At 32.9% G+C, this 144,179-nt stretch overlaps 10 protein-coding genes and 2 long non-coding RNA genes across 49 annotated transcripts; 5 read left to right on the top strand and 7 right to left on the bottom strand.

Annotated features, from left to right (window-relative positions):
• Window positions 1-5,739: 5,739 nt before the first annotated feature.
• On the top strand, window positions 5,740-9,374 carry LOC108334957 (probable peroxygenase 5). Its single transcript, XM_052869730.1, has 6 exons — window positions 5,740-6,139; window positions 6,329-6,448; window positions 6,765-6,850; window positions 8,035-8,129; window positions 8,233-8,358; window positions 8,983-9,374. The coding sequence occupies exons 1-6, from the start codon at window positions 6,100-6,102 to the stop codon at window positions 9,128-9,130; spliced, it is 615 nt and encodes a 204-aa protein (XP_052725690.1). The 5' UTR covers window positions 5,740-6,099; the 3' UTR covers window positions 9,131-9,374.
• A 6,540-nt stretch (window positions 9,375-15,914) lies between these two features.
• Window positions 15,915-16,569, bottom strand: LOC108335545 (uncharacterized). The gene is made up of 2 exons (XR_001832752.2): window positions 16,491-16,569; window positions 15,915-16,326 (listed from the first exon to the last, which is right to left on the bottom strand). It is a non-coding gene; the product is annotated as an uncharacterized LOC108335545 (long non-coding RNA).
• Window positions 16,570-24,202: 7,633 nt separating this feature from the next.
• Window positions 24,203-27,437, top strand: LOC108335188 (protein TIFY 6B). Of its 2 annotated transcripts, none has more exons than XM_017571144.2 (7): window positions 24,203-24,392; window positions 25,154-25,239; window positions 25,620-25,921; window positions 26,241-26,325; window positions 26,428-26,692; window positions 26,882-26,939; window positions 27,031-27,437. In XM_017571144.2, the coding sequence occupies exons 1-7, from the start codon at window positions 24,302-24,304 to the stop codon at window positions 27,140-27,142; spliced, it is 999 nt and encodes a 332-aa protein (XP_017426633.1). In that variant the 5' UTR covers window positions 24,203-24,301; the 3' UTR covers window positions 27,143-27,437. The 2 variants fall into 2 exon arrangements, with proteins under 2 accessions (XP_017426633.1, XP_052725787.1); XM_052869827.1 differs by having other exon boundaries at window positions 24,206-24,243.
• Window positions 27,438-46,345: 18,908 nt separating this feature from the next.
• On the bottom strand, window positions 46,346-84,144 carry LOC108335639 (mediator of RNA polymerase II transcription subunit 23). Of its 2 annotated transcripts, none has more exons than XM_052869165.1 (21): window positions 83,891-84,144; window positions 83,760-83,803; window positions 82,980-83,079; window positions 81,759-82,748; window positions 79,446-79,680; window positions 76,239-76,456; window positions 67,414-67,621; window positions 66,121-66,401; window positions 63,313-63,396; window positions 62,698-62,792; window positions 61,159-61,321; window positions 60,801-61,046; window positions 57,036-57,206; window positions 56,728-56,841; window positions 56,516-56,641; window positions 52,018-52,166; window positions 49,901-50,141; window positions 49,024-49,798; window positions 47,831-48,012; window positions 46,835-46,938; window positions 46,346-46,752 (listed from the first exon to the last, which is right to left on the bottom strand). In XM_052869165.1, exons 1-21 carry the CDS (start codon window positions 84,029-84,031, stop codon window positions 46,551-46,553), a joined length of 4,869 nt encoding a protein of 1,622 aa, XP_052725125.1. In that variant the 5' UTR covers window positions 84,032-84,144; the 3' UTR covers window positions 46,346-46,550. The 2 variants fall into 2 exon arrangements, with proteins under 2 accessions (XP_052725125.1, XP_017427181.1); XM_017571692.2 differs by having other exon boundaries at window positions 83,915-84,144.
• On the top strand, window positions 67,831-71,644 carry LOC128194212 (uncharacterized). Its single transcript, XM_052869166.1, has 2 exons — window positions 67,831-69,990; window positions 70,302-71,644. Exons 1-2 carry the CDS (start codon window positions 69,531-69,533, stop codon window positions 70,337-70,339), a joined length of 498 nt encoding a protein of 165 aa, XP_052725126.1. The 5' UTR covers window positions 67,831-69,530; the 3' UTR covers window positions 70,340-71,644.
• A 4,352-nt stretch (window positions 84,145-88,496) lies between the features above and the next one.
• LOC108335713 (uncharacterized) lies at window positions 88,497-89,744 on the bottom strand. The gene is made up of 2 exons (XR_001832779.2): window positions 89,220-89,744; window positions 88,497-89,074 (listed from the first exon to the last, which is right to left on the bottom strand). It is a non-coding gene; the product is annotated as an uncharacterized LOC108335713 (long non-coding RNA).
• On the top strand, window positions 88,552-114,211 carry LOC108335710 (uncharacterized). Of its 35 annotated transcripts, none has more exons than XM_052869143.1 (7): window positions 93,261-94,074; window positions 95,395-95,455; window positions 95,533-96,738; window positions 98,026-98,070; window positions 111,893-111,960; window positions 112,088-112,157; window positions 114,052-114,211. In XM_052869143.1, exons 1-7 carry the CDS (start codon window positions 94,020-94,022, stop codon window positions 114,059-114,061), a joined length of 1,515 nt encoding a protein of 504 aa, XP_052725103.1. In that variant the 5' UTR covers window positions 93,261-94,019; the 3' UTR covers window positions 114,062-114,211. The 35 variants fall into 35 exon arrangements, 26 of the variants coding, with proteins under 26 accessions (XP_052725107.1, XP_052725120.1, XP_052725106.1 ...); XR_008245531.1 differs by lacking the exons at window positions 111,893-111,960; window positions 112,088-112,157; window positions 114,052-114,211 and adding exons at window positions 97,183-97,365; window positions 97,438-97,509; window positions 97,793-97,891 and having other exon boundaries at window positions 93,262-94,074; window positions 98,026-98,042; XR_008245530.1 differs by lacking the exons at window positions 111,893-111,960; window positions 112,088-112,157; window positions 114,052-114,211 and adding exons at window positions 97,183-97,365; window positions 97,438-97,891 and having other exon boundaries at window positions 93,262-94,074; window positions 98,026-98,051.
• LOC108335712 (metal tolerance protein 10) lies at window positions 100,592-103,407 on the bottom strand. The gene is made up of 6 exons (XM_017571826.2): window positions 103,224-103,407; window positions 103,004-103,116; window positions 102,465-102,710; window positions 101,653-101,733; window positions 101,232-101,462; window positions 100,592-101,104 (listed from the first exon to the last, which is right to left on the bottom strand). Exons 1-6 carry the CDS (start codon window positions 103,405-103,407, stop codon window positions 100,754-100,756), a joined length of 1,206 nt encoding a protein of 401 aa, XP_017427315.1. The 3' UTR covers window positions 100,592-100,753.
• Window positions 114,212-122,530: 8,319 nt separating the features above from the next.
• On the top strand, window positions 122,531-123,383 carry LOC108335404 (pectinesterase inhibitor 7). The gene has a single exon (XM_017571416.2). It carries the CDS (start codon window positions 122,637-122,639, stop codon window positions 123,261-123,263), a length of 627 nt encoding a protein of 208 aa, XP_017426905.1. The 5' UTR covers window positions 122,531-122,636; the 3' UTR covers window positions 123,264-123,383.
• Window positions 123,384-124,950: 1,567 nt separating this feature from the next.
• Window positions 124,951-132,928, bottom strand: LOC108335191 (cysteine-rich receptor-like protein kinase 43). Of its 2 annotated transcripts, XM_052869704.1 has the most exons (7): window positions 132,700-132,928; window positions 132,451-132,590; window positions 131,316-131,526; window positions 130,447-130,681; window positions 130,096-130,246; window positions 128,392-128,803; window positions 124,951-125,411 (listed from the first exon to the last, which is right to left on the bottom strand). In XM_052869704.1, exons 1-7 carry the CDS (start codon window positions 132,761-132,763, stop codon window positions 125,305-125,307), a joined length of 1,320 nt encoding a protein of 439 aa, XP_052725664.1. In that variant the 5' UTR covers window positions 132,764-132,928; the 3' UTR covers window positions 124,951-125,304. The 2 variants fall into 2 exon arrangements, with proteins under 2 accessions (XP_052725664.1, XP_017426636.1); XM_017571147.2 differs by lacking the exon at window positions 124,951-125,411 and having other exon boundaries at window positions 128,277-128,803; window positions 132,700-132,927.
• LOC108335226 (uncharacterized) lies at window positions 125,620-126,993 on the bottom strand. Its single transcript, XM_017571194.2, has one exon. It carries the CDS (start codon window positions 126,813-126,815, stop codon window positions 125,763-125,765), a length of 1,053 nt encoding a protein of 350 aa, XP_017426683.1. The 5' UTR covers window positions 126,816-126,993; the 3' UTR covers window positions 125,620-125,762.
• A 5,078-nt stretch (window positions 132,929-138,006) lies between the features above and the next one.
• Window positions 138,007-141,525, bottom strand: LOC108334956 (myosin-binding protein 2). The gene is made up of 4 exons (XM_017570876.2): window positions 140,337-141,525; window positions 140,097-140,243; window positions 139,044-139,838; window positions 138,007-138,867 (listed from the first exon to the last, which is right to left on the bottom strand). The coding sequence occupies exons 1-4, from the start codon at window positions 141,418-141,420 to the stop codon at window positions 138,677-138,679; spliced, it is 2,217 nt and encodes a 738-aa protein (XP_017426365.1). The 5' UTR covers window positions 141,421-141,525; the 3' UTR covers window positions 138,007-138,676.
• Window positions 141,526-144,179: the final 2,654 nt, after the last annotated feature.

Raw genomic sequence — 144,179 nt, 5'->3', positions numbered from 1 at the left:
GAGATCTTGTTTGAGTAAGCTCGACGATGCCCGAAGAGTTAAGAAAAAAGAGAATATGACATCAAGCTCGAATGGATCCTATCAAGTGACTTGCTACAAAATGGAGTGCATAAGCTTGAAGAGATTTATGGTAAACTAATACAAAAAATGTGGAATATCACACATTTAAAGTTGTACTGTAGTTTATTTATAGTTGATTGATGTGAGCAAGTTTATACTTTTTTTTCTTCGTCCAATTCAAACATTAAATTTAATAGAAATTCTTCATTTTACCTTTTTTTTATATTATATATATTTTCTTTGCTCATTAAAAAAATTCTAGTATAATTAAGTGTTCGACAATGTAACTATTTGATAAAAATGACCCTGATCAATTGTCTCGAAGGTTATTCGACTAAATCCAATAAAAAAAACATCAAATATAAATAGAGACACGTAATAGCTGTTGTAGAAAGCTGATAGAATCACGAACAAAATTTCCTGAGGCGTGTAGTTTCACTGTCCTTAAGGACATATCCGCGGTGTATTGAGCAAATCCCCCAGGATACAACATGAACTTCCCAGAATATTTATGAGGATATCAAAACTAGCAAGAATCTCTAAGAAGAGTATAAAAATAATCCAGAATATTTTTAGAAGAGGAAAAGAAGATGAAACTAAGAAGAGAGGAGAATGAGAATGACTGAATTTGGTGTGTCTTGGAATAGAGAAAGAGCTCTCTATTTATAGAGCTAGAGAAGAATCAATTAAATAAAAGAAATTAAAAATCATAGAAGTTTTAACGTTTATTTGAACGTTGCTCTTAAAATATTAACATTGGCAATTAAGAAATGTTAACGTTGCCAAATATAACGTTGCAATACAACATTTTCATATTTTGCAATATAATAATAATATATTATAACAATCCCCCACATATTGCAAAATAGAGTTGAAAAAACAGTCTTTGACTCAAATAGTTCAAACATTAAAAATAAAAAATAAAAAACTTTTATTCTGGGTCTCATAGGATGTAATGCATCAGAGCTGGTATAACAAGCTATATGAACCAGTCTTGGATTGAGATACTTAACACACATTCTAGTTGGTATAGCAAACTATATGAACCAAAGACACTTGACGTGTGTTAAAGGTTTATCAATCACAATACACCCACACAATCCTTGCTGTTATCGTTGTGTTGCATTTACTAAGCCATGCGCGTGCCCAATATTCACGTGTTCTCTAGAGATCATGCCAAGATCCATGCAAGCGGCCCCACTTGACACTCATATAGGTGATTTCATCAAGTGTATGCTGCAAATCATACACTACCCATAAGGGATATGAAAATCATTAAAAACTTTGTTTAAACTAAAATTCTTTCACCACATAGAATTGTAATAACAAAGTTTAGCCTCTCAATAATGCAGTCTCTAGCACTTTCACACACCATAGGAAGAGACATAATTGATTAAAATCAATTTAGTGCTATCCGAACTAACAAGTGACTTGTTTTTACCCATATGAACCTTATTCATGGGATCTTCAATCATAAAGGTTGGATTATCATCACTTGTTTGTTTGCAAGTGGCTTAAGTCCCATTCCCCTCGATGTTTCTAATATCATTTGTCTTCCTAGGGGTTTTGTTAGAGGATCTGCTAGATTCCGTTCTGACTTCACATAATCAATGGAAATAGTTCCACTCTTTAACAACTGCTTCACCAAATTGTGTCTCAATTGTATATGTCTATTCTTTCCATTGTAATTCTTGTTTTTAGTTATAGCTATTGTCGATTGGTAATCACAATGTATTGATATCGATGGGGTTGGTTTCATTCCAAGTGGAATGTTCGCTAAGAAGTTTTTCAACCACTCAGCCTCATTACCAACCATCTCAAAAGCAACAAACTCAGATTTTATTGTTGATCTTGTAATAATTGTTGGTCTGGCTGATCTCTTTGTAATCGCACCACCCCCAAGTGTGAATACATAACCACTAGTGAATTTTGTCTCATCTGAATCAGAGATCCAGTTAGCATCATTGTACCCTTCTAGTACAGTGGGAAATCCATTGTATTCAATGACATAATCCATTGAACCTCTTAAGTATCTCATAAGCCTAGCAAGTGCATCCCAATGTTCTTGATTTGGACATTGAGTGTACATACTTAGTCTACCTACTGCATAAGCAATATCAGGTCTAGAAAAGTTCATCAAGTGCAGTAAGCTTCCAATTATCTGGGCATACTAAGGCTGAGATAATGATTCTCTTTTATTTTTCATTAATTTAGAATTAGCATCATAAGGGGTACTCACTGGTTTCAAGTCATAAAACCCAAACTTCTTGAGAAGTTTCTCAATATATTGTTCTTGAGATAGTAATATACTATCTCCCTTCCTTATGATTCTAATACCTAAAATCACATTGGCTTCACTCATGTCTTTCATTTCAAATTTTGATCATAGAAACAGTTTAGTTCTAGCGACAATCTCATTACATGTACCAAAAATTAACATGTCATCCACAAACAAGCATATAATGACACAATCACCATTTTCAAATTTAGAGTACACACATTTATCAGCATTATTAGGTGAAAACCCATCACAAAACAACACATTATCAAGTTTTTCATGCCATTTCTTTGGTGCTTGTTTTAGCCCATACAAGGATTTTAAGAGTTTGCATACTTTATCCTTTTGACCAGGTGCAACACACCCTTCAGGTTGAGTCATATAAATTTCTTCCTCTAAATCACCATTCAAAAAGACTGTTTTAACATCCATCTGATGTATCACTAGTTTATGGATAACTGCTAGAGCTAACAACACTCAAATAGAGAAAATCCTGGTCACAGGAGCAAAAGTGTCAAAGTAATCTATGTTAGGTTTTTGAGTAAAACCTTTTGCTACTAATATTGCCTTATATTTCTCTATGGATCCATCAAGGTGATATTTTTTCTTAAAGATCCACTGACAATCAATGAGTTTTGCTCCTTTAGGCAAATCTACTAAAGTCCAAGTATTGTTTTTCTGAATTGATTCAATTTTAGTTCTAATGGCCTTATCCCACTGTTTTGCATCAGGAGCACTAGTAGCTTCTACAAAGCTTGCTGGATCATTATCAACAAGATAAATATAAAAGTCGTCTCCACAAGAAGTTTTCTTTCTCTGTCTTTTACTTCTTCTCAAATCCTTATTCATGGTATCATTATTATTATTATCATCAACAGACTAAGACATCTCACTAACCTTTAAGGGAAACACATGCTCAAAAAACTCAGCATTTTTTGTCTCCATTATAGAATTTCTCTCAAGTATGTTACTTTTAACAACTAGAAACCTATAGGCAGCACTATGTTCAGCATAACCTAAGAACATACAATCAGAGGTTTTAGAGCCTATTTTCCTTTTCTTAGGATCGGGTAACATCACCTTAGCTGAGCACCCCCATACTCTTAGATATTTAAGGTTAGGTTGGTATCCTTTCCACAACTCATAAGGAGTTTTACCGGTTTTCTTATGGGGTATTCTACTTTGTAAAACACATGCAGTAAGTAAGGCTTCTCCCCAAAGATTATTAGGTGCACCAGAATTAACAAGCATAACATTCATCATTTCCTTAAGGGTTCTATTTTTTCTCTCAGCTACTCCATTAGACTTAGGTGAATATGGTGGGGTCACTTCATGAATAATTCCTTCTTTAACACAAAATTCATTAAACAGTACATACTCACCACCTCTATTTGATCTAATCCTCTTAATCTTCTTATTCAATTGATTTTCTACTTCTGCTTTATAGGTTAAAAACACATCAAAGGCTTCATCTTTATGTTTGATTAAGTAAACTTTGGCGTATCTAGAATAATCATCTATAAATGTCACAAAATAATTTTTACCTCCTCTAGACATGGTTTGTTTCAAATCAGCTAGATCAGTATGAATTAACCCTAACAGTTCAGTTTGACGTTCTACAGAAAAACATGTTTTCTTTGTTATTTTAGATTCTACACATATATCACACTTACTACTCTGTTTATCATGCATATTAATCAATCCTAGTCGTTGTAATTTCAAAACGTACGAGGAATTCACATGTCCTAATCTAGCATGTCATATATCATACGAGTCAACAATATAAGAAGAAGAACTTGATTCATTAATATTTTTAGAAAAATTTAGATTGAAGAGTCCTTGATCACAATATCCCTTCCCCACAAAAACATTATTTTCTGTCAAATGACACTTTAACCCCCACCTTTTCCAATAGTGATACAGAGATTAAATTAACTCTAATTGATGGCACATGTAACACATCACTCAAGGCCAGAGTCTTTCCATATGTGAGTTTGAGAAGAACTTTACCTTTTCCCAGAACAGGAGTGGTCCTGGAATCACCGAGGTAGACGTGTTCTTCTCCATCCCCTACACTAGTGTAAGAGGTAAAGGCACTTCTATTTGCACAAAATATGTCTGGTAGCACCAGAGTCTACCACCCACTTGCTCACATTGGTCATCAGGTTTACTTGAGAAACGACCGCAACAATAATGTGATCCTTCGAGTATATTTGCCCTAGGAGGATTGTCATTTCATACTCTACGTCAGGTGGGTTTAGATTCATTGGGACGAGATTTAAGAAAAATATTTTTCTTTTTGTGATCATGTTTGTGTACGTACCTTTTGGGAGCAACAACAACTCCACACATGTCTAAAAGGGTGGATACGCATTCTTGCCAGCGCCAAAAGTTCTGTCCAGAGAAAACCTCGATTTTTGACACGTCCGAAAGTAATTTTGCGAAGACCGTCTAGGTTTCAAAAACAATGGTTTGGCTCCTCGAAGGCATGTTGTTGATGTCAGCCATAAATCCTTAAGATTGTTGTAGAAAGCTGTCAGAATCACGGACAAAATTTCATGAGGTGTGTAGTTTCACTGTCTTTAAGGAATTATCCACAGTGTATTGCGCTAGTCCCACAGGATACAACATGAACTTTCCAGAATATTTCTAAGGATATCAAAACTAGTAAGGATCTCTAAGAAGAATATAAAAATAACCCGGAATATTTATAGAAGAGAAAAAGAATATGAAATTAAGAAAAGAGAAAAAAGAGAATGATTGAATTTAGTGCTTCTTGAAATGGAGAAAGAAATAACTCTCTATTTATAGAGCTAAAGAAGAATCAATTAAATAAAATAAATTAAAAATTATAAAAAATTTAACGTTGCAAAGATTAAATTATTTGAACGTTGCTCTTAAAATATTAACGTTGAGAATTAAAAAGTGTTAACGTTGCCGAATCTAACATTGCAATACAACATTTTCATATTTTACAGTATAATAATAATATATTACAACGATAGGGAAAAACGTTCTTATCGGACTACAAAATAAAAGAAAAATATTTTTATTTCTTTTAAACAATTTTTTTTTAAAAATTAAATATTTAAAAAATCACATATATTTTTATATATTTAATTAAAAATATCATTTTAGAATAGACCTTATAAAATACTAATACCTTCCTACAAATAATCGAATTCCAAACTCAAAATTCAGTTTCTTTTGCTAAGTTTTCAATTTTTCTCTAAATGTTTAAAATAAACTAACAACTTCAAACTCTATTTTTAAAACATTTTTTTTTAATTCGTCATTTCGGTTGCGAAATTATAAAAAAAATTAAACAAAACTTATTTTACGGACAACTATCTACCCTTTTCCTTATAAAATATCCATTTCATCTTCACTTTAATAAAAGTCTTCAACTTCTGCGTAACCGACTGAGTGAACAGATGAGAATAATCATCTTTCGAATCTTGATATCTCTGCGACACAATGCAAACTAAACGCCATTTCCACATTAACATGTCATAGCAGATTATCACAGCTGTTGCGTTACGAAGAAGAAGAAGCAAAAGATTTCGGAATCAGATCATCAAAGACGTTTAAGATCTCACACGTGTCCAATTCGCAGAGCCTTGATTGCTTCATCATATGCAACCTCTCACCTATATATACATACATCTCATCTCATCTCTTAATTAACCATTATCATACCCATCTTCTTTACTTTTTCATTCCCATAAAAAACTTGTATTTTTCTTCTCAACTTGAGTCACATGGCTTCTTCACCACCCTCACTCAACCAGAAACAAGAGGGTATGCATGTAACAACTCCATGTTTCATTTTTCTTAGTTTGGATCCATCACGGTTTCAGAAAATTTCTGTAAAAAGTTTTGTTTTTTCCGTGAAAATAGTTTCAGAAACTTTCTAATTCTACATTGGGGTTGGTCTATGTCATTAATCTCCACTGAAATGCTTGCTTCAACCGTTGAACATGTTTGCAGAAGAAGCAGGTGTGCTTGGAGAGAAATCCATTTCACTTGAGGAGAACGTTCTGCAGAAGCATGCTGCATTCTTCGACATAAACAAAGATGGTGTCATTTATCCATGGGAAACTTTTCAAGGTTTTCACTTCTTTCCTTTTCCCTTCAATTCTCAATTTTTTTCCTTCTTACAACTGATCATTTTGGAGAAAACAAGGTTAGGGTTTTTAGGGAACAATCTTGTCCAAAACTGGTTTTTTTAGTATCAGTTCTGCAGGAAAAGATCATGATGTAAAAGAAAACAGAAAAACCAGAACTAAACAGTAATGCTGAAATGAAAAATGAGATTAACCCAGATGTAGAAAGGGAAGAAAAATTAGAAACAGTTTTTATCATAGAATTTGTCAAAAGAAAATTGAGTTCATAGATTTTATGGTTGTGTTTTGAGTAAGTGCAGGAATGCGTGAAATTGGGAGTGGGGTTTTATTGTCCTTTGGAGGTGCTATTTTCATCAATGTGTTTCTCAGTCAGCCTACTCGTCCGGTAACTCTCTCTTTCCCTTTTTGAAAACTCTTATGTTTTCTTGAAGTATTTGTCTATTTTAATCTCAGTAAAATCCTTAAATTTACGATTTTTATCATTATCTTTTTTTAAAAAATTAGATTTTACTTTCAAAGTATGATAATGAACTCACAGCAAGATGATATTTCACCAAACACAAGAACAAAAAAAGTTGTATTATTCTACTCTTTTCTTGTATTAAAACTTATTAAAGTCACTATCTTTTTAATGTGAAAGATATTAATGGGTTTTACCTTTTTTTTTCTAGTGACTTTTTTTATCATTTAAAATGAAATTTATTAAAAGGGATTATTTTTAATAAATTTAATCCCTTGAGAGTTAGTAGAAAAGGGTGTATATTAACTATTTTAGCCTAAACAAAGTGACGGAGGGATGAAATTACCAACGTTGCCCTTAAAATATCTTGTCCCTTTATAGAGAAGGTATCTGATCCCTGGGCCATACTTTAAGAAAATTCAAATCTCCAAAATAATTTTGTGGGAAATAAATAATAATTTATTCTTAGGTCATTATTGAGAACTCCTTTCAAAAACCCCTTAAGACAACTCTTTCTTTAGCCATCCGTTTTAATAATTACAATTTCTTTTTTGAAAAATGAATCATTTCAAAAACCCCTTTAAGACAACTCTTTCTTTAGCCATCCGTTTTAATAATTACAATTTTCTTTTTGAAAAATGAATCATTAATGATTACATTAAATTAGAGTAATCACCTGTTGTCTTTTTGTAGTCACACACTTTAATGACCATTTACTTTAATGACCATTTATAGTGTGTATATTTAACAATTTTGTCTTTATTTTACAATAAAGTTATGATAATAAATTAACCATTTTATTGTTATATTTATTTATCACATAAAAATATAGATATAGTATGTGCTTGTATTTCCTTATAATGATAATGTTAATTTTCAATTAAATATAACTAAAAGGCAATACTAATATTTTACTATAAGCAGTTTGAGTAAATAAACATTATTAACTTATCCATTTAATAATAATTTCGTCATCTATATATTTAGGAAAAAAAACACTTAATTGATTCAATAACTTTTTTGATATTTTTAATTCTACTATAATTAAGTAAAATAAATTGGTTAAAAAATGTCTGGTTTCTATCACTTATTAACTTTTCATGATGTAGGGAAAGTTTCCATCTTTACTTTTCCCAATTGAAGTTAAAAATATCCAACGAGGCAAGCATGGTAGTGACAGTGGAGTCTATGATACTCAAGGAAGGTACATTTGTTCAAAATTATATCTTTTGGTAACAATTTTAGTCAATCATAAAACATTGTTAATGATAAATCTCTATTTTTTATGCACTTTATGGTGTTTTTAGGTTTGTTCCTTCAAAATTTGAAGCAATTTTCAGCAAGCATGCACATACAAATCCAAATTATTTGAAATATGATGAATTGAAGGAAATGATTAAGGCAAATAGAGAGCCTAAGGATTTAAAAGGAAGGTAAGTTTCTCATATATGACTTATTATAGTATAAGACAATTATATTTATCATCTCATCACAAATAAATAATATTATTGAATGTAAAAGTTATAAATTGATCATGCATACTTAAAATTATTTTCACATTCAATTCATGGTCTTTTATCTATATCCATATATTAGAAATATAAGGTTAGAAAAATATGCTTATGTTGTTTGATTTCTCTTTTTAAAAGTAATATTTTCGATCAATAATGTGATCATGCATGGTTTTTAGCCATTTTTTGTGTGTTAAAAATATCATTGAACATTTTATAATATAAGTCCTCTATTTAAATAAAATTTTGTTAAAAAAAATTATCATATCATAGCATATTACTCTTGATTTTTTTTATAAATACTTTTAATCAACCTAACTGAATTTAGTAATTTCTAATAATAATTATATACTTTCTCGTATTTATGAGTTTTAGCAATCTTTATTTCTGGGTACGAGGAAAACTCTCTTGTATAAAATTTATTGTAAAAGTTAAGAATTTATATATAGTTTGTGACAAAATGTCTAGCTATTGTATGAAATTAGTGATAGTTTTTCATTGTTTGGCCATAAATTGGAGTAATTGTTGACATATTGCAATGCACAGAATTGGTAGTTTTGTGGAATGGAGCATACTTTACAAACTTGCTAAAGATCAGAGTGGTTTGTTGCAAAAAGATACAATCAGAGGTGTTTATGATGGAAGCCTGTTTGAACAGCTGAAAAAACAACACTCTTCAGGCAAAAAGAAATAATAAAAAAAAAAATCTCAGACAGTTTATTTTTTATGATGGAAGCTTGTTTGAACATTCAAAGTGTATGTTTATTTTTATGTTCATCATTGTTGTATTTGCCAAGTCAAACCTCTTTGTGTCATCATTTGGAATTTACCTAAAAAGTTTGTACAAACTGAAACAAGGAGACATTGTATTATATTACTGTTCTTACATATTTCCATATTTAGATTAAACATTTGTATGATGACGAAGTTGGTACAAATTTGTATGTTTACTTTGTTTATTTTTTATTTTTATATGTTTTAAAATTTTTGGCATACTTTTAATTTTGATTCTAAGATAACCGAGACCACAAAAGTTATATGACTTCGCTTTTTCTATAATCAAAACCAAATCTTTTTTTCTATAATCAAAATCAAATTGTTTTTTTAGATAAAATAATTAGAAAACTAGTAAAAATTTTGAAATTTTTGAATATCTTGAAACCTTGATTACTAAGAATTGAAATAGAAATATATATATATATATATATATATATATATATATATATAGTTTTGGTTTTTATAAATTTACGAAATTTTTAAAATTGTTATTATATTTTAAATTTTTTAAAACTTGAAAATTAAAAAGTCAAAACAGGTAGCCAACTTGCAATTGGTTATTTTGGACTTATTACTGCTTCCATGTCCTTTTTCTTTTTTCTTTTTCTTTATTAATGCTCTCTTAATACCTTTAAACTTTATTCTTAACGTTGAAATATGGAAAAGCTTGCTTTATGGCACCCAACATTTGAATTGGTAATGGGTAATGGTATATATGGTTGAACCTTACACGGTTTGCTGGAAACATTATAGGAAAAGGTTGGAAATATAAAAAAATTGTTAAAAGTTTCAGATTAAATATAAAACTAATTTAGAATTGATTTAAAATATATAAATGAGTGTAAATTTTATATTTTGGAATTAGATTTAAAGTTTCCTTTGTTAAAGGTTAATAAAGATTAAGCTTCTAATTGTTTTTTAGGTGTAAAGAATGTTGTCTATAGGTTGAAGTTTTAGCAGTAGCATTGGTTTTGTTGTTTTTAATGAACCTCTTTCTTCCTGAAAACATTTCAATGAACGCCTCCATGATTATGACTTGTATAACAGACCACGAGGAAGGTTTAAGAAATGAAATTCACAATAAAGTCACCTAAAAAAGAGAATGAAAGGTAGAATGTTAAATCAGGAAAAGGAAGGAAATCATGGAAAATTGCTACACGAGGGGCTAAATTCAGGCCTTGTGTTTTGTAGGAATTTCACTTTTTATCTCTATTTTCTTTTTTCAATTTAACATGTTTCATTTGCATTTGAGAAAATCAATTTTATTTCATTCAACATCTTGAAGGATTCCATCTTGAACAACAACCATACTCTAACATTCAAGAAAACACTCCGCAAATCACCAATGCAGTGTGACATAAACAACTGGCTTTGATGTTTATAGATTAAAAAAGGTTTAATGTCACCAGAAGTCCCTCTTTTTGTCCAAAATCTTAAATAGATCCCTTTTCTTTTTGACGTATCAATGTGGTCCTTTTTATTGTTAATTTGATTCAATTAGAGGTCTGCCGTCAAATTCAGCAAACGGCCGTTTAATAGTTGGTAACGAGGCATGCTGACTTAAATGTGTAATGACATGTGGCATTAAAATTGATTTTTGTTTCAAAAAAAAAATTAAGGAGAGAGGTGATATCAGATGGAGTGAAGGGCAAAGGTGGAAAATTAAAAAATTTTTAGGGCTTCTATGTGTAGGCAAGCTTGAAACTCACAGAAGCAGCAGCTGACTTCCATCTCTTGGAGACAGAAGTATGGCGGAAGAAGGAGGAAGTTGGTAGCCATGAAAGCACCCTCTCTAAGAGATCTTCATTAAGGTCATCCAAAGGAAAGCCATTCAAGTGTAAAAAGTCTTCATTTTCTGGAGACTTTCTGTTCCAACTGTGTTTCTTTGGCCAAAAATTTGGAGTAAACAACTGCAGAAACAACATCAGTGTTAAGACGTTATCAAAAAATCAATCTTTTCACTTTAATAGCTTTTATCAATCACAAACACCAATTAATGTGAATTAAGACTTTCAACTTAAATGGGTAACGACAAAAGTTGTTTATCTGCACCCAAAAAGATCAAAACTTTCCCTATCTTTCTCCAACCCCTGAATTTGCAAGGCTCGTTCTTGAATTTTGATAAGTTGAAACTCGTCCCGCACCCGCTCCACTCATAAAAAGAAAAAACCTCACAAGCTATACTTTAGAAACAAACATGAAACCAGAGACTTCAAAATCAAAAGAAATTTTCCTCTTTTCCCTTTCCGACTAACCCTATTAGCAGAAATCCACGTACAAGAAAAGAAAATGGTAGAAAGAGTCACTCTAGACATTAGAAGAAGGGGTGAGTAAGCAGCAAAGAGCAGAAGAATAATAATGACAGAAGATCAAAAAATCAAGGGTTTTCTCCTTCTACCACCGCATATGCAATGGGCAATCGAACATACAACGCGATTTTTCCCCTTCACATGAACAGTAATAATAACAACCTTTCCCCCAATATTTTCCCCCAATTAAAGGTGACAGCCCTAAAAATTTTTAATTTTTCCACCATATCCTCATTGTCGGAATCCAACACAACCGACCCGGAGCTCCTCTTCAAGCTCTCGCTACGCGTCGCCATTGACGAGCTCTTCAAGCTCTTCAGCTTCCCTTCCAAGCTCCGTGCCAAACTGCACACATAAGCCCGAATAATTTTTAATTTTTCCACCTTTGCCCTTCTCTCCATCTGATATCACCTCTCTCCTTAATTTTTCTTTAAAACAAAAATCAATTTTAATGCCACATGTCATTACACATTTAAGTCAGCATGCCACGTTACCAACTATTAAACGGTCGTTTGCTGAATTTGCCGGCAAACCTCTAATTGAATCAAATTAACAATAAAAAGGACCACATTGATACGCCAAAAAGAAAAGGGATCTATTTAAGACTTTGGACAAAAAGAGGGACTTCTGGTGACATTAAACCATTAAAAAATAATGAAACCACTTTGAATAAAAGATATATTCAATATGTACCTTAGCAAATTATCTAAGTTTTAAACCCATTAGAAATAACTAATGATAGCTTTCAATTTTAGCTTATAAAATCACTTGAATAAGAGGATTTGAGGAAATGTTCCTCAGATGAGAAATTATTTTTAGAGAGACCCAATAAATAATATTGGAGGGAATAATTAAGTATTCCCGATTCAAAACAATTTTTAGTTGAACCAAATGAGGGAGAATTTGAAAAATAAACAATGGGTACAAATAGAGAACTTTAATCAACGTTATATTTATATGGGTAAGGTTCCACATAAAAATAACTCTCAAAAGATAATGTATATATTGTAATTTAATATAATTTTTTTAAAGGTGACAAACATTACGTACTTTCACTATGTAAACACAAAAAATATTATTCTTTTGTTCACCGATCTCTTTAATTCCACGGTAATTTCTTCTTTTAAATTTACTGTATTCAAATTTTAGTTCTAGTACTTTTTTTAGGCTTAAACCCTCCTTTTTTTCCGGTCTCAATTGGGTTCATAAACTTGTAAAATTGAGCCAATTAAGCTCTGTCTGTTAAGTTTTCACTAACGCCGTTTACAATTGCTGACGTGGTGCTCACTTAATATGTTGATGTGTACTGATTGATTATGTAAAATTTTTATTTAAATTAAAAGATTATGAAATGACAAAATTTAATTGGTTTATGTTAAAATTATAGGGTTTTCTCTTTGTGATTGGGGTTTCGAATCTGTGTGCAGGTTTCGAACGGAGGTGCAAGCTGTCATGGTTGCGTGAGATTGATGATGGAGGTCGCGATTGAGAAGATGTTCGCGGTCTGGTTCTCTCTGTAGATGCATGTGCGAAGAGGGTGTTTAGGCATGGTGGAGATCGCGAGTAGGGTGGTCTGTACAGCGACGACTTCTACTCCAATTGGGTTTTTAGATCTCTGTATTTCTCTTGCAGGTTGAAGGCTTGTGCGCGGAGGAAAAATAATTGTTGGTGGCGTTGGAGCAGCAGAAGGGTTTCAGTGGATTCTTTACCAATATCTAGGAGGACTTCCCCAAACTTTGAGGATGAAAATTCCAACATTCACTCTTCAGATACACCACCTTGAATGACTCTCTCAGATTTCATGGGTTGGACTTCAATCAAGGAGGAGTTGGACGCAAAGAACAGTAACCTCACTGGAGATTTAGAGGATTTCGTGGACAAAAATGATGAAAATAATGCAACTAAATCTCCTTATTGTGCTAAAAAATCTTCTTATTTGGACAAGCTTGAGTATTTCAATAACATTAAAAGCTCCCATAACTCAACATTAATATCAATAACTCAACATTAATGTTGTATCCATGGTCACATTGTTATGTTTGTTAAACATAGTAACATTGGTTGGCTTCAAATTCTTATCTACATGTGGCTTTTGGGTGTACAAGAAAAGTGGCAATTCCTCATGCTTTTCTAGTATGTGTTTGTCTTCTACTTTTGTGGGATCTTTAGTTTCAGAATCTCTGCATTGGATAAACACTTTTGTAATTGTAATTGACAATATAATGTAATTGATTAGAAACACTTTTGTCACTTTCAATAATTGACTGTGAATTGCTTTTCTGACTCAAAAACCACAAATCCCTTTATTTTTCTTCTGTGTTTGGCATCAGGTTCTGACAAGCCATTGTTCCCAAAAAGAGAAGAACAAAGTGAAATGCCCCAGCAGAAGTCTCTCTGCACCACTCGCAAGGTCAAAGGACCATAAAGCAAACAACCTCAATTGATACAAATTGATTTTTCTTACAGTAAAGATCCAATTAAACCTGCTCCATGCGAAAGATGATGAAGGGGCCGGAGGCTTTGATTTGGACGCCGGAGACAGTGATGGAGGTGAGGTTCTAGAGGAAAAATTTCTTGGTTCGATTAGCAATAAATTTTGCCACGTCAAAACTCTTAATTTTAAAAAGAAATCCACATAATAAAATATTTTTACATCAAGTGCACCACGTCAGTAACTGTAAACGGCGTTAGTGAAAACTTAACGGACAGAGCTTAATTGGCTCAATTTTACAAGTTTATGGACCCAATTGAGACCGAAAAAAAAACGATGACTTACTTGAGACTGACCAACAAATATGAGGACCAAATGAGGGTTTAGACCTTTTTTTTATTATTTTTGTTCAACATTTATTTTATCAAGGTTTAATACCAATTTTTGTCTCTAGTTTTGTTAGTTGTGTTCAAAGTGGTTCTCTTATTTTTGAGTTGTTCAGAGTGGTCTTAAGTTTTGTAAAAAATGGTTCAAGTTGGTTTTTTTTGTTGACGGCGTTAAAAACGCTAATGGCATAATGTCCACCTTAGTCTATATTGAATGACATGTCCACTTATTCATTATGTGGCAAACCCAAGTGAATTACGTGGCAACGTTAGGTTTTAGGGGTTCTTCGCGAAGGAGAAGATGAACTCGTGATTTTTGTCTCGTGATTTTAGGGGTTCTTAGCGATTAGGGTTTTGAATGAATTGGAGATTTTTGTTTCTTTGTAGTTTTAGGGATTTGATGTGGAGGATTGGTTTGACAAAGGAGCACAAGAAGGGATTTCTCGACTTGGACGAAGGTGCTCTACAGTGGTGTTTTGGGTGGCACTGTGCTTCTGGTTTGCAAGTCGTGGCCATGGATGTTTCGTGGTGGAGCTCGTGATGAAGGGAATGATGATGGTTTTTGGGTTTTCGATGGCCGTGTGAGAAGATTGATGGCAATAGCACAAGGAAAAGAAGACGCGAAACCATGGTGCATGCTAAACACGAAGGTCATGGCCATGGTGGAAACAACGGCTAATGACGAGACTCGTGGTGGTCTGAAAGTGAACGAAGATTGGTGGCTAATGGGTGAAGAAGTTAAGTCCCTACCACGGAGGTGATGGCACGAGGTTATTGGTGCGAGGTTGGACGCAGGTGGTGCAAGGTTGACGACAACAAAGGTGATGGCCGACGAAGATGGTAGGTGACGGTGGAAGGGGAAAGCAAGAGGAATTAGGGTTTCTGGTGGAAGAAGGTGATGACGTGGAAAATGTGGTGATGTGGCAACTTGTGATGATGTGGCAACTTGTGATCTTTCACTATTGATTAAGGTGGACATTACACTGTCAATGTTTTTAACACCGTCAGCAAAAAGGACTAACTTGAATCATTTTTACAAAACATGAAACCACTCTGAACAACTCAAAAATAGGATGACCACTTTGAGCACAACTAACAAAACTAGGGACCAAAATTGATATTAAGCCTTTTATCAACTTCATCTTCAAGATTCTATTTGCGTTTACATTTAGTTTACTTGAAAAATAAAAAATCTTCCAAAAATATAAGTAGAAAAATACCAAAATTGAGTTACTTCGTTTATTCGGCTAAAAAATAAACTTTAAGTCTAACTTAATCTTATAAAACTAACTTGTAAAATGAGATTTATATTTACTTATATACTATGAAACAGTCTTGTCTCTAGTCAATGTGAGAATATTTCAACACACTTAACTCATTCTTAAGATATTAATGGTTGGTCTGATAGTGATCCAAGAACGAATGAAACAATAGATCTAACAACTTTAATTAGGATAAACTTTAATTCATGACGATATCATGTTAAGAAGTGAATTTTAAATCTTATCAACCTTATAAAACCGACTTGTAAAATGATGTTTACACCCAATTATATAGTACGAAATTACTCATCTCTGATGAATAAGAGACTTCCAACTTGTCTTTAATATTTTTTAACAAATATAACAAAATATTCCATATACTATTTGGATCATTCAACTTGAAACTTTCATATATCTAGCATTGTTATATCTTTTTCATCAAATTCAGCATATCACACATAATGAAAATCAAGAAAATGTAAAGCAATGCGCACAATAAGTATATATATATATATATATCACCACAAACAACTCATCATAGAGATGAGAAGATGGAAAAGGTGATTTTCTTGATCTAACAACTCATGGCGAACCATTCTCAAAAGAATGACATTGTGAGGAAGAAGACCACTGTAGTATAGGAGGGTTGAGATGGAAGTGGTTGGCTCACCAACAAAAGATGTCACAAACCTCACCATTGACCTAAACAATAAAGTTGTAAGAGACTGCAGCAGTCACAGATAGAAAAGTTAAAAAACAATAAAAAAATGTTGCCTAAATACAGAATAAGGCAATGCTTAGAGAAAATTTCTTGACGAACAAACAAACCCTAATTTTTTGCTCTGGAAATTATATGAGGAAAAATGGACACAAGAAAGATGATAATTACCATGATTATTATAAATCTGAATGGATTGAATGAAGCAGCAATGAATTATTGTAGTTGCAGGAGGGGTTTTGAAATGAAGTTAGGTTGATTTATAAAGATGGGCATGTGGAGAGTAGAAAACCCTTTTGTTTTTTCTTACAAATTAGATGCAACGGAAATTCAAACCAAACCGTCAGCCAAAGTTCAAATGTGTGTGTTAAATGATGTATCCAAGTAGTGGTGGAAATTAAGGATAAACTTAAAACATCACTCTCAAATTATGAATCTCATCTCCGATTAATTTAGGTAAGCTATTAAAGATATAATACCATTCCACATTATGTAAACTAAACGTCGACAAATCTTATATTATATTGAATTGATTTATAGTTTGAGCTCAATATTATTATCATAATATGTACCAAAACCATCAGAGTATATTTTAGTAAATTCTTTTTACTATTATATCATTGTTATTAGGGTCTTTCTGGATCCTCACACTCAACTTACTCAACCTAAGAAAGATTGAATTAAACTTAAATTATTTATTTTATTTAGTTATTTCAAGTCTATACAAAATTAAATAAAATAAAAACTATTTAATTCAATATTATGGTAAACTTATATAGGTTTAACTAAGTATTAAGTTTTTCATATATTTGGATATTTTTAGTTGGTTACATTTTACTAAAAAGTTTTATATTTTTCTAATTGAGTTGTTGTAGTTCAACCTTTTTTTTGTTAATTGACATATTATCTTGTCATCATCTTATTTACTTTGCAGTTCCATGTGTTAAAAAAATATCATATTAACGATAAGAAAATATCACAAATTTTGACACATGTGGAAATGACAAATAAGCCATACAACAAGAGATGTTACCCATTAAAAAAACATTAATAGATAGTGTTACCAAGGGGTAGACGCGCTCGGCAAGGCACGATAGCATACTAAGTCCCCAAAGAACTAAGTCCCCAAAGAACCAAACGGCCGGGTCACGTAAAATAATTTAGGAGCCGTTCGGTCGGGACAACAGTTGGACAGAGTTAAAGCGTAATTAAGGCGGTAACGATTTTTGATGACTGGTTAAAACATATATTGATGACCATTAAGAGGTAAATTAATTGATCAGATTCTTATAAACTCTATAAATAAAGATTTAATTTTGAGGTAATGGTTACGCTTTTTGATAATCAATTACTTTACATCTCTAGAAAAAATTTTTGACTTGAGCGTCAAAATGTATATTTTGTAGGTCACCCCCAACCGATCAGTTATCAGAGCAGAGAGAGGAGCGAACAAAGACTGGAGCATCACACAGGCGGTATCCTCATCCCAATCTAGCAAAAATAGGTAAAAACTCAATTTTAGGAAATATACAAATTTTAAATACCCACAAAAAAGATAAGGACTTAATAAAAATGTACAAATTTAGGAAAAATTTGAAAGTCAACTATATATAATATTTATGAAAATATAATTAATTAAAAAAGTGAAAAATAATAGGTAAAAAATCATTCAATAGTATATCCTAAATTAAAATACATACTTAATTAATAAAAATTAAATATAATAATACTAATAATAATATTATTATTAATAATAATAATGTATCATATAATTTAATAGTATAAAATTATTAAATAAAATATTATAAAATTATTAAAAATTAAAAATATATAAGATATTAATTTAGTTATTAAAATAATAACTATAATAATAAAATATTTACAAACTAACTATGGATCATCGGAGTTTTTCAAAGAAAAACTCCTATACAAACATCTACATAAAACTATAAAACTATAAAACTACTATGTCGCATTCTCGCATTCTACTAAAAACATATCATCACTTACCTAGTCTTCTGCTTACACTATGAAGTGATTATCACATAAAACAACAAAGGATAAAAGAATAAAGGGTGAGCTAGTGAACAAAATAACTTTTCTAAATTATTTAAAGTTATGCTATATATAAACTAAACATATATAAAATATAACATGTCACACATATATTTACACAAACACTTGAAACTAGACTTAATTATCTGGATACATATCTTTTAGTCTAGTGTAGTATTATTTATGCTTTACAGTGCAAGATGGCGTTCAACAGTGCTCTGTTACCGCTCAACGCCAAAACATTTGCAAAACTACATGCTTAACTGTGGAAATGGACGCTTAGTGGTCTGAAGCTAATATGCTCCTAGACTTGCACCAAGAAGCTTGTGCTTAACACCAACTAGTACCACTCGGTGCTATATCAAATATCAACACTTGCAATTTTTTGTTTTTAAGTGATCTTGTGTCTCTTCAATTAATCAAATTGGTACTCTTTTCTCAAATAGTTCAAAACAATTCCAAACATAGAAGCTCTTACTATGTTGCCCAATTACTCATTCCACAAACTCTTTGAATTACATGAAACAAAATCCAAAACAACACAAATCATAATTCAAACATTCATAGTACACAATTCAAAATCAATCATGCTTACCACAAAACCAATTCATCAAAATCAATCACAGTCATTTCTAAATTGAAATCAATCACTAACATAGATTTATAAGCTTAACAATGACATATAAAAGTCCAAACAACTCTAAATGACAACATTAATTTTTCTTAACTTTGATAATAGTCCAAATTGCTCAAAATCTTTATAACACCTTCAAACACACAAAAAATCTTACCTACCCTAAAAACAACATAAACATTATCAGAGTATGTCATTAAAACCATTGGTCAAAAACATACAAGTAAGATTTACCCTCATACAAAAGAAGAACTAACTTAAACTTAGAAAAAAAATCAGAAAACTAACTTACTTCAATTGAAAAATTAATCGTAAAAAATGGAAAACTCGTAGTAAAGATTAACCAAACAATCTTTAATATTCAAATCAATAGACGAGGAATTAAATAATTAAATAAAATAGAGAGCGCTCTAAACTAAACTTTCCAATCAGTATAATTTAAATATTATAAAAAGAACATAGTAAAACTTTTATAATACCATAGTAGATTTAAAAAATGTATATTTAATATTCGTGAATAGTGATAAGGTTATTTCATTATAGGAAAAAAAAAGAAAAAAAAGTAAAATATCAATAGGAAATGAAATAGAATCATTATTCAATCATCATATTTTCTTTTTATTCATGGTAAGATGGGGAGTATTTCTCCCTATACCTCACTCATCTTATCCTGCACCTCTCATTTTACTTTCTTACCCTTCATTTACTAAAGTATGATCAAGTTTAATGATAACCTAATGATGTTCCAACGACCAATAACTTCAAATCTTCTATTTTTATAAACCCTACATGCATTCCCTTTCCCATTTCTTCACTGTTGAGTGACATTTTCTTCATTGTTTCCTTATTTCACTGAGTTGAGAGTTTGTCTTCTGAAAGTGGTGATATAGTGGTGGTGATATAGTGGTGGTGATTTTGATCGACTTTGATGATGATCATGCTGTGTGTGATGTGATTCTTGGAGGAGAAAGATGGTAAAAGTGATTCATACATTGGAACGACATCGAAATTAAAATATTGGAATGACATCGAAATTAAAATATTGGAACGACATCGAAATTAAAATATATAATACATAAACACCCTTAATCGACATTGAAACTCCGATTATAGGTGCACTGACGTTAGACGCTATTTATGTATTGTTGTATTTCAAAGTTCGACAACTCGCAACCAAATTTCGAAATTCGGTTGAATGTGAGCATATTTTCAACTTTGTTGGTGATATGCCGCAACTTTCGAACTTTGTTTTCATGTTTGTGTTATTACTTTTATGATATTTAATATAGTTAATGCTTTTTTTGTCTTATATTGTTTGGTTCAACTTTAATATGTATTTCCACAGTTTTAGCTTTTATATATATATATATATATATATATATATATATATATATATATATATATATATATATATATATATATATATATATATATATATATATGGGTTTGCTAACGCGCGTACGCCTGTTTTTCAGTTGGTACATTTTAGCAATGTGTACCGGATTTTAGTAGATAAAAATACCCTTATATATTATGGATTCTAAGTTTTAAGGTTAAGGGTATTTTAATAATTTTCATTCTCAAAACTTAAAAAAAAATAAGAAACCCCCTAAACCCTTACTCACCTCTCTTATTCCTCTCAATCCTTTCTCTTTCATCTCTCTCAATCCAACATTTTCTCTGTCATCCCTACTGTAGCTCGAATTGAAAATATCAGAAACACTTGCCTTTAAACAATTTGCCTTTGTAAAGAGTTGAGTCATTGACATATTCACCTTCAGGCAAAGGTTCATTCAAGATCTCTTCAATTTCACCATCTTCACTAATCTCTCTAATTTCATCATCTGCATATGTTGAATCATCATCTCTAAAAAAACCCTCCAGGCCAATTACCAATTCTTTCGGATGTCATTATGCTTGTGAAAATTAGATAAAATTATATACGACAAAAATTATAAAATGAAAACTCATTATAAAGTCATTTTTTGTAAGAAATTGTTTAACAACGAGTATTTCTGATTTTTTCCAGGTCAATTACCAATTCCTTTATGCTTGTGAAAATTGGATAAAATTAGATAAGACAAAAATTATAAGATCAAAACTCATTATAAAATCATTTTTTTATAAGATTGTTTAACAACAAGTGTTTCTGATTTTTTCAATTGGGGTTATAGTAGGGTGTTTCTGATTGAGAAAGATGAAAGAGAAAGGGTTGAGAGGAATGAGAGAGGTGAGTAAGGGTTTGGGGGGTTTCCTTTTTTTTTAAGTTTTGAGAATGAAAATTATTAAAATACCCTTAACCTTAAAACTTAGAATCCATGTATATAAGGATATTTTTTGTCTACTAAAACCCGGTACTCATTGCTAAAATGTACCAACTGCTCATTGCTAAAATGTACCAACTGAAAAACAGGCGTACGCGCGTTAGCAAACCCCATATATATATATATATATATATATATATATATATATATATATATATATATATATATATATATATATATATATATATATATATATATATATATTATAATTTTGAACTTAGGAAACTAATTTTACATTGTACTCAAATATATATTAATATTTTTGAACTTTGACATGATATTTATTAGAGACTTTATATTGGGAAATAATTTACAGTAAAGTTTACTATGAGAAAGCTAATCATATTTTAGGAAAGATATTTTATTGTTTCTTAATTTTTGTTAAAATACATAACTAACCACTTTGTAAAATTGGATTGTCTCAATAAATTATTAGTTTAATAAATTTTGGGAGAAAATCAAACTACATTGTCACACTAATTACATAAGAGTAATCATTTTACAACAATTATTATTTATACATTTAAATTATCAATTTTTCTAATATGATAAATGTATTATTACTACTATCAATTTTTCAATACTTGTTATTTTATGTAGTATTAGTTAATTAATTTTTTGATATATATTATTCTGTTTTTATATTTGTTTAATATTTTTATGTTTTTTATTTGTTTATTTAAATTGTAATATTTATATGTTAATCATATTTTTTAATTGAAATACGGTAAATGAGAAAGACAGAAGAGAAAGAGATGGATGGTGTAGGATTTTGTTGAATGGGTCAGTCAATTAAAAAAAGTCTTTCTGACAGAAACAAAGTTGGAAAAAAAAAATAAAGAGATGCAAGTTGAGATAAGTGAGGTAGAAGGAGAAACACTTGAAGATGGGTTGATGATGAAAATAGTGGATGGAAAATTATAAAATAATTGATTTCAATTTATAAAAGTAAAATTTAATTTTAATTCAAAAAATTAAAATTAAACACGTCAGAATAATGTGTTATTATTTGGCAATCCAGTGAAGCGCTAGTTATCACATAGTGAAATTTAAATATTGTTTAAAATAAAAAACTAAAACTATTTAAAGAAAATGAAAATCGAGATATTTCAAAATTTTCACGCATGAACTATTTAGAATTTTATGTAATAAAAGAAGGAAACAAAATATTGAACTCATGTATATATAGAGAGAAAAAAAAACATTCATATAAATCAAAACGAAAAAAAAAATAATAATTATTCCTGTTAAAATAACTTACAAGTTGATTGATTATATAAAAACTAATTAAAAAAGAGAATCTGACTAACTTTTGAAATCTCTAACCATGAAGAAACCAAAAAGGTTGAAATTGAAAGGTTAGACTGTGTTTTGATGTGTCTCACTCTAATAAACACATAATCATCGACTCTAATAATACTTTTCAACACTCCTCCATTCTTATTTGCGTGGGATAATTCTAAAAGACAGAAATTAAATTTTTATTTTTTACTAAGGGAAGGAAAATGTTAAATTTAGATTTTTATATGTGCATTCTTAATATGGTTCTTGCACTTCTATTATATTATGATAATAATATCAAAGAAGAATTTTATGAGCAAATATATTTAGACTAATGTTAGGAGCATCAAACACACAAATTAGGAGTTTAATCGTGCATTCTTGCCTTTCAATTTATATAATTAATATGAACCATTCAAATTAAACACCATTGAGAATATGCATCAAAATCAAACTCACTCTATCATTCTTTTAAATACATTCAATTATAAGAACATTAATTGGAAGGATTTTATAACACCTTAATTAAGTTTTAAGGTAATTAATTTGGATAGTTTTAATTCAATCCTTACCAATTTTTTCAGTAGATAAAATATTTATATTTTTTAGTTAAATTTTATTACCATTTAATGTTTTTTTAACTGAATAACATAATCTATTATTTTATGTGTCAATACGAAACTATGAGGTTAATATAGTCATTTTCATTTGAAAACTTTAACGAGATCATGATGCTCTTGCATGACTTTCCCACCATTATTTATTATTTTACATTATATGTAATATTATTTTTATATTAACATTTATAATCATATTTTTAAATATGGATAACCAATTAAGATAACATAACAAAATAATAATCATATATTTCAATTTAAAATGATAATTATATATAACATTCACTCAATTAAAAAATATAAAATTTTTAAATATTCATTAAATAGAAAAATTAATAAAAACATATCTAAATTTATAAAAAATTAAATCTTAATTAAGCTTGTAATAAGATATGATCATAGAATTTAATCATTTAACAGGTTGGAATATTTTAATTATTTTTTTGTGATTTTTACGTGATGAAGAAAAAGACATTTAAAAGAGTACCATATGATTAATAATAGAAAATAAAGAGATATGATATACTAGTAACACATGTAGGCACGTGTACGTGTTACACACGTGCATAATTTTAACATGTGTGGCGGTACAAAAGATCGCTGTCGGACACCGACGACAAGTATGGTAAGGTGTGACAGACGCGCACGTGGTCTTATACCGGACTATCCGGTTCTTCTACGGGTAACTCACCAACCTTTCATAATTCGTCATTGTTTCTTTAATTTTTCCAAAAAAACAAAACAAATCTTGGCGGTCAAAATCTCATTAATTGATTCAAACAAATTAATTACTCCCTTGGATTTTCAAACACCTTCCTCTATCTGTTTTATTTTTTTATTTTTTATTTTCTGCAGTTATAACGACGTGTTTTATATAATAATAATAATAATAATAATAATAATAATAATAATAATAATAATAATAATAATAATATTTAGTTTTATTTATGGCGTGCTTGCTTTGTTGGTTAACGTGAGAAAGCAAGGGGGTTGCTTCAGTTTGTTTTTGAATGGTAAAGAAAGAAACTTTTAGAGTGGGTTTCTGAATTTCTTTAGTTTTTTGCTCTGAAAATGGAGAGGGATTTTATGGGTCTGAACTCGAAGGAACCCTTCGTTGAAGTGAAGGAAGTGATGAATAATGATAGTGGGTGCAAAAACTCAGGCATGTTTATGTGTTTTTGTTTTTTTTTCTGACCTCTGTATGATCACCCACTTCAGTGTTTCTGTTTTTTTGGGAAATTGAACATCCGAACAGTTACTAAATTTTCTTTGTGGATAAGTTTGAACATAATTTGTAGTCTCTATTTGATCCTTCTTTAACCAATAAGAGCTGTTCATGCAACTTTACTTGTTGTGCTGCAGCTGTAGAGCTGCAGGCTATTTAATAGTTAGGGACTCATGTGTAGTGATTCTTGTTTCTATATTTGAACTTTTCTGCGTGACTATGTATGGAATTGGAAAAAAAAAATATCATTCTTCAGTTCTTTACCACTTATGTTGATTTGGGTGTTGATGCTTCTGCACAGTGATACTTAGAATGATGCCAAGTCATAAAATTTGACAATCTACTCCTCAGTTCTCCTTTTCCTCTCTTGCATCCTTTGCAGTCTATTTAGCTTGTATTTGGTTTCATGTTAGATTCTGCAGAATCATATTGAAGTACCAAGTAACATGATTTTAGTTAAATTTTCACGTGTGTTTGGTTTCACATGAAGGAATTAATTCTGGGTCTAAAATGATTTTGGGTTGAAGCAATATAGGTACTGAGTTTTACCTACTAATTTCCTTCTATAATAAAATCATCCAAGATCAATTTTCAAAAGTCAATTTTTCCAACACTCCTACACAATTCCTTTTTTTTTTCTTTTTTACTGCCCCTAATAAGATTGAAATTTATGTTGATGGTTCCTTACTGGTATGTAGGTTTCACAAAAGGAGGTATGGTAAAATGGCCCTTCATGAACAAAGTATCTGTCCATCCTCAGTCGATGTCTTTGAATACTCCTCAGGTTTGGATATACACCTTCTATCAGTTTTTGTGTATTTGTTCAAAATTGCAAATTAGCACAACAGTTGGTTGATTAGGCTTTATATTCTGTAAAGTGAAGGGAGTAAAACTTCTTCACTTTTAGCAGATCAGATGACTCCATTGCGTTCAGGTTGATATTTTTATTGAGTCTGGTTTCGGAAAACTTTTGTGTTTATGTAAGTTGGTATAGATCTGCTTATACTAGTTTTTCTGAATTATGAACTTGTCCTTTAGATCTGAACCTAGCTTTAAGAAGTTTTGCACTACCTCATGTCTTTTGGTTCACATAGATTTGTTTAATCCACTTTCACATTAACTAAGTTTTTCCCTTTCATTAACTGTAATTTTCTTATTACTTAGAAATCTGTCAATCATGATGAACAAGGTGGTGGCATTCATTTTTCCCTGACTCCTTATCCTACACTACATGATGTGAATTATATGAACCGTCCTCATAATGTGAAGATGTTTCCAGTTCCCAACCAAGCAATTCCAGTTTCCATGGGACCTCTATCCCTAAAGAATCCTTTTGCAACTGTTGGTCAGAATATGAATGCTTCTAGTATGAAGCAACCACAACTAGGGGAAATACCTGTTACAGCACTCCATTCATTTCTTCCTCTAGTTGGTGTTGGTGCTGTTGCTGGAATGACCGAATCATGGTAATTACATTTTTGTGCTTGAAAGCAGAGACAATGGTGGTTCAAGAGTTTAAGAGACCTAAAATAAACTTAAATTTTGGCGGTTTTTTTTCTCGGAGACCTCAAACAATTAGTACTAAAAGAAAATTTTGAGGTCTTTTTTTTGAGGCATAAAGAAATTAATACCAAGAAAATTTTGAGACTTTTTTTCTTGGAGACCTAAAGCAAGGGCTTTATCTGTTTGTGCCTTAAACTGGCCTTGTTTAGAGAGATGATTCAAGTGCAGTACTGCAATGAATAAACTTGTTATTCTCTAACTTGTATCATTTTGAAATAACAGTGTGAAACCATCTGTATCTGTTCCTAAACTTACCATCTTCTATGCTGGAACTGTGAATGTCTTTGATGATATCACTCCTGAGAAGGTATTTTCTATCATGTTTTGCTGCATACACAATGAACAAACGAATTCAGTATATGAAGAGAAGCATACATCTCATTGTTGATGCTTGACCATTTTTCTTCAGGCTCAAGCAATCATGTTGATGGCTAGGAATGGCTTATCACTTGCTTCTAAAGTGACAGTACCTAATGTTCAGGCACCCAGACATAGTAAACCCATACCACTTTCAAGTACTTTATCTGTTTCTTCACATACTGGTGCAAAATCAGGGAGTGTTTCAAGTAGCAGTAATGAATTTCTGGCAGCTAAAACATCTGGTGGTACCCTTACTTCTGTTAACAAAGCAGAGACTCCTAAAGTAGTCAACACAAACACCATGCTGCCATCAGGTATGGTAGTTTCTTGCTCCTCAATGTATCTTTAGTTCTTCATATACTTTTTCATTTGGGGTAAGATAAATTTACTTTATAGTTATCCAAAATTATTTCTTTTAATCATTGCAAGTGTTTGTACTCAGTGATTCTACAATCATAAGGTTTTTATGAATGAATGACATTTTCTTTTCACATTTTATGCAGCTGTGCCACAAGCTCGCAAGGCATCACTGACTCGATTTTTACATAAGCGCAAGGAGAGGTTAGTATATACATGATTTTAATCTAGCCATAAGAAAAATGATTATATGGATGAAAAATTATTGGAGTCTGAGGTGTTTCTGTTCATGCAGGGTATTGAGTGCAGCACCATATAACCTGAACAAGAAGTATGAGAATATGTCAGAACAGAATGCAACTGTTTCTAACATCAGTTCAAGTGAGGGTGTAACCAAGCAAGGATAGTAGTAGTAACTCCTTCTTGCAGAAGGAGGCTACTTCAGTAGATAATATTTGATGCAACTTGTAACATAGTAATGTTGTATGCAGATGATTTTATTTTTATCAGAACTTAGGCTGAGATTATTATGTATCAAACTGTTTTCAGTCATTAGGTAGGGTCTTACTTTAATTATTTTTGGTGTAGGGCTCTTTTACCTTATTACTTGAAAGTTTTTGCATTTTACCTTCCAACAGGATAAGTTGTTACAGTGTTGGAATTAAAAGCAAGTTTAAATAATATTTATATTTATTTTCTGTACATTCCTTAAATCACTCAGTTTTAGTTTTACTAATTATGTTTATACCTTCTTCACTTATATTTTTATCTTTAATTTTTCAAACAAGAACAAACTGTTGAGTTATAGGAGTAAACTGGTGCATATAAGTGCATAAGGAAGGGTTGCAAGGAAATTAATTTTGAACTGGAACATGCTGAATTAGTAATATTTGCTGAAAAATCATAATATATGACTACTAGACAATATATAATTAAAAATTAAGATACAATGGATATTAGAAACATACCAGAGAAAAATATTTAAAAAATAAATGAGTTAATGTTGAACTACTAAAATGGTACACTTGATAAAATTGTTGTTATTTTGGATCATAATGAATTGATATAAAACTGTTTTAGTTTAACTGATAATTTCATATCTGAATTCTGTTATGTACCTGTTAAATATATAAATGAAGAAAATTTTGTCATTTATAATGGCTCTATCTATATCATCAGTATCTTACTCTAATCTATTAATTGTTGAAAAAAAATAAAAAAATTATGAATATATGGTTAACATTAAAGATATAGATTCCCATGGACAAACATCAGTGGTGCAAAAATAAAAATAGACTTTCAGTCAAATCATATTGATTCTTTCAATTAGGCTGCAGTAGATATTTATATATCCATTGACAATTTCACAACCTAAAAAGTTTAATACTTTCATTAACCGAAGGATGAAGGATGAGTGAAGCAGAAAAAAAAATTCTTTTAACTAAACGAAAAAAGAGTAAAAATGAAAAAATGATATTTATTATTAATACTTTTATTTTATTATTTTAATATTATTTTTCATTATTTATTATTGTAATAATAATATTAGTTATATGTGGAAAATATAATTGTTTATATGAAAATATATATATATATATATATATATATATATATATATATATATAATTTGTATACATTTTTCTTTCATATATGTATAATTTGTATACATTTTCTTTTATACTGTGAGTAATTTTTTTTTGTCATGGTAATTTTTATTCATTTTTGTTCATCAGGATCTTCTCACTTATGAAGCTAACAAAGAATTCATTCTTATAACTATATGATATTTTATTTATAAATATTATTAAACTAGGTAATTTTGGTTTTTAATGATAGTTTTAAGACAAATGAATATTATTTTAAAATTCTATAGTTTATTAAAGATATTTCATTATCATAGTTAAAGGAGTGTTTATTATATTAAATAACCTAATCAGTTTTTTAGAATTAGGTCAAATCTAACTCAAGACCACCAACTTCTCAAATCTTCTATGAATTAGGTGGTGAATTATAATATTAGGTCCAATATCTAACTCAATTCAATCAATATTATTGTAAAAAAAATTATTTGACAATTTATTTATTTGTTATTCTAATTTCTTTTTAGTTTTTACACTGAATTGTAATTATAATATTTCTTTTTTTAGTTTTATTAACACTAATTACATAGTTTTTTAAAATATTCAACAAAAAATTAACAAAAACAATTAAGAATCATAAATTTTATTAAAAAATTATAAAGAAATTGAATGATCATTTAACTTAATCTCATTTGTATTTATTTAGAGGTGTTTAGTCTAAAACCATGTTTAAAGTAAAATATTGAAACTAAAATGAACAAAAACACAAATATATAATACATGAGAAAATGAGAGACATTATATGAAAAGAATCAGAAGTTTTGCAAGTAACATGCACAACATTCATGTGGGTACAAAACGTGGGTGATGGTGATGAACAAGTGGTGGTTCTTCAAGAGATTTGAGTGGTTCTTATTGTGTTATCACTTTCTTTCTTTGGTCACCATCTCTCTCACTTTCATTTTCTTTATAATTTTTTAATAAAATCCCTTTCATGCGAAGTAGATAATTTTGTGTGGTACCACAAAATAATAAAAAAAAAAACTAGTTTTATTATTCAAGTTGCAGAAGTATGAATAATATGATGGCAAGAAGAAAAATCTACAAAAGCATGTACAGTGTGTGGTGCAACCATCAATCACATTTCAACTATGGAAGAATAATAAACTATACATTGCGTGCATTTGTGTCAAAACCTTCAAACAACCACACATTTTTTGATGTGATATTTGGCTCGTAAAGCTTCAACCTTTAAGGTTATTTTCAACCATGTAATAATATTCATTTATTTAATTTCTCTTTTCAACGTAAATGTATTATTTTGTTTCATCATTTGTTGGTCCATCTGACAGTGATTTAGATTCTTTAAACATAGTTTTGGAAGAAATATAAGGTTTTTGTTGAGTTTTTCCATGATAATATGTATTAATGTTAAGAGAGATTAAAGATATTAACATTAAAGATATGTTGTTTGAGGGTTTTACTATGCAAATATCTATTGTAAAGAGTAGAACGATGATCATATGTAGTATGTTGGGTTTGTGTGGGTTGTAATCTATATAATGATAGGTTTTTGATTATTCAGATGACGTAATGTATGTATTTGGGTCTGTTTACAACAGTATGTGAGGTGTAAATGCATGTATGATATGTTAAATGTTTGTATTTTGAACAGTTGATAATTGTCTAGAATAGAATTGAGTTCGACAATAATCGATTATCTTAAGTGATTGGAACAATCGATTATTTGGGATGATAATCAATTATTCTTGAATATGTTGTATTGCTGAAAATTGAGTATTGTAGTTGTTTCGAATAACTTTCTTCCTTTCAAGTAGAGTTTAGGTTTTTCATAAACTTCCTTTTTCTATTCTATTATCTTCTTTTTTATTTTCCAACTTATGTTTTCAATAATGTCTATTATAATCTCTAATTCCACTAAGATTATATCTCATATCTTCTCTTAATTAATTTTATGTTTAAAATATTAACAACTAAATCTTTTAAAAGATTCACGTTATCTTTTAATTAAATCTTCATATTATTGAATTGCATGCTTCTCCTTTCTACACCTTATTAATAAAAGGTAAAAGACCATTTTGCCTCTAGGCAAAAATATAATTAAAATCTAAGTTTCTCTTAACCAAGCTAGAGGAGCTCTCACCATGAAATGATGAGTCTAGCACACACATCAAAAGAAAAAAACTTGCTTGAAAACACATAATAAAAGACATTCAATGATAAGAACAAATACTAGCTAAGAACAAGTCTTTTACAGGATAAACGATATCACATGTCAAACACACTTTCATTCAATAATAAAACTCTCGTGAAACATCTAGTATTCTCATTAGAAAACTCAAACAGTCAAATTTTAATCAAACCATAGAAAATATAAAAACTTTGAACAAACATTAAATATCATTAAATGTTCAACGTTTAAAAGTAAAAAGATAAATAAGAAAAAGGATATATCTTTTATGCAAATATTTATTATATACTATATAGGTTATCTACTACAAGCATTCGTCTGCAAGTCATAAATGAACGTTAGAAAGAAGAAGAAGATATAAGTGCAATGATTTGTTCATCAAAAATCGTGCCACATGAATAGTCTAATCTGGTTTTGATAAAGTTATGAAAAGCAAGTTTGCTATGACAACAAGACATGAAAAGAAAAGGCTGGAAACAATTCTTCATAATTTAAGTACTTAGCTCAAAAGTAATTGCAATAGAGAGAAGCTCTCATAGTTAAAGGGAAGGAAAGCCTTCTAATCTACCAACTTTCCCTTCTAAATTCGAAGTAAATGTCAGCTGGAGTGGTCACATTTTTCATGCCAATTCACAAGAAAAACAAGTACAAATGTGGTGTAGCTAACTCTACTCGCGTTGAGTGAGTTGGAGTTGGAGTTGGCATTGGATGGGAGTCTGTCAACAAGGCTGGCATTGGACAACTCCTTGGTGGCTGTTGGGTGGTGGACTAATAGTCAATCTTCCATAGAAGCAAAGTCCTTTGTTATCCTTCTTCCTCTTGTATCCTTCTTGCCATGACTCATGTTAGATGTCATATGTTTATTCTAGATGGTCCTCCATAACTAAACAATGGCAAAATACATTCCCCACACTTCAATGACACATTATCTTGAATGATAGAATGCTCTACAAAATGAAAACCAGAATAAATCTAAGTAAAAAAAACAAAAATAGAAACAAATAAAAAAATAAAGTTCAAAATTCAGAAACTTAGAAAACAATTTCAAAGACTAAAAAAACTTCATCACAAACATCTCCATTAACTCTTGGTCCTTGACCATATAGTATGTTCTTAAGTACTTTGCTCTCATAATTCATATCTAGAGTGATCTACAATAGGGTGTGGACAAAAAGGAAATGTCATCTGAAACACATGATCAATAAAACAATATCTTCAAAAAATCTTATCGCAACAAAATAAAACCTTCAAAGATATGGATGACCCAAGACATAAAATTTTACTTGAATAAGCATAAAGAGGTACAACAAAAACAATTGTAAATGTTTGCAAACTGAATTTGAAAACTCAAAACCTAAACTAAAAAGTCCAATGTCCAAAAACTGCAAAACAACAAATGTAAACTAAAGAAAACTAAAGATTAAATCATTTCACTCGTCCTATTTTTTTAAAGAAATATCAATGCAGTCCTTTTTTATTATGCGTCTCAATTTGGTTCTTACTTTAAAAAATGAGATGAAATCAAGTTTTTTTCGTTAGTACTATGCTAATACTATTAAAGAGGTGTCATGTATCAAATCGTGTGTTCTTTTAAATATTTTTATTTTTATTTAAATTTTTCTAAAAATAAAATTTGTCACGCGTTGAAATGACGTCGTGTCACATGATAGTGAAAGTGGTAATGTCACATGTCACTCTCTTGCTAGGTGTTACCACCTTAATCTAAATTTAGTCTTTATATTTTATTTAGTCTTTATATTTTATTTTGTCTCAATTTCAGTTCTAATTTTTCTTTTAAAATGAAGTAATTTCATCCCTCTCCAAATGAAATTTAATTTTTTCATAAATGTTTTACAAATAATTTTATTAAAATTGATATTTTTATTAAATATTTTTAACAAGATTAAGTTTATTTATATTTATATTTTACATTAAACTTTATATGAAATTGATTTTAAATTTGTTTGTTTTAAATTGTTATAAAATGGCTTAAAATAATTTTAAAATTTTACATTTGAATTTGTAAATTTTTTTAAAAATATATATTTATTTAAAAGAATTGAAAAGGTTGACAAATTTATTTATTTTTAATTACAATTGATAAATAATTTTAGCATATTTGTTAGTCAAAATTATTTTTTCTATTAATATTACTCTCTGTTAACCACTTTAAAACAATTTTAAATAATATTCAATGTAAAATACAAATATAAATAAACTTAATCTTATTTAAAATATTTAATAAAAATTTTATTTTAATAAAAATTTTATTTTAATAAAAATTTTATTTTAATAAAATCATTTGTACAATATTTATATAAAATTTAAATTTATTTCAATTTGGAAAAGGACAAAACTTTTTAATTTTAAAAAAAATATGACTGAATTCAAACAAAATAAAAATAGAATTATCAAATTAAGACTAAGATAATGACACCTAGTATGACACTCACACATGACATTATCATTGTCACATCATAATGCAAAGGGCAAAACCACGAGTAGTGGAATAACATTAACGAACGATTCAGAATAAAAGTCCAAAGGGCAAAACCGGTATTTCAAAGTTTATAGAGGGGCGTATGAAAACTACTAGATATGGTAAAAGTTGAATATAATGAAAAACTATATGGGATTAATCTCACTTGTTGAATATACGAGGTTACTTCTTACACCACCCCACTATGCTTCATGCACCATCACATTTTTTTTAAATTTTAAAACTATCCTTTATATTTTAAAAAATCATAACTCTCACCTCTTTTCTTCAACAGATGTCGAAATTCGTTGAAAAAAATTTTCTTCAACGGATGTCGAAATCCATTAAGGAATTTTTCGAAAACAGATTTCAAAATCTGTTTAAGGAATTTTCGAAAATTTTAACGGGTTTCGAAATCCGTTCAAGAAAGATATTTTTGGTATGTGGTGGTGTAGGAAGCAATGCAGGGTGATGTAGGGAGTAACCCTTTGAATATACATACATGGTCCTCTATTTATGATAAAAGAAATATGGACTAAGCCCAAAATACACATAAGAAATAATAACAAACTAACTAAAAGTAAAAGATAAATATAAAATAAAGATGGATGTTGCTCCCTCCACCGCCATCCTATACTTCTTCCACCTCCCCACATTATTTTAAATACAATTATATCCTTAAGTTAAAAAGATTTTTACTTTTACCCTATTTTAAATAATTTGAAACCCTAATTTTACTTTTCCAGCACCCACCCACGGAACTCTCTTCCCCTTTCCCCATTTCCGTTTCACTTCCCCACCTCCCACGCTTACATTCCTTTTTCTTCCCAGTTTTTTTTTTGGTTTGAAAACTTCCATTGCCGCCGTAGTGTGAAGGAGTGTTGTCGCCGTGGTGTGAAGGAGCGTCCAGAGCGTCGACCAACGTGAGGAAGTATACATCAACGGATGTCCCCTAATAAAACAAACCCTAAAATAAAAAAACGTAACCTTTAAACAGAGGTGACATCCTTCAACGAATGTCAACATCCGTTTAAGCAAAAACGGATGTCGACATCCGTTTTACCTTAAACGGATGTTGACATCCGTTGAAGGATGTGACCTCCGTTTAAAGGTTACATTTTTTATTTTAGGGTTTGTTTTGAAGGTTTATTCGAATACGCACCTGGAGGAAGCACGACATGCACTGCACCACGAGAGCGAATGCACCACGAGAGGGAGACTGCTTGATAATTCTTTCCACCACCACCAACCTTTACAACTTCTAGTATCTCACAACGACGAAAGAAAGAAAGAAAGAAGTATAATGTTAAAATGAAAGAAAAGTATTTTACTCATGTACGAGACTAGATTAGATTATTAGTGAAATAGGTTGTGAATGGGTAAAATTAAAAAATAATAACCCTAAAAATAAAATTTTACTGAGGGGCAAAATAATAAAGGGGAGGTGGAGGGAGAAAGGTGCGGTGGTGGAGGGAGCAACACCCAATAAAGATAATATATCTAACGGTAAACAAAGCCCAATTAGTTTCATCTTTGTTTTCTATATGTAGGAGAACGGTAAGTGTTGCTCCCTCCACCACCACTAAATGCTCCCTACACCTCCCCATACCTCTTTTGCCCGTTTAGTAATATTTATTTACTGTAGTAAATTTTCATCGACATCCACCTACTTTCATTAATGAAATATTAATGGTCCCCTTTATAAGAATGCACCCCCACACCCCAACTTGCACACAAAAATCAACTTTCCCTCTCTTCTTCCTCTCTAACTATTTCATTGTCCTCTGTGTGAGTGTGGTGGTGTTGCGAGTGTGTGTGTCTTGGTGTTGAGTTGTGCTTGGTAGGAGGTTGCAAGTGGTGCAACGAATCAGTGGTGACAGAGCTTGGTGTTTGTGGTGGTGCTTATCGGAGGCAGCAGAGGAGGCTTCGTCTCAGGTGCACGAAAAGAATATGGTAATCCTTCAACGGATATGATAATCCGTGAACATATATCAACATCCGTTGAAGGGAAAACATTTTTAATTAAATTAATAATTTTTTCATTAAATCAATAATAAATTTTCATTAAATTAATAAAAATTAATTCATTAAATAAAATAAATTAAATTTACATATAATTACATAACAAATTAAAAAAAACACTAAATTTAAATACTCTATAAATTAATTTAAAATACAATAAATTAATAAACTAAAAATTACACACAAAAAAACTCAACAGATATGGCATATTCGTAAATGAACGTGGACATATCCGTTTAAATAATCAATTACAATAGATTTAAATAATCAATTAAATAATAATTTAATAACTATAACTAAATTAAAAAATACGTAATTAAAGTAAAATAAATAAATTTAATTAAATTAATAATAATTATTTTATTAAATAAAATAAATTTATTTTATATAATTACGTAACAAATTAAATTAATTTATTGTATTTTAAATTAAAAATTAAAAACTAAACAAAAATAACAAAAAAAACCACCCTCCAAGGATGTCGCATATCTATCAACGGATGTCCCATATCCGTTTAAATAATGAAATAAATAGGTTTAAATAATGATTTATATAATAATTCAATAACTAAATAAAAAAATACGTAATTAAACTAACAAATTAAAAAAACTATATTTAAATAATATCTATATATAGATTTAAATTTAAGTAAAATAATAAACTAAAAACTAAAAGAAATAAAAAAGAAAACTACTCAGGCCTAAACGGATGTGGTATATCCGTTTGGCTTTGAAACAGATGTGGATATCCGTCACACCACCGCATCACGAACAACCACACCACCGCATCACGAACAACCACACCACCGCACCACGAACCAAAATGGAGAAGAAGTGGAAACGAATATGGAGAAAATGGGTTGGGAAGTGGAAGAGAAAGAGAGAAAGTGAGAGTTGAGGATGAGAAGAAACGGGTCTGGAAACTCAAAGAGAAAAAGTGAGAGTTGGGGGATGGGCTGCGCGAGAGAGTGAAAATGAGGTAGGGATTTAGGGTTTCAGAAAAAAATAAATAAATAAGGTTAAAGTAAAAAAGGGTACTTTTGTAATTAAATTTTTTTTAGAGAGGTATAGGAAGCATTTGATGGTGGAGGAGGACAACTTGTATTCCTTTGCTATAGGCCTATTGCTTCCTGCAGCCCCATAATATTAGTAAAAGACTTAAACACCCTTCACCATTGCATCATAACACATCATCACTACCACCTTTCCACCACATCATCGTTGCACCACTGTTGCAAAGAAGAAGAGAGGTAGAATATGGAAAAAGAAAAATGAAAATGTAAAGGTTTTTTTTGAAACATATTTCATATGCTCCGAAAAGTTTTTCTCGAAATACATTCATATATACATATTTCAGAAAACTTATTCTAGAAGACATTTTATAAATTCTAGAAAATTCTTTTTGAAAATTCCATTCCGCAAAATTTATTCCAGGACATATTCTATACTCTGAAAATTGTTTCGAAAATCATATTTTGGAAATTTTGATTTGAAAATGTTAGTTCTGAAAATTCATGGAAATTTTGGAAAGCGTGTTTCGAATAGCTTCAAAAGGTTTAATAGCCAATTTTATTTCAAGTTTCATTGACAAATCTTAATTTAGTCTCTCGTTTTAAAAGTGTTTGAAATTGATCCTCATTTATTAAATTTTGTATCAACGTCGTCCCTTCCGTTAAATAGAGACAAACGGTGTTAATGGATTGATGATCTGACAGCATATAGTGCTTACATGTCATTATTGGGTTGCGGCGAGGAAGAGTTTATTAACTCTATCTTCATTTACCTATAGAGACCGCAAGACAACAGGCTCGACGAGACGAAAAAGCATTTTCTTAACCTCATCGGTGGTCCACTGGTTAAGAAAAGCTCTCAAGACCCTACTAATATACGAAGCAAAAGGTCCAGAAGCAGCATGTATGACAGCATCAATCAAATCCTGCAAGAACCCATTCTTTATCTCACTTTTTGAATCCCCTTGGGCAATTCTCCACACCCGAAACGGAATGTCCCCATAAGCCTTTAGCATCGACTTTCTCCCGAAGGGAATTTAGGATAGAATCATCACCAACAGTTCCTTCCCAACCTGATGGCTCAGCCCAAAGACAAATGCAAGAAATTTCCTCTCATCCTCCGCTTTCAAATACAAGGGCGAAATCATACACCGAATCAGCAAAAGCTTCAAGTCATCGATGCTCTCGTCGAAATCGAACAGAGTGAACGCCTTGCGGAGCAGGCAGACCTTGTGCCCATCCACCTTCTTGTTGAGCGTGAGCGACCTAGATAGTAGGAAATGGAGACTTTGCGAAATCAATGACTCCCTTCCCACCAAATTTTCCTTCCACCATTCCTTGCACAAACCCTCAATCGCCGACTACAGAGACAACTCCGACTCACAAACCCTCAATGGGGATTTCAAATTGGGATTGAATTTAGGGTTTCTTAAATTGGGAATTGGGATTAAGATTCTATTTCTTCTACATTGATTCAAGGCTTGAATTGGAGCTTCTGATCCTTTTTTCTGTTTTGCGATTTGAGAAGGTGAGGTCTTCGATTTTGAATTTGGGTCTGGGGTTTCCTCTCTTCGCGTGTTGATTTGAGCTTGAGTTTTGTAAGCTCGCATCTTTGAGTGCTTGGTTTCGGTTAGCGTATGCGGTGGTAGTTTCCTAACTCAATTTTTCCCAAAGAAGAAGAAACCCTCACAGCTAGCAATTTTTCCCCAATTTCCAACACCCAATTTGTTAATAAAACCCTACTTTCTTTAATTAAGGAACACGTCAACATGCACACAAATAAATTATGACATGTTACAACAAGGGATTGAATTGAGATTTGTCAACGAAACTAAAGACAAAAATAGCTATTAAACCGCTTTAGAACATGTAACCTGAGAGTCAATTTTCTAAAGGGTAAAATGGTCATTTCAAATGTTTGAGAGATGCATGAAGAAATTAAAGGGATGCAGGAAGTAAAAGCCTTGCTAGTTTCTTCACAACCTTCTACAACTAGGGATGACATAAAAACCCGTACCCGCAGGTATCCGCGAGTAAGAGGAACTCGCAAATAGCGGGTATTTTAATATCCGCTTGTTAACAGGTCGGGTTCAGGTATCACATTATCCGTACATGCGGGTATCCGTTGTCCATTTGAAAAATGAAATTACAATTTTATCCTTCTTTCATTAAATTATTTTCCAAGTGTTTGTTGTGCCGTCAAACCCTAAATCTCACTGTTTTTTCTCCTACACTATTCTTTCATTTCCATTGCCCTCACTGAAGAAGAAAAACAAATGAAGTTCAATGGGTTTCCTCCAACCGGCGCAACAGTCGCAAGGCCCATTTCACGGCATCGGTCCTCCGCGTGCTGATGAGTGTGCTGCTCTCCACGGATCTCCGGTCCAAATACAACGTGCGTTCTATTCCACGTGAAATCGAAGCAGGGATGACGGCGAACAAAGCGAGAACAACCCTTAGGGTTTGCCGTTTCTGAAAAATAAGAGAAAGAAAGGATTCTGTTATGTTGGCGTTTCAGATATCACGATGGTCGTGACGGCTGGCCAGAAACTTGTTGATCCTAGCGATAACCATGGAGGGTGAAAGATATCTCAACAAAAAAGAGAGAAGATTAATGCTCAGACAGAGAGAATAATAGAATTCTAGAGGAAAACAGAATTTTGTTGTATATTCGCTGCCTTTTCAATCCTTAGTGTACCTCTATATAACAGCATACATACTACACGAAAAAGTAAAAATGGCAAAAGGAATAAAGTTAGTTATGATCCTAAATCCTTCTAGAACCATAATACTGCCAAATCATCAATTAGTCACGTAGTCGTTGAGGTGTGTGGGTTTCCTTCTGATTCTTTTGGGTAATTCTCCTCTGTCCACGTTTTCTTGATCCTGTGTTGGGCCTTGAGGTTCTTCATCAGTAATGGGCCTAACATCTCCTCCCTCTTGAAGAGGCACCTTGTCCTCAAGGTGAAATTGAGCCTGGATTTGGGACCAAAGTTCCCAGCTAGCCTCTTCAAGAGGTAATCCCTGCCAGTGTATGAGTACCAATTGTTGGGGGTTGTCTTGATCCTCAGACATCTTCCAATCCAGAATAGTTGCAGGGATAAGGATGGGTTGGCTGTCCACAATATCTGGAGGAAGGTTCAGGGGCGGTGGTGAGGGAGTTGGCCCATGATGTGGTCGGAGGAGGCTAACATGGAAAACATTGTGAATTTTTGCTGAAGCAGGGAGGTCCAGTTTATAGGCCACTTCACCTATTTTCTCCAAAATTTTGAATGGTCCAAAAAACCTTTTCTGCAATTTACCAAGGTATGGACCTGTAACTGAGTGTTGTCGACGTGGACGAAGGCGCACATAAACCCACTCCCCAATTGAAAATTGGAGATCCCGACGATGCAAGTCTGCCCACCGTTTCATAGCCTCTTGAGCCCTCTTCAGATTGGAATGCAGTTTTTTGATAATGGCATCCCTAGATGAAATCTCAAACTGAACTGCCGCGTTGGAAGTGTCAATGTTCAATAGATGAGGAATGCTCGGGGGAGGATGACCGAACATGACTTCAAAGGGGGTAAAGCCGGTTGAAGCGTTTTTGGTGGTGTTAAAACACCATTCTGCCCAAGGAAGGAACTTGCCCCAAGAGGAAGGACGATGGTGCACAAAGCAACGTAAATATTGTTGCAATACTTTGTTGGCAACCTCGGTTTGACCGTCAGTTTGAGGGTGGTAAGCGGTGGACATTCTCAGTTTGGTCCCACTAAGGCGAAATAACTCCCTCCAGAATTGGCTCAAAAAAATGGTGTCGCGATCAGAGATCATGCTACGAGGAAGACCGTGTAACTTGCCAACCATGTGTGCAAACAATTCAGCAACTTTGGCAGCGGAGAATGAACGTGGTAATGTGCCGAAATGTGCTCCTTTAGAGAAGCGATCAACAACCACTAGGATGGTACTCTGTCCTTGATAGGGTGGCAGACCGATAATAAAATCCAAGGATAAATCCTCCCAGCAACGAGAAGGTGGAGGAATTGGTTGTAGCAACCCTGGTGGACGTTGAGTGGGTATCTTAGTCTGCTGGCATGTGATACATTGGTTCACAAAAGTCTGCACATCCTTCCTCATGTGTTCCCAGTGAAAATTTGCTTGAAGTTTGGATAGTGTGCGAGTGATCCCTGGATGGCCTGCTAAAGGAGTAGAATGAAATTCATGTAACAACAAGGGAATCATACTACAAGATTGAGGCAACCATAGTTTCCCTTTGAAGAGTATAAAATCTTCGTGCAAGGAATACCCAGGGAAAGATAGTGGTGATGTCAGAAGCTTCCCTTTGAAATCTAAGAAATCTTTATCTGCACTAAGAGAAGACTTGAGATCTTGTAAAAAATCCAATTGTGTGATGGAAATAATAAACAGGGAAAGGGCATGAGTAGAGGGAGTTGGAGGTACTCTAGAGAGTGCATCAGCAACGATATTGGTTTTGCCCGGTTTATAGTGAATTTCAAAATCATATCCAAGCAACTTTGCCAAATATGATTGTTGATCTGGAGTAAGGACCGCTTGGGAGAGCAAGTCCCTGATGGATTGTTGATCAGTATAAATGATGAAATGATGACCCAACAAGTATTGACGCCATTTTTGTACCGCAGAGGTGATGACACACAATTCCCTGATGTAAGTAGAAGAATTCCTCAATTTAGGACAGAATTGTTTGCTAAAAAAAGCAATAGGGTGGCCTTGTTGTGAGAGGACTGCACTCATTCCAGTTCCAGAGGCATTTGTTTGTATAGCAAATGCTAAGTCAAAACGAGGCAAAGCCAACACCGGAGCATTAGTGAGAGCTTGCTTGAGGTTGTTAAAGGCCTCGGTAGCAGCATCTGACCATATGAAATTATCCTTTTTCAACAAATCCGTGAGAGCAGAGGCAATAGAGGCATATCCTTTAACAAAGCGTTGATAAAACCCCGTAAGGCCAAGAAATCCACGGATAGACTTCAAATTCAATGGGATGGGCCAATCGATAACTGCCTTTATTTTAGTAGGGTCTGGACAAACCCCTGTAGAGGAAACCACATGGCCCAAGTATTGGATGGACTGTTGACCGATTGAACATTTAGAACCCTTGAGGCGGAAACAATGATCCAATAAAAGCTTGAAGGCTGTCTCGAGATGAGCAACATGATCATCCAGTGTGGAGCTGTAGACGAGTATATCGTCGAAGAAGACGATGATGAAGCGTCGAAGATGTGGTCGAAAAAGGTCGTTCATGGTAGCTTGAAAGGTTGAAGGAGCATTACACAAACCGAAGGGCATGACCTTGAATTCGAAATGGCCATTGTGAGTTCTAAATGCCATTTTTGCTGCATCAGATGGAAGCATCAAAATTTGATGAAACCCAGATAAGAGATCCAACTTGGAAAACCAAGACGCATGTCCCAGTTCGTCCAGTAATTCGTCGACTGTGGGAATGGGAAATTTGTCCTTGACGGTGACAGCGTTGAGAGCCCGATAATCAACACAGAAACGCCAGGTGCCATCCTTTTTTTTAACGAGAAGGACCGACGAAGAAAACGGACTAGTACTGGGTGTAATGAACCCTGATGCCAACATTTTCTGAACCTGAGATTCGATTTCTTCCTTTTGGAAGTGTGGGTAACGGTATGGGCGAACAGAAATAGGTGGCGTATTGGGAAGGAGGTTGATGGTGTGGTCGATTTGGCGAGAAGGGGGAAGTGATGTGAGCGTAGAGAAAAGGGTTGAGTATTGTTGGATTAGTTGTTGAAGTTGAGAAATGGTGGATGTTGGCAGACCTGTGGTTGATGAAGCAGTGGTGGAAGAAGAGGATGAGGTGATAGGTTTAGGTGAGGGTTCTAAAGTAAGTTGGAATAAGGCTTCGACGCGGTTTGTTTGTTGGAGACGTCTGAGTTGATGGGCGGTGATGGGTGAGGGATTTGGGATTTGTTCGCCTTTTAACTCTACCATTTTATTTTCCCACATAAATTTCATGAAGGGTCCATTGTAGTCCATGATGAAGGGGCTGATCTGTGAGAGCCACTGGACACCCAGAATAAGATCTGTCCCAGAAAGATCAAGAGGGTATAGGTCCATGGGAAAAAGAAGGGATGCAATAGTGACGTGGGCCTGTGGGCAAAAAGATGTGCAAGGTAAAAAGTCTCCATTACCAACCATCACACGTAAAGGGTTTGGTGTGGGCTCTAGGGAAAGATTCAGAAAACGGGCCACTCTGGATTGGATAAAATTATGGGTTGCCCCACTGTCCACCATGATTTGAACCTCAAATCCGCCTATGGATCCACTGATTCGGAACGTCTTGGGGCTCCACTGACCCGAGAAGGAGTGTAAACTGATGAGACCCGCTTCTAAAGGAGTGTCATTAGGAGGATCAGCCATATCGATGAGTGGATTGGTGGACTCCTCGTCATCAGCCACTATGAGGATAAGAAACTGGGATTTGCAGCGATGGCCTCGCGTGTACTTCTCGTCGCAATTGTAGCAAAGATTTTTTTCTCTGCGGGCTTGCATTTCGGCCTCCGTAAGTCTCCGGATAGGTAATTTGGATGTGGGTGTTGGAAGAAGAGGGGGAAGTGGTTTAGGGTTAGTGGCAGTGGTAGGTGTGATGTGATTTAGGGGTGGTCGTGAGAATCTGGAAAAGGGTGGTGATGATAATTTGTTTTTGTCATCGTGGAGTTTCGCAAACGCCACTGCTTGGGGCATATCGGAAGGTTGGAGGGCAGTAACTTCACGTCGGAGGTGAGGTTTGAGGCCGGAAATAAAACAGCTAAGGTAGAAGTTAGAGGGATACCCAGAGATCCGATTAGATAGGGATTCAAACTCAGAGATGTATTCTTGAAGGGATTGCATCTGTGAAAGCTTGCAAAGAGCAGCGATGGGGTCCTCAAACTTAGAAGGTGCAAAACGTAACTCCAAGGCTCTGAGGAAAGCTTCCCACGAGGTTAGGAGACTGTTGTTGTGCATCCATTGATACCAAGCTAAGGCGGGGCCCTCAAGGTAGAATGATGCTATTTGGGTTCTTTGATCTGGTGGTGTCTGGTGGTAATCAAAAAATTGGGTGATCTTGAAGATCCACCCCAATGCATCCTCCCCGTTGAATGAGGGAAGGTCGAACTTGAGAGGCCGTGGAGGTAGTGAGGGAGAGTGCGAAGGGGATGAGGAAATTTTTGATTCGAGAAGGGAAGTGCGGGTGTCGATATCATGAAGGGTATTAGAGAAGTTGGCCTGAGAAAGGAGAATCTGTTCCAATTTTTTGTCAAGTTGAGAAATGGCATCAGAGTGGGAAGCCATGGAAGAGAGTTCTCTCAATGAAAGCACCAAAATGAAAGATATCTCAACAGAAAAGAGAGAAGATTAATGCTCAGACAGAGAGAATAATAGAATTCTAGAGGAAAACAGAATTTTGTTGTATATTCGCTGCCTTTTCAATCCTTAGTGTACCTCTATATAACAGCATACATACTACACGAAAAAGTAAAAATGGCAAAAGGAATAAAGTTAGTTATGATCCTAAATCCTTCTAGAACCATAATACTGCCGTAGTCGTTGAGGTGTGTGGGTTTCCTTCTGATTCTTTTGGGTAATTCTCCTCTGTCCACGTTTTCTTGATCCTGTGTTGGGCCTTGAGGTTCTTCATCAGTAATGGGCCTAACAGAGGGTGGATGGCCAGAAACCTGTTGATCCTAGCGGTAACCATGGAGGATCCACCCGTGGAAGAAGAAAGCAACTGCCTTTTCTCTATGCTGAAGGAAACGAACCATGTCTTCTTTTGCAACCACCTTACGACTTCCTTATGCATCCCTGAAATACTCTGCATTTTTTATTTTATGCTTGTTGAGCCTTTTTATTTTATGTCTTTTTTTTTTTCAACAGACACCTTACGACTCACTGGTTTAATGCTTGTTGAGCATTTTTAGTTTTTCTTTTACGCATTTATTTATTTTATTTTATTTTTTACTGCATAAGGAAGAAAACCAAAAAAAAATTGGGCCTGCCCATTTTCAAAGAAAACTTAACAATAAAAAAGGTAATTTGGGCTTTTGGACCGTTTTTATGAAATAAAGGATTTGAAAATTGTCTCAATTTTATTTATGAAAATTATATGTTTTTTTAAATTAATTTGAACATTTTTAAAAATTCATATATATTTTTTTTAATATTTGCTTGTTGAAATGGGTATCCAATAGGTATATGCGGGTTAAAAAAAATTCGCAGACTTTTTTTATGCGGATATCCGACAGCTAACGAGGCAGATACGAGTAAGGTTTTTTACATGCAGGGGTTGCGGATATACACTATCTATGCTCGACCCGACCAATTGTCATTCCTATCTACAACTTATGTCCCAACCCCCTAATATTAAATGACAAAATTCTCCTTCTTTTCCCTTCCTATTATTAGTATTAACTTTTAGGCACTCCCTCTTTTTTCATCTGAACCAATTTTTCAATTATCATATTTTCCTTACCACCATTAACTCCAAATTTAGGTTTAATAGTCTATTTCGTCCCCAGTTTTGTTGCACAATGTCACTTAAGTCCTTTGTTTTAAAAGTGTTTGAAATGAGTTCTCATTTATTAAATTTTGTGTAAAAAACATCCTTTCCGTCAAATATAACCAAACGGAGTTAAAGGATTGATTATGTGGTAAAATGCAGTGATAACGTGTTATTTTTATATTATATGCATAGTGACGTGTTAGAAGTTAAACTGGATATTAAAGATTAGGTATTTGAAATTGGAGAAAAATCGATTTAAGGCATTCCTTTTTTGCTAATCACATACGTCTCCCCCCACCTCCACAATTCCACACACAAAAATCCCTTATCCTCACTTCCTAAACCATCCACGCTCCCCAATAGCATATAAATACTTCATCACCTCCATTCACCCAAACCCTAAACTCACACAACACCTCCATAACCATCAATCAAAGACAATTTTTTCTAGGTTTGGATTTGGAAGGGAAAGCTGCAAACTGCCTAGTTCCACACACAAAATTTTCTTCATCTCTCTTCTTGAACCATCCACAATCATCAATAGCACACACATTTCATGGAGAATCACTGGAAGGAGGAAACAGAAGCATAGGAAGGGAGGAAGAGGAAACCGTGCACACCTTAGCATGGATTCCTCTCCATCGTCTTCTCTCTCCTTGCTTGCTTCGACGCCACGGCATCATCCACTCTCCAATTGAGAAAGGCATTGATTCTCATTCCCATCCCCACTCTACCTCACATAAACTCAACCCTAACTTTTATATCTTCTCCCTTCACACCCAAGGAAATGTTGTGGCTCCTCCCACCTCGACGTCGTCCTCCGCCTCCCGCTCCAGACGTTGCCACTATCCTTTTACCGCGCCGCCCCATTTTGCATTGCTGACAAATGCGCCTCCAATCGAACCTCCATTTCTGAGAATACCTTGATTCTCAAGAGCTGCATGGGGAGGGGGGGGTTTATATATCTAAATTCAGATCTAGTTGTTGTAGACCACATTGCATAACACAGGTGTGATGGTGATAGATCTGGTGCGGTAACAAAAACTCGGTTACAGTAGAAGGATAAAGAGGTGAATGGAGATCCAGAAGAGCGACCAGATCTACGAACTGGGTTCTTTGCCACCATTTCTACTGATGTTCGCAGGACACGTGTGGCCCATTGAGCATAAGTGGAATCAACACTTGTCTAGGTTTAAAGTTGGAAGAGAAGGTTTCGAATTTTTCTAGGTTTGGATTTAGAAGGGGAAGCTGAAAGAAAAGGTTCCCAAATTGGGAAGTGAATCAAAGACAAGATTCTGCTACCCCATCTTCCTGGGACAGATTCAGTGAATGTCATGTAAGCGGGGGCGAACAGAGGCAGAGGCAAAACGGTAGTGGATGGTGGCTGTAGTGTGATGAAAGCGGAGCGAACAATGTCGTATTTGGAAGGGTGAGTAACAGACAATATAATTTTTGACAATTTAAAAATGATAATATCCAACTCAACCTTTGACAACTTAACATGTCACCGCATACAATATAAAAATAATATAAAAATTACACATTATCACTGCATTATGCCAGATAATCAATCTCTTAACTCCGTTTATTTCTATTTAACGGAAGAGACGATTTTGACGCAAAATTTAATAAGTGAGAATCAATTTTAATCACTTTTAAAACAAGAGACTGAATTGACATTATTCAACAAATCTGAGGACAAAAGAGTATTAAACCCCAAATTTATTTGCCATCTCCCAAATAGTCTTTGCATGTGACACTTCTCTATTGAGCCAAACGATTATATTACAGTTGCTAATATGAACGTGGGATAGATTATATTACTGTTTAACAACTCTACTATTTTTTCTGATAAAGTTTTGGGAGAAATGAAATTAATAGTATATACATCGTTTTATATACAACTCTTAATTCATACAATTTCTAAATCATGCTGTGTATTTGTCATCAGCTAGAGCCAGAATCTTCAAAGTATATATAATACAGTAGCATCTAGGTCGGATTCTGAACTAACTTAGGATGAGATGCCGCATATACAGAGGAATTCACATTAGGGTTTAGGTGTGAAAGCAGATGTTGAATGTCTGGACGTAAACTCTCTGATGCCCTTCCAATGAGGGCCAAAACATCTGGTCGTGGTTTGCTGCTAGCCTGCACAGGCCCTCCCTGTCCCTCATAGTGGACGACATGATGCCTGAAAATCAAGTGGTAAAGTGGAAGATCAGGATTTCAGAACTAGTAATAAGGTCATTTTATAAAAATTCAGTAACACTTACAGGAAGTCAATGATATCTGCTATGTCTGACGCATCAACAGCAATCGTTGTCTGTGAATTTTTTCCAAATACATCCACTAATATACTTAGTAATGATGAGAGAGTCTGTCATTTTCAAGTGAGAGGAAAACCATCAATACCCCAATTTTAGTGACCACCAGTATCAAAGATCCGATATACCATAAAAAATATGGGCAAAAAACCATGAGATATGAGTATATGATAAAATCCTAAAAGTATATCTATAACGAAGCTGTTATGGTTTAAATAATTTTGGTCAAGAAAGTATGCTCTCAGAAAAATAAATCAGCAAGGGCTAAACTGTGACATTGGTTGAGCTTCAGCACCTCTAGTCATTGATATGTGAGTAGACAAATTCTGACTATATCCTACTGCAACAATTTCAATGCCTCAAATAGAAAAAGTTTGTTACTTATATAATTTGGTTGCTCACTATTCATAAATTGTTCAGGAACTAGAAACTTACCGAAAATTTGGGACAATATTTCCCCACCTTGAAACACAAATTGGAAAGATCTTAATTCTGGAAGACTACAATGTCAAGAAACTATAAGACAGAAGTCAACTCACAGGGATGACAGTTATTTATCATGAGATCGAGACCTTGTAACTATCAGTGAAAACTCTTTGAATCTAATTTTATAATTTTCGGACAGAAGTTTCTGATCTCACAAAGTGATAATAATATCAGCGGATACCAGAAGAGATATGGAGCATAGGCTAGCAATTATCCATGGCAGATGTTTGTTTATAGTATCTGTGACTCGAAATAAAGAACCCTCCCTGAGCCGGAAAATAAAAAACCCTGCCTGACCATGGAGAATTAGGATTCTACAATACTAGGGTGAGAGTTCTTTTGTTAAAGGATTTCATTAATACAGAGCAATATCTTGAATAAAATTTCATTTCTCTTCATAAGTAATCTAGTTCTATCAGAATATTTTCTCAAGATAGTGGAATTGTTGATTTCCTGTACCTTGTTGAAAAGTGCATGAGCATTGGCAAGTTTTGGAAGGAGTGGCCCCATTATACGGAATGCTATTCTCAACAGGGCGACTGAAGTTACAGGCCGAAGCTGCTTGATAATGACATTGGTCCCTTCAAGCCATTCTTGAGGGAGGTTACTGAAGAAAGAATGAAGCAAGGCCACCACATTCCCTGTGATTACACAAAAGGTCAGAGTCCTTATAAGGCACAAACAATAACAAGAAATAGATTGAAATTCACCTAATTAAATGAAAGCAGTAAACTATATACCACTGAGCTTTATTCAAAGAAAAAATGTCAGCAAGACACCCTCTTAAACACATATTTTACTAAATTTGATGGGAAATCCTGAAATTGAGTGGGCTCGGTTCCCCATCAGGTCTCATGATCTCACAATTCCCTACGGATCTTGGTAAGGGTGTGTTAGAAAGTATATTGTTAGCTAGCACTCGTCATAAAGGTAATTTACACTTTAAATTCTACAGAAATCCTAGATGATAGGGTGGGGTACCAAAACCTAGTAATTGTTCAAATAGTTATTTATTATTTGTTGTACAGCTCTTAAAAAGCTACCATTCTTAAGTACCCTTGCTAAAGGGCTAAGAGTCACAAGGCTATGTCCTCACTTTTCATACACACACACACACACTTTTGTGTATATTGATATATACATATAATACATCACCCGCGAAAATACTAAATGATTTTTGGTCATCCTTTAATTCCAAATATAATCATCTACAAACAAAAGATTAAAGAAATCTGTTCGGAAACAATATAGAAAATTTTTAAACCTATTTCAGTCCATATTCTAGAACAAAAGATTAAAGTAATCTCACGCCAATGAAATAAATTTCTGAGAAATATCTTCTAGAACTTCTACCCAGTTGCTTGGTCACACTTCATACATAAATTATTTTACCCTGATTTGAGTAAAACAATATCTTCATACATAACATTTTGAGTCGCATAAACTTCAACATGCAAAACTATAGCTTACCCTTGCTGCATAAAGCAAATCCATTTTGTTGGATACAAATCATCAATATTTCAGATAAGAAAAATTCTCACACAAGTCACACTTTTTAATATTAAAGACAGATTGATGATATAGAACTAAAAATATAATGCAAAATTTAAGCAAGCAGCTTAGTAGAATAAAACCCTTCCGCCAAACCATACCAATTGCTGTAGAGGTATTGTCCTGTGCAGCCCATGTTGGATCTAACAATGCATAGCCAACTGCAGAATCTATTTCCCCAAGCGACCTTGTCCCATCCTTAAGCCACCAGTTCTCTTTTATAATACGTGTCGTTTCCAAGTAAAGTTGTGAATGAAAATCAGAGGGAAGCTGAGCCAGTAGAAGGCCACAAGCTTGAATTAACAAACAAGATAGTTGTTGACATGTATAACCACTTCGAGAAGCAAAGTTAGAGGTATTTATTCCAGAAACTGAAGGAGTTGATCGGCTTGCACCTAAGGAATCTGTGCTTCCACCTGAAGGTGATGTTGGCAACACTGAACCCTGCCCTACACTATTTGAACCACCATGAAGAGCATTGCTGGACTGGATCAAGGTTGGTTGTATATTAACAACAATTTGAACAAGTGATTGTACTATCTGAGAGGCAGATACCGGAAGGGAAAGTATTTCAATAACAGCAGTCTCAAGAACCAACTGAGTGTATGTCCCCGGATCTTGAATTTGGTAAAATGCCTTTTGGCCCTCTGAAGCATTTGCTGGCCCAGACTGGGATACTGCAGCAGGCTTGTTTTGTGTAGGACGCAGTGTATTGTTTGATGCATCTCCCATTGATCCAGATTTTGAATTGTTATGTAATGGAGGAATAACATTATTCACTATTCCCAGTAACAGAGTTGTAAAATAATCTAGAGGAGGGCACATGACTGGATTTGTCGAACTTATTTGTTGAGGGAATGACTCTGAAAAGGGAATCTGAAAGAAATACAGACTCAATGATTGTTGCAGAAAAAGACTATTTTCAAGTAAAACAATTTCAAGACAAGAAGGCTAGCAAGAGAAAATAATGTTTGTTACCTTACTGACATCAAGTACATTGAGGATTCGAACAATAAGCTTTCCAGGAAGATGACCGTAGAAGTATGCAAGTATATCCCGAACAAATGTAAATCTTAGAGGGTAATAAGCAAGCAAATGGGTATACATGGCCAATACTCTTTCTGCTGTATCCATTGCATCATTTTCGATAAGTCTATAAATAATTAAGGGGATGACCGGAAGTAAACGTGCTGCAATATCATCAAAAAAAACAGGATACCTGGAAAGTTCGTTGCCGACAGCATCAGTTCATATATAAAAGTACCTCTATAGTTATTAGGAAAACTATCTCTAGAATCGACACATTCATTTAAGATGTTTTTCATTTCCCATTTTAAGAGTATGACTGTTACAAATAGAGGAGTTCAGAATTTAATAATCATGATAGTAATTAATAAAATATTTCTTCTCTCTCTCTTCCTTTCCCACGTTTTCTTATCAACAAGAATTTTGGGAATGTTTTTGTAAGTTACTATTCAAATTTTGGCACAGCTTGTTTTCACAACACTCTTGGTATTTTTAAGCTATGTGGCTAGTTGAACCCCATTAAATCCTGTGATTTTTAATTCTTCTTATTTCACTTTGCACACCTGTTGTGTGTCTTGTACATTCAATACAGTTATGCAAAAGAATAAACACAATGTCAGCTAGAGTAATGGTTTGGGTGTAGTGGAATTTGAGTATAGAATGTTAGTGAATACTCCTCATTAGCTTTATTGATTAGTGTGAAATTTATGCTTCAGTGGTCGGTCTGTGACTATTTTACTGTCAGTTGAACTGTTTAATTGTTCCATTAAAGAATTTGAACATTGGGTTCTACCATTGTTTATGGGGATGGAAAATAGGTTTGAGTGACGTTTGAATGGTGGAATTAATAACACTACATAGTTAAGCATCAATTTTTATCCATTGTTCATGTTGTTTTGTAGGAACGAATTCAGTGGTTGTAGTGAGATGGGATCTGTAATCAAGCCAGCTTAACCACAACCCCATCTTAGAAGCTCAAGTGGAATTATTAAACTCATCCATCTTCTCAATAATAACTATGGTTATAACAGTGGGAGAATTCGTTATGGAAGTTAATGTGACATTGGAAGACATTTTCTTCTTGAAATTTGGAAAAAAGAATAATAATAAAATAACCTAAGCAGAGCAGGAAAAAAGTTGTGTGAGGATGTGTGAATGGACGGTTTCCATCAACGTTTGAATAGATCAGCACCTGTGCACACCAAAGAAAATGGTGGTCACAGTAAATTTCATTAGAACATTTGCCGGAGGCAGTGACGGATTAATAAACACAAACCTGGAACAAAGGTTTGCCAAATAAAAATCTTCCAGACACAATGAGTCTATTGGACCAACACGGTTTTGTAAAGGGTTCTAGATACCACATTAAACTGAAGGAAAAAGAGAGATATTTAGTTGAAACCGTGTTTTTAAGATAACATTGAAGCTTTATTTATATTGAGAAAAAAGGAACAAATACAATAAATAGAGAAAACTTGATATCTTCTAATAATAAAGAGATGATATGGGCATAAATAAAAACATTCCTAATAATACATATATAATAGATATTCTTGATTATATAGGATACTTTCCTTATTTATATAATAATTATATCACCTTTTATTTTTATTTCTCTAGTAACTTCAAGAATTAGAGGTTGTCTTGTAGTATGACTTTGAACTTTTGTGCTCTTATTTTCAAATAAGTTTTTTACTTTATTTATATAAATTCTGGAGTACAAGATACAAGCTCAAAGAACTGAATAAAAGAAAAAAACTCTACTAGAGATTTATATTCATCCATCCATTATTACCATCATCAATCTCTTATATCTATTTTTTTCAATCTTATTTAATGTTTCAGTTGAGAAACATTTATAGGTCTCCAATGATTTATTTACGTAATTTGCTTGTAATTCTTAGAAATATATGAACATTATAAGCTCCTTTTTGGTACCGTATATAACTCAAATTTATTGGTTTGAAAGATCCATTTTCAATAATGTTCCTCTCAACCACGATGAATAAAATAAGGCATGCTGTCTAAGCAAAAATGACATGGTTTCTCATTGATGGAAAAGAATTTACCGATCCTTCCATGCAAGGTGATTTCCAAGAGCCTTTTGTAGCTCAACTCGCTTGAATATTCCTGAGTAAAGCCAATGTTCGGGGAACCCACGAGTCATACAAAAGAGCTTTACTCTTTGCTGAAGCTCTTGCCTATCAAGTAGACTAATCTGCAATTATTGCCATAACACAATTAATCTTAATATAAGAAAAACACTGAAGCTCAATTTCCCCTACTTTATAATTCTAATAGATCATTTGCGATCATATACTCCAATTATTGATGATTTTTTTAATGATCGGGTTTCTTTCTATAATGTGCTGTTGAGATACTGTTTATCGCAACATTAGTTTTCATCCCTTTGAAGGAAAATCGGTACGCAACTCAATGATTTGTCAATAGAATATGATATTGCTGAAAAGTTAAAGCACACCAGAAGAAAACTAAATTGCATATTGTATAGTTTGACCTATGCATGAAACCCAAAATGTGAAATCTGACAGTGGAATCTCATTAATCCAGTAGAAGGAAAAGAATTTTGAGAACTGATTTTGAAATAATTCTTTTAGATTACCTAAATTTAGAGGTGACAAAAAATCAGTGAGTAGTTTTCTCAGCTGATTCATTTCATATAAATACAAATACAAGTGTACAAAACAAGGAATAGCTATATATAACCTATTACACTCAATCCTTAGGGATAGATATACATCCACCCAAAAAGAAGCTGTCTGAAAGTTGAACTATAGAATAATAATCACAATTTCAACAAGATTTACGTTTAGTATAATATTTGTCTTTTTGTTTGTATAATATTTGTCTCATTTAAGGCTTCCTTCAAAGAGATTATTAGACCTATTAATGTGGCTCAATCCACACGACTTGTCCCTAACCAACATGGGTTGGGACCAAAAAAGCCCATAGGACCAAAAACCCCATATAAGAGAAAGTCCACATGGTCAAAATGCCAACAAAAGCCCCATGGACTAGGGCCAACCCATGGGCCATTATATAAAGTTAAAAGCTTATCTAAATTGAAAATGAAAAAAAAAATTACTTAAAAAAAATCTTTATTCACATGAAAAACATTTAATCAATCCAAATCCAAATTTAGTATGAGAAAAATCAAGTTAGGCTGAGTCCAATTTTAGGGAAGACAAATCAGGATGAGATCACTCATGTCGGGCCGAGTTAGGTCAAGCCTATGCCAAGTTGGGTTAGGTAGAGACCGAGTTTGTTCGAGTCAAGTCAAGATGGATGGGGTTGGGTTGGGCCCAAGTCAAGTAGGTTAGTTGGGTTTTGCAAGGTCTGGTGAGGTCTAGGTCAAGCCTAGGTTGATAGGGTATACATAATGCCAAGTCGAATCAAGCCCATGTCTGGCCAGTTTAAGTCAAGCCCACATTAGGCCAAGTCAAGTTGGACAACTATCAAGCCGAGTCAAGTCAAGCACCATCGAGCACAATCGAGTTAGGCACACCTCAAGCCAAGATCAATTGAGTGCACCTCGGGTTGATTCGAGTCAAGCGCACCTCAAACAGAGTCAAGTACGACCCAGATTGGGCCAAGTAAAGTGGGCTAATATCAAGCCAAGTCAAGTTGTACCCATGTTGGGCTTACTCAAGTTAGGTCCATGCAAGACCAAGTCAAGTCAAGCCGAGTTGGGCCAAGTCTAGTCGGGCCCACCTCAAGCATAGTCAAACAAGCCCACCACAAGTGTAGTCAAGTCACACCCATATCAGTCAAGTAGAGTCGAGTTAGGTCCATGTCAGGCAAAGTAGAGTCAAGCCCATGTTGAGTCGAATGAGTCATAACCACATTAGGCCAAGTCATGTCTTATCCACATCGAGTAGAGTATAACCAGTCCCACGTGAAACCAAGTAGAATCGTGGTCACAATGGGTTGAGTGGAGTTAGACAATGTCAAGCTAAGTCGAATCAGACTCATGTCAGGCCAAGTTTAGATCAAACCGTATTTATTAAGGCTTAGACCAGGTTGGCCAAAGACAGACCTGTGTCCGACAATGTCAGGTCAAGCTAAACCCAAGTTGGGGGGGTTGGACCTATCTTTTCAATTAAGTAGTAAATAGTAAAAATCAATCAAGGCAAATTTAAATTTAATTTAACAAATTTAGGATCAATTTGCAATTTAGAATACTTTAGAAATTCATGCAAATCTTATTGTGGCCAAACTTACATTGGCCTTGACCCTAAGGATTATGGAGGGTCGGTCATCAATAGGAAATCAACCTCAGGATATTGGATATTCTTGGGTGGAAATTTGGTGACTTGGAGAAGTAAGAAGCAAAATGTTGTTGAATGGTCTAGTGCAAGGCTGAACTCCAAGCTATGGCACAAGGGATGTGTGAATTATTGAGGATGAGAATTATTCTCAATGATCTCAAGGTGGCATGTGAAGAACCTATGATCCTTTATTGTGATAATAAGTCCGCTATTAGCATTGCTCACAATCCAGTTCAGCATGATAGGACCAAACACGTAGAGATATACCAACACTTCATTAATGAGAAATTGGATAGTGGTTTGTCATTGATAGGAAATCCACCTTAGGATATTGCATGTTCTTGGGTGGAAATTTGGTGACTTGGAGAAGAAGCAAAATGTTGTTGCAAAGTCTAGTGCAAGGATGAATTCCCAGCTATAGCACAATGGGTGTGTGAATTATTGTGGATGAGAACTATTCTAAATGATCTCAAGGTGGAATGTGAAGAACCTATGATCCTATATTGTAATAATAAGTCAATTATTTGCATTGCTCACAATCTAGTTCGGCATTATAGGACAAAACACATAAAGATAGATAGACACTTTATTAATGAGAAATTGGATAGTGGCCTTATCACTACTTCCCACCTCTCATTTGGACTTTAGTTAGTAGATTTGTTTACAAAAGGTCTTCCTATTGAGCTATTTAGTGATCTCACATGCAAGCTGGGAATGATTGATATCCATTCACCAATTTGAGGGAGAGTGTTGTTAGTTGGATATTAAATACACTATTGAAAATTGTAGGTACGATATTAAATTAGTGGAAGTTGTTAGAAGATTCTATAGATCTCTTGTAATTATTACTTTAGAGTTTGAGTTCTCTATATATAGAAGTGGATGTACCATTTTGAATCAATCGAATAAAAACCTTCTTTCTTTCATATTAATTCTTTTTAATATATATATATAAACAAGATTGGGAAACTAATTTTGGAAATATAATAACAACACTTAATGTGATGAGATCCCTATGATTCACGGATAAAATCAAGTCCCTACCATTCTTCATATAATTATATCCCTATGATCCAAAGATATTTTCATTATATACTTTAATTATAATTTGTTAAATGTGGAATAATGAAATATGATTGCTGACAATAACTAATCATGTAGAAAATGATTGTCATTTTTTTCATGATAAGACACTACGGAAAGAAATGAGAACTAAATTTATTAGCTCAAATGAGCACCTTGTAGATGTCTTCACCAAGACTTGAGGGGGAATCAAATTCAGAAATGAGAACTAAGTTTATTAGCTCAAACGATCACCTTGTAGATGTCTTGACAAGACCTCGAGAGAGGTTAATTATCTAAGAAAGTGAACTTTAAACATATTCCAACCCTCTAAATGACTCGTAAGGTGAAATTTGGACCCTCTAATGTATTATAGTTTGGTTTTTTCTCTAGTCAATATAAGATCTACAACACACTCCTGCATGCCGAAGACTCAACATCTCAAGCTTAGAATTAGACATTTGCAGGTAGATACAATAGGTCCAACAAACCTCGTTAAAATATAATTTGATAACATATGAGAAAGTGAACTTTAAACTGAACTCAATCATACAAAACCAATGTGAAAGATAAAGTTTACACCCACTTATACACTATAATTTGATTTTATCTTTATTCGATATGGGAATTCTAACAAATTCATATGTTCTAAACTTAGTACATACGACCAATATGTTATATCTTACACAAGAGTGCAAGATTTATGTATGATATAATAATGTTTTATTGAAAGTACAAAAGTTGCTTTTCATCTTTTATATCGATTGTAGCCTTCTGCCATAGGTGCACGCCCTGTTGTTTTGGACTTCAATAGGTGTACATTAGTTTCAGCCTTTTTTTACATATACACACAAAAATAAAGCTGAGTGTTTGGTTAATACACTCAAGATTGTTACCCATATATATTCAAGCATCTCAACTGAATCATAATTTAATTATAAACACTTAAACATTGCTACTATGTCAGATTTGTGTGAATAAAAATTCGAAAACAATGAAACAAATTGAAGGAATTACATCTTGAGGAGAATTGAATAGACTATTTGGTAACAGAATAAAAATACACAATATAACTATCACCAAATTTAATCTGTTCTTGTATTTTCTTTTTCATTCTATCATTAATTAATTTTGGAAAGAAGGGCCAACGGGGATTCAATATGTTCATGAGAAATATAAAAATATACAATCAAAGAGTTTGAACGTATATACATACCACAATACGCAAAGCATGTGGATCATCATCACGGTCAATAAGTGCCAGAAGCAAGATATCCAAAGGAAGTAATTCATTAGTCCAAACAAAAAAGGCAAGGCTTGCACAAGCTTTTAACATCAGGTCCTGTAAAGAGCAAGCATATGAAAAAGGAGATGTACAGCCACCAACCAACAGAAGTAATCGAATAAAGCCACATTATAGCAATTAACCTGTAAGGAGTGTCCTTGTTGAAGCTCTATCTGCATATGATGAAGCAGAACGTCCACCATTGTGTAAATATTAGATGTCACCTCTTCAGGAGAGAACTCCCGCAGGACACGTCCCTAGATAAATATAGAAAACATTAAATCAACTAGCAAGAACTTTAGAAATATAATCGAAAGAGCTATGCAAGAAAGAATATAAAGTTAAATTGGAATACGCAGAAAAATTTCTATATATGAATATGTTTCATAGTAAATTTAAAAAGGTAATGGTAAAATGGGAAGCATCAAGAAGGCAGTTAAAAGATTGATACCAGGTTTCCACTGTTAATATTTTCTGCATGGCCATGCATTAATATCAATGCACCAGTACATAGATATTGTCGATGCTGAGGGAAACTATGACTGATATAGGTCAAAACATAACTAGGATCAGTTGATGGTGAAAGAAGCTGGTTGCACTGGTTTATTACAGTGGTTTCAGCCTGCACAAGTATTAAAAGTTAATTTTACACATCAAAGAATACAATCAGCACATAAATCCAATGAATTTCTAACAAAATATATTACAAGATGTTTTACACCAACCAAGAGTTAACTTTACATCACTGCTACAGTTTCACTTCAAAAGTATCTGTGTACAGAAACAAGTGGAACAAAATTGCAGGCTCTGGCATTCTTAATTTGGTAATTTTTTAACAATTATGTTGGCAAAAAATGGTGTATGACAGGGATAAACAATGCTACAAGGTAAGGTTATGAAGAGTTTTTTTTTTACCCTCTTACAAAATCCACGTAGGCTTCAATTGTGACACAGCACATGGCCATCTTAGCTCATTCAGAAATTCAGTTTAATTAAAAGGAGAGTCAAAGAAAGGAGAGGACTTCCTTATAATTACAGGATTAAACCAATGGTTGACCAGTAGCACTTATCCTCTTACCTTAGTTTTAGATGTATAAACTATAGACTACTTACTTTATAACCAGATTGTTCATGGAACAAGGGCACTAGTCTACAACTCAATCGTTTAATCATGGTCAATATATAGGAGATGGAAAACTGTCTTAGTTATGGACTCTGGTTTGCCTCCATTACGGCCTGTCAGAAAATTTGTTTCTGATATTATTCATACGGAAGAAATAGACGAAAAATAGAATACAAAGACTTAATCTAATTTATGATGGATATAACCTATCCCTAAAATTCAGGATCAATGATCTTGTACAATAAATATAAAATATAATGTCAGCCTATTAATATCATCCAAATTATCCTCTTAGTTATGGAATGTAATTAAATCTCCTAATTATGTAGTTAAAACTGTACAAGAAAACATTAAGTGGAGCAAAAATGAAGGGATTCTAACACAGCTTCTAGCACCTTCATTGTGTTCAGGATTAGCTTTACATCACTTAGAGATTTGTCCTAGATGGTGCTTCTTGTAGATCTTACACCTAAAGGTGTCAAACAGGATGGTGCATCTCTAGTTGATGGACCAAGTAGAAAAAGTGTGACTAGTGAGGCCAACCCATATCCGAAATTGACTACAATTTATAGGCCTAGCCTGACCCTATGGCAAACCAATCACTAATGATATGGTCAAATTTAAGTACATAAATGGGAGACAATTCTCACCTTACAAACTAACTTTGTAGAGTTGGGTTTAACTCGCACACAACTCTACAATAGTATTAGAGTCTATCTTAAGAATTATTGTTGAGTTAATTCAGTCATCCGCTCTTCGGCCATTGAGACCACCCTACAAATATCAATCCTCAATGTGAACTGCAGTGTTGAATATGTGACATTGACTAATGATATGACCAAACTAAAGTAGATAATAGGGAGAAAATACTATCTTACAATTCAATATTGAAAGATTGAGTTAAGTCATAACCAAAATTATATAACTTCTCCATCCAAAATAACATTGTGTAACAATAACTCTTAGAATGTGAATTTTAAGTTTAACTTAACCTTACAAAACAAACTTGTAAGAAAAGGTTTGTACAATTTATATATTATAATTTAGTCATATCTCTTATAGCTAAAGAAAAAATGTAGCACTATTGAAGCCAAAAAACATCTGTATAATTAATGGAAAACGCTGCAATATTTAAAACTTGAAAAAGTAACTACCCACTAACAATTTGATCCTAATTTTAATCCACCACTGCAAAGCATAATAAACAAAATAACTAATTCCTAAAAACCAGGAACAGACTTTGACTCAATCAAATTAACAGTAAGACACTCCTAAAGCATTTTCTTAACACTCCTCCTTGCTTTAGGAGTTGCAAACTCCAAGTCTTGACCTTAAAAATTCAAACTTGCAAGTAGGCAATGGTTTAGTAAGAAGATATGCAACTTGATCTTCATCTTCTGTTTTGAAGTAGATAAGAATCACATCTCCATATTTTTGTACTTCCCTTAGGAAGAATAGCTTGATGTTAAAGTTTTTAGTCTTTCCATGAAACACGGGATTATGAGCGATAACAATTGCAGCTTGGTTGTCAACAAGAATCTTTGTGCTTTCCTTCTTTCCAGGCCAAGATCGAGTAAAAAATTTCTCAGCCATAAGGCTTGATTCACAATAGCGGTTACAACAACAAACTCTACTTCGGTCGTGGATTGGGCAGACTCAACTATCTCATCGTCACCAAACCCGACATCACTTCTACCGTTAGTGTGGTAAGCCAATTTCTAAATGCTCCTTGTGATGGCCATTGGGATGCTGTGACACATATTCTTTGATACACAAAAAATGCTCTAGGACGAGGATTATTGTATCAAGACAAAGGCAGTACTAAGATCACTTATTTCTCTAATGCGGATTGGGCAGGATCACCATTAGAAAGAAGATCCACTTCTAGGTACTATGTTCTTATCGGAGGAAACCTTTATCTCATGGAGAAGCAAGAAGAAAAATATAGTTGCCAAATCTAGTGCAAAAGCAGAATATCATGCTATGACAGCAGCCACTTGTGAGAGTATGTGGCTTAGGCAACTACTACTACAACTAAAAATAGGGAACATCCATGAAACAAAGTTTATTTGTGACAATCAAGTTGCACTTCACAATGCATCAAATCTAGTCTTCCATGAAAGAACCAAACATATTGAAAATTGATTGTCATTTTGTCGACTCTAGCAATCAGTTGACTGACATATTCACCAAGTCCCTTAGAGACTCTCAGAGTGAGTACATTTGTAACAAGCTTGGTGCATATGACAGATATGCTCCAGCTTGGAGGGGAGTGTTAGAATGTAATCAACTATTATAAATTTGTAGGAAATTAACCATTACATGATCTAGGAAATTAGGATGATTGATTCCTAATTATTAGGTGTTTTTATTATAATTGATTCTATAAAATAGTAATATATGTTGGGTGGTATGCACTAGCACAATACATTCAGAACATATACAATTCTATAAAATTAATGCTAATAAGTAAACAGCTCGTATAGAAGTTTCCAGTACAACTACTTACTACCTGTATTCAGTACCTACTCTAACAATACTAAATGGAACACAAAGTAGTAGTCTCTCGACTGTTAGTCTATGTGCTAACAACGGTCTCTCACCCATTTATATTAAAAAAGCATTGTGCTAAAGTAGCAATCTCTCGGTTCCTACCATGTCATAAGCTTTTATGCTAAGTCATCAGTTTGTCCAAACTTAACTCACCCATAATTGGACAATTCTTAGGTTCTTCACCTTGAAGGCTTGAGCCTAGGTGGCTGTGGTCTGTCCCCTTAGGGCAAGAAATCTAATATATTTTTGTTCCAAAAATTGGGCTCGAGGTCCACTTAGGGGAATAAACCCCTAATATTATTCCTTCTTATTGTGGAGACCCATTATCTACCCCATATAATAATTGTTTCTAGGCCTATAAAGGTAACTCCTCACTAACACTAAGGGGGGACATTGAGTGTTTCTAGCTTAAGCATTTTTCAGTTTTTTCTAGAACAAAAGGAAACAATTCTGCAAGATGAAACCAAAATTTGGGTCCATCATGTCTTTCTCATCTACAAAACATGCAATAGATATGGCAACATAATTTGAATAACAAACCTGCTGCCATGTTTGTATAGCAAGGCTTCTTTTATCAGTTCGACCACTCAATGCTTCACGAAGAACAGAAGGGAAGTGATGTAGTGTTTTCTCTGACCACGTATGATTGCTAGTTGCCATGATTTGTTCCAACATATTTTGTAGGTAAAGGAGGTGTTCAGCATCAGCAATTCCACGAGTTTTAATTAGGATAGCAAGAGTTATGACAGTCACTCGATTCAAAGTTTCAGTGAAGTCTGTCGGGCCCTGCAAATAGTCCAGGAAATAAAACAAGTCTTGTTTAGCTTCGAGTGACTACTAGTACTTGACAAAAGAATAAAGAATACAGTTTTCAGCTTTGAGACAAAAAAGCAAGTACCTTTCCTTCCCTTTTAACCAAGAAAAAGTCACGCAACGAGAAAATAAGATTCAGGCACAGGTTTTCAGCTAATCTGAATACTCGATGATCTCCTCGTTTTCCTTTTATAGCCGAAATTATCTTTGTAACATCATACATTAGGGCTTTGCTTTTTCCCTGGTATCTACAAATGGAAATTTTATATTTATTTTAGGATATAGCTACAGTGAAAACTTAGGTGGCAATAGTTACTGCAGATGGCTATTGTTTATTATGTTATGTTGTATTATGTTGAAATTCTGATTTGAGTCAGATGAAAATCTGATCAGATATTTGCAATTATGATCCATTTTATTTTATGGCATATCATATATCATGTTTATAGGAACAAAATCCCTATATAAATGCTTGTATTTATTGAAATGACCCTACGTAAATCAAAGGCCGTGATGTAGTTCAAACACATGGTTCTTAGCACCTGTTTCCCCTCATTGAACAGTAGTTAGTTATACTATTACCAGCTATGGTTCTGCTATCTGCTCTGGTCTGCGATGCTGCTCACTAACCTCTATATAAATGCAACTCTACCCCAGACTACACTTAGAATACAGCTTACACCTTTTTCTCAATTTTGTCTTCTCTCCAAGATTGTGTCTTCTCTCCAAGATTGTCAAACTCGAGAGTTTACGTAAGCTCGTGAGAGATTCGTAGACTCGAATCATAAACTCATAAGAGTTTACTTCATATAAAAATATTTTAAAATATAAATAAATAACATAATAATTTAATATTTATAATGTTATAAATATTTCTTTTTACAGTATTATAATTATTAGTTTATCATATTATATATTTTTAAATATTTTTCTCTAATACTATTATTCTTTCATCATAATTTTTATTGATTATAGTTTATACTTCACATAAATAAAAGTTGTTGAACTTAAATGTTGGCCAAAAAGTTCAGCATAGTAAAGGGGCCCAATGGTCCAAAACAATAAGAGGTAATTAAAACTGAAAAAGTTAAAACCCTAACAATTCTACCTACGAGTTAAATCATTTTAGGGGTGTGAGAACGTAAACTCGTTTGACTCGTGATTTTGATAACCATGCTTCCCTCGAATTCTCCCAACCATGATTTTCTCACACTATGAAACATAATTTTAATGTCTGGTTCAATTAAAAATAAAAGATATCTGCACATCTATGTTGATTTCTGGAAACTAGAGATAAATTTTGGGGCAAAAGCCTAGATGGGACCATAAAGCATTATTTAATTCTAGCATGAGTTTAAAACATGAACATGTTAGAAACGAAAAAAAAATGTCTATACAGTTAAAATAAAAATTTTACAGAAGAAAATAAATTCTGTGACTTAAATGAGAAAATAGTCTACACATTTGTCAGTCTAAAACAATTTTGCACTTACCGAATTACAACAACCAGAACCTTCTATCGTGTGCTAACTTTCATAACAATTACCTTAAAAATTATACCAACAGCGACTTCTGGTTGGTTTTACACTGACAGAACATGGTATTAAACTCTAGATATAATCACCTGTAAAGTGGAAGTAGTCGGTAGTTCAATATCTCAAGCACTAAAAGTGTTACCCCAGGTTTGCTCAACAAAGAAGGATTTCTTTGAACCAGATGCTGTAATAAATCACATTTTTTAGAGATAATCATTGTATCAGTTAGCGAGAACAAAAAAGGTTAAATAAATAAAGAATACAAATGAGCAGCAAAAATGACTAAAATATGAAGCCTGGAAAAGGATAAGAATTAGGGAACGCTAGATTCTATATGAACAAGTAAACGTGACAAACACAAATCTATATTGCACTATTTTAGACATTTAGTTCTCATTCTTGTTTTTCACCAAAGTAATTTAACATTACAGATTCACAGTAACAAGCTAGATCACCTACTTTATTTGTCCATATGACTTCTTTTCAAGATAAAGATAAAAAAAAAGCAGCCCGATGACTTCCAGAAAATAAAGTTCTGCCACAGGCATAACTCATTTAACATTCAATTTCCCATTTCAACAAATGATAAAGTAGAATTACTTCCGTCTAACATTTAATAAATTCAAAAAATAACACATTTTTATGTACAAAAAACCAAATAATAAAGAAAAAAAATGTTATCATCAAAGGGGGAAGAATATTACATTGAAATGCGAACGGAAGAGTGAATGAGGTGCTAAGAGCAGCAATCTGGTATAAGTTTCAACCATTGCAATGCTGGGTATAACCTGCAGTATCAAGTAAAAATATCAGACTATAGTTATCCTAATAGGATATAATGTGTATGATAGGAGGAAACAAATTAAAAATTAGTTGTTAGTTGGGTTGTTAGGTTGAGTGAGACTTCCTTTATATAGTGGGGGTTCTTTGTAGGCAGGGGATGTCTTTGGATGTTTTAGAGAATTGTTGACAGGATCATTGGCATCCTGTGTGAAGGGAACATTGTCCCTTGGAGGCATTCTTGCTGCTCTTGGTGCCTAGAATCAATAATACAGGATCTTTTCAGTGAGTTTGGGTGTTTTGCAGTGGTATTCTTGGATTCTTCTAAAAGAGGAACTAAAAGAGGATCATCAAGAACTTAAGGAGATGTTCAGAGATTGTATGAAAAACTCCAAGATTTTAGACAAGAATTCGGAGGGCAGTCAAGGGTCGGTGGATGGGGAAAGAAGGGGAAGGAAGGACGAGGTTGAGGACGTGATGGAAGAAAGAGTAAATACTTTGGAGAAAGGGGCCAACAAATAAGGAAGAGCCATGACAGAAAAAAAAGACATTGTGCAAGAAATAAGAGAAATCGTCCAAGAAAAGAAAGACATACTACAAGAACCCATAAATCATGGAAGGGGCTCAAAAGGAAGTGAGAAATCTGTCATGAAAGGCAATAAATTCTCTGCAGAAGGAGAGTACTTGGCTAATGATGAAGAGAAGAGGGAAGATAGATCTACACAGAGTAGTAAACCAGATAAGGAGGGAGCAGAATTGTTGAGGCCTGGGGTTAAAATAGTGGGGTCAGGGAGCAACCCAGTTGAGGCCCTGGTGTCCAGGGGTGCATCCACTATAGCAGTTACAAATCCATATCCTGAATTTCCTGATATTATAACACCTGTAGATCTTGCTTCTATCAATGGCTACAAAGGAATTTCTGGTTTTCTTGCAGAGTTGTTTTTAACTAGCCATCTTGAATTACTCACAATGGAGGAAAGTAAAGATGGTAGGAAAGAAACTTCAGTAATGGAAGCAGTGCAAACAGTTTTAAAGCATATTGCGACACTTGTGCTTTATGGGGACGGCCAAGTAATTATGGAAGATCTAGAAGTAGAAATGAGAAAACAAGAGTTCTCGCAAAGATATGCTATAGAAATTGAGTCGTGCAAGAAGTCACTGGTTTTCCAAGTCTTTTGGTTTTAAGCAGTTCTTATCATTAATGGAACAGAAGGAGTCATATCAACCACCTCCCAAGCATCCAGACCTGAATTGGCGGACAGTAGCCAGTGGGTTCCCTTCTTATGATTACATGTTGATGAAGATGAGCCATCGGATCAAGCTTCACCGTTCCAACCTTGAAGACAAGATTGTTCTGTAGCGGTGTGTAATGATAGGATATAATGTGTATGATAGGAGGAAACAAATTAAAAATTAGTTGTTAGTTGGGTTGTTAGGTTGAGTGAGACTTCCTTTATATAATGAGGGGGTCAGGGGGTCTTTGTAGGCAGGGGATGCTTTTGGATGTTTTAGAGAATTGTTGACAGGATCATTGGCATCCTGTGTGAAGGGAACATTGTCCCTTGGAGGCATTCTTGCTATTCTTGGTGCCTAGAATCAATAATACAGGATCTTTTCAGTGAGTTGGCTGTTCTGTAATGGTGTTCTTGGATTCCTCTATCTAGCAACCTATCATATCCTCTGACCTATAAGAGATGCACTAGCATTATTCATCACCATCTTGGAAGAAGAAATCCTTACTGAAAAAAATAATAACTAGGCGTTTCTCAATGGTCATACAGATTGTACTATTAAAAACCACTTTCTCCTTTTCTTTTTTGCTTAGCAGAAGTTCGCAGTAGGAGCATTGATAAATTACACAGGGATGGTTTGCTCCTAGTGGATATAATTTTCCTAAACACTCTCTTTATGCAGATGACATCATGATTTATTGTATAGAGGTAATATCAGCAATTTGAAGAATCTTATGGCTGTATTGCAAAGATATCGAGAGGCAAGTGGCCAAAAGAATAAATCAAAATCAAAATTCTATTCTGGTCCTACCCCTGCTGCTGCACGAGGTAGAATTATTGATCTGTTAGGTTTCTCTTCAAGTACATTCTATTGTTATATCTTGGTGTGCCTATTTTCAAAGGAAAACCAAAAAAAAAAATCATTTCATGCCTATTGCTGATAGAATGGAAAGATTATTTGCTTTCTTTCATGGATGGAGTTATGTTTGTGAAATAAGAGGTACAAGTGATAATATTGCATTTGTTATTAATAATATTTGAGTATGCTACAAGTGATTGATGTTATCTAGAGTGTTAACTTAGTTGGGATTCCGAATAGCATGGTTGTTAGGATATAAGGTATTTGGATATAATGGGAAAGGGGATTAGGATAGAAGGCAGAGGAATTGTATAAATAGATTGATTGGATAGTTAGAAGGCAGTTTTTAAGTACATTGTTTGTTGACAGGCTTTAGACCTGTGAAGAGGGTTATGCCTCTGCATCTTGTAAACACACACTTCTTTCTGTTAATAATACACAATTCATCATATATCTCTCTGTTTTCTTGGTGTGAGAGACTGTGAGGGAGTTCTTGGTTGGGTTTCTTGTTCGGAAACCTATCAATGGTGGTGCTGATGCATACTTATATAATAAGAAAAGGTATGGAGCAAAACAATCATATTGGTAAAGGAATCTTACTTAACATGACAGAGAGAGAGAGAGAGAGAGAGTTTAATAACCTGCCCAGAAAATAGAGAATCTTCCATTTGATAAGACAACTTCACGCACAAGTTTATTGAAAATCCAGCTAACAATGACATGGGCAGTGGGCTCACTTCTCGTGTAGCCATTAATCTCTCAGCAGGCTGCATATTTGTTCCTGGCAGTAAGTCAGCAACTCCGGCAGAATTTAACCAATTCATTACTGTTTCACAAGCAGGTTGTGCCATTGTGTAGGTCACAACCCAAAACATCCCTATCGAGCGTTCATCCATATTCATATAATCCATCATTCTGTCCCCTAAAATTCAAGTGTATGTTATAATAATGCAACCAAAAAAACACTGCAATGATCATTTAACTAAAACAGAACAATATCTCAGAAAACTGTCAAATATTATAAAATGTATAGAACTATTGGAAATAGGAGCATTTAATTATTATGGACTACACTGCAATTAGTTATAACCGGGTAAGGACCTAATAAATAGAACCTCACTTGTAGTTGATGGTTTTACTCTTTTTGCGGGTAGTTTTGTTTACACTGGTGTTTTTTATTGTTGTAACTGTTGTAAAATAATAAAACTGCTTCCAGCTACTGTCTTTGTAACAGTGTAGGTGTTTGTGCGTTAGGACTTTTGTTTGTTGATTCCTTACATCTTTAAAATAGAACCGATTTATAATCCTTATCAGTGTTATTATTTTAAATAGATCACTCTGGAATAGCATATTCTTGGATCAATTTCTGGCATTGTGTTTGCCAGAGTTGGGCGCACCATTCCGCCCTTTCAACGACCAACAACTACGGTGGTAGCAGCAGTGGCCAGACAGAGGTGGCGGTGGCTACAGAAAAAGAGCTCCCAAGATGAGGAGTTCTGATACCAACTTCAAAAGAGAATGAATTTTATTATTATCATTCATGTTACATTCTCCTTACACCTATTTGTAACAATCTAATCTTCCAAAAAAAAAATAAGGAAACATTATACTGAAAAAATAAACTAAGATTCTAAAAATATTTTCCCTAATTAGGAAGATTCTATATGTATTTTCTCTAATTAGGAAGATTTTCCTCTAAATACAACAATTTGTAATACATATTAATATACATATTTGTAGTCTTTCCATGTCCATAAGAGGGCACATAAAATTTTATAAAAAAGATGAAAACTTCACGTTTTTTTTCAAAACCATACACTTGAGCAAGTTAAATTATGATATTTCAAAATAATCTTCCAAATAAACAGTAAAAAATTAGTGATTTGACAATGTAATAAGATAAACTAGGGTGAAATAATCGTGTTCTGGTGTACCTTTGCTCGCTTGTCTCCACCATTCATCTATTTGCTTTCCTTTTTGAAGCTGTTCATTGTTCAGATATTCCCTGGTTGATGAGTTAAGCGACCAAATACGTAAATTTTGACAGCTGCTCACAAAATCAAGCAAGATACTTTGAGAATTATTAGGATCCGAACTTTTGTCTTCTCTATGGAATGATAAAATCTTTCTGGTTGTCTCCACCTACCATGCAGTGCCATATTACACATCAGTTACAGTATTCCTAGCACAACATAATATAAAACTTCCATGCACACCAACACAAGTATTATTGTTGCTAAACTCTATAAAGATAAAGAGAAGCACTGAGCTTAAACAGTTTGTTTCTGTGATTGCACGAATGGTTCATTTATATTCAAGAAAGAAATTAATTCAATTGTAGGAGATTTGAATTCTCTTATAACAAAGATATGATCTTGACATCTTTTATTACAAATATATGATCCCTGTTAGAATGAAATCAGTTGTTACAAATTTATATAGATCTTGACATCTTCCACAACTGTCTTTGCCACCCGCCATGGTCATCGTCAACTATAAAAGTTTTGTCTTTCAACACTTGTGTCTGAGTACCTTAGTACTACTCTCCTAATTTCAGTTCTCTGTCGTGCCTCTTTCGCTACTGTCCATTATTTGTTGCCTCTATTCACCGTCAACCACAGTGTGACCCTTTCCTTTGTTATCAAGCATCCTTTTCCTCCGGTGACCACCGCGATCAAGATCGACTTCCTCTGGCAACCATTGCACTTTATTCACCGCTCCAACCCAGCTGACCGTGCTCCAACCCGACCGATCGTGCTCCAACCTGGCCAACCGTGCTCCAATCGACCGACCGTGCTCCAACCTGGCAGACTGTGCTTTAACTCAGCAGACTGTGCTTTAACTTGGCAGACTATGCTTCAACCTGTCTACCTCATACCCCGGCAGTGCTTTTTATCCCATTTTTTGTACTTTTTTCCATGGCTTCAGCTACTGTTCCTATTGATTTTGTCAACTCTAATAATCAATTAGCTTACATGCTCACCAAGTCCCTTATAGGCCCTCGGATTGAGTACTGTTAGATGTTAAGATGTGTGTTTCTGTTATTTGGGCTTAGTCTATTCTGTATTAAGGGCATTGGCCCATATCTTACAATATAAATAAACTACCCTATGTGTATGCTAAACACACAAGGGATATTTTCTCCCAATCTTCTCTATTTCTCATATGGTATCTAGAGCACAGGAATAGTTCCAGTCAACTCCACGATCTCCGGCACCCATCACTGCCGCTGTTATCGACGCCGCCATCGCCGCCGCCGCCGGAGTTCCAGAATCGACCAGCGGCCACACCATCGGAATCGTATCGGCCGGGCGACCACCGTGGTACGAAGATCGCGGCGAACGAACCACCCACGCGCCTCCACGCGCCGCCGCAAGAGTCGTCGCTGCCGCCGCGCGTGCCGGCGCGTCGCCGAAGCTTTCTGCCGCCGATCAGCACCGCCGTGATCGCCTCCTCGCCCTCTTTCTGGATCTGTGGTCGTTGCGTCAATCGGAGCACTTTGAATTTTTAGGGTTTCTCCCTCTCTATGGCGTCTTCCTCGTCTACAAACACCTCTATTGGTGGCTCATCTTCTGATCCCTCAATATATACCAATTATGTGAATGTACACTTGTCCATTGACAAGTTAGATGGCACAAATTATGCAACATGGGCATCCGACATCAAACTTTGGTTGAAGAGTCAGGGGTACTTAGATCATCTTACTCAAAATGTGACTACTGCTCCCATAGATGACACTTCCCGCTGGATGAAAATTGATGCTCAGTTATGCATTGTTATAAAGTCCATCATTCACTCCTCACTGAAACAAATGTTTCGATCCTATGAAACATGTTCAGAAGTATGGGCACAAGCGAAGTTGTTATATACAAATGACACTCAGCGTCTTTATGGTGTTTGTCAGGACCTATTAATTGTTATTGGTCCGCGCAATCCTGGTCCCATGGCAGAATATTTGGGTAAAATTCATGCCCTTCTTCATGACTTTAATGATATATTACCTCCTGCTTCCGCTCCTGCTGAAGAATTGGAATAACGATCAAAGTTCTTCATGTTGTTGGCATTATACGGACTCTCTGATGATGTTTCTCATGTCCGTGATCAGATTTTGGGTTCTCCTGTCATACCCAACTTTACTTCTACTTGTTTTGCTCTTTTGCGTATACCGAGCAAACCCGTCACTGAGACATCTCCTCATACTGATGATTCCTCTGTTATGGCTGCTCAACGTGATGATCGAAGTCGGTCTCGCAAGCCAAGTAAAGGACGTCCAAAATGTGACCATTGTGGCAAGTTAGGCCACAAGATTGATAGATGTTATGCTCTCCATGGACGTCCTCCTCGACCTGTAGCAATGGCAAATTCTGATCCACCTCCCCGATCACCGTCTGCAGACCATCCTACTTCATCTAATACCGTAGACAAACCTGCAATCTTTAACGAATTTCTCAGATGGTATGAGGATCATCAGCACTCTGGTTCCACTACATCTGCATCTGTTGCACGTACAGGTACACCTTTTGTTGGTCTAACTCACTCCCTCGGACCTTGGGTCCTTGACTCAGGCGCCACCGATCATATCACTGGTAACAAGTCCTTGTTTTCTTCCTTGTCATGTCCGGATAATTTACCCTCGGTAACAATGGCTGATGGGTCTAGAGTCTCATCTCATGGTATTGGTACTGATAATATTTTTCCATCCATATCCATAAATCATGTACTTTATGTCCATGGGTCTCCCTTCAACTTATTGTCCATTAGTCGTTTAACTCGTACTCTTAATTGTGTTATTTCATTTACTAAAGATTTTGTTTGGTTGCAGGACCGGAGTTCGAAACACATGATTGGCACAGGATGTGAGTCTCATGGCCTTTATCATCTCCGCCCTTCTCCACATGTTGGCGTAGTCATGGAGTCACCATCCCTTCTTCATGCTCAGTTCGGTCATCCTAGTCTTGCCAAACTACAACAACTTGTCCCGAGGTTGTCCACATTATCAAGTTTGTCGTGTGCGTCTTGTTAGTTAGGAAAGCATACTCGTAGTTCCTTTCCTCGTAGTGTCTCACAACGGGCGTCGTCCCCCTTTTCATTGGTTCATTCTGACATTTAGGGACCTAGTCGTGTTAAGTCTATTTTAGGTTTTCAGTATTTTGTTACCTTTATTGATGACTATTCCAGATGTACTTGGTTGTTTTTAATGAAGAATCGTTCGGAGTTGTTTTCTATTTTCCAATCTTTTTTCAATGAAATAAAAACACAATTTGGGGTTTCTATTCGAAATTTACGTAGTGATAATGGCCGTGAATACCTTTCTCAACCGTTTAAACAGTTTATGGCTTCTCATGGCATTCTTCACCAAACCTCATGTGCTTATACCCCTCAACAAAATGGGGTGGCTGAGCGCAAGAATAGACACCTTATTAAAACAACTCGTACACTTCTGATTCATGGTCAAGTACCCTCACGTTTTTGGGGTGATGCAGTTCTCACAGCATGTTATCTTATCAACCGCATGCCATCTTCCGTCCTAGATAACAAAATCCCTCATTCTATCTTATTTCCTCAAGACCCTCTGCATCCATTACCTCTTCGAGTTTTTGGGTCTACATGTTTTGTTCATGATTTTAGTCCTGGTCTTGATAAGTTATCTCCTAGGTCTCACAAATGTGTCTTCTTAGGATTTCCACTGTCACAAAAGGGCTATAAGTTTTTTTCCCTTCCCTCAATCGTCATTTTATCTCTGCTGATGTCACTTTTGATGAGTCTTCTTTTTACTTTTCACATCTATCTTCTAGTTCTGTACCTCTCCCTGTTACTGTTGATATCCCTCTTATCTGTGATCCTCCTGGTGATGCTCCACCCCTTTTGTCTTCTCCTTCTTTAGACTCTCATTCACCACAGGATCATCCTTCACCTCCACCCCTTCAGGTTTATAGTCGCCGTAATTGTCTCCCTCATGACTCACTTCCGGTGCCGCCTCATGTGTCTCCTCCGGCTCCAGTAACTGAGTCTGACTTGCCTATTGCCCTCCGTAAAGGTATACGCTCTACCCGTAACCCTTCCCCCCATTATACTGTTCTTAATTACCACAGATTATCTCCATCTTTTTATACTTGTCTCTCATCCATTTCTTCTGTGTCAATTCCCAAATCTGTGGGTGATGCCTTAACTCATCCTGGTTGGCGTCAAGCTATGATGGATGAATTAAGTGCTTTAAGGAAAGTGGAACTTGGGAGCTTGTCCAATTACCATCTGGAAAGTCTGTTGTTGGTTGCAGGTGGGTGTATGCTATCAAGGTTGGTCTTGATGGCACAATTGATCGTCTGAAAGCTCGACTGGTTGCCAAAGGCTACACACAGATTTTTGGTTTAGATTATGGTGATACTTTTTCTCCAGTGGCAAAAATGACCTCTGTTCGCCTATTCATTGCCATGGCCGCTCTTCGACAATGGCCTCTTTACCAACTTGATGTCAAAAATGCTTTCCTCAATGGTGATTTGCATGAAGAAATTTATATGGAGCAACCGCCTGGCTTTGTTGCTCAGGGGGAGTCATCTGGATTGGTATGTCGTCTTCGCAAATCCTTATATGGCTTAAAACAGTCTCCTCGGGCCTGGTTTGGTAAATTCAGTTGTGTTGTTCAACAATTTGGTATGTCTCGCAGTGAAGTGGATCATTCAGTGTTCTATCGCTACTCGAGTGCTGGATGTATCTACTTAATAGTGTATGTCGATGATATTGTTCTCACAGGAAGCGACTATCTTGGCATCTCTCAGATGAAACAACACCTTTGTCATCATTTTCAAACCAAAGATCTTGGCAAACTCCGGTACTTTTTGGGTATTGAAGTAGCACAATCCAATGATGGTATTGTCATATCTCAGAGGAAGTATGCGTTAGACATCTTGGAGGAAACAGGGTTAATGAACTGTAAATCTGTTGAGACACCTATGGACCCTAACATCAAACTCCTACCAAATCAGGGGGAGCCTTTCTCAGATCCTGAACGGTACAGAAGACTAGTTGGTAAATTAAACTATCTTACTGTTACGCGTCCTGACATTTCCTTCGCAGTTAGTGTGGTGAGTCAATTTCTAAACTCCCCATGTGAAGACCATTGGGATGCAGTTGTTCGCATACTGAAGTATATTAAAAGATCACTTGGAAAAGGTTTGCTATATGGCCCTAACAACGATACAAAAATCGTTTGTTATTCAGATGCTGATTGGGCTGGTTCCCCTTCTGATAGGAGGTCTACTTCTGGATATTGTGTCTCTATTGGTAGCAACCTGATATCTTGGAAAAGTAAGAAGCAAAGTGTTGTGGCAAGGTCCAGTGCAGAAGCAGAATATAGAGCTATGGCATCAGCTACTTGCGAGCTTGTGTGGCTTAAACAATTGCTTAGTGAATTGAAATTTGGAGATGTCACTCACATGATACTTATATGTGATAATCAAGTTGCTCTCCATATTAGCTCTAACCCTGTCTTCCATGAGAGAACCAAACACATTGAAGTTGATTGTCATTTCATTCGAGAAAAAAATCATATCCGGAGATATCAAGACTGAGTTTGTTAACTCAAGCAACTAGTTGGCAGACATATTCACTAAGTCCTTACGAGGACCTAGAATTGATTATCTTTGTAACAAGCTTGGAACATATGATTTATATGCTCCAGCTTGAGGGGGAGTGTTAGATGTTAAGATGTGTGTTTCTGTTATTTGGGCTTAGTCTATTCTGTATTAAGGGCATTGGCCCATATCTTACAATATAAATAAACTACCCTATGTGTATGCTAAACACACAAGGGATATTTTCTCCCAATCTTCTCTATTTCTCATAAGTACATTTATAACAAGCTTGGTACATAAGACAGATATGCTTACAGATTTCTAGGAAATTAAGCATTACATAACATGTGAAACTATGATGATTCATTCCTAATTATTAGGTGTATTTATTATAATTGATTCTATATTACACTATAAATACATATTGTGTGGTCTGCATTTGACACGCAATTCATTCAGAACATATACAATTCTATAATCCTAATATATAAAATTATAAACATATGATTCTTATTTATATAATTATAACACTCCCCCTTACATCGGAGCATATAAGTCATATATGCTCCACTTGCTACAAAATGTGATTAATTTGTGGTCCTTTTGGAGACTTGGTGAATAGTATGTCAGTTGTTTACTAGTGTTGACAAATCTAGTAGTACTGATATCTCTGGACTCTAGACTACAATTTTTCTAGTGTGGAGATTTTGGTACCTCAGGTGAGTCTGGATGCCTATTAAGGGTTGTGCTTTGTACGGTTGGGACATCAAGACTTTGCAATCCCTTACTACTACTGACAAAATACTCTCTATCATCATTGTCAATAGTTTACATGCACAACTCTATGGCATTGACACTACCCAACGACTTCGAACCCTTATTCTTGATTTTGTTCATTAATTATCCATTTAATTTACTGTCCATTACCCAATTGACCAAATCCCATGACATTAAACTCAAATTCACTAAAAATACTAACACCTTGCAGGTTCGGATATTGACACTGACAAGCCACATGGCCTCTATTATCTCTCTCCATCAACACTTGTATGTGTCTACCATTTCTCCAATGATGATTCATGAGCAATTAGGATATCCTAGATTGACAAAATTGTAGAAGATGGTGCCAAGTGTAAGCTTAAATTGTGAGTCGCGTCAGTTAGATAAACACATTCATCAATCTTTTCTCGTAGCATTAATAAACAAGTTTTGTCTCCTTTTTTCTTAGTTCCCTTTAATACTTGAGATCCTCCTCACACTGTTACCTCTTTGGTTTTAAATGTGGTTTCCTTTATTGATGATTATTTTTAAGGTACTAGGATTTGGTTCATGAAAAATCAATCGGAGTTGTTTTCTATCTTCCACCCATTTTACAATGAAATTAGAAAACAATTTGGTATATCCATACGTGATTTCCTTCTAACCAGGACATATGCAGTCACTTCCCCTCCTTTCTCAATCTTCTTTCATCACCACCAAAATGACTCTGCCAATCCTAGGGATGTTTCTCCAACACCTCTTCAAATATACCAATCTCTAGCCCTTCTTCGACACTATCACCCATGTCGAATTCAACCTCAAATTTTGAAGTCAACTGGTTCGAAAAAGTATGCATTCTACCCATAACACCCCCCCACCCAACCAACACTACATTAACCTCAGGTATCATCATCTTTCCTCCATGCACTATACTCATGTCTCCCTTTTAACTTTTGTGGCTACTCATAACTCCCTAAATGAAGTTTTATCTCAAGCAGAATGGAAACAAGCTATGATTGACGAGATTTGGGTCTTTCATAGTAGTGGTACTTGGGAGTTGGTTTCTCTTCCAACTGGAAAAACAATTGTTGGGTTTCAATGGCTATACACTCTTAAAACTGGTGCTGATGGGAACATTCATCGTTATAAAGCTTGTTTGGTTGCTAAAGGATGTACACCTACAAAGATTACACTAACACATTCTCTTTTGTTGCTAAAGAATGCATTTCTCCACTAACCTTCCGCATATTAGTTGTTCTAGGGGAGTTGTCTAATGAGGTGTGTTATCTTTGCAAGTGCCTTAACGGCCTTAAGGAATCATCTCATGCATGGTTTGGACATTTTCAAATTGTGATTCAGCAGTTTGGAATGATATGGAGGGTATTGTCCATCTAAAACAATATCATGCTGAATAGTTCCAAACAAAAAAACCTTAGTCAATTGTGGTATTTCCTTAGTATGAAAGTTTCTTAGTCCAAGGTTGGTTTGCTCATATCACAAAGAAATATGCTTCAGATATTTTAGAAGAAAAAAGGATGTTAAATGCTAAGCCAAAGACATACCAATGGATCCAAGTATCAAACTTGTACCAAACCAAGAAGAGTCATATCCAGATCCTGAGAGATGCAGATGGTTAATTGGCAACCTAAAGTATCTCACTATGATTCACTGTGACCTTGCCCTTTCAATGAGCATAGTATGTCAACTTTTGAATTCTCCTTACATTGGGATGTTGTTGTACAGATCCTAAGATATATTAAGAATGCCCCAACAAAGGCCTTATTTAGGAAGATAATAGAAATAATTAAATTGTTGGGTGTTCTGATGTTGACTAGGGAGGCTCACCAGTGATATACACTATAATATCATGTTAAATGGTAAAGATAAAAAGAAGAATGGAGTTTGAGCCTTGTTTCTACAATAGCATAGATGGTTTACTTATACAGAGAAAAGGAAATCAATACAATAATTAGAGGAGATTTGATATCATCTAATAAAGATATGATCCCCATATTTGTAACCATAAAGATGACACTTATTTCTGTATTATAACAACTGCCAAAACCAGTTCTTCCATTAAATTGTACGAAATTAGTAAATCTGGGTATGAAAAAAAATATATATTTATTTCTTGATAAGAATTTGGAGGCCAGAAAAAATGTGTATTTTACAGAACATTAAAAAATGTTATATGTTTGGATCACAAAAACAGTAGAGCTACAATTTACTGTTTGTCCATAATGGAAGCAATATAAAATAACAAGGTTTTGCGTTCTTGATAAGAATTTAGAGGCTAGAAAAAATGTGCATTTTACAGAACATTAGAAAATGTTTTATGTTTGGATCACAAAAAAAGTAGATCTACAATTTACTGTTTGTCCATACTGGAAGCAAGATAAAATAACAAGGTTTTGCATTTAATTAACTACCTTTCTAGGATCAGTGTTCAAAGCATTCATAACTTGCTCAATTCGAATTATCTGTGCAAGCAACCAGGTCACATGATTGGTCTTAAGTATATGATGATCACCCTCTGTAAGTCGTGAAACCAGCTTGTCCACAAAATCAACAAAATCAATGCACCCACTTTTAATAAGAAAATAGAATATATCAGAGAAGACCAACCAATCCTGCCAGCAATTTATCTCTGCAAGATATTTACAGAATCAGCTTTGGAATATGATAACAAAATAGAATATATCAGAGAAGACCAACCAATCCTGCCAGCAATTTATCTCTGCAAGATATTTACAAAATCAGCTTTGGAATATGATAACAAAAGTCTCCCTAAAATCAATCATTTTCATTTTGGGATAAATGAATATTAGATTCTTAAAATTTAGAAGAACAGAGAATATACATCAGAGAGTGGAGAAGTTCAGTACATAAAAATACTCCTGTTAGAATAAGAAAATGCTAGCTGTATGTTAATTATTGCTAGTTGTGTGAGTTGTATGCTTTAGTGGCTTTCCCGTTCATAGGCAGTTGTCATTTTATGTATCATAGCTCCCTAAAACTCTACATATACACGCGTAGAGGAAGGGTGTGAATTATCCCCTGAAAAACATATTTTTCCCTTTGTTTAACATTAAGTTGGTATCAAAGCAAGTCGATCCTAGTCTACCTGTCTTAGCCATCTCAGACATGTTTTTTGCTGTTTTTTCTCTCGCCATACACCGGCGAGCAGCCACTGTAACAATTCTGTCCAATGACCAATGAATCTAAATTGCCTCTCCGAGCAACAGCCACCCCTGCCTCTCCCAGACCCTGTCTCCGCCGTCACCCACCTTGTTTCTCTTCACCACAATCTCGCGTGTGAAGTTCACGTGCCACCTTCCACCATCCAGAACAACGCCGCGCCACCTCAATTAGGTTCGCAGATCCCCCCTCTCTCTATTTTGCTCCTTGTTTGTTCTTTTCCAAGCACGGTAAAGGGGTTATCTACAGATTGGAGAAGGACATGAATTTAGAAGGTTATTATTTGGATCTAGTCCACTGTGTCATGTTTTGTATCTCCAAGTCCTAAACTTTTAAATGATCGGTTAGGCCATCCTAATTTATCAAAATTAAAAAAATTGGTCCCTAAACTTAGTAGTCTTCAAACTTTAAAATGTGAGTCCGGTCAACTAGGAAAACATGTTAAATCTTCTTTTCCTAAAAGAACTGAGTCAAGGTATAATTCTAGTTTTTCTATTGTCCATTTTGGTATTTGGAGGGCCTAGTCGTGTCTCATTTTTTCAGTTGTAGATACTTTGTCATGTATATTGAGGAATATTCGAGATGTACTTGAGTTTATCTTATGTAAGACCGTTCATAATTGTAGCCTATCTTCACATCCTTTTTTAATGAAATCAAGAATCAAGTCGGTCAAATAATTAAAATTTTTAAGTGACAATGTCAAAGAGTACTTCTCATCTAACTTCTTTACGGTCTTAAGTTGACATGTTATATTACATCAGTCTACTTGTCCACACACACCATAACAAAATGGTATAGTAGAAAGGAAAAATAGACACTTGGCTGAAATTGCTTGTACCCTATTACGTGGTGTCAATATTCCTATCTATCATTGGAAGATGTCATCCTAAATGCATGTTTTCTTATCAATCAAATGCCATACTCTTCACTTAATAATAATGTTGCTTGTTGCATTCTCTTTCCAAATGATCCTCCTTTTCAAGTTTCTCGTGTTTGGTTGTATGTTTTGTTCATGAAATGTCTCTAGGGTTAGATAAACTTTCTGCTTGTGCTATTGTGTTCATGGGTTATTCTTGACTTCAAAAAGGGTATCAATGTTACCCTTACCAAATGTTACCTTTTTTGAACAAACTCCTTACTTACTCTCCACATAACTTCCAATCCAGTATTCCACAAGAGAACTAAACACATAGAAATTAACTATCGTTTTATCCCAGAAAAATTGTTGTCTAAAGAAGTTTGTACTAAGTTTGTCAGATCAAACGATCAACTTGCACATATGTTAACCAAGTCCCTAAGGAGACCTAGGATTTAATTTATTTATTCCAAGTTTGGTACGTACAATTTGTATACTCCAGCTTGAGAGGGTGCTAGAATAAGAAAATACTAGTTGTAGGTTAATGCTAGTTGTATGTTAATTATTGCTAGTTGTGTGAGTTAGATGCTTTAGTGGCTTTTCAATTCATAGAGAGTTGTCATTCTATATATTATATATACACGGGTAGAGGAAGGGTGTGAATTATCCCATCAAAAACATATTTTTCTGTTTAATATTAAGTACTCCTAATAAGAAAAAAGCTAAAAGAAAATAGGAAAACAAAGTAGGACATAGCTGTCCAATCTCTTGCAGCAAACATCAGCATAGTATCAGAGAGAGGCCATAAAATAATCTAAAGAACAAAATCTGGCAGAGAAAGACAGTATGAAAATAAGGAATTCCTGTCCCAACCAAATGCTCCAACAAATCTGTACACTCATTTCCATATAATCATTTTTTTATGGAAGAACATATTTCATTAAAGGGAACGGCTGAAAATGGGAAGACAGGGAATCCTCCACAAACTCAAAAAAATTAAACAAAACCAAAAAAAGGAGTCAAGAGGAAACCTAAGAGGATGCAGTGGATTAATATTTCAAAACATTTTGAAAGACTTTTCTTTTTAGAAAAAAACAAGTTCTATAAGCCAATCAAGACTTTCAAATATATGAATAAGTCTGACAGTATACAACTAAGATAATTAGGATATTTTAAGGAGGGTACTGCAATTCAGTGGTATTGCATTCAGATTGTTTACAACTAATAAAAGTTTGTTGGTATTGATTTATCAACTTGATGAGGAATGTTTCGGGAATCATAGACAATTAGGAGGTTAAAAATATCTCTGTATTTATTCTTTAGATATTTGCTTCCCTGGTGTTGTTGTTTCCTTATTCCCTATATTGTTATTGCCCCTTTTAAGCATAGTCGTTTACCCATAAGATGGAGATTAGTGAATGTAAAAAATACAATAATTAATGTACATCCCTTTTCTAAACTTATTTTAAGGCTAACTCATAGCAAAACAGCAGAATTCAAATCTACTTATCTATCCAACAAAGCCTAATAAGCCCTCTATGTAATGCATACAGTTATAAAGAGTGAGATAAAAAATTATTGCCTGAATTTGTCATTTTCAATAATTCAACTATTCTATCAATAGTTGCTTCACAGATCATCTCCGAAGAAAAAACAGCACCAGCAGTTGGCATTTGAGATGAAAGTCTATAGCAAGGTGCCAACACCAGCACGCGTCTCCACCAATCAGGTGATGGTGTAGTACGTAAAGCATGCCTTATACAACGTACAGCTCTCTCCCAGTCCAAACTTCCCTTCTGAATAGAGGATGCGATATCCTATACACAGCATTAAGTGACAAAATTACCAATTCAGGACAAATTCTCAGAGTGTAAAATAGCTTAGTTACATGCTAGTATGTTGCAAACCATATTAAGCATACCTGTCAACTACATTCAAGTAATTAAAAGAAATAAATGCGCAATTATGAAAATACATTCCAATAAAACAGAATATTAGACAGGAAACTAGAAAAATTTAAATGAGAAAAGTCAATTAATCATACAAACAAGAATAATGAAATACTAAAAAGAAGGCCGGTAAACAAATGTCATCAATCATAAATGAAAAATGGATTGTAGAAATTAAACATTAGCAAATGTCCACACACAATAGATGAATCAAAACCAATATAGTTATTCCATATTGTTGAAATGAAAGAGAGACATAAGTTGAATCTCGTGTATTGAGCACATAGGGTTGTATTATGCATTTATAAATAGGAAAATAAAAAGATATAGGCAAAAGCCCGTTATATCTCACACATATCACAGAGGTGAAGTCATACATAAAAACAAAAAATAATAATCAAATAAGCATTTATATATTTAATTACCGTGATTGCTAGAGGATAGAACTCACAATAGATAAAGCCATAAAGCAAAGCATCACTATTACACATCAATTAAGTCTACGCCTCCAATTGAAAGTTCACAATTTAAGAACTAGTGTGAAACCATCTAACTCTTTCATGCACAAGGATATTCAAAACACAATAGCCATCAAATAATCAGTTTTGAGATTTACACCTCTGTCCTCTTCTAAATAACAAAATTACAAAACTCTCATAATTTAGGGTAGAATCTTATATTATTATTGTGCTGAGAATACAATCCATATATACAAGGCTAGGAAGCTATTTTAGGAAGCATAATAATAACTCCTAGACAATCAGATCCCTATGATTGAGGAATATCCCCATTATTCACAATAATTATAATCTGCTAAATAAGGAAAAAATATAACTAATAAAAAACAATGATTTCTGACAGAAATAAAATAGATTCTAACAAGAACCATACTTCATACTGAAGTTATAAACAACACTACAGTTTATGCATGGAAGTATAGAAAACTCATTGGTTCAAAGAGCCTATGCTAATTGATGGATGTCACAAACCACCACTTATCGAAAGCCTTTCCAAATAAAATATAAGATCTCAGTGAATAATTTGAGCTTAAGAATAGACAATCCTCATGATTTTTTACTTAAATCTGCTATCACTAATCAAATAGTAGTCACAAAATCATTAAGCAAAATCCAAAAGTAGATTTAAACTGGGGGCATATCCTGAATCAACAACTTCACTCTAAATGGGAATTGTTGAACAATACAGAAGAGAAAGACACTGAGCTGAAAAATGAGACATCACGGATACTTTATTTATAGTAAGAAAATGGAATCAAAACAATAAATAAAGGAGATTTGATATACTTAATAATGAAGATATGACACGGGAATAAATAAAATCATTACTAATACGACATATATGATATAGATATTCTTTATTATACAAGATATGCTCCTTTTTTCAATGACTGTAAAAGGAACGTCATGAAAAATATAAATAAATACACTACAGCTCAATAAAAGCAGCATAGCAAAATAAAGACAATGAAATGGGAAACTTTCATTCTATCACCAAATGGACTGCATACACTTGTAATAATTAAAATTAAATTCATTAAAATTATTATAAGCATTCCAGGCCCTTATTTTTTGTATTCAACTCTTGGCTGACTAAGTGGTTACTTTCTGACTACTGATGCCACAAAATATTGCAGTTAAAATTCAGTACAAGTAATGGAGTAGAAAACAATAATTATATTCATCTTTTCAACTAGAGATAGGAAGTGTTTTTATAAGTATCTATGTTGTCTGAATTACAAGATATCAAGAGTGAAGCAAGTTATCAAAGACATATGTCACATACTAAATAGCATATGCTTCTATCCTTAACTAGTCCTCTGACAATTTTCCAGAACATGATACCAATGATTATAATAGTACTTGGTATTTAAAAACATGCTCATACATCACTAATGAACATCTTGAAATGGAAATGAGATCCATCACCTCTCCATGCAATGGTTCTCCAAGTACACTTGAATATGTAATTGGTGATAGTCGCATGTGGGTTACAGCTTCACCTGAAACAGTAGGTGTCGTCTGAGTCAGGATCCGATGAGTCCCAAAGGTAGGGCAATGAAGATGCTGATCTAACATTTGCATGTGCATAGCCATCATATCTCGTCTCCTATGGATCTCCAAGATAAGAGTGAATAGTGCTTCGTCATCAGGAATATTTTCTATGAATTGCAAATCACTACGTAACAATTCATAGAAGGGTACCCGACATTTTCCCTCATCAACTAAAAGCCAAATCACATCCAGACAACTGTGTAGCCATGCAATCACAGATTTGTCAGGTCTCCACGATTTTATAACATCAGATTCATTGATTCCCTGTTGCCTCTGGTCCCAATTCAACAACCAATTTAGCATATGGTTGAAAATTTCCGCATAAGTCACTGGTTTTAAACTGAACTCAAGACCAATTAAAATGATCTTGCAACATAGCTGACGAAGGCTACTATTACTGATATCATTATTTCTAACAGATGAACCACCTCTTAGTTTAGATTGTTGTCCAGCAGAGGAAATATCAGATGATTTGACAGGAGACATAGCTGCACATGATAATGGTTCTATCGTTGACTGAGCAGGGGAGCCAATAGCATGAACAGATGTCAAAGGAGATGCAGGATTTGAAGACTGAAAATTAGAAGAATTAGCAATCGTGCTTGGAGGTGGCAACATTCCCGTCTGTGATAAGCTCGATGAGGAAACAGTTGGCACTGCTTGACTCAGTTGACCAACAGGTAATTCTGCAGAAGAAACCGAGGAAAGAAGGGACTGCAGAAGGGAGTCCCAGTTAATGCATCCAATACCGCATAAGCCACGTAAAACAAAAAGAAGAAAGTCTGCCCTTGGTCCATGGCCACTACACTGCACTACAAGCGATATAAGAATTGCTTCTGTAACAGAGCGTAATTGATCTTGGTCCTGAAAAGAAACCATGTAATCAACAAATAAACAACATCAACCAAAGTTTTACCACATGGTGAAGTCGACTGCACAAATCAATCAACGCCACAAATTTTGTAGTAAATCACGCTTATAAACAAACTATTAGTCACTCAATCCTTCTAAAATAAAATAAAATGTCATGTTTTTTAAATTAAAACAAACCAAAGTCAACACAACAAAAATTGCACCATATAATTTCAAACTCACAGGAAACTGGCTCTGGAGTTGCTCAAAATCTAGAATGAATTGCTCATTTGGTGGAGGAAGCTCCCGATTAAGTGCGTGTACACGTTTCTGAGTCTTGTTCCTGAAAGTAATCATTCCAACTTTGAAAAATTTAAGAAGGCGCAAAACAAAAACATACCACACAACCCTACTCATCATTATGCCTATTTTTGGAAGACAAAATAAGAAAAAACAATTAAATAAGTTTTTCAATAAGAAAAATTTAGTTAAAATTTGTCTTCTAAAAACAATAATGTGATAAAGTTTCTATAAATTAACCTGTTAATAATTTAACTTTAACTTATGGACAAGTTTAATTCAACTTTTCTTCGTTGAAGAAATTTATCTAATCATACCCTAAATATTGTAAAGTATATGTTTCTTTGAACAAGTTTATCCATTCAGACCCTAAATATTGTAAAACTCATGCGAAAAAATTCTCACATTTCTTATTCACCAACTTTGGGAAATAAATAAAAACACTGAATTGGAAAGTAATCATTCAGAACTAAGTACAATAAGTAATTCAGAAAACAAAGCGCTGTAAAAACTATAATAATTATGACAACTATTATTATGCAGATGTAGAATAAAAGCATTCGAACATTTCAATATCGAAAAAACCTATAACCACGTTTGCATAAAGCATTAAGTGAAAGCAGTTCTTTACGTCAAAAATCACCGGTGCAAATCGTGATAAATTCTCAAAGTTCCAGCAGCAAATTTAGAAAAACGTAACAATTACAGAGTGAGAGAACTTACGGTGGTTCGCGAAGTGATTCTTCGGGTTTGTGGCGGCTATTTCGCTGTGAAAATGAAAAAAAAAATGAGAATGAAAAGGAAAAAACATAGAGAAAAAGAAGAAAAAGAAGTAGAAGAAGAAGACGACAGACGAAAAAGAGAGGAAGAGAAAATACGCCGAGTCCTAAGTAGAGGTTGAAGAGATCGAGAATGGTGCCACGAGCAGGGTGGAACTGGAGAGAACGCGAAGGTGTTGTCGATGTAGCTGGTCGCTGATTCTGTGATTGATCCATTCTTCGACTTTCATTCAATTGGAGTGTGCAATCGAGGTTCTTTATATATATTTATGGTTGAATGTAAAGTAACTAAGATGTTCTAAAGTTGAACTTGTACTCGGAATTGCGCCACTGATGAAAGCCATTTGGGTCATTCAATGTGATTAAGATGGATCCTAAAACGGGTCGGGTTCGGCTTTTTCATTTCCTTTTTATCTTTTAGTCTTGAGTAGGAAAAATAAGTACAAAGGAAGAGAGTGTGAAAAAAAGAAGTAGGTACATTTTTAGAGTATGCTGGAAAAATGTCAAATATTTGTAGTTATGTATGTATGGGATGATGATTGAAATTTATAAAAAAAAAATTAAAAATATATAATTATTAATCTAAAAATTTGAGGCATTAGATATGTATATGGATTCAATTTCTATGCAATAAGAGAGTTTTGATTTTGATTCAAGTTGTTTTTTTATATATAAAATTTCAAAATATTTGTTTGAGTCCCTATATAACTTATGAATTTTTGTTTTAATTTCTGTAAATAATTTTCTTTGTTTTTCACCATTTTGAAATTCGAAAATACTAATTTTGTTCTTAATATCCCGTTTAGGGCATTATATACTAGTATACTGATTATTACAATTTGAAGTAATTATTTGTTTTCAATACATAGGCAATAAATGGATTCCACATAATGTTAGAAGACAAAAGTATAATTTTTAATTTTAATAGTCTGAAAATAAAGTAAAACTTCTTTCATTTATAATTTTCTAAATACAATTAATAAGTTGGATTATAGAAATGGGTGAAAATACATTTAGAAATATGCTTAAAAACAATAAAATATAATATCTAACATCAACTTTGAAAAAATCAATAAAGTAAATCATATAAATATAAAGAAATAAAGAAATAGTATTTGAAAATGACAGTCCTCTACATCAATTGAACTAGTTTATGGTTCGATGAATAGGACAAGGTTTAGTTCTTGAGAATTTTGCTTAGAAGGACATGCCTTAAGTTTCTCAAAATCATCACTTATTCAAAACCATCACTGACACTGGAAACTTCTTAATACGTCTTATTAATCTTTGATAAGAATTAGAATTGTAATCCAATAACCAAGAAAATCTTCACTCAAAGAATACAAATGTATATAATATGACTCAAAAGTGTTTACATCAACTTTTAGTACCTCTATATATAGGCACATAAGTTTGAGAAAACCTATAAACCCTAAAATAAAGCCCAAACACATATAAAATGAAAATTACAGATATAAACTTTCGCCTAGCGAGGTCCGCTCGCCCAACAAATTTAACATTATATAAAATTAAAATAAAATTACAATTTATTTAATTTCCTAAATTCTTTATTTAATTTCCTAAATCATTATTTAGTTGTGCTCATGATCTTCGTGTTATTTAGATTTTCTTCTTTATAGAACATTATAAGAATCAAGGAGACGTGTTTTTATTTTTGACCTTGTCATAAATCATTTAAATTGAAAATATTCTTCCTAATGTGTTGGAGAGATAGTTTTCTATCATATCCTTATTTTTGAAGATAATTTGTCTTCAATTTTGTACCACTTGAAGATTCCTTTTCAACATGTATTGTCATAAAATTTTGTCTAAAATTCATTAGTGAAATAGACCAACAAATTCCCAAAGCAAGTTATAACAGCATTGTTTCACACATAAAATTAGGTTTTCAATCATCCTACATAAAAGTAAACACTTTGTCCAACTAATGAATCAATAACCAAAAACCAAATGAAACCTTAAAACCAAAAACAAAAATAGGGGTTTCCAAAACTAAAATAAATACAAACACAAAAAAAAAATGAATCAAACGACAATAATCAGATATACGAATGTGTAAACATTGTGCAATTTTCTTACCACCAGTGTCTTCGAAGACGGCAACACCACACTACCAAAAACCAAAAACAACTAAGTCAATGATAGAAGAAACAAAGGAAAAGGATGGCAGAGCAATAAAAACTTATCACACTACAATGCAAACAACACGCCAAAACAACGAAAGGGAAGGGAAAATAAGGCACACCAACGAAAACCTAACAAACAACAATTCGAACAAGATATTATATATCTTTTCTCTATGCTTACTCAAAATATACCTAGTTATATCTTATTAAAACTAAAAGTTACTTCCTTTTTTGAGTTTTTTAAAGGTTTGTATGTAAACCAAACAGGTTGAAAAGAGTTTTTATGTTCAAATTCATTAAAAAGTTATAAAATTGTTAAAAATAAGAGTTTAAATATATTAAAAAAACAAAAGAAAGTTATGTTGTTATTTACAAAAGTTTAAGAAATCCAAAATGTTCTGATAGTAATCAAGAAACTTTGTCTTAAACATACGTAAACACCATCTTTGTTTTGTTGAACTTTTTTCGATCAAAGGTCAAACCTTAGACATCAACAAAAGTGTTTAAAGCAGAAAAGAAACATATGCTTCTTAGAAGAAAAAAGTAATTAATATTTATGTTTGATGTTGTAAACAATGAACCTTCAAATCTTCCATTCTCAAATCGTCTTCGACTTTGCTTTCATCTCTATCTTTAACATAGTCAATACCGTTTGAATTAAGAAAAATTAGGTAGACAAAAGTTGTTCACGATATTGTGGATAAGTGATTTTAGATTTGGAACATGCATAACTTTTTTCACACTATTTGGAGGACAGAAATAAAGAAAAAGCAAGTTTTCAAAGAGTAGAATATATGAATAATCACTAAGTAAAAAAAAAAAACAATACCCTCCACTTCACTAGTTTCTCCTATCTCAATTTAACAATAATCAAACTTACAACTGCTATACAGTTGAATTAAATGCGAAAGAAAGAAGAACTTTTTAAACTGAAGATTTTAGAATCATATCAAGCCTTCTAAATTTATAAAATAAAATAGGGTAAGTAAGTTCCCAACTTCCTTGATAAATAGAAAAATAAATTTGTATTATAACGATATTTTTAGTAAATAATTAAATAGTTGTAAAACCGTTTTAAATATATTTTTGGCAGTTCAAATTTAATTTGGAGAGACATTGCTGCCTTATACACACAAAATTGAAATGAAAGTAAGAAAACTTTACTTTGGTTTTTATATTTAATTATAAGATTCATTTCAATTTCAATATTTTTCTATTCAATTGAATTTAATTGTGTTTAAAAAATATAGTTAATTTAGTCTATTATTTTACATTAACGTTTACATTGTTTAAAAATGTTAAAGGTTTAATACATTATTTAGTCCCTACTTTTGGGGGTTTGGTTCAAAATGGTCCTACCTTTTGAAAAAGTTCAATATGACCCCATATTTTGTTTAAAAATGTTCAATTCGGTCCTATTCATGGACGTCGTTAAAAATATAACGGTGTTGATGGCATGGCCAAATTTGAGTGAGGTGTTATGTTGGATGATTACGTGACACTGTGAAGTGAGTTGGTGCAAGCAACCCCACCGGATTTGGATGATTACATGGCCAAATCAGAACAACGAAGGCCACTATACCCAAAACCAAATTTGTTCATCAGGATCTCCATCACTTTGTTGCAAGCAATCCCACATGTGCAAATCCACCAAATCTTGAGAAGAAAGATGTGTTTGAGTCGTTGTCGCTCACGAGCTTCACTATCGTAAATCACCCTGAAGTTGTCCAGAGTGATTGTTGTTGAAAGAACGACCCTCCATTACGAAGGTGCCACCGTCGCAAGTGCTTTTCGAAGTCAGCCACCATGACTCCATCGTAGATCACTAACAAGGGAACGTCACTGCCTGAAACAGAGCTCCACTATTAATGTATAAGGGAGCTGCTCCGCTATTAATGTATAAGTGAGCTTCTGTTAGGGAAAAGAAGAAATAGAGTGCTTCGCCAGACTTGTAAGAAAACCAGAATCAAAACCACCATCACTTCGAACGCAACCAAAAATCATTATGTTTCTAATGATCACCACTGCTTGCGAGAGCTCCACGATAGAAAACATGGCCGTGCACCAGAAAAGGAATCAGGGTTTGTCAATACCCAATTTCGTCAAGATAGATAAAAAAACGTCTAGAATTAAGAAGAAATAAAAAGGGGATTTTTGTTGTTATTTTTTTTTCTTTTTTTCAGTTATTTTTATTTGTAACTTTTATTATTATTATTATTATCATTATTTATTTATTATTATTAGTTTTCTACTTTTGTGTTTTTATTTTTCCTTCTCCTTTATTTATTACTATGTTTTAATTTTATCATTTTGTTTTTATCTTTTGTTTTTATTTTATCGTATTCATCTTTTTTTTTGTTTTCTCTTTTGTTTTGTTTTTATCTATGTATATATTTATTTACTTATTTATTTTTAATTATCAAAATTTTTCCTTTTTATTTTGTTTTTAGATTCAGGAAATCAATAGTTTTTAAGTGATATATATGCATTGTAAAAAAAAAATAATAATAATAAAAATAATAATAAAAAAAAAGAGACGAAGCAGATCCCCGTGTCAAGGTTTATGTCCAAGAAAACAACAAAGTAATGCAAAACAATACCAGGACAATCCCAGATTAGGGAATTTGTCTCAGGGATGTGTCTGGGCTCCTTGGGAAGCAGTGCAGCATTACAAACTAGAGAGAAAAAAAGGAGGATTTGGGATTGCTTCTGAAACCGGGGGGATTTTCAATCATCATCCAGAGCATCCAGCATTTTTCACCCGCAAAGAAAGACAGAGGTCGGCTAGGAAAAAGGAGAGAGATCACTGGAGACGTAGCTGACAAAGGCAAGCAGAGCTCCAAGAGGTAAGGACACCTTGCTCACTCGTGTAGACATAGTCATGTAAGCTTGCTGCACTATTTCATTTTATGCTAGAAGTCGCTTTGCTTGAGTACGTATTGTGGTAGGAGTCTTCCCCTTTCTCCATTCTACATTCTTACCGAAAACCTTCATCACCTTTTCCTAAGCACCCCTGCACGTTGGAGCTCTGAAAAATCCCTTTGGTGTCATTCCGTTTCGTAACCACCGAGCATCACGAGCTCTCCCATTTTTTCCATAGCCTTCAGCGCCTCTGTTCACTCCAATCAACAATAAAATTGAATCATTAAGCGAGAAACTCACAGAAAGCACCGCAAAATGAAACCAACAGATGCCCATGCTCTATTCAACCTTCACTTGCTTCAACTGAAACTAACAACCATAACCAGATTCAATACCTTAGTGTTTCTTTAATTTTCTTGAGTCTTGAAAGAATGCCATCCAGGGCACCACTACACCAAATTCCCAAACACACCATGAGGTTCCTAGCTTTCGGTGCGCAGTAGAGAATCAATTATCACATTCATACTCATACGCACACAAACACATTCCAATGCATATCCTGTACAATGAAGCTTGCTGGCGACGCCGTGGACGGGTTCGCGGTGTCGATTTGAAGAAGTGCTGGTGCGTGTGCGGCGGAGGAAGACCCTCCCTTGGGCTGCTGTCCTCGAAGCGAGAGGGAGAGGGGCGGATCCGAGGCCGGTGACCAGCGGCGGCCTGGATGGCGTCGACAACGGAGAGTTGGACCGGATAGAGGGTCCTCCCCCGGTGGCTGGGGCGCGGCTGTTGAAGGGTGGAGGAGGTCGTCTCTGGTTTCTCGCTCAGAGAGAAGGAGACCTGGTTTCTCCTTTGGATGAAGCTGCGCGCGGAGAGGGAGAACCCCTAAGGGTTTCTGAGTTGGAGTGAAAAGGCCTTGGGCCTAATTAATAAAAAAAAAACAAAATCAAAATATAATGGAAAAGTTTTTTTTCCTTCGCGCAGCCCCACTTTTCACCTGCGCAACCCCATACCAGCCCGGTGGGCCAAGCCCAGGAACAATAAACAAAAAAAGGAAAAAAAACAATTTTGTTCTGCACCCCCTATTATTCGTATCTCACGCCCCTTTCGACTTGGGCTTAGGCCCAGTTCGTTGTTAGAAATCAAAATAATTTAGACACCTTAGTTTCTCATTTAGGCACCCCTACTTTTTGTTTTATTTTTATTCCTTATTTATTTATTTGCTTTTTTTTATCTATTTTATTTTGTTCCCTTATTTATCTTATTCTTTTTTTTTATTTTATTTTATTATTTTTATTGTTATTTTGGTTTTTATCGTTTTCATTTTGTTTTATTTATTTATTCTAAATATTTATTTATTTTAAAATACATATTTAATAATACATAAAAAATAAAATATTTATATATATATATATATATATATATATATATATAAAATTTACAAAAATATTTTAAAGGTTTAGGCACATCTGTGATCGCACGCATCGTCCTTGTGCTAAAACTTTTTCTTCTTCTTTTCTCAAATAATAATAAAATATTTTAAAGGTTTAGGCACATGAGTGATCGCACGCATCGTCCTTGTGCTAAAACCTTTTCTTCTTCTTTTCTCAAATAATAATAAAATATTTTGAAAGGTTTAGGCACATGTGTGATCGCACGCATCGTCCTTGTGCTAAAACCTTCTCTTCTTCTTTTTTTCAAATAATAATAAAATATTATATTTTAAAGGTTTAGGCACATCTGTGATCGCACGTATCGTCCTTGTGCTAAAACCTTTTTTTCTTCTTTTCTCAAATAAAATACAAAAATACATTTTAAAGATCAAACACATGTGTGATCGCTCGCATCGTCTTTGTGCTATAAACTTTTTTTTCTTTCTTTTAGAAAAATATAAAAATACATTTTAAAGGTCAAGCACATGTGTGATCGCTCGCATCGTCCTTGTGCTAAAAACCTTTTATGTTTATTTTATAAAAATACAAAAAAAAAAAAAATAAAACCTTCAAAGACTAAAAACATTCACATTTTCAAACAATTTCCAAACAAACTTCTCAAAACTACGTAACCATGATTTCTCTCATTTTGAATGAGAATACGTAGGAGCAAGGTCAATCCTTGTTGGGCCAAAAAAAAAACTAAAAAATATATATTTTTATTTAGAATTTTATTTTAGAGGATAGTTAAATATTTTGAAAACCACATCATATTCGCGCATTTAGTTAAAGGTACTGCCTTAGGGCAGGCGTTGTAGGGTGTTAACACCTTCCCTACACGTAACCGACTCCCGAACTTAGAATCTCATGTTTGTAGACTATGCCTCATCATTTTATGATTTTTTCGTAGTTTTCCAGAATAAACTATGGTGGCGACTCCAAATCTTTTCTCAAAACCCGTTTTTTTTTTCGGGTCGTCGTCCCGTCGTGATTCCGGTTGCGACAGGGTTTTATGAAACCCACGATAGAGAGAGGAAAAACCTATGGATCACTGGGTTAAAAGTGTGAAAGAATTAGCCATGTTCGATGTACGACGCACTGTTGGTGAAGAAGGAAGGAAGGCAAAAATGCATAAAAAAATTGGGGATTTTTCCCCAATTTAGGGTTTCTGATTCTAATTTCCACTTTAGCATTCTTAAAATGTTAGGGTTTTAGATTGGAATTTTCTTTGATTTTAATAAAAGAACCCACACTTCACTTCACAGTGCCACGTAATCATCCAACATAACACCTCACTCAGATTTGGCCATAGTGGCATCAACACCGTTATGTATTTAACGACGTCCACGAAAAGGATCGAATTGAACATTTTTAAACAAAATATGAAGCCTTACTGAAGTTTTTAAAAAAAATAAGGTCATTTTGAACCAAACTCCCAAAAGTAGAACCTGTATTAAACCAATGTTAAAATTTGGATCATCTTTACTAAAATCTGTCTAGACACATAATATTTAAGTTTTTAACACCAACACTTTGAAACATAATTCTTTTCAAATATCATTAATGCTAATAATAGAAGAACAAAATTCACTCTATCAGAAAATACTAATATTTAATTAAATAAAAAACATAAATATTAAACTTAAATATATGAACTAAATTACTAATTAAACTAAATTGATTATAAATTAATATAAACTTTCTAGAAGTAAATATAATTGTAAAAGGAAATTAGAGTATTAGTCTTATATGTTGTATCATATAGAAAATATATACTATTTTGTAAGGAGATTTATATGATCTTTATTAATAAATTATAAATTTAGTATAGAAAAGAAATAAAAAAAAAGGCATATTTGAAATCCTTTTCATAAATGACAATTAAAAAGATGATGAAATGATGAACAAAAATATGGAGGCTATAACATGATTTCACAGTTTAAGCTTGTCGGGTTCACGTTTAATATATTCTAAGCATATATAATGCTCATGATGTTAAATATAGGTTTTATTTAATTAATTATTTGTCATTAATTATTGTATAAGAAAATAACTCCTTACAGGACTTTAAAAAAATAAGAGTGACCTAAAAGTAAACCTGAGTGGAAATTTTCCCACACCCGTCAAACTTAAAAAAAAACGTGAAAAATTGCCTAAACTTCTCCCCCTTTGAAAATAACTCTGAAGTAAGACCATTCTCATTTCCTCTTAATCACACCGCTAACACCATTCTCTGAATACAACACCATTGCCTCGGTTGCCCGAGTTCCTCTTTGTCACTGCCGTTCGATGGTCACCTGAGTTCCACCTTGTCCGCCGTTCGATCGTTGTCCTTCGAGTTCCACCTTGTCACCGTTGTTGGATCGTGATTCCACCTTGTCAGTGCTGTTCGGTCGTTGTCCTACGTGTTCCACACTGTCACCGCCGTTGGTTAGTATGCAAGTTAGGGTTTTATTTGGTTAGGTTAATTGTTTCAATTTCCATTTTTTTCGTTGTATCATATTCTGTTCTTTCTCAAAAGGTTGGACTGTATATAAAAGCAGAGAAGTGACAGTCATTATTATCCCGTAGTATGCCTGAGATTTTGGTAATCATGGTTCACCTACTAGTTGCTAGTGTTTTTTAATGTCAAAAGGTTTATAAATTAACCTTTTGCATCTTCTCAGCAGCAAAAAGAAAGAGATTTTGGCATGGAAAACCTTGACATGTATCCACTGGAGTAGTTAAATAAAATAACATTTTATTTTTCTTTGTATTTTCCAATTCGTGCCTTCATCTCCATGCACAATCTTTTCCCTATCAGAAATCTCCCTCTTATCTATTTATTGTGATGGTCAAAACTACACCATGCAGTAGTGCCTCCTATCATCAGCACTGTTGTCATAGGCCTTCTTATCTGTTAAGCTTGAGATTGGAACAAGAGTTTCTAGAAACCATAGCAATAGTGACAGAGAACTCTGCTTATAATTATTTAAGCATATCGAATGCTTTAAATGCATATTTAAAACACATAAAAAGTGCAAGGGGTTTTCAAATTACGTTTTTCTTCTTTTCTTTTTTTGTAAACGTGGTCATTCTTGACCATCTAATCTACTTAGGCTTACCTTTCACGTTAATTAGATTATTAATTGTTTATTTGTTAATTATATGTGAGAAGGTGATAGGCTTCTTTAGTCAAGAAGTCGGTCACTCTCAAGGTTGAATTCTGTAAATTGTTCCTTGATGTTCAACTCATCCTCCCACGTAGCTCCTTCTTTTCCCCCTTCTTGCCACTCAATCAGTACCTGTGGCACCATCTCCCCCTGTTGCTGCTTTACCCTTCTTTGTAGCACTTTCAGTGGCCAACAAAGAGGCCCCTCGACCTGTAGCTCTGCTGGTAGGTTCCCTTCCACCTGTTGTGTCCCAATCGCCAGTTTCAACTGGGAGACGTCAAACATAGGGTGAATCCGAGCTGTTTTCGGAAGCTGCAACCGAAAAGCAACCGGTCAAATTTGTTTGAGCACCTGGAAGGGTCCGTAATAACGGGCCGACAGCTTAGGGTGTAATCTCGTAGGCATGGAAGCTTGCCTATGAGGTCTGATCTTTAAGAAAACCCAGTACCCCTCCTTTATATTAGATGCCCTCCTTTTCCTATTCGCATACTGCGTCATCTGGTCTTGGGCTCTGGCCAGATGATACTTCAACTACTTCAACACTGGTTTGCAACTCTTGCGCTACTGCTTCGGCCACCGTTTCCTTGGGGATAAACCTTGTTAAAGTGGGTGGATGCCTCCCATAAACTATTTCAAAAGGGGTACATTCAACGGCCCCCTGATACCATGTAAGGTGAGGTTTGCCCCCACTTATATATTATAAATTGGTTTTATCTCTAGTCGATGTGAGGCTTTCAACACACTCCCCTCACGCCAATGTATATACATATCGAGTGTGAATTAGACAATAATGGGTGGTCCGATAACAGTCCAATAGCGGGTGGAACAATATGCCCAACAAACAACAATATCACTAGGATAGGCTCTAACTTGGCTCTGATACCATGTTAAGAAGTGGACTTTAAGTCTAACTCAATCCCACAAAACCGGCTTGTAAGGTGAGGTTTGCACTTATTTCTATACTATAAATTGGTTTTATCTCTAGTCGATGTGAGACTTCCAACATTATATGTTAGGAAAAAGGTTCAAAATTAGAAGTTACAAAACAGTTGACGGTAGTTGGACAATCTATGGGTGGTTAGAAGAAGTTATTTAATCTAGTAAGGGTTATCTTTTAAGGAGGAAACAGTTCCTCCTGGTGGTGCTGTGTATTTTGTTTCAGAACAAGGCTTGTCCTGTGTAGAAGGGAATTTCTTCCCTTGGAAGCTATTGAATGTTTTCTTGTATTATGTTTTTCAGAATTAGAGTGTTATTTCCATTGTGCAGTAAGATTTGTGTGTTAATTCCTTAAACTGAATTATAAATCTAGTTTCTTGTCTCCAAGGAACCTAACATATAAAGTCTCAAAATTTCTATGACCTCTTGCTCAACAGATTGCCACAAATCAGCACATAATTGAAAATTCAGTTTCTGCCACTGAGGTTTTTCTTAGTCTGGATTAGTAGAGACATCTTGTTCAAGATGATTATGGTATCCTTGAGCAAGAAACCATAACTCCACATAAGCGGACCAAGATAAGTAATTTTTCTAGTTGAGTTTTGCAGTGGTAATAGTAGGTGTAGCTGACATAGAAGAAGTCATTCCAAGAGAAGCCATTCCAAAAAAACGAGAGAGGAAAAACCCTAGCTTGAGGGGAAAACCCTAGGTGTAAGCTATGACCACCTAAACAAAAGGACAAATGAGTAAATTAAATTTATGTTGGGAATATGATTAATAACTAGTATGCCAAGTTTACTTTCTTTATCTTAACCATTTAATGTTGTAATAGTAAATCTAATGATTTTAATAAACTGACTCATCATAGACTATACAATCCATGTCAATATCATAGACTAATGTATTGTGTAAGACGGGGTGTTACATATTTGTCCATACTAACCCAAATTCATGATGTAACACTCAGCTACCACTGTGCATTTATAGACTATAGTTACAACGTGTCTGGGTGCATACTCATAGAAGCGTTCCTTGTTCCTTTTACTTTTCAGGGTTTTACTTTTCAGGGTCACTGCAAGCAATATGTTTGGAAGAATGCCTGAAAGAATACAAGTACCTTTTCTTAGAGTCATTTGACTCTTGTTTTACTTGCTTGGAAGGTGACTTACTTTTGGAACAATGCGTTGTAGATCTTTGGAGCTACTTTATTGTGGAAACCATTTTATTAGAACCAATAAGTTTGCAGCTTTCTACCTGAACTCAATGTTTTATCACACTTCAAAAGATGCTCTCAACCTGCAATGGTATCAGAATGAGTTTCCCAAGGTGAAGGAATTGACCCATTTACTAGCACATGTGGATGCAGTTAATGGTAGACTCATTGATGTAAAGAGTAATTCAACCCTTTTTGATGATGACATTGAGCGTGACATGTGTACCTTCAAGTCCCTTGTTCGTGGGTATGTTGGATCCACATTTGTTCAGCACAAAATGAAACATGTTATGACCTCTTTTGTTTTAAATGCAAAACATGAATCTTTTACCCCTTTTGGTAAAGCAAATGAAAGAGAGCCTATGGTGGTTGATTCACTAACTAAAGTGAGCAACTTTCTTAGTGTTTCTGCTCAACAAAGGAAGTTGGTTCGTCACAAAGTGTGCTCCCAGGTTACTCAGCATCACATATGGACTGGTGCACTTAAAGAAGTTCTGAATGGTTTTGCAGTTGATTTGGATTGTTTGTCTTCTCGGGGCTTAAATAACGATGCTTTATTGGGTGGCCAAATTGTTCATAGCTGTTTGAACTTTCTGACTGAAATTGGTGTCTTTTCGGATCCCGGGTCTTCTTCATGGATGAAGCTTTCATCTTCTAAAATGTTTGATTTCGGTGACCCACAAAAATGGGAAGATGTTCTTGTGATGTTCAATGATCTTATTGAATGCTGTAAAAAGGAAAGAAGGTTGAAGTTGCATGTAGCTAAGGCTGAGATCATGAAGGAGGGGCTTTTGCACATAAGGGATGTTTCAGTTGACAACAGTGTTGGATATAAGGAAGCTCAGCATCAAGAAAGCCTTGTGAGGAAGAAGCTTTCCAAAATGTTGGGTCACTCCTCTCGCTGCTTATTCACTTTATTACTGTATTACCTCTATGGAAGGGTGGTAGATATTGAAGTAGACATGTGTGGTGGGGTCTATGCAAATGGAAGTAATGGCAAGTTTTGCTTGTTTATGGGAAGAATCCTGACTTCAGATAGTGAGAAGATGATTGGGCGTGGTGTGAAGCAGTTGGACCGGGCACTAGGGATTTTCAAGTTTGTGTGGGAAATGGCTGAAATGAAAGGGCATTTGGACTTGCAGGGCCATATGTGGTGTGTTGGAGCAGACAGTAGAATTCTTAGGTATAGAGGTAACACGTACTTTGTGCATGGAATTTGCCTTTGAATAGAGATTATTGTATCACTGCATCATCTGATCGTACTTCATGGCGCTAATATGTCCCCACTTAGCAGTTGCCTATGAAAACCAATTTTTATAATGTGTTAAGGTAATTCAATCAAAACTCAGAAATTTTCTTACACAACCATCCCCTTTTAGAATGAACTCTATAGAGTAAAATAATTAGTTTAATTTTTCTACTAGTTACAACTGGATAAATTATTGGTATTGATTACGTAGCTTTTCTGGCAAACAGAATTATACGGTTTTTTTTTTTTTTTTTTTACTTTTCATTGGTTTACTTGTGATGCAACTAATCAGTCTACCTATTTCCAAGACTACAAGGATTAGTGTTTTCTTTGCTTTAAAAATGTTGTGGGATGCCTTATGGTATATTTATAAATCAGGAAAACGATCTTATTTTCCAAGTTGCGAATTTTAATACCTTGGTCAATATTGAATTGGCAATGGAGGCGTGAGCCCCATGTGCAAATGAAAGATAGACCCTTTGGTTTCTCGCTGGGCTCCTCAACTTTTGGATTAAAGGTTGTCACAAAAGATAAAAGTGATTACCTGTGTTACATTGCAAGGTAATAATTTTGTTTTGTTTTCTCAGAATTTTGGGTATTAACTATTCTAACCTGGGGTAAAACTTTGGTCAGTGTTGATGTTTGTGAAAACAACCCTATTCGGTCCATGATGCTAAGCTAAGAGTGAACTCCAATGGGCAAACTGTAAGTCCTGACTGCAAAATTTCTTATCCACTTTCTCATTTTTATAAGAGAAGCTCACCATATTGAAATCATATATTCTTCATTTCATGTGTGTACTCCCTGATTACTTATATGCTCAAAATGGGCAATACTTATTCATTCACCTAGGAGTCTAGATCAATTTGAGGTTAGGGAAAATGAGATAACAGCTCAGTGGCACTGTTGGTTTACCTGCAAGTAACAAGCACACATCTCATAAAGGCATTAATTATGTCAGCATTGGTGTTCTTTTGGTAACTATCAGTGATCTCCTCATTCAAACATAACTATGGTGCCTACTTTGACAATGTCCATGCCGGTGTTTGTGGTCCAGTTCAATTGGTATCAATAAAGAATAACAGAGGTATAGTATTTGTTTGGTAGAGGTTGTAAGAATTGTCTCTTTTCAGCAGTTTAAATTCTATTTAATGCGGTATTATACCTTCAAGTTGAGTATTGTACAAAAATTGTTTTACACTGAATAATTGTCTCTTTCAGTGCTTCCATTGGCAACTGCTTAGTGGGGGGGCATGTTAGCGCCATGTGAGTATTCTTCTTCTAACAGTTCATTCTATATTTGAAATTACATTATCTAGATCCGAAACTTGCATCACTTGGTTGAAAGACATAAGTTGTTACTACTTGTATCCAATGCCTGTAAGAAAATACACTTGTTTTATCTCGGGCATGTTATCAAACATATTGCAGTGGTCCTGAAAAGTAATAGAATTAGGGAGCACCATTTACAAAGTGGAAGAGGTGTGCGTTTGTTAGCGATCAGCTATATCAAACACTTTAATTTGGGAAGAAATAAACTACGAGAATGAATAGGAGAGAATCATTCTACTATGAAGCAATCAAATGAGAAACAGAACTAACTTCAATTATTGAGAAGGGATAAACTCTAGAAAAATATTTAAAAGAGGGGGGTTTAAGTATGTTTTATGTTCTTAAAAACATTAGCATAATTTTGTTTTTTTATTATTGGCTATAGTTAATTAAGTGTTGAAATGAAAAAAAGGAATTAAGACAATTAATGTAATAATGTTTTTCTTAAGTTAAGGTAGTTAGATTACTTTTACATGCATACTTAAGTAATGTATTTGTTAATTTTTATGAATAAGATAATGACATGATTTATTTTTAATAAAATGTGAACAATAATTGATATTATTTTTCTTGAATAGTTATTTTTATTACCATATTGTTTACTGGAAGTAATTACATACAATTTTTATTTTACAGTAATATATATTTATTATAAAAAAGTAATGATTGTTGTTTTTATTTTACACACACACACACACACACACATATATATATATATATATATATATATATATATATATATATATAAAATAAATAATTCCAAAAATAATTGAAAGATATTTTGTTTGATAATAAAATCATTGTTTTTTAACTGTGGTATTAATATGAATTAATGATTGTTGAAAAAGTAACGAAACATCCTTAAGGAGATTAAGTGTCCATATTCTATACTTTTTGGGTTGTATTTTTGGTCTTGGATTATTGGACCCTTATATTTTTTAAAATGACTATTTTATCCTTTATATTTTCTTTGGATAAAATAATTAAAATATTTTATTTTTGTTTGGATAAATAATTGAGTTTTTCTCTAAAGATAATATTTCATTTTAAAATTCAAATTTACAAACTAATATATTGATCAAATTTAAATATTAAAATAATATTTAACGATTTAATTTTTTTTAATAAATATGTGTATAAGGAGGGAAAGTGAAATTTTAATTTCTGTCTTTGTTTTAGTGAATTTTAAATTCTATTATTTTATTTATTTAAAACATGGCTTGACCTTTGAGTCCGAGTGACTCAGACATAACCTTTCACTTGGGCCTACTCAACTTGACCTTCAATGTAGTCCTACTTGACTCGACCTTTAGCCTTTGCAGACTTAGGGGTCAATTTGTCTCAAACTTCAAACATAATCAACTAATTTCGAACTTTGGTTAGGGGCGACTCGATTAGAGTTTTTTCCCGAGTCAACTCGACTCAGCCTTCACACTAGTCAACTTGGCTTGACCCTTGAATTCAGACTGACTTAACTCAATCTTCAATACTAAAGGTCGAGTCGATTAAGCTTGAGATGAAGGATGAGCGAGATTGACCATGGTCGAGACGAGGTTGCTTCGGTTGAATGTTGAGGTGAATCGACTCAGGTTGAAGGTCAAGCCAAATCAATTCGATCCAAAAGTCGAGCCAAATATTTTAAAAATAAAATTTTACTTTAAAAGAGAAATTTATTTGGTTTATAAAAAAAATTGAAATTAAAGATATTTCAATTATTCAATCCAAACAAACAATTTAAAAACATGAAGTCTAAACAAACAATTTGAAAAATGAAGAAAATTCAATTAAAAATAATTAAAATATAATATATTTCAATTTTTTATAATTGTTAAAATTCCTTACCCCACACAAGGGGAAGGGTATGCTAGTCATGTTAGTGTGGGATGCAGTTAGTAATTATTATACAGGTGCAGGAAGCAAAATCCCATCGTTTTAATCACAACTATTTCAATGCTTGTTTTTATTTTAGTTTTTACTGACATTTCCCCGTATCAAATATCTTCTAAACCTAGATTTTATTTTCGTAGCTTATTTCAACTCACCAACATATTAGTAATAAATATCAACAAGTCACAACTCACTATTCTTTTTGGCTATATTTTAAAGAAAAATATTCATGTATATCAAAAATATTTATCAACTTAAAAAATATTATAAATTTATAAAATATATGACGTGATAAGATAATAAAGATAAAAAAGTAAGTGTTTAATAAGTGTATATGAGATAGAGGTCCTATTTTAACTTGAAACAATAGTATATTTTATGTGTTGGTTTTTGAAGATGAACTAGTCATGAGATGATTAATATAATAAGTCATTATTTTGGGTTTATTTCCTCACATTTGATGATAGCAAAAAATACATTGGTACAAGAAAAAGAAAGAGTAGTCACTAAAATGAAAGGGAGAAAATTTTTATTTAACGATAATGAATATAATGTGAGTAAACAAATGTACATTAAAATTCCACTCGTTTAGCCCTCATTAATATTTTTGCAAGAAAACTTCACAAAATACATTTGTTTCACGAGGACAATGATATTCCACAATTACTAAACAAAATTTAAATCCTACATTCTAACAAAACCCATGGCCTAATATTTTTCTTTCGGTTTTCTACACCACCCCCTTGGGCTTGTGCTCGAGTTTGTGAGTTGTGTTGAAGTCAATGTGGACGAAGGCTCTCTCAATTTCTGGGAGATTTTCAAGCTTATCCTGAAGTGCCTCTCCAATGTCATGTGCTTGAGCAAGTGACATTTCTTCTGACACCACAATGTCTACCTCCACAAAGTAATTGGACCCAAATGTGTAGGCTCTCACAGTGTCTATGTGCTTGATCTCCATGTTATGGTTCCAACAAAGATATGTTAGCTTTGCAAGGTATTCTGCTGGTGCTGTTTTACCAATCAATGACCACACATTCTCCATCACTGTTTTTGCCCAGTTACTGATTGTATATAAGGCTATCTGCATGCATTTCAATTGTTCCATTCCATTCATGTTATTACTTTTCATCATAGCCTCAAATATATGCGACATTTGCATTCAAAACTTGTTTTTGTGATTAAATGTTCAAAAATTTAAGAACTTATACCAGGATGGCTCCAAGAGGGTCAATCCACCAGTAGAATTTGATGGCTAGAACTGCAGTGGCTAGACCAATGGAGTTTGTAATGACATCAAAGAAATGGTCCTGAGCATAGGCCCTTACTATTTCATTCTTGAACCTGCGACAGTAAGTCATTAGTGCAACCTTTACCAAAGTGGCTGTCACCATAATCCCTATCATCCACTTTTCTTTCACTGGATCCCTCTCGGGTTGAGTCTGTTATAAATGAAGCATAGCTTGTGTTAAGACACAGAATCTATCAAGCAATGCTTCTTAATTACATATGCTAATCTTCTTTCATTTTTTCAACAAATATTATTTTATACCCTAGATTCTTGAAAAAGATCAAACATAAATTGTTCAATCTCCATCATGTTTTTTGTTCACTTTAATTTAATATTTGTACCTTTGCGATGATTTCTCTTCCTGATTCAAACAAAATCTGCAATCCCAGAGTTGCCATAACTGCTGCAAACACAACTATACCCTGTACAAATATATCAAAGTAAGAATTGAGTAAAAAAAAACATCAAATTGAAGGATATTGATACCATTTCCAACCTGAAAACTTTGACAATGGATTCATGAATCTTCTTTCTTACATGTTACTTAACTTTTTCAATTCTGTACTCAATGTGAGTTTTAAACTTACATTTAGATTTTTAAGAATCTTTCTTTCAAAGTGAGTTTCTTCTTTTGAGGAGAGCTTCATTAGGGAGATTAAAAACAATGAGATATGAGTCTAGGGATTGATACCACTTTTAACCTAAAATCTATGGATTTGTGTATCTTCTTCCTTATATATTGTTTAACTCTCTCATTTTTATTTAAGGTGTGAATTAAACTCACACTTGAATCCTAAACATAAACAAAACTTGTCATCATAATAAGAAACTTATCTTTGTTCAAGTTCCTTTTCTTCATGCATGTTTGGTATTGCATATATATATATGAAGCCTTTTTTGTTTGTTTATTGAACTTCTTAAAAGAAGTTATCTGATACAAGTAATTATTTTTCCTTGAATAAGTTGAACTAACAGTAATAAAGATGAATGCATTATGTACCAAGATAGAAATATTTAGAATATTGGCATAAAACAATACTTGCATCTATAAAATTGTTGTGAGACCAAATGAGCTTAAATGAATTTATATATACGAAGAACTTAATCTAATGTCAAAATGTCAATGTTCTAAATGAAAGAAAAAAACAGTTACCACAGGTTGCATCCTGTTCTTGCCAATAGGGTATTGGTGATGATTTGGTTTTCTCATAGCATAAGCAGTGAACCAAAGTATAAATCCTGACAAGAGATCCAATAGTGAGTCTAGAGTTGATGCAATAACAGCCAGGGATTTGCTCTCAACGGAAGCATACACTTTTGCTGCAAACAGCACCATGTTCCCTATGTTAGATGCATAGATTGCCACCCTTTCACTCCTTTGAAGTTCCTTCATATCATCCTGAACAATCAAAATTTTTCAATCAAATATGCATCATCAAACACACCCTTTTAAAGAAAAATGTTCTTGGTCATTTACTATTTGCTAAATCTGGTTTTTATCATCACTAAATAATAAGTTGATAGATAGAAAACAGTCACAATTACATATTTTCAAAACTCGAAGAACCCATTCATCAATTTGAAAATATCAGAAACAAAACCAAATTTGACGAAAATTAAGTGAATAAAAAGCACTTTCTTCCCCCAAAAGAAGTCAATAAATGAGCAAAAGTTCATCTTTGTTTTCAAAACCTCTGATATAGTTCCTGGTAACATGCCCAAATCAGTGTATGAGTCCACTTCTTGGTACCCTTTAAGAAGCCTCTCCTGCCTCTTGTAATACTCAGCAAGTTTCCTTTGTCTTTCTGAGATCATAAACATGTAAATTTCATCTCAGAAAGTGCAATTTCACAAAAGAGAATACTAAAAGAAAAACGGTCAACTTCATGTACATGAGTTTATATATACATACTTAGGGTTCTGATGAAGAATCCAAAGCCAAAATGAGACTCCATTTGCCTTTCTGGTATCCGATGTTCATCCATGTTGATCCTCCATGAAGGTTGCCTTGCCATGGACACATTTTCTGCTGCTATATTTGGGGAAAGAAGCTCTGTCCTGTAGTCTGTGGAATCTGTTCGAAGTTCAGTTCCCATCTTTGCTATGCTTCAATCCTAAGCACGTGTGCTATATATACTAACTAAAGAAAGTGGAGTGGTTACTATAGTAGGTAATATGGAATATTTAAACTAAAGAAGGCATGAACCATGCTTCATTTTTGTTCTGGCATGAACCATATCTTTGTCTGTCTAAAATACTATGTTTATGAACAAAAAATTGACTTTGAGTTGATGTAATCAATGTTAATATCAACGGAATCCATCTTAGGAATATGCTTGGTATTCAATGTTCACATCTTAAGATTCAATTTTTTAGTTTTGTTTAAGATTCAACTTCTAATTGTTAACTAAAATAAAAGAAGAAAACTATCAATTTCGTGCGCTGTTTGCCGTGCAATTTATTCTTTCTCCTAGTTACCAGGAACCACCTTAAGCTTATTTAATTAGATTGAAATGGACTTACTGGAACAAATTTTATTGCTTTTAATAAGATTCTGTACTACTATTTTTTTAATTTGCTAAAATGAAATAATATATATTTAGATTAATATTATAATGAGCACAATGAGTTTATTCATCTATGGTTACATTTTTAAAAAATAAAATGCAGAGGCGCAGCTGTTCATTTATTTATTTTTTAAAAATAGTATTGTATCATGTAACAAAAAGTTATTTTTTTTCTTTCTGACATGACACTTCTGTGATATATATATATATATATATATATATATATATATATATATATATATATATATATATATATATATATATATATATATATATATATATATATATATATATATATATATATATATATAGATAGATAGATACAGATTTGCACATGGTGCACTTTAATTAAAGAAATTATCTTTTGCATCACCATAAGTTCTTCCTATAATCTTGTAAATTTGAAAATTCCCACTTTGATTTTCTATTAAATGACAACAAAGGTTTTTATAGGAACATATAACGATGGTTTGTGTTAAGAAGTGAATTTTAAGCCTAACTCAATTCTACAAAAGCAGTTTGTATGGTGAGGTTTGTACCCTACTTGTATATTATAATTTGGTCTCATCTCTAGTTGAGATGAGACTTCCAACACACCTCTTTCATGTCGAGGTATAAACATCTCGAGTATGAGAGTAAAATTAATGAGTGGTCCGATAGTGGTCCGACAACAGGTGGAACAGAATGTCCACATAGATCTCGCTAGAAAAGGCTTCAACCACGACTCAGATATCATGTTAAGAAGTGAACTTTAAGCCTAACTCAACCCCACAAAACTGGCTTTATGGTGAGGTTTGCACCCCACTTATATATTATAAGTTGGCCTTATCTCTAGTTGATGTGAGACTTCCAACACACCCCTTTCACGCCGAGGTATAGACATCTCGAACGTGAGAATAATATTAATGAGTGGTCCGATAGTGGCCCGACAACGACTGAAACAGAATGCTCATAGTTTGTGTTATTGTCTTTAGATTTCATGAAGGAGATGTTGAGAGCTAAATTTTGAAGTGAACATCACTATAGTGTGAGATTTGGGAACATGTATGAGTTTTGCATTTTCCATTTTTGCTTTGGAGTAATTCTAGCGTTTTGGTTTGGAGTTTCTTTTAGGTTGTGAAATTTAGATTTTTTTTTAGAAATTTGAAAGTCTTTCATATTTCGAAAGTAAAAAGTGATTTTTTTTTTCCAAATCATGTAATTTATAACTTAATGTATTTTAGATTATATAATTTTAAATATAGTTTGGTATTTAAAATTGTATTATAAATTACACAACTTAAAATGCAATTCACTTTCAAATTATGTAATTTTAATTTGAAAATTGTATTTTAGATTGTATAATCTAGAAGAGAATTTTCATATTACACAATATGAAAGTTGAAAGTGTACATTGTTGTTGCATAGTGCAATGTTGATTTTTTTTTCATAGAAATGAAATCCAATTTTTGGAGCAAAATATTGTATGAAATTGATATGTTGTCTCACATATGAAATGTATGATATTGTGAAATTTTGGGGCAACAAACATTGAATTGGTTAAAAAGGTTGTGTTGAAATTTTTTCAATATGTGGTAAGTGAAATATGTTATTATTTGTGTAAAAAATATGATAAGGGACATATGCTTGTAATGTATTTATGTAGTTATTTGAGAATGTGATGACTTATATGAATAGTTCTGCTTGGGAGCATTTAAACTTGAATTTGAAATTGTGATATCGAGGTTTGATATGATAAATGAACAATAAAAAAGAAAAACAAACGTGTTGTTAGGATGTAAATGATGTAATAAATATAGCAAATACAAATAGGAATTACAACTAACTATAACTAGAAGAAAATGTCACTATCTATTTAAATGATGGGTAAAACAGTAAGCAATGGAAAAAAAAAGTGAATTAAGAAGCTAAATGTGTGAATTATAATAATGAGTTGGCTGGTACATAGGTCATCTACATGTTAACAGATTAAAATCTAATAAGGATTCCATGATGGTGGTCATAACTAAAAGTTTAGTGAAATTGAAAAATATTTTACTTACTTTAATGGAAAACAATTAAAGATATATTGAACAAGTGTACAATGTTAAGTGTGCATATATGATATCATAAAAAAAAGTATTAAATTAAAATGAAACATTTAAGAATGATCCTCGAGTTTGACATATATTTTAAGCAGGTTTAGTGAGTCCTCTGAAGTTGTTATTAATGTTTTTTTATACATCCTGATTTAGTAAATTATTGAATGCATTTAACATTATATTCTTAATAAACAACATATATGAAAACAATCCATAATTTTATTTTTATTTCAACATATTCAGGTATCAATCTATCATGAACAAACTTAATGAGCTTATGGAATTCAAACTTTGTTGTCTTGTTAACGATGAAGCTAATTTTTTTTACTACTCAAAGTTGAGGCTCCTTACACCCAATCTCTTAAGTGAATGATTGTTTCAATCACAATTTTAAGGTTTGTGTATTGTATGATTGTATAGTCAGGTTTTATAAGAGACTGGATGATCATTCACCATTGATGGATCCAACACTCTAATCTCGAAATTACCACTAACACTCATTAGTTTAGAGTAAAGTGTGATTATCAGCTATTGGGCTTCAATTAGGTCACCATTAATACACATTAATTACCCTAATGGACAAATCTTTACTAACTTTGACATCAAAGTACCTTCTACAAGTAACCTCCTAGTTTGACCAAACAAATAACCAAGACAAAAGGTGACGAAGATAAGGACTTGGACTCTCAAGACACACTAAGCAATAAATAGTTAATCTCGACTTCATAACTGAAATACTTGGTTTTGCCATTATGGAGAGGAAATGTTTCTGGTTTGAAAGATGCAAATGATTTGTTGTGAGGAAGAAATTATCATTAATCATCCTTAATTTAATGATCTTTTGGAATAATATGGAACATCAAGATTGATAGTGTACCTTTTAATTACACGGTTAATGCAGTTTGAAAAAGGTATTTCTTTTTGCAACCTCATTTTTATTCTATACCACTACAATTATGAAATTTCTGTTTTGTCCTTAAAAAATATTCTTTGTTGATTCATACATTGATGGCAAACCCTTAACCAAGGTTCCAATCACAAGAAGCATGACCAAGCAAATTCAAGAAGAGTTAGAATCATCTATGTAAAGTGAAGCTAAACTCTTATTCACTTGGTCCATCGTGGAGCATTTCTAGACCTTTTATTAAAAGTCAAGTGGTGTAGGATTTCTTTTTAGGCCTTGTATTAAAGGCCAAGTAGTGTAGGGTTTTTGAACAATCTTGCTTAATTTGTTGGGCAATATTTACACCTAACTTAAACTATTATCGAGTGATTAGTTTTGTAACCCTAGCTTGGTGGAGATGTCCCACATGAGACATGGTGGTCACATGGCAAGTTCTTAGTGAAGAGTTTTCTTACAAAAGTAGTGGTCATGTATCATTTTCCTAGTGTGAAACTTGTGCGAAAGTGGTTTTTCACATGACTCTCTAGGAGTGAAGAGTTTTTTTAAAAGTTAGAGTATCACATGTGAAGGTCTCCTTCACCAAGATAAGATTTTTAGGGTTTGGTGCAAGATATCATTTTTGGTTTACTTTGGAGACATCTTCATCTATAAATAGAGGTGTTTTCTCCCTTTGAAACCCAATTTGAGAATTATAATGTTATGTTGTCAAAATATTTTTGCAACCATATCTTATCTCAAGTCAATGCTAGAACATCAAACGCCTTCATCTCACCCATCACTATTCAAACACCAAAGGTTGTGAGTTTTGCCTTTTATCCTCCATAACTTTCATACCTACATCATTAATATAACATCTTTTCATGTTTTAACTGAAACTAACTTAAGAAGAGCCTATCATACATAAATGTTTTTTACTTCTGAATTGTACAATAAAATATAATTCTTTTTATGAAAACAAAAGCTTATGAATTTTATAATTTAAAAATCATTTTGAATTTTATATTACGCAATGTATAAAGTTTTTTTATCTACAATTGAGAAGTTATTTTTTGATAAGAGAAGTTTTTGTATTACTTGATCTGAAAGTCATGTTTTCATAAAAAAAAAAAGTTGGAATTGTATGAAGGTGAAGTATCTTTCGAATAACACAACTCAAGCTTTTTTTCATTTTAAAAATGAGTTTGGCATGCTAGAATGATCTTATGAATTGCTCATGTATGTATGACACAATACATAGATAAGGATAACAATGACTGTAAGGGAAACAAGAAATGACGGCAGCATGGAGCAATTCTGTCTTTTAATTGATCCCCTCATCGCTGCAGGAAATACAATGACCTTTGAAATACAAGTGTTTGATCTTTGAGGCTCCTTTCATTTTTCAACGGAAAAACAAGCTGAAAATTTGAATTTCTAGTCAGATTGAAAAAAAAAATGAAGGAAAAAAATTATAAAAGTTCAAGATTAGAAATAAAATTAAATATTGCTTAAAATAACTAATATTTTACAACCTTCCCATACTTCAAATTCTAAGGATTGAAATAAAATTTTAATATAATTAGTATTAAGATTTTCTTGAATATATTTTAAGTATTATAAACTTATAAAATTAATTGATAATAAAATTGGAAATATGAGAAAGTTTATATTTAAATGACGTTATTATCTTAATTATATAAATTATAGAAATAAAGTTTATTAGTTCTTCTTAAAGATAATTTTGTAAGGAAAATGATTCTTTCACACCCCTAAAAATCATTACAGTAGTAGACTGTAAGAAGATTAAACCAGGGTCCAAATAAAGATTAAGTTGGGCCGCAGCATTTGTAGCCCATTTGGAAGTTTGGTTCTTCCTACACCTCCCTTTTTTCTTCCAAAGGCAGTGAACCTCCGTTCCAATCCCGAGGAAGGTAGGAGAAGAAGACAACCAATCCAGAAAAAGAAGCACCCAATTCCAAAATACCTTTTAAAACACTCAATCCGATAGATTTCATTTAGTGAATTCTGCAATATACATTTTGGAACATATTTTTTAATATAGAAATATCTTTCAAAGTATGCATTATGGAATGTATTTTTTTAAATATATTTCAGATTTTACAATATGAAAGATATTTTTAAATGTTTATTTCAGAATATATTTTTTAATATATCATATAATACACATTTTGACACATGTTTTCAAATCTAAAATTATTTTAAGATTATCCAATCCAAAATTTATTAAAAAGAAAGAGGTGTAATGATGTCTTTCTTAACTTGTCTTATGTCATGGTTAGAGTATGTTATGAGGTCTCTTTAACCACATTTTTAGAGTTGGTTCAACTTTTCTAAGAGTACTATCGATAATTTTTGTTTTGCCACTTAAACATCAAACCCGAGACAAATTTTCTTTATCCAAGCCGAGACACATTACCTTCATCTCTATTGTTTCAGCATCACATCTACCTCAATAGCTTCGTCTTCTTATTTTGATTCAACGTAGCTTGGAAATGAGATTATTAGGTTCCAAAATAGAAAATAACTTAAATTTTGAGACTCACATGCTTAAATTTTAATACTTTCAAAATATGTTAATGTTAATTTAATACAAAGAACCACATTGAATTATTTTGAAAAAAATAAAAATTTAATTAAATAAAAAACAAATATATGAACTAAAACAAATTAGACCAAATAATAAAAGTATTAATAATGAAATTAATAAAAATATTCGTTGTTCTATTCTTAATATACTATTTTAAAAAATATTTGTTCCATATGACTAATAGTTTATATTTTAATTATTTTCTATCCCTAAAAGTAATTTTTTAAATGTGAGTGTAACACGTTTCATTATTATAAAATAAGAAGAGTGTTGTTGATTTGTGCAAGTTTTAGAAATGCAAGGATCTATTTGTCGAAATGAACAACTGAAGGTGGATTGGTTTAATTTTTTAATTTTTTAAAAAAGAAATCAAACATAATATTTTTTAAGGTTATTCCTTCATTATTTTCTTAGTTCTAGATAGAGGCAATTGCGCCATGATTCCATGATGAACTAAAAAATATTTTGTTGACAAAGGATTCATCTACAGCTGTTTGCCTTCAATCTCTCAAAAGTCAACACTCAACTTCATTCCCAATTCTCTATTTTCATGCTACTCAAGGGTTCAAAAATATGCATTACCAAACATAGGGCATAAAAAAATAAATAAGGGCAGAGATTCAAAATAAAGACAATAATTTGAGTTCAAACAATGTTTATCAAAGTTGTCTCCAGCATGGTTGTGAACTTTTCTTCCTTTTATAGTGATAGTGAAATGAGGTTAAAATACACTCAAGTTATGTGAGATTATAGAAAAGAAATGCAATCGTAAATATTAGAATTAGGTTAGTAATTTCTTTTATATGTAATGTATTAAGAGTGATACTCCAAGTAGAGATCAGTATACAGAAATGAAAATATATCTTGATGTGGTATACATTTATTTTATATCTTTATATGCTATTTAGTTATTCTTTTACCACAACATACTCGTTAAATTAGTCCAATGTTTTGATTAAATAATTAATATAATGTTTTTATTAAATTTATGTTTGAACCAATATGTCAATTGTATCATATCCAAAAACTGCATAACCATTAAAAATCTTTGTGAAATCTTCATAATTATCACTAACCTTGTGATAACATAAAGAATCAATTACAATAAATTTGTGAGTATATAAGAATTACTAGGTTTGATGCAACTCTAAAAGACTGATACTTTGGTTAAAAAGATACAATATTTTGATTAAAATAGTATAATTATTGGTTGAAATCCACATAAATGATGTCAAGATGGAATGTGCAACTTTTGCGATGTATGTATGTGAACGCTCTTTGTATATTTACTTCTTATAAATTCACATATATTGGGATATCTTTTAGTATTATTTTTTTCTGATAACAATAATTAGTCAATCCACATGTACAACCAATAAAAGAAAAAAAAAGAACTTGGATTTTTGGGATAACTAACAAAATAAATTTTGGATTGAATTAGGCTTTGTGATAATCAATAAAAATAAAAAGTATTAGATTTTAAGCTTAATTAATTTTGGTGATACAAATTACCTGTAAAGGACCCGTAAGTAAAAATTCGGATTGTACAAACTAGAAATAAAAAAATCTACATTCAAAATTTACCAAAATAACAAATATACACACTCGCATAAACTATCGAATGGTGATATATATATATATATATATATATATATATATATATATATATATATATATATATATATATATATATATATATATATATATATATATATATATATATATATATCCAACATTACTCTTAAGAGTGAGCAAGAAAAATAACTCATTTTAATAACTGATGGTAAAATACTCTAAGATGTTTGAAATTTGATATTAAAGAAGTATGATAAGTAACGATTTTAATAATTTTATGTTTATGATAAATAATGTTTGGTTAAGAAAAATGTGGATGAAAATATGGTGAAGAAGACACAGAATTAATAAATATTGAAGTGACTGCTTGTGTGAATATAAAGACAAGTAGTACTAAACTAACCTTTTTTATTTCATCATTCACACATTTCCCATTAGTTACTGTTTGAATGAATTCGATTAAAATAAATTTGAGTGAATGAATTAAAAAAAAAAAGTTAGCGGATAGATTTTACCGATGAGAGTGTGTAATTGTCTGGATTAAAAGGTTTAAAGGTATAAATAAAATAATTTGAAGGACGTGTTTATAAATAATATGTGATTAAAAAAATGTTTTAAGTGAAAAAAATATATGATTGTCAGTTTATTTTTGTGAAAAAATGTAAGGACCTGAAATTTTATGGCAGTTGGGCCTTATGTTGGGGCAGTCAGGCTCATAAGGCTAAGGGTACAATGACCTTAGTAAGGGATCTTTCAAAAATCTGAGTTCCTTATCTCTCAACTTTTCTTTCTCTCTTTAGAACTCTTATTTTCCCTAACCTTGCTCTACCTTCTTACACAAAGTTCAACCGTTGCATTGATAAATAGGTGGTGTTCTTTCCTTCACGGAGTTGAGAGCTTCGCAACCATCCGATTACATTCTCGTTCTTCAACTGGTAAGTCGTTTCCCCCTTTTCCTCCTCTTTTGGGAACTTAGGGCATGTGCCTAGAAGCCTTTTCCTTCATACTTTTGTCAAACTTAGTTCTAAAGAGTTGTTCCATCACCTATTGGGTGGTTTGTAGGGTTTGATTGGGTTCTCTTTGAGTTGGGCACTCTTGAATTAAGTTGTGAGCTTAGCTGTGAAACCTTAAGGTAAGGGGAGCTAGAATACTTCTTTAAATTGCTTGCATGAAGTGTATGTATATTGGATTCTGAATTGGTGTACTGGTGGGAGTTGTATTTTGTTTTGAGCATGTTGTATTGTATATATGTGAAATCCATGAAACTGTGTTGAGCTGTTTGGAATTGATTTGGATGGGTTTGAATTGCTGTAATTGACCAATTTGAAGTGATTTAAGTGTGAAATCTGGTATATTTTTTATTGGATAGAAATTTGGAGTTTTAGTAGTTTTTAGGTCATTTTGAGAGGAAGTAAGGTGGTGATTTTGAGTAAATGAGGGCTGCAGCGTTCTTGGACTGTTGGGGCAGCCTAGACAAGTCCATTGTGACTTGTTAGAAGCATAAAAGTGGTTTAAAACATGTGCCAAGTAGTAGAATCGGATTTGGGTCCATAAGTTGTTGAAATTAGTGTTTTAGAGTTAAAATTGAACTTTAATCACTTTAAAATGGTAGCAGGAATGTTTAGAATCATTTAGATAAGTTTAATTAAGTATAAAACAAGAATTAAGGGTGTTAGAAGTTAGTAAAAATGGTTAGGAATGGTTATGTTAGGTGCTGTTCATAATTCTATAGAATTATGCAGTTTCGTCGAAAGTGAACTGATAAGCGTTTGGCCATGCGTTGTTGAGCGTTCGGTCTCTTAGGTAGCGTTCGGTCTTGATGGTGCTCGGTCTCAGGTAGCGCTCGGTCATATGTAACGTTTGGTCTTAGTGGATGGTCTTGGTAACGTTCGGTCTTAGTGGTGGTCTTGGTAGCGTTCGGCCAAGGCTATAAGCACTCGGCCAAGGCTCTAGGTGTTCGGCCAAGGCTCTAAGCGTTCGGCCAAGGCTCTAAGCGTTCGGCCAGGGCTCTAGGTGTTCGGCCAAGGCTCTAGGTGTTCGGCCAAGGCTCTAAGCGTTCGGCCAGGGCTTTAGGTGTTCGGCCAAGGTTCTAGGCGTTCGGCCAGGGCTCTAGGTGTTCGGCCAAGGCTCTAAGCGTTCGGCCAAGGCTCTAAGCGTTCGGCCAAGGCTCTAGGTGTTCGGCCAGGGCTCTAAGCGTTCGGCCAAGGCTCTAAGCATTCGGCCAAGGCTGTTCGGCCAAGGTTCTAAGCATTCGGCCAAGGCTCTAGGTGTTCGATTCCAGTCTCTTTTGCTCTTGTTTTGGGTTGAATTAAGTGCGGAATGATTGAAATGCATAGTATGATAGTGGAAATGTTATTATACTGAAAGTATGTGAATGTATGAGACATGTTTGGTGGTTGAATGTAACAAGTATGTGTAATGGACGTAATTCCATGGATCTCAATGGAGGTCACATGGTGGTGCCCTATGTGTAATGGACGTAATTCCATGGATCTCAAGGGAGGTCACATGGTGGTGCCCTATGTGTAATGGACGTAATTTCGTGGCCTCAAGGTGAGGATTCATGGTGGTGCCCTCAGTGTTTGGAATGAATGCATGGTAGCTCAGTTTTTGGGGTTTTCCTGATTCTCTAATGGTCTTTCATTCTCAAGTAGAGAGGATTGATCCATGTGGTGAGGAGTAGCAGCTCCTAGTCTTGGGTGCTTCCAGTATGGCCCAAGGTGAGTGATAACGGATTAACCTCGTGAGTGTGGTAGGGTGAAACCCATTGACAATGGCTTTGCAAAGCAGTAGAGGCCACCACGAGTGCATAATCCGCCATAGCTCGACAATCATTCTAGTCCGGACGAGTCAAGTGTAAAGTGCAAGAAGTTATGTTGCGTGGTATATTATATTTGCCTTTAATTGCATATTGTGTGTGATTGATATAACATGATTTTTGTATATCTGGCTCACCCTTGCTTGTGTGTTTGTGTCTGCTTGGGTATGCTTTCTTTTGCAATGATCATCCACTTGGATGTGAGCAGAGATGGATGAGGTGCCTCTGGAGCAAGCCTTGGAGGAAGACAATGCCGCTACTTAGTCTTCATAGGACTTTCTTAGTTACTTCCTGTAATTTGAAATACCTTAGTATGTTTAAGTTTTAAATTCCGACCATATTTGGGATGACTGTAAGCTTATCGACTTTATTTACAGTCTACTCTCACTGCTTTCCTATATTATGCATGATGACGTTTTTATTATATATGTTTTTATATAATCGGGATGTTACAAAAAATATTGTAAATTTAAATGTGAGCAGTGAAAATTATATTAAAATAAAATAAAATTTGTTATTTATAATAAAAATAAATAAAATTATAGAAATAAAATTAAAATTTATAAAAGGAATTTGTATGAATAAATTTTGAATATATTTTCTTAAATAATAATTTGTATATTATCATTTAAATTATTGTTAACTAAAAGTATATAAAATAATTATTATGTTCACAATTTATACATTAATATTAAATTCTAATAAAATTGATAATAATATTATTTATTATTTATTATATTAATATTGATTTATTAATATTAATTATAATTATCATTACTGTTACTATTAATATTGTTATTAATATTATTGATCTTGGTGTATTGAAGGTGGACAGAAGAATCACTTATGCAAATTGGTAGTGTAAAAAACAACACCAATTTCCTTTATGTCAACATAGTGTATCCAATGGCAGCCCTAGTTTGAAATTCTCATAATCGATTCCATGGATACTAATACATCAGGATCGGTTCCTTCACCGTTAAAGTGAAAGTTATTTTTATATTTGACTAAATCGTCTATCGTACATATTATCATATGTTCATTCATATATATATATATATATATATATATATATATATATATATATGGATAAAATTAGTGACTGATGTTCAACAAATAATTTAGAGATGTCAATACTTATATAAATGTATAAAATTGTTGAGATTTCAAATATATTAAAATTTTAAAAAAATGATTTAAAAGTTATATATTAATTTATATGAATTTTTATTATCTTTTAAAAAAATTATTCCTTGTATTTTTCTGTAAATATTTATTCAAAAAGTGAGAAATAAATTAAGTTACATTTATTTTTCTGGTCAAAATTAGCTTATATATGCATTTTAAGTTTTTTTTTTCTAAATAAGAATCCCATTTACTAGGGATAAATTTTAAGTTTATAAATCTAGAGTTCATATATATCTTGGGAAATATAACATCTGACAAATCTAACACACTCACGAACGATTACAGGTTTAATCAAATCATAAATAAGCTCACCTTTTAAAATAAATTTCATTTATCTTTTAAAAAAAATTACCTGTTTTTTTTTTATGTACATTCGTATGATTTACTTTTCAAGTATTTGATTTTAAGCTGCATTTTTTCTTCTTCACCTTTTTTCTCTTTAGTTTTCTTTTAAAAATTTTAAATATATATTTTTAAAAACACCAACATTTGAAGTTTTCTTAAATTACATTAAAATTATAATATTAGAAACTTTTACAGAACTTTTCTCACTCACTAAAGTTTTAAAAACACTACATTGCGAATGTAATTTGAAAAAAAAAATTATTTCTCTCTACACATTTACATAATGTCAACTTTTTTTCTAGAAAAAAACACATACCAAAATTACCGATAATTTTCAATAAATAATTTAATATTGGTTTAATTATTAATTTTTTTTAAATTTTGATTTATTTTGGTTTTAATTTTTGTTTTTAGTTCAATAGATATTAAATCAATTTAATTTGTTTATTTTTATTTGATTCGTATGAAAACTTAACTAAAAACCTAAAATTAAATCGATTCAATACATAATATGATTAAAAGAAAACAAATATTAAGATCAAAATAAATAAAAACCAAACATATAAAAACAAAAACAATAATTAAACCTTTAATATTTTATATAAGATAATTTATTAGAAAAAATAAATTTATTAAAAAAAATTAGTATTTTAAAAAGTCAAAATTTTTCTTCTTCGTAAGGATAAGATTAAACTGTAAATCATAAATATATCTATCTAAATGATTTTTGTTTTGTTTTCAATCTAAAATTTCGAAAATATTAAGATAATAAATTTATCAGATTTTTCTAAACTTAATACATTTTTGTCTCGTAATAATGATTTAATGTTTTTTTATTTATTTTTATTTTATATGATCTCTATATTTAAAAAAAAAAACTCAATGTATTCTCATTCTTTATATTAATATTAATGACGTTAAAAGATGATAAAATGACATCTATTAATATAATCATCTATTCTTCTTATATGTTTATTGTCCAATCAAAATACGAAATGACCTTGACAGAAAACAGACATTAAATTTTTAGAAAAGATATAGAGGCAACATTGATAAAAAATAAACAAAACATTAAATTTTACTACAAATATAAGGATAAAAGTAATATAAAGCTTTATATATATAAATTAATACATAGTGAATATTGAATCGTTAATTTGACAGAATATTAAATAATTTAACTAAAAAGTGAATCTATTAACGAATTGAAAGTGTACACATGGTGGGGCCAAAAGCAAAGAAGCATTAGGAAGTGTGAACACTGTGATGAAAACTCTTTCTTTCTCCAAAAAGTCTTGTTGCTTTTCGGTCATTAATTGTGTTTCCATACTGCTTTTTCAACTTCGCCTTCCTTCTTCCTATCAGAAATTTTAATCACATCTTCTATTATTTTACACAATTTCATTTCGACTCAAAATACCAAAAAAAAATAGAAATTTATTAATTTTGGAAACTATTTTCATTATTCAAAGCATAAAAATATTACATATTCATTCATTTTCTGTCTCCGGAAATAAAGTGACTAATAGAAGGAGAACCAAATTAAAAATATATTTCAGAAACATACTACTCTTGGAGAATATATAACATGTTAAGGGTGACACCATTTATTAGTCTTATTTAAGTTTCAGACAATGAAAGAGACAATTTGTGAATATTTTGGTTTACAGCTTACAGATGAAAGTGTAAACACAACGTACAGACAATCTATTATTAAAGTAGTATTTTCCCTTAACAATAGTTGATCTAACATTAAAAAATATATATTTATAAAACAAAAAAATTTAATAGGTTTTTAAGAATCACATCCAAAACATATACTAGATTTTGGGAGGAATCAATCTACTTTTGCAATTCTTGTAACAATCAATTTAGAATATTAATCTTAATATTTCAAAAATGCCGTATTCTTATAAACTACGTTCATTTTCTTGTAACATACGGTAAATTATTTAGATGTATTATTTTAAACATTTCGCATTTGTTTTATGGGAAGACATAAGTTAAATTTTCGACATAAATTTACGTTTGTTAAGTGAATTACATATGTAAAAGGGGTTAAGTGCAAAAAGTAAACTAATCTAAATTTTTTAAAAAGTGATAACATCACTAGCCAACTCAAAAGCACTAATTTTGATTCTATAAATACTAATCAAAATAGGATTTTGAAACACTTACAAATGCATAATCTACAAAAAGATGAAAAAAAAATGAAAGTACCTTCAACACATGGGATATCAAATGTCTGGTCTATGTTAAAAGTAACAAAATTACAATAGGTTAAGCAATAGGAGTTTCACCCAACACATTGAAAGATTTAAAAATACATATTTTACGAGTATTTGAGAAGCTAGAAAATCTCGGAATTAACTTTGGGGTACATATTTCTTTGATCATGAGAACAACCATGGGAAGCTTCTCTTAACATTTCTTGTTCTTCATGATTTTAGGACTATATGTAACATTCCATTTTAATAATATAAAATTACATAAAACATTATATATATGATAATAGATTCACTAGATGAAAATAAACCTACAAAAGATAATATATCTACCTCTATAGAAGCATCCAACGATCCATCCATTTCACCTCTCCCTAAGCTCACATAATTTAGGTGATCATCGTAAAAGAGAAAATAACATATAGACTTATAAGAACAAAAGCATGAGTAAGCTAGTGGTAAAATAATTTATCATAATAAAATAAAATTCCATCATATATTATATTACACACAAAATAAAACTTTCATCCTAATCATATCACAGACTTAGACTTGACTCATCCGAATATAGTATGAATATCGAGTTATGGCAGTTCGTGCACCTGTCATGGTGAAACAACTTGCCCACCTCAAGCTATCATACAAGGTTAGTCCGTTATCACTCGCATTAGGCCAAGGTAAACCCCTAGACTAGGACCTCCTACTATTCTCACGACATGCCTCACCCCTCTCTATTTTCACATCATTCCATAACAATTTCAACCACTTAATAGTACATTTTAGGCACATCATTATCATAAACTCATGAATTATAACTTGTTTGTCAATCAAACTTGAATTTAACTAGTTTCCCTTACCTTGCATCGAAACAACGGAGCTCTATATACACTGAACTTTTGCTTAGAGCTTAAGGAACTTTAAAAGCACCTACAAAACACTGAAAAAGAGAGGATTCATATAATTGATATTAGAAATGGATTGTATGTTTTATGTTTGGAAACTGATCTTAATTTGACATATGACATCTAAGAATTGGACACCTTTCAATTGAAAGACTTGAAATAATGAAAAAGCACTATCATTGCATCATTAGCAACAAAAATGTTATTTGTAATACCCTTCATTTAGCTAAAGAAAGAAAGCTTCTAGTAAAATTCATACTACGCATAGCTTTGATATATGGGATTTATGTTTCTTTGTTTCTATGAATTGAAATAAATATTTTCTTATGATGATCACACTTGTTTTACTTGACTTTTTATTATGTATACTAAATCTGAAGCTAGGAAGATTTTATTGATTTTGTTCAATATGTTACTACTCAATTCCAAAAAGAAATAAAATGCATAAGAACTTACAATTCTCTAGAATTTAAGATGCATAATTTTTATATTCACGTGACATCATTCATCAAACTATTGAAATACTTGAACAAAATATCATTATTGAAAGAAAACATCATCTCATCTTAAATGTTGTTAGATCTTTATTACATCAAGGTAATCTTAGTAGACAATTTTGATGCTATGCTGTTAAACATGTTTTTTTTTTAGGTTTAATATTTCGGTAAGTCCCTTTTTTCGTCCAGAATCTTAAGTAGGTCCCGTACTTATTCGGTGTCTCAATTGGGTCCCTATATTTGTAAAATTGAAAAAATAGAGGCTTGCCGTCAAATTGGACAAACGCCATTTAGGAGGCCCTAACGTGGCATACTGACAATATACTTTTAATTGACGTGACAGTAAAAACTTGGTGGTCGGTCTGGAGGGTGGTCGGCCTGGTTGTCAGCCCTGTGGTCGGCCACACGGTCTGGTGGTCGGTCAGCCTAGTAGGTGGTCGACCTGGTGGTACCAAGAGACCGTATGGTATTCAAAAACGAAGTCAAGCTGTATAAAAACGAAGTCAATAAAGCACAAACACTGACCTTTGTTCAGACACCACCAGGCCGACCACCCACCAGGTCGACCGATCACTAGACCTTTATTGCCACGTCAATTAAAAGTATATTGTTAGTATGCCACGTCAGGACCTCCTAAACGGTGTTTATCCAATTTGACAGTAAGTCTCTACTTATTTCAATCTTACAAAATAAAGATCCAATTGAGATACCAAATAAGTACGGAACCTATTTGAGATTCTAGAGAGAGAAACATTAAACTTCTTTTTATATATAAATAAAATTTCTATATCTTATCTTCACTTATGAAAAATTAAGCAATATTGATAGTATAAAAGTACCATTAATGCTCACAGGAATAAATTGGACTCAAGAGTTAACCGACTCGTATTTTAATGTTTTAAAGTCAATACTAAAGGTTTCTAGTGCTTAATTTGATTAATCATAACATAAAAGACTCTGGAAATGTGATTTTCTATGAAAATAATTTTTCTGAATACAAATTACGCACACCAAGATTACTTTTTTATTATAATAAAAACTTTAATGTAGAAGACAATACTTCCAAAATAAAAAGCCTACATCTTATAAAAATTTAACTTGTCCTAACAACTTTTTCTTGGTCTAATAAATAGATTAGTTTTTTTCATTTTACAACATTAATGTGTTGAACTAATTCATTATACTAGAATTACAAGACAACTTTTCTATGCAGTATATAATTTAGACTTAGGCTTTTTCTCCAAAATTAATTAGAACATTTTATTAAATTAATGTTTTTTTAAGTAACCAGTCCTTCCTAATTTATCTTTAACAATTAATTAAGCTTGAAAAGGGATAGAATTTCCAAAATTTATAGTTATGTATTTTTACTTCTTTTTATTAATACTATTTCGGAATAATCAATTGGCAATGTATTTTAGGAAATGATCCATTATCATTAAAAAAACAAATACTGAGTATGTTTATCCTTAAATAAATACTTTTAGACGTCACGCCACCTGATTCAAAGAGAAAAACAATTAACTATTAAATATACTACTTTCAAGAGAAGAAACTTAGATTTATCCAAATAATATTTATGTATTTGATTGGGTGGCCGACCGTTAATATCGTTGTCGAGCGAGTGAGTGGGGGAACCACCGTAATTTCGATTTTGGCGCACTTGCCGCAAAATTGAAGTGGCGATTCAGCATGCGAACAAAGTAACGGTAACATTTGTTTATTATTTATTATTAGTTTTGTATAGGGAATTTTAATTACAATTACTGAATAAGACAAAACCAAATATATAAAAAAACACACACACTCATAGAAAATTAAAAATGCATAAAAGTTTATTGAATGTTGAAATGTGAAGAAAAACGGAAAAGAGAACTAATTCAAGTTTGTAAAGTGAAGAGAAACTAGAGAAAATTTTTTAAAACTCTAAAATCTAAGTGCTTTAATATGCAAAATGAGAAAAATATTAATAAAGGAGTTATACAAAGTCTTGTACATAAATTAATATTATTTAAGTGAGATAGAAGAAGTGAAAAATTGGATTGCACAGGTGAATTTCAAAATTGTCACACTTACGAAATGAAAATAACAAATTGGTGTAATAAATATTTATATCGAAACAGAATGAGAAGAATTTAATATAATTATAGTGATTGAAATTAATTATTTGCATTTATTAATAATGTGAAGAGAATGGTTATGTCATGAAACATTAATCCATTATGCACATAATAGATTATGGCCGCTTTTTTACATTATTAATAAAGGTTTTTAATGAATTTCATCATAAATGTAACACATTTAAAAATATTTTAATGTAATTTACATTTACCTTGAATTTTAAAAATTATATATATATATATATATATATATATATATATATATATATATATATATATATAAATTAAGATGAAAATTAAATATGATAAAAGTATGTGACAGATAAAAATTAAAACAAGTTAATTAAATATCTATTTCATATAAATGATTTTGATTTTATTTTCTCGTAAAATAATATTAATAAAATAAATTAAACTTATATAGAAGTATAAAATTGTTTTAAAAATTTAATTACTTTTAAATTCATGCAAATTTTGTGAAATGTTATTAACAAAATGATAATTCTTTAATTTTAATTCGTACTCATTCAAAAATTAAATTAAGTATATAAAATTAATTAAATAAATTTATTTAAATATTTTCCTAACATAAACTAATCACTTGATAACTATTCATTATTCAAATTTAATTTCTATTCATTCTCAATAAAATATAATAAAGGACATATTATTAATTCATTGAATAATATAATTATTTTTAATTTTATTTCAGTCGCATCAATCATATTTTTGACAACTTTTCACTCAAATCTACTAACTTTTCCTCAGTCTAAACAATCTTATCTAAGTTTTTAACTCACTCCATTTTATAAGAGAAAGATTACCAAATTAGTTAAAAATTAAACATTAAGTTATTTTATGATTAAGTCATTTTCTAACTTTATTTATCAAAAACAACCCAAGTATGAACAATTAAACATCATCAATAAGTTGTTAGTCACTTTCTCAACCTGTTAAAATTCCTACATTAAACTCAAAACAAATCAAGATATTTTATTTCCTTATATACAAATTCTATTTCGCTTTTTACTTCAATAAATATATTTAGCTATTATATTGGATTAGATCTCATCAAGTATTGTACTATTTATCATAATAGTTCTATTTCTTTAATATATTTATACCTAGATTTTTACTTATAAGGTATGCAAGTACTTTCTTTCAAAGAAAAAGTAATTAAATATAAAAGTATTAAGCTAAAATTTTGATTAACAATACATTAGTACTTCAATTAAAATTTTGTTTAAATATTTTCCCTATTACCATAATGCTAGTAAATATTACTTCAAGATTTATAATGTTGTAAGCGCGCTGACATAATTGATATTTAAATTAAAATAATTGAAGAATTTTATTTCAGTCGGAAACATGAATATCGAACTCAACAATATCTAAACTAATTTTTTTTTTTTAAAAATCCAACTCCTACATAAACCCTCTTACACGCATTCATTCGTGCATACATATTCCAGTTCCATTCTCAACACATAACACAACTCAACAAGTTCCCCCCAAAATGACACGTCATTTCCTCCTTTCTCTGTTATTATTTGCGTCCACACTCTCTCGTCTCGTCCTAACTGTCACCGCCGGCCACGCTTCCGGTTTCACTTCCGGTGACGCTTCCGGTGACACCGACTTCATTCGCGAAAGCTGCAACGCAACGTTGTACCCTGACCTATGCTTCTCCTCGCTCTCTCGCTACGCCGCCGCGGTGCAACGTAGCCCCGGCGGCCTCGCGCGGGTGGCCGTGGCCGTGGCGCTTGCTAAGGCGCACGGCGCGGCGGCCTATCTCTCGCACCAGACCGCTACGGTGGTCGATGAGGATTCCGGCGCAGGTGCCGGCGCCGCCGTGAACGACTGCTTCGCTAACCTGGAGGACGCTGTGGACGAGATCCGCGGCTCGTTGAAGCAGATGCGGCGACTGAGACCGAACGAGGACTCCGGTTCGGTCCGGTTCGGGGTGAGCAACGTGCTGACGTGGATGAGCGCGGCGCTGACGGACGAGGAAACGTGCACGGACGGGTTCGAGGGCGTAGAAGAAGGTCCCGTGAAGAGGAGCGTATGCGATCGAGTAACCAGAGTGAAGAAGTTCACAAGCAATGCTTTGGCGCTGGTGAACGGTTTCGCTAATAAGTTATAATTTGTCACAGCTGAAAACGAATAGTCTCTGTCGTTTTTGTTGTTTATTTTGCCTTTTGGTTTTGTGTGTGAATGCTTACTGTCTTATCTCTCTTTCAAATATAGTAATTTAGTTTTATAATTTTTGTATCTCTATTAACTCTTTATTTTTCTCTTTCTCTTTAACTATTATTACCGTAAAAATTTTACATAAAATTTTGGTATTTTGAAGATAGAGTCATCTTAAAATGACATAATTTTAGTTTAAAACATTTCAAATTATACTTAGTGAGAATAAATATCTACGAATGAAAAGATTTAATAGTAGTGGCCAAATAAATTGATTAAAAATAAGTAGAATAATTTTGATGTAACTTGAAAATTTAAGTTAGGGAGAGACAAGAGTGTAGGATTTTTACAGGTAGAGTTGTTGAAACAAAATTGAATTGGATGGTGGTGGGAAGTATAATCGGTTGAGATTAGAAAATTGAGTCCAAATTATTTTTTGTTTTGGAGATAATTAAGAGGTATTTCATAGGAGTGATAGAAAATAAAAGTTTATTATGGAGGGAAAGAAGGAAGGTATTTGGTGAAAAAAAGCCATAAGTCTTGGCGTCATAACATTATAAGGAAGATAATTAGTTGGATCCAAATAATCTAACAAGTCAACTTCCTTTATTGATCATAGGACAATGTCATACAATACAACCCACAACTTATCCAACTTTCATTTTATGGGACAATGTGCCACCATGTTTTTCCAAAACCCTTTTTCTCAACACTTATAATTATATTTTTGTTTTTTAAAATTAAATTAAATATCGAAAAATGAATTTTAAGTTAATTAATTTATAAAATGTAGGACCTGTTATATAAAACTCATATAAGTTACTATTATTTAACTTTTTATTATCAATATACAACACACATTTATGATTCTTTTCATATTAAATTTCTTTAGAAAAAATCATTTTATTAAAAAATTATAAACCTATAAAAAGAAAATAATATAAGACAATATATTATATACAATTTATTTTATTGATTTTCATTTAATATAAAATTTCAACTCATTTAAATTTTGAATCGTATATTTTTGTGATATGTTAATATTATATATTTTATTATTATATTCAATCCTAATATTATACTCTGGTAGATTTACACGATGATTAAACGCCATGTATTCAGAATAATTCATAGGTTTATGTGTTCGGTGAGAGAAAAAAATGTCTTAATTCAGTAATGAACTAATAAACTTTGAACCATTAATTTCAAAAGTTGAGTAATATCCTTTTTAGTATTTTATTTCTTTTTTTCATTATTTTTCTTTCTTGTAATGTTATTTGGTGAGATTGATAAGTCACTGCTGCAAAGACGGCAAGAGTTGCTGGCCCCTAAAAAACCTTTGAGCTCACAAGTGTTAGAGGGAAAATGTATTAAAATGAACTCTATTCTTATCGTATTATGAATCCTAACATGATCACTAATGAGTTGCTAATTACTTAATTCAATAGCTAATATATATATACATTTGAAAAATGTTTATTATATCCTTTGTAACTACCCGATTAATATAGATAGACTTGATCAAATCATTACATAGATAATATAAAGCAATTTAAAACACTCTACAAATATTTATAGAAAGTGAAGATACAATCTTTCTGAAATTGCACCACTTCTCAAAAGAAAGTAAAGTTCAAAATACATATTTGCAGTAGGGCTAACAACTAAGGATCAATATTACTTTTTTCTTCATCTCAAAAAGGCTACTAATGCTGACCTTCACTACCTCATGCATTATCCTACACACCCCATTGATGAAGATCATCAATCATTAAAAAATTAGCCTTTAAAAGGTCTTAAACTGTGGTTGCAGTGGTGTGATTGCAAAGACATCCAAAACATGATACAGCAGTTGCACACCCCACAATAAAACCTTAGTAGTGTCTTACAGGTACAAGGACACACAATAGATCATACAATTTCAACACAAAACATGTATTTACATCAAAAGTAGAAGCCAAAGCACCATAAACAACCAAATTAAACATGTCTTGTCAACAAGACACAGAGTAAACCCAAATGAAAACACACAACTCCAAAAACAGAATTCCATTCTTATGCTGACATCTAAACCAGCATCTGAAACCTCTCGTACATATATCTGCACATCAGTAATTACTTTCAATCGGTAGAGCCACGGTTTCAAATGCAGTTACATTCCAATTGTGATTAGTAAAATTGCTGACACATTCAGTTAAAACAACCAAAAGCACAAAACCACAGTTCTAGAGTGACACACGATGCATATTTTCGTTGTGGCATTAAAGATGACAACCAGTGCAAATGAACCAAATCAAGCCACACAAGAATGAAGAAGCCAAAATACCAAACTCTTTATTTGAAAAAACAATGAAAAACATGAAATCAACGAGTCCTTTTCCTTTGAAAGGTCAAAAACACATACTACGTGAACTAAATTTACAAAAAATGGAAAGATCTCTTGTTCTGTCATTCATTCACTCCAGTACTTCTCATCAACATCTTTCTCCTCTTCCTCCTCACTCTCCGATACACTCGTCTTGAAAGCAATCACATCCTCCGCCGCGGCGCTGCGAAACAACCCGATATCCACGGCGCCACTCACAATGTGATACCCACGTGACCTCATATCCCTCGCCCCGTCAAACGCCGTGGCGAAGCCCGCAAGATAAGCTCCGCTCTCGACGTCGTCCTTTCGGCTCTCCAACACCTTTCTCTCGGCCTCCCTCAACGCCTCCCTCACCCTCTTGTTCCCCGGGTCCCACAAGTACCCCAAACTAGCGCTCAGATCCAACGGCCCCATTTGCACGCAGTCCACGCCGTCAACGGCCGCGATCTCGCCTGCGTTCGCCACTCCCTCCTTGGACTCCACCTGGCACATGATCAGAAGTTCGTCCAGGTAATTACCGATGTACCCATCGTCGAAACCGTATTTCGAGGCTCGGACGATGGGATGGGCGGCGCCGCGGCAACCGGCGGGGGGGAAGCGGCAAAAGGAGACAGCTTGGTGGGCCAATTGGGCGGTGTCGATCATGGGGAACATTATGCCCTGTGGACCGAGGTCGAGGGCTTTCTTGGCCCACGCCGCGGTGGACTCCGGGACGCGGATGATGGCAGCGGTGTCAGCGGCAGCGAGCGCGTGGAGGCAAGGGAGAGCGTCGCGGATGCCGCCGGGGCCGTGTTCCATGTCGACGACAACGAAGTCGTAGCCGGCGAGGGAGGCGATCTCGGCGAGGGTGGGGGAGAAGGAGAGGAGGAAGAGACCGTAAAGGGTTTCGCCATTGCGTAGGCGGGACTTGAGGTTGAGGGGGGAGACGGCGGCGCCGGCAGAGGGGATGGATTTGGGGATGGGGAGTTGGGTGTGGTGTTTTAAGGAAATGGATAGAGGGAAGGGTTGGAATTTGAAATTGGAAGGAGTGAGAAAACGTGGTTTTGGTTTCGGTAGTAGGGAAGGCGGGGGGGTGGTGGCGGTGGCGGTGGCGGTGGCGGCGGCCACGATGGTGGTCGTGGTGGTTATGCTCCCCATTTTTATGTTGGTTCTAGAGTCCACTCTAGTGATACTGTCTCCATCAACTTCTGATTTCTCAGATATTGTTGCGATTATTTTCGATAGAAGAAGAATGACGTGGAAATAGTCATTTTTACCAAACAAATTTTAGTTAAAATAAGAAGTAACTTTTTTTATAAGAGATATGAATTTGTTTTTTTAAATTTATCTTTTAAATATTTTTAATTAATATAATTATTTTATTAATTTTATCTTTTAAGTAATTGTTCTATAAAATTTAATTTAATTATTTTTTTCATCTGATAATTTTTATAAAACTTAATTATTATTTTAATGATAAAACTACTAAAGAAAATAAATAAAAACTATTTATAATAAAGTTATAAAAATTATTTTAATTTTATAATATAATTATAAATAATGAAATAATTTTATTATTTTTTATTATCATAAAAAAAAGGAACATGGTACATATTAATTAACATTATATATAACTTTCAATATTTTAATATTACAAAAAGAAAACGATTGAGTCTGTAAATTAAAAAAAAAATTAAAGTTGTGGAGAGATATTCTCAAAGCCACCTCATTTTGAAAAGAATTTGTGGAGAGATAACTCCAACTCAAAAATATTGAAAATGGAAAATGTAATAAGCTTATGGTTGAGGTTTCTCCGTAAAAAGAAAGTGGTAGAAAAGTATGATATTATATTTATTATTATTGATTTGTATAAACTTTAATCGAGTATTAAATCTTAATCAATATGCTGACTCGATCAATAATCAATTTGATTTTGAAAATAACTTGACACTTTATTTTTTGTAACCTTAAAATAAGAGCTTGCACATAAAAAATTAAGGTTCATCTGATAATTTTTTTCTCTTTCTTTTAAACTTTTAAGATTAATGAAAATTAACATTTTTATATTTATTATTCCTTCCCTTGAAACTATTTATGGAAATTTAACACCTTATTTATAATAATATACTAAAATTTACAAGGCTAAATGATCCATATATACACTTTTAACTTTAACTTTTAACTCTAGCTCAGACATTATAAGCGAAAAATAGTATTATGTAAAAATAAAAATGTTACTTTAATATAGATTATATTAATATGAATTTTTTAAAATTATAAAACTTACATTAAAATCATAGTTTAATTCCTAACCAATAAATAATTCTCATTACAAGTCTTTTTACTCTTTTACATCATATATAGTCATTTCTATACCTGTACGTAAAATATTTTCAAACTAATACATATTTTTTAAAAATTAATTAATTTAATTAGTGACATTGAATTGATTAACATTTATATTATTCTTTCAAAGTCATTTCTAATTGTTTCTCATTTACTTAATTAATTAAAAATATTTTAAGAAGAGATCATTAGCATTAGAAAATGGTCTTAAATTTTTTTTGAAAAGGGTTTTATATATAGTGATGAAAAGGGGATAAAAGGGACCTACTCCAGTGGCAGTGGAAAAAAATTACCCTACGACTCCTGGTGACATTTACATGATAATATTTACTTACATCACAAAATTAATGATACGAAAATTGAAAAAACTGATTAGCATGTGGCTAACCTTGCATCGGTCGTTTCCCTCGGGGGTCTACTTCTGCAGTTGCACTGGAGCTTGGTGTTGTTGATGTTACAGAAGTAGTATTATTATTAGTGGCATAGTTGCTTGAATCACCAGTGTCAGTGTGTGAATGAGAGTCATCATCAACCCCAGAAGAAAACATTGCAGAGGGTCTGTGAGACACTCTTCTGAATCTGGAACCAGCCATTCCTGGTCTTGTTGGTTCTTCCATGTGGTTCGGTTTCTTTGACAGCATCACCACCACACGTCCCATGGTTGGACGAAGGTTTGGATCACCTTGAGTGCACAACAGACCCAGTTTAATGCACATTTCTACTTCTTCAGTTATCACTGAAGACCCCAATGCAGGGTCCACCATTTCCAAAGCCCTCCCCTTCTTGTATAGCCAGTATGCCTATAATATCAAAGGATCAACAGAATAAGGTTGGCAAATTTTGTCCTTTTATTTAGGTTTCTAGGAGATCGAATTATCTGCATTTTATTTATTACTAGAAATACTTTATCTTACAGCTATAAAAAATGGTTTATTATGATTTTATTTCAATATTTTGTCATATTTATTTTTATTTATTAAATAATATTTTATTATTAAAAGGGATTGTAAAGTGGAAGTAGTAGAAAATATGAATAGCAAAGTATAATTTTTCGACCTTATAACAAGAAATGACCAACATGCTAGTGTCATGATGCAATTTAAACAACCTAATATGGATTAGCCATACTCTGAAATATGTAACCTCGTGTCTTATGGTTTGGTAAAATATAGACCCAACAACCTTTTGAGCCACTTTGTTTTTAACTTTTGTAAAACATGTCATTTCCTTCTCACCTTCATATTTTCAACATATATGATGAGAATATACAATGTAAAATATATATAAAAAATATTTTAAATTTCATACCATTCGGAATACAAATATATTTAAGATTGTATAATCTAAAATATCATTTTTATATTTAAGTTTGTTCTTTCTGGAATACAAAATATACATTTTAAATTGAATCGTCCAAATATAAGAATTTATGGGAGTACTGGAAGAAATATATGAAGGTGCAAGAAGTTTGACATATAAGACTAGGTTTGACATGACTCATTTCATATTTTAGAACAATATAAAATAACATAGGAAAAAAACAAGGTAATCCACGTGAAAATTAGACTAGTTTGACATGGCTCATTTCATATTTTAATTTGTTGGATCAAGTCAAACTTTTGACAGTTCTAATTATAATAAGAAAAACTATTGACAAGTATGTATTTTCGTATTCCACTAAAAAGATGCATTAACATTTAATATATATAATTAGAGAGAGAGAAAAATGACAAATTTACAAATTATATGATGTGATAAAAAGATAAAAAGAAAAAAATAAATCTGTAATAAATGTAGATAAAATCAAATAATATGTAGATTATTGCTCATATGGTATTTTAAGTGTACAATCTTCATTGTTTCTACTTTCTTCTTTTTTTTTTTAACTTGTAAATTATAGCCAAATTGTAAATACAAATAATTTTAAGATGTTAAGAATCTTACAACAGTAATATTTGTTAAGAAGTCCATAAATTTTTTTTTTTTGTTAAAAATTAATCAAGATTCATTATAGATATGATTTTTAAGATAGTTAGTGTAAAACGAAGAAACTAAGAGGCAGGAGATAATAATAAAAAAAAAAACTTATTACCCAGTCGAGGAGATTCTGCGCACTGGAGTTGGCATCAAACGACGAATTTCTCCGGCCAGTGACCAATTCCAACAACAAAACTCCATAGCTGAATACGTCTGCCTTCACAGATAAATGGCCATACATTAAATATTCTGGTGCCAAATACCCGCTGCATATCAAATCATATTTCCTAAGTTATTTTTTCATCATCATCATCATCATTATTATTGTACCCTTAAAGGGCCACACTAAATGATTTTCCAAGTTTCCTTCATTGATTGAGTTTTGAATAGTATGATACTGACTTTAGAGTTTAGACTTTTGGGAGGTAGAAAAGTTCATTAAGGAAGAACAGTGATGCAAACTTACTTGGTTCCAGCCACACGGGTGTTGACGTGGGTTTGGTCTTCGGGGAAGAGTCTGGCGAGACCAAAGTCTGCTATCTTAGGACCCCATTTTTCATCAAGTAAGATGTTACTGGCCTTTATGTCGCGATGGATTATGCAGTTGTGAGAATCTTCGTGAAGATAAAGCAGACCCCTTCCCACCCCATTGATGATGTCAAATCTACGTTTCCAGTTTAGCTCTTCTTTCTTCCCCGTTTCTGCATAAAAAAAACACTTGATGAATCGTCTAATTTTTAATTGGGTAAAATATTTTTTGTCCTGGTAAAATAAAAATGAATTCCGTCATGGGGAAGTTTCTTTGACTCTTCTTCGAAGGTGGAGGTGTGCTACAATCTGGAAACTTTCCAGTTGCAAGTTGTTCGCCTATTTAATTTATTAGAACGTTACATGTTTGTCAAATAAATTAATAATTTCATGCTTGTGAAGGTCAAGATGATTTAGTCCTGTCCCTTTCCAGTGTCCACATGCTCACGACAATAAATACTTTATACGAGAAGGGATGAAAAAAAATGATGTTTTGGGACCCATAGGTTTGGCTGATTACAAAAAACTTAATCTAGCCAATGGAAGCAACAAAAAAAAAGTATTGAAACAGAACAAGTTTCTTAGGACACCACGAAATGTCAACTGAAGGGAAAACCTATCATGTTAATTAATTAAACTATTTTTAAAAAGAGACATACAAATTTTACTACTCTGTCATTCTTCAGTTTTTCTGTCTTCCCAAAACCAGAAAAAAACTGTTGAAGGTAAATTTTTCTTACCAAAAGTTCTTCTGTATAAGAAAATAATTGATGTAATGAAGAGGGTGGTTTGGAGAGAAAGACTCACTGAAGAGAAACTTGTCAAGGCTCTTGTGAAGGACATACTCATAAACAAGAAGCTTCTCGGAGGCATGGGTGCAGTAACCGATCAGATTCACCACATTTCGGTGCTGCACACGACCCAACAACTTGGCCTCGTTGATGAACTGCGTCTTCCCTTGATTCGATCTACGCGATAACCTCTTGACTGCAATCTCTCTCCCGTCACTCAATTTCCCCTTCAAAATTGCACAAACATCAGAATAAGTCTAACATTTTTTGTATACCAAGTAAAATCAAAAACTAGTTGCAAACCTTCCGTGTTGAACTTTCTCCAAAATTATTCTAATTTCAATCTCTACAGCTTTCTGGGTACAGAAAATTAACACAGGTGTTTCCCCAGTAAAATCATTTTGCAGAAGCATTTAGCCTTAGTTTGGAAATCCGTTTTAACCCATCTAAACATACGTTCACAGCAGAAGTATACAACAAAAGGGCTACTTTTTTTTACCAGGGAAAAGCAATCTATTATATACCATTTGGGTAAGAGTCCACATAACCCTTACATCAGCTGAAATTCAGAAATTTCATGTGGATATTTCTCAGTCCAAATTTTTTCATCCAACCAAACAAAAGCTAATTGTGCAAGTGTCTGCATATTTTCTGTACGACGAACCAAAAATCATTTTAGTCAGTGTTACTTCTTGTTGAACTCAATTTCAGCTTAACAGGACATATTTCCCCCTTTTTCTTTCAAAGCAACAACTTGCTCTTCTTCATTTTCGCATTGAAACTCATAATTATGAGTTGGAATTCACAAAAATGCTTTTCAAATTTTAAAGCCAAAATCACTTTTGTGTGTCTACACGCTCGTCCATTACTCTGAAACAAGCATACGAAGCTTCTATGTTTCGTGTAGAAATTGAGTAAAAAATATATATCATATACTTTCATTTTGTCAAATCAGAACCAAACATGTACTTTAATCCACTTAAACCATACAGATTTATGTTCAAAGGTCACGAAAAATCGAGAAATTAAACTTGGATTCTAATCGAAGAACAACCCAAATAGTATTTTTATACTTAAGTTTTCTCCTTGAGATAATTCAATCTTAATCAACTCAAACAGGAAAAATCAATAAAGATTGACAATTGAATTACCTTAAAGACGGGTCCAAATCCCCCTTCACCAAGCTTGTTAAGAATGCTAAATTTGTTTGTAGCAGCGACCAATGTTTCGTAAGAGAAGACCTTATTCTCCTGTGCAGCTAAGTTTTGTATATCGTCTCCGCTATGTTCCTCTAATCATGCACAAAAAGTGTACAATTTTATTATGATCGGAAAAGAGATTCAAAAAGTTATTCAAGAAGGAAAAAGAAAAGGAATTAGATTTCTTTTTGTAGCTTTTACCTTTACTGGAACTGAATTTGAAGGGCTTGATGAGATTGTGAAAGAACGTGTTGGGTTTGGTCATGGCGCTCTAAGGCATCCAAAATGAGCCCATGAAACAAAGATAGAGGAAATTTTTGGAGCGAAAAGTGAGAGATGCGAATTTGGGAACTGAAAAAGATGATCAACTGCTTCGCAGCAATGGAACGAAGCTTTTCTCCTATGAATGAAGGAAAACGGTTCCGAAAACGCGAATTGATAATTTATAGGGGAGGCGTGTTGCTTTTGTTCGCGTTGACCCATTATTGACTTTCCACAATTTCATTTGTTTCATATTCTTGTTCTTTTTTAATATTTTGAAAATTCTCTGCCTTCTTGGAGTGCACATAAATTTTTCAATGGAAAAAAACTCACTTCTTAAACTTGGTTAACGATAAATGAAAGTACCTTGCAAAGATGAGTGCTTTAAATGTAATTAAAGTTTAGATTATAAACAAGAACACGGATAATGTATTCTATATCAACCTATTTTTTTTTATCATTATTTTTATTTTTCTAAAATATTTTTATAAATTTAATTTTTTATTTTTTATTTTGTTCTTTAATCTTTTGTTTATCTTTATGTTCTTTATTATTTTTATTTTACTATAATAACACTAGTGCAAAAATAATATATAATGTCACACGTTTAAGTCGAATCACTAAATAGCCAACGTTAAAAATTACCGGTGTCATTTTTATAAATAAATGCAATTATTAAACGTTGTTTATAATTGTAATTCGACGTAAAATGATATAAAACGTCGAATGTCCTAGCGTTACACGTTAAAAAGTTAGTGAATTCAATAAAAATTTGAGCGGGACATTGAAAATTCATTCATTTTATCTTAGCGCGCGAGACCCTCTTTTCTTCTCAAACGTTTCTCGAACGAAGTTTGACGGCCATCACAGGTAATCTTTCTTTCATTTGATACAAATGCATGTTAATTAACTACTTTAGGTATGATTTTAGTTTCTTTTTACCCATTATTTTTGTGTTCTTGTCCTTCATAGACGCATTCTGCTTTCTCTCTCACGAGTGACGACACTTTATTCCGATAAACTCATCTTTTGAAGGTTAGTTTTCATTTTCGTTTTGAAGAACTTATTTGTTGTTTTTTTTTTGAACTTGTTGATGGTTGTTGTTTGGTTAAACTTGTTTGTCGTTGTTGTTTGGTTGAAATTGTTTGTTGTTGTTTGATTGAACTTGTTTCTTGTTGGTTATTGTTGTTTGTTGTTGATCAAAGTTCATGCTTTATAAAATACCAAAAACTTGAAATTTTTTGTTTTTCTGCTTTTCAGATCTAGTAGAGTTGTTAAAAAGGATCACAATTAATTAAAAAAATAAAAAAATTATTAACATCGAATATTGACAAAATTCGACGTTAAATTAACGTCCTATATTCACAAAATTTAACGTCGAATTTTTTAAAATTCAACGTCAATTTAACGTCTCGTGATATGACGTCGTTCGCGAATTCGCCGTTAAAAGCTCAAAATATTCGACGTTGTACGTGAATTTTGTACTAGTGTAATAAAAGATTCCAAAACAAACCTCAGTTTAATTCTTATATGAAAGGGAAACACACTAGGGAGCTTAGAGAAATCCTGTGGTAGTTCAAATTTCATCCTCTTGTTCTCCATCCTCTCTTTTTTCATGTTATTTTTATATTCCATGGAGTATTAAACCTTTGAGGTTGATTCTACTGTAATTTCTTAATTAGATTTTGAGGTTAGATGAATAAATTTATTTATTCTTTTGATTCTTGTTATGATTTATTTTTATCTATATCTTTTGCTTCTTAATCAAGTAAAAGTAATTATTTTTAAGTTATAACAATTTAGCATGATGTTAAATCTACATAACATATCAATCATATGAGTCCAAGAGTTTTTAATTTTAGTTGAGAATTTACTATGAGTCCAAGAGTTTTTAATTTTAGTTGAGAATTTACTTTGATTAAAGTTAGAAACTTTGGTGTGATTCAATGAGTTTTGTTTTCAATAATTGATAATGTGCTTTGATTAGAGGTAAAAACTTTAACAAGAATTAATCAAGAATGTATCTTGGTTAATTAACTTTTTACTTGATATAAGAGGTAAAAGAATAAACATGATTAGACATAGTAATATTTAATTGAGAATGTAATTGAATTAATCAAGAATGTACTTTGGCTTTGGTTAATTAGATAAATCATGATTAGACATAGTCATATTTAATTGAGAATGTATTGGTTAAATTTACCAAATCTAGAAAGTTCTTGCTTTTAATTCGAAATGTACTTTGATTGAGAGTGAGAATGTCAACAAATTAATTTAGAATTTACTTTCATTAATTTGAAAGTATAAGATAATAATTAATTGAACAATAATCTTTAAATATAAGTAATGATGAATCCTATTTTGAAAAAACAATGAAATCAACATATATTTTCTTTATTATTATTTTTATTTTTTTAAATCTTTTTATAAACTTATTTATTTCTATCTTTTTTTTTTATTTTGTTCTTTAATCTTTTATTTATCTTTATGTTCTTTATTATTTTTATTTTACTGACCATTTTGTATAGTTTTTATAAAAACTAATTTGTTATGAATCATTTATGTGTTTATTGAAAGACGACTTAGTGTTAAATTTACTCTTTCTATTTGGTTAGTTACTATCTTAACAATAATGAAGTTGATATAGTTTAGTACTTTGGAGACACCTTTTATAAATAGATGTCTTCCTACTCGTAAAATCATTGTTGGATGTCTCGTATCGACTAAAAATAAAGTCCAGTTCTTTGAGCCATTCAAATTTATCTCTAAAGTTAAGGTTAAAACATTTCATGCGAGGTATTTGTGGCTCAAGTAACTTAGGAGGGTGCTGAAGTTTTCCTGATGGCCAAAGAGGTGCAAATAACGCGTGATGACTTTTTCTACTTCACCAAAACGAGTTGCTAGGTCTTGTAACCTCAATATCAGTGTCAATTCTAGGTTACATGATTCATAACATCCTCAAAATAACAATCACAAGTCATTTTAGTATATCAAATCATATGGACTACTGAATTCTTAATTTTATCCATTATGAATCATTTAGTTCACTCATGTCGCTTTCAGGAGAAAATGTCACACAAACATAAATGGCACAATGTACAAGTATACTACTGATTTCATCCTTTTAAGTATTGTTTTCTCTCTTACTTGGCTAAAACAATAACAAAACTTAAGTAATCATTTTTTAAGCATAAGCAATTATCTCATGAAATATTTTAGATGTTAAAACAACTTTCAATCAATTCCTAAACGAAGGATTTTTGTTCTCGCTACATGCACAAAAATTGATGGGATTAGTGGAAATATGACGGCAAAATATCTCATTGTTCTTAGGTGATTTTATTACAGTTTTTTACTTTTTTTTTTAAATCAATTTTTAGAAGAAAATAATCCTCTTATGCAATATTTTTACATATATTTAACTTTGTTAATAAATATATATTTTATTTATTCATCTTTCTTTTGAAAATATATAATAAAAATATTATGCTTAATCAACTTAAATATTAAAAAAAATAATCTGAGTCAAACATATTTAGTTCCATTATTTTAATAGTACTTATCACATGTAATAAATATAGTTGAGAGTAATTTAGTAACTTTTTTATTTTTGGGAATTAAAATTATTAAATAAACTTTATCTTCAATCACTATACACTAAATAGTTTTTCTTATATCTATTTTCTGAGTAATGGTTTCTATTATGTGTCGCAATTTTTTGTTTAAATTATAGTGATAGATGACATGAAAGAGAAGAGGAAAATGCAATACATTTTTCAATAAACTTCTGATCAATTTTTTATTTTATTTCTCACTTTGGTTTTAGTAATTATGCTTCTGTATTTTTTTTCCGGCCTTTCTCGTAATCAACTCTTTGTTTCAACATTAGAAACAAATGTCCTCACATAAATGAAACCTATATAATTATTAAACTACATTAGTCATAATAAAAGTGATTATTATTTTAATATTTATAAGTTTTATAACTAATTTTAATTAACATTTATTGTATTTATTTAATAAATACATATAAGGGAAAATGTTGAAATTTTTTGAAGTTTATTATACTTGTACCTTACTGTTAGATAAAAGAAAACACCTAGAATAGTAACATATATTAAATAAAACATTGTTGGAACACTCAACTATAGAAAATTATACATCTAAATATATTATTACGTGATACATGTTCTAAGTGCAGACCACACAAAGCATCATCTCTATCTATATTTAAATAAAATATAATTTGAGTCAAGTTAAATTCAAGACTATAAATGATAATATTTTTCATTACATCCATTTTTTTCTAAGTATCCTTTAATAATTATTACTTCTTAGAAACAAAAAAATGTAATAAATTTTTTGACTCTATATGTGATTAAAAAATACGTTACAATTAATTCTATATATATAGAATTTTGTAAAAGGACTTTTACATTGCACAATCTAAGTTGATTCCAATGTTATATTACTGAATATTACCATTGTATCTATGGATTGTACTTTACATTGTGCAATTCTGTTTGTTTTGGAGAGTATAATCGATAACAATAAAAAATTTAAAATTATATTCTAGATTTCCTATTAATGATAAGAAATAATGTATTAAATATAATTTAAATTTGAAAATACAAGTAATAACATAAATTCTAAACTCTTGTTTTAGTACGTATGATCCATATAGCCTTTTATATGGACATAGTATATTATAAGGAATATATTTGGATAAACTTTATCAGAAAGAAAAAATGCAAAATAATATTTATAATAAATTAATTTATAATAACTATTTTATATAATTTCTCTAAATTCTTATTTTAATTTTATCTACGTTAATTTTAATTTATAAAATTTTAGTTTCTTATTTACTTATCTTTTCCATTTGAAATTTATTCTCTGTTTATTGGTCTTTCTGGTAAGAAGACAAATTTTTCCACTTTTAATTTGTTTTACACATGATAAATAATTTAAAAAAAAGGAACTTCAAAATAAGATTTTGAGTCCAATCACGTAGATCTACTCAAAACTCACAATTTATTCTATTTATTGATCTTTCTTGTAAGAATACAAATTTTTTCACTTTTAATTTGTTTTAGACACGATAAATTATTTTAAAAAAAGAATTCCTAAACAAGGTTATGAGTCCAATCACATAAAAATTAATATTATTCTCTGTTCAAAACCTAATAGGTTAATATATGTTTTACCTTTGTACACTAATCTACTTTTCTATTTTTATCTAATGTAAAACTTGAATTTACAGTTGAATTTCTAACAAACTAGACATTAACACTTATCTCTACGACAAGCTACACAAGTAACACTTTAACCAGAAGTGAGTGAAGTGACTCACTCTTTCCCACTTAGAAACAAACAAAGCTCTACGATGAAATAATGCAAAAGGATGATAAAGAGAACCTGACAAAAAGTGTCCCTAATTCTGTCTGTCTAATGAACAACATATTGGATTCTGCCCCAGAATCTTAGTTGGATTTCTCCTGCTTTGCTAGCCTGGCCTTTACTCATAAAATACAAGTGCCATGGTGGTTTCACCTTGCCATAGAAACATATAATAATGCATATCATCAACCTTTTTCCATAAGGTAATGATGGACATTTCCCACAAAAGTTAGTTTTTTCCATGACCATTGTGTCAACTTGGCCATACCATGATTCTTCTCTTTCCATCAGTTACTTTCATTTGTCCATATCTATGTAGGGACAAAAGTTGTTCTTGTGTATGCATGCTTCATTTCCAGTTTCTACATCATTTCCAACATAGCATAGATGTTATAGCTACGATTAGCAAGGCCTCAATACATCAGTAAATGCTCTCTTAACTTATAAACAATATAAATCTATAATACTCTAATGTATTGTCTCACCAATTATCTGTTTGGAATAACTAATTGAGTTCTTACACAGGAGTTTCTCCAATGTTCATGATTCTGAGTTCCACATTCCTATGATCACGAAGATGCTGCAAAATTTCTTGGATAAGATCTAAATCCTTATCCCCTTTCCTCAAGAATATGATACAGTGCTTTAAAAATCCTTTATCTGCCTCCAGAGCTTGGAAGCTTGGAATCTCTCCTGAACATGATCCACCTTCATTCTACTTTGAAATTTTTCTTCTATAAGTGGATCTTTTCATCTGAACTATTATGGTGACCCCTTTTTTTCTGCTTCTGTGCCTGTTTCATCATAGAGTGGGAGAACCCTTTTGGCTTTTGTTCCATCACGGTGCTTACCATTTGCTAATCCATTTATCTGACCTATTTAACCATTATTGTCTTGTTGGTATGCATTTGCATTCTCTTCACAAATATGTTCTGATTTAATACCATCAAAATACTCTTCTTCATAATTCAAGATAACTAGCTTTTTTTGCAGCATATTCAGGTGTTCTAGAATCAATAACCTCTCTTCCTCCAAGTTTTCCAATGATTCCTCCAAATATATAACACCATCTTCGTAAGTGCTCTGGCTTCTGAACTCTTCTTGATGGCTATAAACAACATTTTCTTGGCTTGTGTATCGACTCTTATCAATAGGTAGTTCATGTTGATCACTATCTCTAGCATTGCTACAAGGAGGAGAAGTTCTGCTTCTTATGTTACTTTCTCTTGTTGGTACTATCATAGTTTCTCTAACCTCATATTCATGAACCTTTTTTCGATATATTTCAAGCTCCTTTTCTAGCTCAAGTTTCTCTTTCTCCCTCTTTATCAGAAGTTCATTCAAAAGCTGCAAAGCTTCCTGGTCATACTCACATCGTTCTTCCATCATTCTCTCATACTGCAAAGCTTCCATCCGCATTGCTGCTTTCTCTTCCTGAAGCCTATTTATCATTGCCATTGTTTGATTTGCCGCAACAGCAGATGCACTTCTCTCTTCTTCTAGTTCATCATATAGACTATTTAAGGCCTTCCTTTCAGCTTTCAGTGCTGATTTCAACTTCTCAATTGTCAACTCACCACATTCTGTATCACATATGGAACTTACTTCCAATGATACTTCTGTTTCCGATTCTTTTCTTTCAAGAAGTATTAGCATCTTGTGTGGCTTATGTAGATTCTCTGCAGACAGAAGTGGGTGTATCAGGAACTGTTCCTTCTTTCATCTCATTAAGCTCTAAAGATTATGAAAATGGTTATTTACAGTTGGCCATATTCATAACAAGTGACATTGTGTTAAATTCAACAAATTCTTTATTATTCTTGAGGAAACCTCATTATATATTTTCAAATGAAAATGAAGGAAAATGGTAGAGCTTATAGATGAAACAATTGTTTGTGATGGACTTGTGGGAAAGAAGAAAAACAGACAAGGCTTACCACTATCATCTTGGACAGTAAAAGTAGTTGTGCTACAAGATGAGATTTCTTGCACTTCTTCATTGAATTTCAGAATAAAATCCTGATTTTGAGTTGAGACTTCTTCTCCTAATTCATCATCGCGCATTAGTGTTGCATCTTCAAACACTGAAAGAAGAGAAAAATATTGGAACATTGTAAGCTCAACCAAGAAAATGGAACAAAAATAAGACAAGAGATTGATGAATAAGAGATTGAAACCTTTTGGTACAACTGAAGATAACTCCTCATCTCTTCCTTTCATATTTGCATCAACATTACCATTCATTCTTGAGTCTTCAATCGTTGGAGCTAATTTCACTTCTTGACAGTTTTGCTCCAAATTTTCTTCTTCTACTATCGATTCTAATTTCTTACCTCTAATCCTCCTTGGGGTTAACTCAATCCCATTGGTCTTGAATGCCTTTCTGCACTCTAGACTTGAAGACACTGACACAGTATGCAATGGAGTGTAACAATTCTCAATAACAGGTTCAGATTCTGCACTAGAATTTAAATCAAAATCCAAAATAACATCTTCTTGCACAAAACAAATACTCACATCATCTTCCTCCTTTCCTCCTCTACCTGAGCCCTCCGCAGCATAAAAAACAATGTCGCTTCCCCTTTTCTCTACAGTGTTCTGTTCCTCTTCAAGAGGTTCAAGCACCACAAAATCATCTATTCCATAATCTGAGTTATGATGGCCCTCATCAACCTCTGCCTCAACCTCACTTTCAGTAATCAAATTCTCTTTCTGGGTACAATCCAAAACCCTCGAAGAGGGCTTATCTCTGATCAGGTAAAACTTGCTAACAAAGTTGTCACCACAACAAGAACACCTCAAAGGCTCCATCCCATTTTCAAGTACCTTGTTATTACCATCAGCACCATGAGTCATACCCTTTTGCTGCATCCATGGAAAGTGGCCAAAACTCTGAGGCAAGTTCACAAACTCTGGCTGACACGAAGATGAACAATTCTCACACATATTTTGTGATTCAGCTAGTTTTCTGTGGTTCAAGCAGAAACCCAGCTTGGAAATCTCAAAAGCATGAGCTTCACACACAAGATCCCAGCAAGAACACTGGTTATTTTCAGGCTCTATGATGTGATCAATCCTTGTGCACCATATGCAGGGCCTTTTAAGACCAAAGTAATCCACAAACTTCATTATTAGATAAGAAAAGAGGGAATTTAGAAGAAGGAGGATGATGAGAATCCATTCAAGGATGGCATAGACAAGAACCACTGTGATTTTGTTGGTATTTCTATGCAACATGGTTGCAAACTTGTTGGTAGCCATGTACAAAGAAAAATTTTACTCAGAAGAAAACAATTATCAATTTGTAATCTACGAATGGAGACAGACAAACAGATGATTTTAGAGAAAAATGTTATGAGAGAGAATTTTAAGACTAGATTGACAAAATTCAATTGTGAGTGTTGTAGAATCTCTGAGAGAATATAACATAAATAGAGAGTAACAATGGTTTTATTTAGAATGAGACAGTAAATGAGTCTGAGTTTTCAACTTTTTGAAATCTTTTATAGAGGTTTAGTGATGAGATAATTGTATCTTATCTTATTGCGAGTCATAATAATTTTATTTGTTTTGAGTTTTGATTTTTATATATATTGTCACATCTTATTTAATGTTTATTTGTCATAAAAATAAAATTAATTTCTCATTTCGGAAATATATATTTAATGTAAAATAGGTAGATGAAGATCAAAATAAGTACTCACTTTAATAAATTTATTTTATCAAAATAATTTTTTTTAATTTTAAAAGGATCACACCCTTAATTAAGTTATTTTTGTTAGATTGAGTATTTATCTTGTTTAAGGGTTTATTTGATGTGCTATTAACTCTAAATGTGGATGTATTTTGTAGAAAGTACAAAACATCTGTTATATGTACAAACAATATTGTGTGGTTTATGGGAAACTCTTTTTATTCGAATATGTTAAGTCTTTATAATTGAGACGCTATATAAAGGGGTATCGGCACTATGGATCTCGATTAATCTACCTACCATATGTTATATAAAATAATTTAACTAAACATATTAATAGCAAATTAATTTTATCTAAGTTTTGAACTGATGTGTAACAGTAAAATATAAAGATAAAATAATTTATCCACTTTTAAAGATCTTTCTTCTTTTAAAGATTTAAACCATCAGTAATTTATCTATAGATAAAAAAATTAATTAAAATATTAATAGCTAAATAGTTTTATCTAAGTTTTCAAAATAATGGATAACAATAAAATATAGATAAAATAATTATCTATTTTTAAAGTGTTATATTTAGAGATTAAAAGTCTTGATGTAAAACTCCAAAAAATATAGTTTAGAAGTTGTAGTAACTTAAAAAATAATGAAATTCAGTTATTTTAATATTAAATAGTTTATTTATAAATAGTTTTGATATAAACGAGTTTTATTATTTTAAAACACACAATCTTTATAAATCACTTTTTATAGTTCTCTTCCTACTTTCTCTCTAAGGGTTCTTGAATCTTAATAATTTATTTCACGATTAGGAAGTCTCACCATGAGATCACAGCCGAGTAATCTTTATTTCTAATCTATCATTTTTTTAGTATAGAACAAGTTTCTACTCATTTTTCCTTTTGTTAACTGTTTATGATCATGCTTAGGAAACTCCAACGAATGTATCATTGGTATTCATTCCTTAGTTATTTGTCAATTTATGGTCCTAAGGACTCTTTCCTATCACAATTTGGTGATTCGTAAGTATTTCTAGAGTTCCTTGTGCGGGAAGCAAAGGGTGTACATTCTTAGAGTTTCGTAGCTTCGGTGTAAGGTAAGGGAAGCTAGTGATTTTTCTTTAATTGTTATTCTATATAATATGCATGATTCAAGAATTTTTGTAAACGTTGTGGACTTGGTTTAAACTAGGAGTATGTATTTCAGTATAATTATGATTGTTTGATTGAATATAGTTTTGATGTTTAGTACTATGAAGGATGGTTGTGTATATGTGATGATTCTGTTTTGGACTTGAGTTTGGCTGTGAATTATGTTGGTTGGATATTAGTGGTGTCAATTGGTATAAAGTTGATAAGGAATGAAATAGACTAAGTTACAAATTATTTTTGGTCTAAAATAGAAGTGTTGATAGGTGAAATTTTGAATTAGGAGTGAAAAAGAGAAAATTGAGGTTCATATGGTAATTTGGAATCAAATAAGACTTGTTGGGGCTGTTAGTTGACAATAATATGTAGAATAAGGTGTAGGTAGTCAATAAGTTGATTTTAAAAGGTTTTTAAGTTCATTTTGGGAGTTTGGACTAGTGAGATTTTGAATGTTAGGTTGTGTCAAAAATAGTCTTTTTTAAGGGTGTTGGTAAGTCATTTATGACTTGTTAGAGTTTCTAAGTTGAGAAAAAATGGGCTAGAACTTGTAGAATTCAATTTTGATCTTTAAAGTGAGGTTTTGATTATTTTTGGATTGGAATCTTGTGGTGAAACAGTTTAAAACAAGTTTAGGTTGGTTTATATACTTTTGGTTAGGTCCATTTTAGTTTAGAATACAATCTAGGAGTGAAGAAGGTTGAAATGATGTATAAGATAGGTCATGAGTGAGTGGTTAAAGGGTGCAAATTCTGTAATTTTGGTGTTATAGAATTATGTAGTCTCGTTGAGCGAGTGTATCCACTGAGCGAGTAGAACACTTCTAGTTGAGTGAGTATAGTTGTTGAGCAAGTATAACTCATTATTTTTGTATTCGCAGAGCGAGCCATGATGGCTAAGCGAGTGAGCTGGTTGACACTTTTAGCTAAGAGAGCAGATTTGGTTGCTAAGCAAAAATATCAAAATTTTCAACTAAGTTTTTATATACTTCTTAAGGTATGTTTAATATATGTGATTGTTTGAATGATTGGTTTATAATATTTAGGTTTAATAGGTTCGGAGGTCCCTATATTTGTGGGTTCGTTTCAATTGGGTCCTCCAATTTTGAAAGTGATCAATTTGGTCCCTAATTTAACAAAATTGAGTCAATAATACCCTTTCCGTTAAATGCAATGGACGTC

This window comes from Vigna angularis, chromosome 10, assembly GCF_016808095.1.
Source record: "Vigna angularis cultivar LongXiaoDou No.4 chromosome 10, ASM1680809v1, whole genome shotgun sequence".
Lineage (NCBI taxonomy): Eukaryota > Viridiplantae > Streptophyta > Magnoliopsida > Fabales > Fabaceae > Vigna > Vigna angularis.
The sequence above is the reverse complement of the archived record's forward strand: the minus strand, read 5'-3'. Positions and strand labels throughout refer to the sequence as shown.

Coding starts and splice junctions, on each gene's coding strand:
- LOC108334957 (XM_052869730.1), top strand. CDS start 6,100: ATGGCTTCTTCACCACCCTCACTCAACCAGAAACAAGAGG. Junction 6,851..8,034: donor TCAGTCAGCCTACTCGTCCG/GTAACTCTCTCT, acceptor TTCATGATGTAG/GGAAAGTTTCCATCTTTACT. Junction 8,359..8,982: donor CCTAAGGATTTAAAAGGAAG/GTAAGTTTCTCA, acceptor TGCAATGCACAG/AATTGGTAGTTTTGTGGAAT.
- LOC108335188 (XM_017571144.2), top strand. CDS start 24,302: ATGGAGAGGGATTTTATGGGTCTGAACTCGAAGGAACCCTTCGTTGAA. Junction 25,922..26,240: donor GCTGGAATGACCGAATCATG/GTAATTACATTT, acceptor TTGAAATAACAG/TGTGAAACCATCTGTATCTG. Junction 26,940..27,030: donor TTACATAAGCGCAAGGAGAG/GTTAGTATATAC, acceptor CTGTTCATGCAG/GGTATTGAGTGCAGCACCAT.
- LOC128194212 (XM_052869166.1), top strand. CDS start 69,531: ATGTTGTTGGCATTATACGGACTCTCTGATGATGTTTCTCATGTCCGT. Junction 69,991..70,301: donor TGCATCTGTTGCACGTACAG/GTACACCTTTTG, acceptor GTTTGGTTGCAG/GACCGGAGTTCGAAACACAT.
- LOC108335639 (XM_052869165.1), bottom strand. CDS start 84,031: ATGGATCAATCACAGAATCAGCGACCAGCTACATCGACAACACCTTCG. Junction 83,080..83,759: donor GAATCACTTCGCGAACCACC/GTAAGTTCTCTC, acceptor GATTACTTTCAG/GAACAAGACTCAGAAACGTG. Junction 61,322..62,697: donor CGACTACTTCCACTTTACAG/GTGATTATATCT, acceptor TTCCATTTGTAG/ATACCAGGGAAAAAGCAAAG.
- LOC108335710 (XM_052869142.1), top strand. CDS start 94,020: ATGCCTCCCATAAACTATTTCAAAAGGGGTACATTCAACGGCCCCCTG. Junction 94,075..95,394: donor CAACGGCCCCCTGATACCAT/GTAAGGTGAGGT, acceptor TTTACTTTTCAG/GGTTTTACTTTTCAGGGTCA. Junction 97,366..97,437: donor TACCTGTGTTACATTGCAAG/GTAATAATTTTG, acceptor AACTTTGGTCAG/TGTTGATGTTTGTGAAAACA.
- LOC108335712 (XM_017571826.2), bottom strand. CDS start 103,407: ATGGGAACTGAACTTCGAACAGATTCCACAGACTACAGGACAGAGCTT. Junction 101,463..101,652: donor GAAGAGAAATCATCGCAAAG/GTACAAATATTA, acceptor CATTTATAACAG/ACTCAACCCGAGAGGGATCC. Junction 101,105..101,231: donor ACCCTCTTGGAGCCATCCTG/GTATAAGTTCTT, acceptor AAATGCATGCAG/ATAGCCTTATATACAATCAG.
- LOC108335404 (XM_017571416.2), top strand. CDS start 122,637: ATGACACGTCATTTCCTCCTTTCTCTGTTATTATTTGCGTCCACACTC.
- LOC108335226 (XM_017571194.2), bottom strand. CDS start 126,815: ATGGGGAGCATAACCACCACGACCACCATCGTGGCCGCCGCCACCGCC.
- LOC108335191 (XM_052869704.1), bottom strand. CDS start 132,763: ATGACCAAACCCAACACGTTCTTTCACAATCTCATCAAGCCCTTCAAA. Junction 130,247..130,446: donor ACCCGTGTGGCTGGAACCAA/GTAAGTTTGCAT, acceptor TTTGATATGCAG/CGGGTATTTGGCACCAGAAT. Junction 128,804..130,095: donor CGCAGAATCTCCTCGACTGG/GTAATAAGTTTT, acceptor TTGATATTATAG/GCATACTGGCTATACAAGAA.
- LOC108334956 (XM_017570876.2), bottom strand. CDS start 141,420: ATGGCTACCAACAAGTTTGCAACCATGTTGCATAGAAATACCAACAAA. Junction 139,839..140,096: donor TACTGTCCAAGATGATAGTG/GTAAGCCTTGTC, acceptor TTCTGTCTGCAG/AGAATCTACATAAGCCACAC. Junction 138,868..139,043: donor ATACCAACAAGACAATAATG/GTTAAATAGGTC, acceptor AGTAGAATGAAG/GTGGATCATGTTCAGGAGAG.